General features: G+C 42.6%; 7 protein-coding genes across 12 annotated transcripts; 3 read left to right on the top strand and 4 right to left on the bottom strand.

The window, feature by feature from the left end:
* The first annotated feature begins 5,420 nt into the window (after positions 1-5,420).
* Positions 5,421-19,546, top strand: CLIC2 (CLIC family member 2). The gene is made up of 6 exons (XM_087941024.1): positions 5,421-6,019; positions 10,431-10,540; positions 11,392-11,517; positions 15,394-15,500; positions 16,629-16,810; positions 17,009-19,546. Exons 1-6 carry the CDS (start codon positions 5,963-5,965, stop codon positions 17,168-17,170), a joined length of 744 nt encoding a protein of 247 aa, XP_087797150.1. The 5' UTR covers positions 5,421-5,962; the 3' UTR covers positions 17,171-19,546.
* FAAH2 (fatty acid amide hydrolase 2) lies at positions 18,577-56,054 on the bottom strand. 2 transcript variants are annotated; one of them, XM_087941021.1, is made up of 13 exons: positions 55,600-55,892; positions 49,209-49,291; positions 47,752-47,888; positions 46,212-46,421; positions 44,056-44,175; positions 38,484-38,619; positions 37,662-37,779; positions 36,213-36,332; positions 33,881-33,992; positions 33,046-33,240; positions 21,881-21,921; positions 20,607-20,712; positions 18,577-18,820 (listed from the first exon to the last, which is right to left on the bottom strand). In XM_087941021.1, the coding sequence occupies exons 1-13, from the start codon at positions 55,822-55,824 to the stop codon at positions 18,789-18,791; spliced, it is 1,635 nt and encodes a 544-aa protein (XP_087797147.1). In that variant the 5' UTR covers positions 55,825-55,892; the 3' UTR covers positions 18,577-18,788. The 2 variants fall into 2 exon arrangements, with proteins under 2 accessions (XP_087797147.1, XP_087797148.1); XM_087941022.1 differs by lacking the exons at positions 18,577-18,820; positions 20,607-20,712; positions 21,881-21,921 and adding an exon at positions 29,364-32,099 and having other exon boundaries at positions 55,600-56,054.
* A 9,375-nt stretch (positions 56,055-65,429) lies between these two features.
* On the bottom strand, positions 65,430-79,490 carry LOC113437825 (transmembrane protein 47-like). Its single transcript, XM_087941025.1, has 3 exons — positions 79,023-79,490; positions 66,329-66,469; positions 65,430-66,211 (listed from the first exon to the last, which is right to left on the bottom strand). The coding sequence occupies exons 1-3, from the start codon at positions 79,222-79,224 to the stop codon at positions 66,030-66,032; spliced, it is 525 nt and encodes a 174-aa protein (XP_087797151.1). The 5' UTR covers positions 79,225-79,490; the 3' UTR covers positions 65,430-66,029.
* A 6,903-nt stretch (positions 79,491-86,393) lies between these two features.
* BRCC3 (BRCA1/BRCA2-containing complex subunit 3) lies at positions 86,394-94,298 on the bottom strand. The gene is made up of 8 exons (XM_026702982.2): positions 94,162-94,298; positions 92,381-92,500; positions 91,594-91,681; positions 90,722-90,810; positions 90,159-90,214; positions 88,775-88,906; positions 87,261-87,304; positions 86,394-87,031 (listed from the first exon to the last, which is right to left on the bottom strand). Exons 1-8 carry the CDS (start codon positions 94,264-94,266, stop codon positions 86,880-86,882), a joined length of 786 nt encoding a protein of 261 aa, XP_026558767.1. The 5' UTR covers positions 94,267-94,298; the 3' UTR covers positions 86,394-86,879.
* An 82-nt stretch (positions 94,299-94,380) lies between these two features.
* On the top strand, positions 94,381-101,929 carry MTCP1 (mature T cell proliferation 1). 4 transcript variants are annotated; one of them, XM_026702984.2, is made up of 5 exons: positions 94,381-94,469; positions 99,111-99,293; positions 99,409-99,579; positions 100,049-100,101; positions 100,235-100,367. In XM_026702984.2, exons 2-4 carry the CDS (start codon positions 99,174-99,176, stop codon positions 100,094-100,096), a joined length of 339 nt encoding a protein of 112 aa, XP_026558769.1. In that variant the 5' UTR covers positions 94,381-94,469; positions 99,111-99,173; the 3' UTR covers positions 100,097-100,101; positions 100,235-100,367. The 4 variants fall into 4 exon arrangements, with proteins under 4 accessions (XP_026558769.1, XP_087797132.1, XP_087797133.1 ...); XM_087941006.1 differs by lacking the exon at positions 94,381-94,469 and adding an exon at positions 94,550-94,640; XM_087941007.1 differs by lacking the exon at positions 94,381-94,469 and adding an exon at positions 96,055-96,935.
* CMC4 (C-X9-C motif containing 4) lies at positions 94,420-106,384 on the top strand. Of its 2 annotated transcripts, XM_087941009.1 has the most exons (4): positions 94,420-94,469; positions 101,883-101,950; positions 103,404-103,534; positions 105,480-106,384. In XM_087941009.1, the coding sequence occupies exons 2-4, from the start codon at positions 101,893-101,895 to the stop codon at positions 105,483-105,485; spliced, it is 195 nt and encodes a 64-aa protein (XP_087797135.1). In that variant the 5' UTR covers positions 94,420-94,469; positions 101,883-101,892; the 3' UTR covers positions 105,486-106,384. The 2 variants fall into 2 exon arrangements, with proteins under 2 accessions (XP_087797135.1, XP_026558771.1); XM_026702986.2 differs by lacking the exon at positions 105,480-106,384 and having other exon boundaries at positions 103,404-104,623.
* Positions 105,561-118,880, bottom strand: FUNDC2 (FUN14 domain containing 2). Its single transcript, XM_026703176.2, has 5 exons — positions 118,620-118,880; positions 113,872-114,022; positions 112,907-112,982; positions 111,561-111,698; positions 105,561-110,026 (listed from the first exon to the last, which is right to left on the bottom strand). Exons 1-5 carry the CDS (start codon positions 118,789-118,791, stop codon positions 109,949-109,951), a joined length of 615 nt encoding a protein of 204 aa, XP_026558961.1. The 5' UTR covers positions 118,792-118,880; the 3' UTR covers positions 105,561-109,948.
* Positions 118,881-135,932: the final 17,052 nt, after the last annotated feature.

The following is a 135,932-nucleotide window of genomic DNA, read 5'->3' as shown; positions in this document are numbered from 1 at the left end:
CAACCACATGATTCGCTTAATAGCCATGGCAAAAATGGCTGTCAAATTGGGCATGACTTATTTAACTGACCCAGTGCTCCTGGTCCCAATTTTAGTCATAAGTCAAGGATAACTCTGCCCAATGCTTCCTGATACAGAAAAGCCATAACAGGCACACAAAATATGATTGTCATTGTCAGGTTTCCAAATGATAAAATCCATTTAGGAAGAAAAGAGCAAAGTCCATCTTCCAAAGCAATTCCTTTTATTTAGGAAAGCATCGAATTGGCAAAGTCTGTTGTAATTCCAGATCTGACACAACCTGAAATTACACCACATAATATTGGAAATTAAAAATAGCCCCCAAAAGTCACATTCCCCAATAGAAGTAAATCACCATTGCCTGATGTCATTATTCTCCACCTCCAGGTCTCAGCAGGGTCAATTTCTGTTCCCACGGGAAGAAAAAAAACACCTAGCCCCGTGATGGCAAACCTATGGCAAGTGTGCCACAGGTGGCATGCAGAGCCATTTCTCTGGGCACGCAAGCCCCAGCCAAACTTACCTGCATTGCGCATACGCGCGCCCAGGGGTGGGATTCAAAATTTTTAACAACTGGTTCTGTGGGTGTGGCTTAGGTGGTGGGCGTGGCTTGGTGGTCATGTGACTGGGTGGACGTGGCTTGGTGGTCATGTGACTGGCTGTGCGTGGCCAACTCAATATCACTCACATCAAAGCATGCATCACCTCGCCTGGCCTCTCATGACTCTGGGGATGCTGCAACAGTCGTAAGTGTGAAAAATGGTCATAAGTCACTTTTTTCAGTTCCACTGTAACTTTGAATGGTCACTCCACACAAGCAAAGTACCAGCAAAGGAGGGGGAAAAAAACTCCAGAGAAGTTCCTGAGACAGGTAGTCTAGTCCTGCCAAGGATGTAATTAAGGGTCAAGAGAGGGGCAGTTTCTTTAAGCAACACCAGAATGTTTCCTTCCTGCCTTCCTTACAGGATTAGGCCAGTAATTTCTTCTAACAACCGGTTCTCCGAACTGCTTAGAATGGTAGCAACCGGTTCTAGCGAATATGTGTGAACCTGTAGAATCCCACCCCTGCGTGTGTCTCCTAGCTGATTTTTGGCCTGTTTGAGGCCATTTTTATTGAAACAGGCCTGTTGTCAGCCTCCCGAGGCTCCTGAGGCTTCCCTTGAGCCTCCAGGAAGGCAAAAAAGCCCTCAAATGGGCTCCAGAGGCCTTCCGGCGGAAGTGCCTGTTTTTCGGCCTCCCAAGGCTGCAGAGGTTTCCCTCAAGCCTCTGGGAGGACGAAAATGGCCTCAAATGGGATGAAAATCAGCTGGGAGGCGCATGCATGCGCAATGCAGGTAAGAGGGCGGGGCGGGAGTATTGCACATGCATGCGCAGGGGTGCAGGGTGCATTGCATTGTGCGTGCCAGCACACAGGCGCTTTTGGCACACCATAACAAAAAGGTTCGCCATCACTGACCCAGCCTAAACAATCCTCTCTATCTCCTCCCACCTTAGGAATGTGGCAAGCCCAAAACCCTCCCCGCTCCCTAACCAGCAAAGAGAAAGGAAGAAAAAGAATATAAGATATGGCTAAATAAAATGGCCGTGCATATGTCAATTTCGGGCTTGAGAGTCATCCTGGCCCTTTTCTGAAGGTGAAGTTGTTTCTATCAGATCCGTGTATCTGTCATTTCTTCAATGAAAGAAGAAAACCGGGGGGCGGGGGACGGGGGACTGATAAAGAAATCCTTCTTGAATATATACCTGAATATATTTAATCTTATATCAAATTTGTATAACCTACGCATGATACAATGGAGAGATGAAACCCAGATGGCCGGAACCCATCACCTCTGAGATGAAGAGACCATAAAAATTCCACAGTGAGACGTATCCTGGGAATCTCTGAAAAAAGATAGTTCTAAAAAGGGCGGGGGGAATTAACATGTTGGCTCTTTGTTTTACTAAATACACATCAAGATAAGGGGAGGGGTTTTAAACTCCCTTATCTATCTCTGCATGCCTGAGAGACCTTAGACGTGCTTTTAACCCCTACATGAGTTGTTTCATCTCAGTAAAGGATTCCTTTTTGATACGTTTTCAGAAGTTCATACTGGTTGATTGAATGGGAAAAGTTCTGTAGCCTGACAGTTTCTTTCTATTGATTCTACATTAAAATTATTCAGAGTTCTTATCGCCGTCCTGCCACAATGAGAATCTGAATGTTTACAGGGGTTCCACACAGCTCTATAAAGCTCTTTCCCATAAAACAAATCCAGAAATATTTATCCCTACCAGCAAAATCCTGTTTCATTCTCCCTTAGTCTCAAAAGCTCATTTAGCTGAAACGCAATTTCTTCCAGCAACTGTTCTTTTAATTAACTGTTTACTCTTTACCCTTCTTTTCAACAGCAACGTTTAGCCAATTAATTAGATTATTTCTATTCGCATTAGGGTAGCATCGCGGCTTTGGGTTTTCCTTCGTTAAACGGTTTCTATTTCCCGATGGTGGCTCTTTTCTGTTTCTAACTGAGCAGAGGAAAGCATGTCCTGGCCTTCCAGATGTTGCTGAAATATAATTCCCAAGATCCCTCACCATTGCTCATCCTGCCGAAAAGAGCTGAACGTTTAAAAAAAAATTCAGCAACATCTGAAAGCCAGAGATGCCTGTAGTGGAGCATTTGTTAATTCAATGTTTACACTGTTATTTAAATGACTGCATTGTGCCATGAGCCTCCAAGACATCCACTTAAACACGTAGAGATTTCCTGCCAAAAAAAGGGGGGGAATGGTTAAAAGTGGAAGAATTCCACTGGAGCAAAACACACGCATGCTTTAGCAATGTGCTGTTGGAAGTTAAAACCCAACCCTCTCCTAGAAAAATGGAATATTTTGGGATATACTAAAAAGGCAGAATATTTCCCCTAAAAAGAAAAGTAGAAACTCAGAGAGGCAGAAACTCACACACACACCCATGCACACACACCTTTGCTAATGGACCATTAGTCTGGCCTAGGCCAGTCTATTTTACATAACAAAGATCTACTCCAGGTAGAGCCATAATAGGAATTGCCCAAAGTCCTTTCATTACATCATCATCCAGCAAGGCTCGACCAAGCCTGGAGACTTGGCCCCATGGGAATCTGACAACCAATCAGAATACAAGCTCAAATTCAAATCCCAACAGAGGGTATAAAACGATTGCACTCTCAGCATATCAGCCCTTCTTTCTTCACCCAAGGCATGTGATCCTGTCCACCGTTCAACCATCTTTCCAAGCAGCCACCATGTTTCCAGTGCCTTTCTTCCCCACTTGGAACTGAACCCAGAAGGCTATTTCTTCCAACGATGCAAAAGTGATACAGAGTTTGAAAACTCAGATTTGGTGGAAGGGAGTTTATGCCCATTTTAAAAGTCATTTTTTCTAGATGCTTCGGCTAACCGGTGCTTCTGGCTGCAACACTTTTAAAAAGGTGAAATTTTCAGGAGCAAATGCACTTTTAAAAAGGTGAATTTTACAGCAGCAAATGCGCTTTTAAAAAGGTGAAGTTTTCAGCTGCAAACGCACTTTTTAAAAGGTGAAGTTTTCAGCTTCAAATGCACTTTTTAAAAGGTGAATTTTACAGCTGCAAATGCACTTTTAAAAAGGTGAATTTTACAGCTGCAAATGCACTTTTAAAAAGGTGACGTTTTCAACAGCAGATAAATATGCAGCACCAATGCATTAGAGTTGAAGATATTGTCTTATCTGCCCCTTTCCATACTGAGTGAAGAAACTGAGGTCAAGAAGGACAAAACAACAAGAGGCAAATGTTCCTCGCCGAGGCTTCTTCTCAAGCAAAGCTCTGAAAGAAGGGTATTGTATACAAATGCAACGTCAATGGACAAATATCACCAGTTTCCCCTTGTGGTTTGCTTTGGAAAAGAAAAACAACAGCCGCAGAAGCTTAATCTCCTCCAATGTGTGGGCTTTTATTAAATTGTTTCAGAAGGAAAGCCCCCCCTCTTTTCAAAGAGAAAGATTCCTCTGCGTTTGAATTTTCATGCGCACACACAAAATTCCTGCTGGGGCAGGGGGTTGGACTAGATGACCTACAAGATCCCTTACAACTCTGTTAATCTGCAATAAAAATATACTTGGGTCACTGCAGTACTTCTAAATGCTACCGGTCCCTGATGTGTTGCAGAGGTGATAAAACACACACACACACAAACACAAATGGTACAGTAAACTGATTTAGCAAACAGGCAAGTGGTGTGAAGAAGGGAGCGGTGTGGTGACTTAGAGGTGGAGCCCTCACAATCAGGAGCCTGTGAATTTGATCCAAGGTAGAGGCAGATATTTCTCTCTCTGGGCACAATGAGAATATATCTGCTGAACAAAACTCTGCATGGGTGACAGGAAGGGCATCCGGCCAGTAAACACACCGCTCCGTTCAATTGCCCAGACTCCACTCTGTAAAGGATTATGGGGTGGTTAAATGGAGATGATGACGACGACGAATGATCTAGAGAAGGTCAGAGAGCCAGTTTGGTGTCATTCTTCAAGTCTTCGGGCTAGAAACCATCAGATTGGGAGTTACACTCCCATCTTTGGCACGAAGCCAGCTGAGTGACCTTGGGCAAGTCATTTTCTCTCAGTCCTAGGTAGCAGGCAATGGCAAACCACTTCAGAAAAACCTTGCCAGTAAAACTGCAGGGACTTGCCCAGGCAGTTTGCAAGGATCAGACATGGTTGAATAAAGGGAAAAAGAGAAGGGGGGAGAGAGAGAGAGAGAGAGAGAACAAGAAAGAAAGAAAGAAAGAAAGAAAGAAAGAAAGAAAGAAAGAAAGAAAGAAAGAAAGAAAGAAAGAAAGAAAGAAAGAAAGAAAGAAAGAAAGAAAGGGAGGGCACGAAAGAAAGAAAGAAAGAGCACGAAAGAAAGAAAGAAAGAAAATAAATTTCAAACAATCAGCTGCAAGCTATGTTCTCTTTTAGGATCCATTCTATCATCCATTCTCAAATCTATCTATCTGTCTGTCTTTCTGTCTGTCATCCGTCTCTATCCACCCATTCACCTACTTACCCAGCCAGCAATCCACCCACCCATTCATCCAGGCATCCGTCCAATTGTAATTCATGATTAAATGCTTTATAAAATGGAACATTTTTATTCGGAAAGACCATCCAATCATGTTCTCTTCTTGGGAAGAACATTCCACTTCTTCTAGTTCAACGGTCAGTGTTCTCTCTTTCTAGAGAGCTTTCTGGAGAGTGACTAGAACTGGTCGGGAAGTGGGCTGGTTTAACCATCCCATCTCCACAGAGGTCTCTCTATTCCGAATTTATATTTTCATTCCTGTAAAGTTTGGAATCGCCCCCAAATTTGTTGCACCATTGCTTTAATTCATGGACAGGGCCCTTTAGCCATGTAAAAAAGTTCATCATATGGGAAATGAGTTTGTAAATAAAATGTAGGATGTCCTTGGGTGGAGGAATTCTTATACGGCAGAAATGTATGAAGTGAGTGACCTCTCTATCTACTGAGGTAGGAGATGCTTCCCGGCTCACTTCCTGTTATAGAAATTTTGGCAGTTGCGGAGTGGCAGTCCAGCGAAAGACGTATTCTGGGTTGCTTCTCTGAGAAATAGACATCTGGCTTGTTTGATATCCTGGAGAAGAACGGGGTATGTGGCTTTCTGATAAACCGTGTTGCTGAGTCACGGCTGGGAAGTCTTTACAGAGATCCCCTTCCGACTGGTAGCAGGTTGCTCGGCACACCTCGTCACAACTTCTGGCTGAGACAGGACAAGCAAAGCCGCTTCCCACCAAGGGCGTTTCAGACATGAAAGCTCACCATCTTCCCTAGAGGGTCCCGGCCCTGCAAAAAATTACCCAGCGCATCTGCGGGGAAGACTGGTGGCAAACGGTCTGTGGTGGAAGGAAGCTCTCGGCAACTGTTGGTGGCCAGCTAAGGAGAAGATGGCAAGTTGGCTTCGTAATCCCTCAAAGGAACCAGAGATTGAGCTGTTTGTAAAGGTCAGTTCCTATTCGTGGCAAAGGTAGACTTTGGGGGCAGGTGTCAAAGGCCTTGTTCAGGAGAATAAGCGGGTTGTGGGGCAAAATAACCACAACAGAAAACGTAATGTGCATGATTGTGGGTGAGTGAGACCTTTAAATCTAGAGTCTACAATTATGGAACTATGCCACTGCATTGGTAGATTAAATTAAGGTTTTTGGACTTAATGAGCTCTATAGTTAGCTAATTGTTGGGTGAAGAGCTTGGATGTGGCCATTAAGAAACCTTTGCTAAGAATTTGGCCTCTTGCTTGGAGCTGACCAAAGGTTGAAGCGCTCATTTTGCCGATCAAAACTGACCATCAACAGATGTCATGGGAAGATCTCTCGGGATCTCATTGCAATTCATTCTTACCACTGGAGAAAGGTGAAAGTAGCATGGAGGAGATGAGGGAGGTAGAAAATCCTTTGAGATGTAGCCAGAGGTGACACTTTATACTTAAGTGTCCTTGCACTATTATGGTGAGAATCCTGAACTCTGATACAAGAACATGAACTGAGTTAGGATTCACAAGTAAACTTAATCCTCTCCTCTTAGGAAGGCAAAAAACAGAGATGGAGTTTCCTTTCTCCATGTGTTAACCAACTTACGTGCCCGAGTTAATGATTTACCTGAAGTCATTCTCTTTCTTATCCTTTTTGTTATTATTCTTCCTTTTCCTCTCTCCCTTCCCCTTACAAAACAATTATGTGCTAGCACCATACTCCATGCACTAATATGATTCTGATAAAATGAATTCCTATCCATAAAAACAGATGCCATAATAAATTGGGTGGCCTTTTAATAATGTTGGTTGGCTGCACTTCTGCAGAAAAGCTTCCATCTTACATGTCTGTGTAAAGGTATCTTCATTCTTTCTATAGTTGTGGCACATAAAATTCATCTTTTACAACTCCCTGCAACTCCAGCCTCTTCCTTTTTTTTTTTCTGGATCAGAGTTTTGGTCAGGGAGTTACTATGTTTGTAAGTAGCAAATTTCTATCACTCAAAATCTGCACCCAAATACAGAAGGAGTTTTCGTTTTTCTTAAAGGACAGAGACAGATCTTCCTAGCTTGGCCCTAATAAATCTAAAGAGCAACTGGTTTAAAACATGGATACAGCTCATCCTTCTGTGGATTTCTGTGGAAACCACCTTCTGTGATAAGAGCTGTGGTGGCGCAATGGATAGAATGAAGCATTGCAGGCTATGTTTGAACCTGACCGGCTCAAGGTTGACTCAGCTTCTCATCCTTGGGTAAAATGAGGACCCAGATTGTTGAGGGCAACAGGCTGACATTATAAACCACATAGAGAGGGCTGTAAAGCACTGTAAAGCAGTATATAAGTGCTATTGTTATTGCTATAGTTAACTCTGCCTACTGCCAGCAATTCGATCCTGACTGGCTCAAGGTTGACTTAGCCTTCCATCCTTCTGAGGTCGGTAAAATGAGGACCCTGATTGTTGGGGGCAATAGGTTGACTCTGTAAACTGCTTAGAGAGGGCTGGAAAGCCCTGTGCAGCAGTATATTAGGTGTGATTGCTATTTCTAGCACACTAGTCCAATATTTCTCAGTCTTGTCAACTTTAAGGTGTGTAGGCTTCCCCAGCATGCTGGCTGGGGAATTCTGAGAACTGATGTCCACACATCTTAAAGTTTGTCAAGAATGAGATGCACTGATGTAGAACCTGCTGTTTTGACTTGGCGTTTTGGGGTGAACCCGAATTATGGCTTGTAAACCAGGCTTTAGGCCTTTAACATGCATGAGCTGAATGTGATTGAAGTGTTTAAAAAAAAATCCTGCAACAAATAAAGAACCCATGCAATGTGTAAACTAGCTCCTCAGGTACATAATAGACAAGTCCTCTGCTTTCAGTGTCTCGATTCTGCCATTTATCATAATTTGGCACTTAGCTCTAGCTGGTGGAACAATGTTCGGTTCTACAGTAAAAACTGACATGTAAATTTTCCTATAGCCTCCTATAGTTAATACTATAAACAGGGACTCTATTGGGGGAGAGAATCCTTTTATTTATTTATTTTCTTAAATCAGGCATCTATCACTTAGTAGGGTTGTGCAAGGAAGAGAAACGGAAATAAGCCAGCTCGTGAGAAGTTCTTTCCACATTGTATGTTCAGAGTTTAAAAGAATATGCATGGAAAATTATGATTAGTTCGGCTACCACTTCCTTATAAGATCTAATCAAAAGGAATAGAAAGGAGGGTGGGGAGAATGGAGAAAGTCTACTATGACTCTTAGGGAAAACATCTGTGTTTTCCTTCCACACCTTTCCTTCTGGGGTTTTCCTCCCCTCCTCTTTTGCTGCAAGCCAACAGTATCAACACTTTGTGTTGTATCCAAGGTTCCCCACTGGGAGGACTGCCTGTGTTCAGCAATCCTTTATCTCATTTCCTGAACAAGTCACAATCGTAGACCCCAAAGATGAAGAGGGCTACAATAGGTTGGCAAGACACACGGGGAGTTTTCGGTATTGCTTTCACCCCTGATCCAGCCCGCACCTAAGGAAACGGAAATCATGTGCTATTTGCTTTGAAAACAGAACAAAAACAATCATACTTGCTTCCAGTTAGGAAAGATTTTGGGGCTTGGACAACCTAGAACTACGCCGCCTACAGTTTATTTTATTTTATTTATTTGTTTATTTTGATTTGTCAGTTGCTTACAAGATAATAGGTATGAGTATATACATAGTTGTATACATGAAATGGGAACATATAAGAAAAATAAAAGAAACAATAGGACAGGGATAGTTATGCACTCCCCCTACAGACCTCTTAGGAAAGGGGTGAGGTCAATAGTAGACAGTCTAAGGTCAAAGTTTTGGGGGTTTGGGGAAGAAACCACAGAGTCAGGTAGAGTATTCCAGGCATTGACCACTCTGTTGCTGAAGCCATATTTCTTTCAATCAAGTTTGGTGCGGTTAAATTTGAGTTTGTATCTATTGTGTGCTCTTGTGTTGTTATGGTGGAAGCTGAAGTATTCATTGAAAGTCATTGCAATGCATGATTTTATATACCATACTTAGATCAGACCGAAGACGGTGTAATTCAACGTTTTCTAGGTCTAGAATTTCAAGTCTGGTGGCATAAGGTATTCTACAATGAGTAGAGGAGCGGAGAACTCTTCTTGTGAAATATTTCTGGACTTTCTCAATTGTGCATTGATTAGGTACATATTTCAAATTACATAACTATTATTAATAATATTCTTCTTATTCAACTTAACAACATAACGATAATCCCATTCCCATATATATACATATATAGTATAAATGAAATCCAATATACCTATTACCTTAATTCCTCTTATTACTCTATGAATACATCTAATCCCTTTTAGTTTATTCTATTTTCTATCCATTGGTAAAACAAATCCCATACTATATAATATTCAGATTCTTCTTCTTTAATTTCTAGTGTCAGTCTATTCATTTCTGCACATTCAAATATTTTTTTCAATTATTTTTCCTTCTATTGATATCTTATCAATCTTCCAGTTTTGGGCAAATACAATTCTAGCCGCTGTTAAAACATATATAATTAAAGAAGTCTTTACTTTACTATAGCCTTCTGGTACCTTTCCTAGTAAAAAATATTTCAGGCTTCAAATCTATGTGTTGTTTGATCATTTTCTCCAACCATGTGTGTATTTTAGTCCAATACCTTTCTGAGTCTGTGCAAGTCCACCACATATGATAATATGCTCCTGGTATTTGATGACATTTCCAACATTTAATTGATTTATCTTTAAACATTTTTGCTAATTTTGCTGTCACAAAAGTACCATTTATAAAACATATTGTACAGATTTATTTTTATTTATTTGTTTGATTTATTTGATTTGTCTATTGCTTACAAGATAATAGGTACAAGTATGAACATAGTTATGAATACATGGATACATATAAGAAAAAATAAAGAAACAATAGGACAGGGACGGTAGGCACATTGGTGCGCTTATGCATGCCAGATTCTCTTTATATGCTGTCAATCTTGTCAGTTTATAGTTCCTATCCCTTAGTTTCTTCCACTTATCCAATTCTATAGCATATCCAAAAAGAAAATCCCATTCTATCATCGTTTCTTTGACTTGTTCTTCTTCCAGCATGTTTCAAGCATTGTCAATGGCGGAAGGAGCTCCAGTATCGTCAAAGTATCATTTCTCTGCTGAGTTGATTCAAACAGAAAAGAAATGCTATAGCGTGAAGCTCCAGGTGTTTAACCTCTTTGAGGAGAGCAGAGAACCAGCATCCAGAAAGCTAGACAATTCAGGCTCAATCTAATTGCTTGTCTTGGGAAAAGTGTCATTCAGAACAAATATATCACTTTTTTGTTTTGTTTTGTTTTGTTTTGTTTTGTTCCTATGGCAGGCTGGCTTGGATGGACAGAACATTGGAAACTGCCCGTTCTGTCAAAGCCTCTTTATGGTATTATGGCTCAAAGGTGTCAGATTTAATGTCACCACTGTGGATATGACAAGGTAAGAGGGACGGAAGTGAAATTTCATGCATTCGCTGTTTGTTTGTGATCACAATTGAAGCCTTGCGTTCAAACCAAACTAGAATCTGAAAATGACTCATTGAATGGAATTCTTTATTGGCCAAGGGTGTTTGGACACACAAGGAATTTGTCTCCAGTGCAGAAGCTCTCAGTGAACACACTACAATGACAGTGACAGGTCATAGATCATGAATTCTAAGCTACAATCATAAATCATAAGATACAAACGATTGATAAATCATAATAGTAGTAGATGAGTGATGAGAAGATGGGAAAGATGAGAAGATGACAGGGATAATAGCAACACAGTCTACTACATGGGTCAATATTATTAATGGGAGTGTGTGCTTTGATCAAATCCTGCAATACATACTAAGGAAAAGTCTGCACAATAATGCCCAGGTGTGTGAAAAGATGGTTAAAAAGAGGCAGCATACCTGGGAAATTAAAGACTCTGCTGCAGACATGTTTGTACAAGTGTCCATCAAAACACAGGCAAACTTGAAAATCTTTCAAGATTGGCGAAGTGAAATTGAGATTTCTGTCCAACCTTTGCAGGTGGATCTTTAGGGATTCTTAGGAATTAAATTGGGGTCCCCAAACTTGGAAACTTGTGGACTTCAACTCCCAGAATTCTCCAGCCAGCATAGCTGGGAGTTGAAGTCCACAAGTCTTTAAGTTGCCAAGTTTGGAGACCTCTGAATTAAATGAAGGATGATCTAAGGAAAAAAAAAAGAAGGTACAGTAGATAGAAAAGATGGAGAGATAAAACCAATGTCAGATGCATCTTTGTTTATTTTTCTCTTCTTCTGTGTTGTAATTTTGATTTAGGAAACCGGATGAGCTGAAGGATTTGGCCCCAGGCATCAACCCTCCGTTTTTAGTCTTCAACAAGGAGCTCAAAACAGATTTTCTGAAGATTGAAGATTTTCTGGAGCAGACGCTCTCACCACCTAAGTATCTTCATTCCCTATTTTGCTCGCTCATTCAATTTCTTTCCAAATTTCTTTCCAAGTTTTTATGCAGTGTATATTTGGAGGTGGAGACGCTTTGAGAGCTATATGCAATGAAATTTCATTTTAATATATGCTGATTAGTGTACATTCAAAGTGACAATAAAGTTATTGTAAGTCTGAAAGTCTAAAGCATGTCACTCTCTGTCTTTATCACTTCAGACATTCATTCTTGGCAGACTCTGTTGTGGGGGGGAACAAGGCATTTTGGGGTTTTTAATGTTCAAAGTCATGTTCCAAGCAAGGCTAAATCTCAATACAGAATAATAGAGTTGGAAGGGATCTTAGAGGTCTTCTAGTCCAACACCCTGCTAAAGCATTTGACCCTATACCATTTGAGACAGATGATTGTCCAGTCTCTTCTTAAAAGCCTTCAATGATGGAGTACTCAGACCTGTTCCACTGTTTCATTGTTCTCAGTATTAGGAAGTTTCTCATCAATTCCAGGTTGCTTCTCTCTTTAACAGTTGGAAGGGACCTTGTAGGTCATCTAGTCCAACCCCCCCCCCCCAGCCCAGCAGGAGACCCTACCCTATTTCTGACAAATGGCAGTCCCGTCTCTTCTTGAAGGTCTCAAGTGATGAAGCTCCCATAACCTCTGAAGGCAACTTCTGTTCCATCGGTTGATTGTTCTCACTGTCAGAAAATTGCTCCTTATTTCCAGGTTGAATCTCTCCTTGATCAGTTTCCATCCATTATTCCTTGTCTGGCCTTCGGGTGCCTTGGAGAATAGCTTGACCCTTTCCTTCTCTCTGTGGCAGCCCCTCAAACATTGGAAGGCTGCTATCACGTCTCCCCTGGTCCTTCTCTTTACTAGACTAGCCATGCCCAGTTCTTGCAACCGTTCATCGTATGTTTGAGCCTCCAGTCCCCTGATCCTCTTGGTTGCTCCTTGCACTTTTTCCAGAGTCTCAACATCTTTTTAGAGTATAGCAACCAAAACTGGATGCAGTACTCTAGGTGTGGTTATTAAAACGTCCAGAGATGAAACCCCCATAACTTGTGCAGGCAAGTTGTTCCACTGATTAATTGTTCTCACTGTCCGGAAGTTTCTCTTCAATTCCAGGTTGCTTCTCTCCTTGATTAGTTTCCACCCATGGTTTCTTGTCTTGCCTTCTGGTTCTTTGGAAAATAGGTTGACCCCCTTTTTCTTTGTAGCAGCCCTTCAAATATTGGAAGACTGCTATCACGTTACCCCTATCCCTTCTTTTCTCTAGAGAAGCCATACCCAATTCCTGCAACCGGTCGTCATCTGTTTTAGTCACGAAGTCATTCATTATTCTTAGCTGCCCTTCTCTGCATACATTCCAAACTTGCAACCTATAACCAGGCACATACAAAAGTCTCAATGCTTTGCTCAGTGCCATGTAATCTCTGCGTGGATATTCAGCCCTCTGAACCCTGTTTACCTTGAAGAACCAAAGGGACATGTTGCAGAGATGACTTCTGGCAGAGAGGCTGCGATCCGATGGTCCTTGATGAAAGAGGGACAGCTTGCAAGAGCCATCTGTTTCCCACCAGGATCAGGGAGGAAGTGTGGTGGCCAGAGAGATTAAAAACAATGGAGGGAAGTCAAGCATCCGACAGAGGACAAATGGAGAGGCTAGGGGAGAGAGAGAGAGAGAGAGAGAGAGAGATGGGCAAGCTTTTTTTTTGCAAGGGGAAGGACAGGCACAAATGCTGCAGGAAAGGTCACAGTTGTGGTTACCTGGGTAGTTTTGTGTTTATTTGCAGAACCGCTGCCGAGGTAGGGTTGTCCGTGAAAGTCCCTTCCTCCCTCCCTCCCTCTTTTTTTTTTTTTAAAAAAAGGATTGAAAACTAGTCCGGGAGCCAAAAGAATTGCTCAGCCCCAAAGGTTCCAAGGGAGGCCAAGATGCGCTCATTGTTGGCAGCCACTGTCTGAATTGTCTGGCTGCAGCTGCAGTAAACAGGAGCCTCTTTAAAGAACAAGAGCCCCAAAGGAGAGCATTCCTTGCAGTGCATCACGTGTGTGTGTGTGTGTGTGTGTGTGTGTGTGTGTGTGTGAGAGAGAGAGAGAGAGAGAGAGAGAGAGAGAGAGAGGCATAATCTGTATTTTTAAGATACAGGAACAGGCAGATCATGCCCCCCCCTTTCTCTTTTTCTCTCTCTCTTTTCTCTCTCTTTTCTCTCTCTCTTTCTCTCTTTCTTTCTGTCTGTCTGTCTGTCTCTCTCTCTCTCTCAAACACATACACACAGAGAGAGAGAGAGAGAGGAACTGCAGTCAATTGGAAGTGGGCTTCCAAAAATGAGTGCCCTTCTGAGGTCTCAGACTACCATATTCATAATCCTCCGTAGGCACGATCTTTAACTTGGGGAAATAAAGCCACCCAGAGTTGCTTTTGATCGCGAGATGGGCCACATATTAAATAAATAAACAAACAAACACAAACGCATAATGGTTGGGGACTGTAATCCACCCCATCCGAAAGGGACCAGGCTGGGGAAAAACCCCCATAGATTATATACCAGGAGAATTGTGTTCTTTTCACTGCTCTCGATTTCTCAGTTACATTGTGGAAACTCACCAGAAAGGCACTAAAATGTCCAGAGGCATTTTTGGAATGGAAGGATAAGAAAATAGAGATGGCATGGTAATGTTGCTCTCTAGCGGCCAACGTTTTTAATTGCTTGTATTTACCTATCTGTCTCATTTTTGCTTAGCCAGAATCATGAACACCACCACTACTACTACTACTCCTCCCCCCTCCTCCCCCTTCTCCCTCTCTCCTCTTCCTCTTCCTCCTCTACATCTCTGGATTTCAAGGACCCAACTGCTAACAATCAGAGCGGAAACATACCTACCTTCTAACTTTAAAAACAAGTCCTACAATAGCTTTAATAGTGATTGGATTTTTAAAATTTTACTACCGGTTCTGTGAGAGTGGCTTGGTGGGCGTGGCAGGGGAAGGATACTGCAAAATCCCCATTCCCTCCCCATCCCACTAACCTGCTTTCCAGCTCCATTCTCCTGTGCAGGGCAACCAAAGAAGACCCAGCCAATCAGCTGGGAGGCAGAGAATAGACGGGGGCAGGGCCAGTCAGAGGTGGAATTTCCCAATTCTCCGAACGACTCAAAATTTCTGCTCCTGTTTCTCCAGAACTGGTCAGAACCTGCTGAATACCGCCTCTGTTTTGATTGCTTATTTAGTATCCCATGACTATCACTGAGTGTTGCATCTTATGATTCTTGATGAATGTATTTTTTATGTAAACTGAGAGTTTATGCACCAAAGACAAATTTATTGTGTGTCAAATCACACTTGGCCAATAAAGATCAATTCCATTCCATTATACTATTCTATTCTAGTCTATTCTAGTCTATGCTCATCTAATGTCCTTGTTCTGTTCTATTCTATTCTTATTCTGCATTCTATTCTTCTTCTGTATTCTATTCTATTCTTATTCTGCATTCTATTCTTATTCTGCATTCTATTCTTATTCTGCATTCTATTCTATTCTTATTCTGCATTCTATTCTATTCTTATTCTGCATTCTATTCTTATTCTGCATTCTATTCTATTTTTATTCTGCATTCTATTTTTATTCTGCATTCTATTCTTATTCTGCATTCTCTTCTATTCTTATTCTGCATTCTATTCTATTCTTATTCTGCATTCTATTCTATTCTTATTCTCTAGGATTTTGGTTATTCAGGTTTTTGATCCCGGGTGTATCATCTTAACTTTGCTTTAAAAATCTTGTCCTCAAGAGATTGATTTCTTTAACAATTGATTTTGAAGCAAATGTCTTGTGTTATTCATTGGCGTGGTAGAAAATTAACATTACATTTCTTGTTAAGGTACCCACAGCTCACTCCTCAAAACAAGGAGTCCATGGATGTGGGCAGAAACATTTTTGCCAAATTCTCCGCATACATCAAGAACCCCCATAAGGAAGCAAATAAAAGTAAGAAACGGGGGAAACACAGGCCTGTTTTTCTTACGTGGGGATTTCTTTTCTTTTTTTAAATATCTATCTCTTACAAATGTTTGTGTCTGATAAGCAAAATTAGTCCTTGACTTACAATTATTCATTTAGTGACCATTTGAAGTTACAGCAACACTGAAAAAAGTGACTTATGACCAATCCTCCCACTTACCCGTGCTCACCTGATCAAAATTGCCTTGCTTGGCAAATCGGCATGCATTTAGGATGATTCAATGTCCCAGGTCATGGGATCATCACTTGTGACCTTTCCAGATGGCTCCAGAAAAACCAAATCAAATAGGGAAAGCTGGTTTCACTTAGCAACTACATGGCTCACTTAACAACTGTGGTACAGAAAGATCCGTGGTGGCGCAGTGGTTAGAATGCAGTATTGCAGGCTACTTCTGCTGCCTGCCGGTTGCCTGTAATTTGGCAGTTTGAATCTCGCTAGGCTCAAGGTTGACTCAGCCTTCCATCCTTCCGAGGTGGGTAAAATGAGGACCCAGATTGTTGGGGGCGATAGATTGACTCTGTAAACCACTTAGAGAGGGCTGTAAAACACTATGAAGCAATGTATAAGTCTAAGAGCTATTCCTTCCTTCCTTCCTTCCCTTCCCTTCCCTTCCCTTCCCTTCCCTTCCCTTCCCTTCCCTTCCCTCCCTCCCTCCCTCCCTCCCTCCCTCCCTCCCTCCCTCCTTCCTTCCTTCCTTCCTTCCTTCCTTCCTTCCTTCCTTCCTTCCTTCCTTGTGGCTAGAATGCAGTATTGCAGGTTAACTCTGCCCATTGCCAGCAGTTTGATCTTGACTGGCTCAAGGTTAACTCAGCCTTCCATCCTTCTGAGGTGGGTAAAATGAGAAGCCAGATTGTTGGGGGCAATAGGCTGGTTTAGAGACCGCTTAGAGGGGGCTGTAAAAGCACCATGAAGCAGTATATAAATCTACTTGCTATTGCTATAAAAAAAAAACTGGGAGTGACTAACTTAACAACTGCCTTGGTTAGGAATGGAAATTTTGGTCCCTACAGTGGCCATAAGTCGAATACTATCTATAATCCATTAGAAGTGAAGGATGATGCATTGGTTTCCACTTTTTATCCCTTGTGCTTCAGATTTGGAGAAAGCTTTACTGAAAGAGTTCCAGCGCTTGGATGATTACTTAAGAAACCCCCTGCCTGAAGAAATTGACCAGAACTGTGCTGAAGACCTTCTGGTTTCTGAAAGGAAATTCTTGGATGGAAACCGGATGACATTAGCAGACTGCAACCTTCTGCCCAAACTCAACATCATCAAGGTGAATGCATCTTGCTCTTGGATGGACCTTCATCTCTTTTTCTCAGATGAGTTACAGCCCCTGTGTTATGTCTTCCTTTCTCATCCAAATTTGTGGTGAAGCAGTTTATTGGTGAATTGTTTGTTCTTGACAAAACTCGATTTCTCACTGGCATTTCCCCCCCACCCCCCCTTTGTTGGTTCTCTCCCATTTTTCTAGATTGCCGCCAAGAAGTATCGCAACTTTGAGATCCCTTCGGAGATGACTGCAGTTTGGCGCTATCTCCATCATGCTTATGCCCGGAATGAGTTCAGCCACACTTGTCCAGCCGATGAGGAGATCAAACGCACTTACGCCAGCGTGGCGAAGAAGATGAGCTAAAGATCATGCTCTGGAAGTTGGTGCCTGCAAAGCAAGGGTGGGATTCTACCGGTTCGGACCGGTTCTATAGAACCGGTTGTTATGATTCTGTGCAGTTCGGAGAACCAGCAAATCGTGACCCTGGCTGACCCCGCCTCTATCTGCCCACCCCTCCCCTCCCTGCCCAGTCAGTCCTTATCGCACATGTGCGACATCATTGACTGTGTTCTCCCCTTTCCCCTTCCAGTGGGAAAATGCTTGAGATACCCGCCATCTCTCTTTTACACGATGGACTATGGCAGCACCTTCTTTACAAACTGCTCACCATCAGAAGGCCTTCACACAGATCATCATCATCATCATCATCATCATCATCATCATCATGCCCCGTGTGGAGCACATGTGACAGCCAATGTTTTCCAGTGGTTTTGATCATTCGCAGCATCTTCAGCATTGTCCCAATCTTAAACTTCACTTAATGAAATAAAATGAAACCTAAAATGGACACCTAACATCAAGAACGTCATCAGAAAAGCACAACGAAGAATGTTCTTTCTGCGTCAACTCAGAAAGCTCAAACTGCCCAAGGAGCTGCTGATCCAGTTCTACAGAGGAATTATTGAGTCTGTCATCTGGGCCTCTATATCTGTCTGGTTTGGTTCTGCAACCCAACAGGGCAGACAGAGACTTCAGAGGCTAATTTGGACTGTAGAAAAAACAATTACTACCAACCTGCCTTCAATTGAGGACCTGTATACTGCAGGTCAAAAAGAGGGCTGTGAAAATATCTACAGACCCCTCACATCCCAGACATAAACTGTTTCAACTCCTACCCTCAAAACGACACTATAGAGCACTACACACCAGAACAACTAGACATAGGACAGGTTTTTTTTTCCTGAATGCCATCACTCTGCTAAACAAATAATTCCCTCAACACTATCCAACTATTTACAAAGTCTGCACTACTATTACTATTAATCTTCTCATCATTCCTTATCACCCACCCCCTCCCACTTGTGACTGTATTACTGTAACTTTGTCGCTTGTATCCTAACGATTTATGTTGACTGTTTCCTAGTATGATTGGATTGCTTATTGTACCTTATGTCTATCATTAAGTGTTGTACCTTATGATTCTTGACTCTTGATGAATGTATCTTTTATTTTATGTACACTGGGAGCATTTCCACCAAGACAAACTCCTTGTGTGTCCAATCACACTTGGCCAATAAAGAATTCTATTCTATTCTATAACTTAATTTAAACTTCATTAACGTAATAGCTTCACCTGGGCCAACTCTGTTTTGAGATAACCCAGCCGGTCCCAAGTCTGGATAAATTATTTGCGGGGAGGGGGCTGGGCATAGGGATAGCAACCTGGTAAAACTAAAACATTGCTGGAGAAACAGGAAGCAAACTGAAACTCACAGAGATCAGAAGTGTTTTATTTATAGTGCAATGCAAAATATTTAATCTTGACCCACATGACATTGCTCATCTAGATTAGATGGGGAAGTGATGAGTGGCTGCAAAAGTGAAAACCCACTTTCTGGAACGCTTGATCTGAAGATGTTCTCTTTGGGGGGAGGGCTGGAAATTGCAGTTTGAGCAGACAAGGCACAGCTATTTCCCAAGTTCAGTTGGTGACACAGTACTTCCAGAAACAGGCTGAAAAAAGAAATAGATGAAATTTATTAACAGCAAGGTCTGTGTTCTCTCCCTTTAGAAGGCTTCTGCTGTTACAGTTGCAGTATTATGAATTCTCTTTGTCCTCTAACTACCTTCTGGTTGGCTGAGGATTAAGGGATTGGAGTCCGTACATTGGAAGGGTATTATGATAGAGGAAGCTCTCCTATGGGGAGATATAAATCAAAGCCATCAATCCCCCTGAATTCTCCCCCAATCTTATCCTCATTCATGGGTCAGATATATTTCCACCCATGGAGTCACCTCCCCACCCCAGCACCAAAATTGTTAATTTGGGCAAAAGGTGACTCAATCAGCAGTGTTCATGTCAACCTACAGTGACATCAGGATGACAAATGCCATAACTCTGCGAAACAAATGATTCCCTCAACGCTGTCCAACTATTTACAAAGTCTGCACTACTATTACTATTAATCTTCTCATCACTCCTTATCACCCATCCCCTCCCACTGGTGACTGTATGACTGTAACTTTGTCGCTTGTATCCTTACGATTTATATTGACTGTCTCCTAGTATGATTGGATGGCTTATTGAACCCTATGACTATCATTCAGTGTTGTACCTTATGATTCTTGACTCTTGATGAATGTATCTTTTCTTTTATGTATACTGAGAGCATTTGCACCAAGACAAATTCCTTGTGTGTCCAATCACACTTGGCCAATAAAGAATTCTAACTCTAACAATACATGAGTCACAATCTCATTGAACAGATGGCGCAATTAACGTAATGCAATCATGACATTTGATCCAATACGTCAGTCCCATCAATTACATGATGCAGGCATGATATACATATCATCCTATGTCCCTCTAGCAACCATGTATAGGTTCTACCACAAGAGTAATAAATAATTGGCAGCTCTATGTGTTTGTTTGGGGCATATTTTTTTGAAAGGGAAACGTGCATGGTTTCAATTGAGGGATGTAGAATATCCTTTCCCCTCATATTTTTAAGAATTGAATTTTTACTTTTTTTTAAAAAAATCTTCCCAATGCAAATGTTTTGTTTATGCTACAATATCAAAATTCTTTGGAGTCTGCAAATAAGCTTTGGAGAGGTGGGGTGACCTGAGTGTCCATAGCTATGGATTGCCCATCCTTATTCTATATGGGCCAAAGAGTTCTTCAACTGGGATAAGAACTAAGCTAATTTTAACTGATCTCAAAAAAAATTAAGCAAGATCAGGATTTGTTTAGTGTAGGTGAGAGACCAGCAGGAAGTCCAAGAGCTGAAGATGTCAAGGCTTCAACAATATACCCTCATTCAAATCATAAGTCTCTAGCCACATCTCTCAGAGTAAAAAAAAAAAAAAAGATTTATTAGGAGTGACATGTCGGCTTTACCTGGGTGCAGCCAATTCTAAGACACATCATTCATTTTACCCTTGACCCTGGTCTTCCCCCCACCCCCTGGATGTATATTCTCCAATGGGACATATCCATAGCCAGGAGTCATCAATCATGCTCTCCAGTAACAATCTTGTGCACCAACAGCTTCGGCTGCCTAGTAATTATCTGAAGCATTTAAGGAATGCACTACTTTCCCCACTCTCTTTCTGTTGCCAACTAAAAAGACCAAAGAAGTATTTTGTAGTTGACAGAAGACTAACTTGGAGAGCTGGGGGGTGGGAAACATCCTGCAAGAAAGCAATGACAAACCAGCTCAGGGAGTTGTCTATGACGTCTCCAGTGACTGAACTCAACTCCGTTGGAGAAGGTGATTGAGGCCCAAAGATAGCTCACCTCTCTTGTTTGGTTTCTGAGGAGACTGATCTGCTTTGACAAAAGCTTGGGTCCGGAGCTTATCTGCAGCTTCCAGTTTCCATAGTATTGTCTTGACATCTTCAATCTAAAAATAATAATAATATTGTTACGATGACCAACGGCTTTGTAAGCTCAAACTGCCCAAGGAGCTGCTGATCCAGTTCTACAGAGGAATTATTGAGTCTGTCATCTGCACCTCTATAACTGTCTGGTTTCGCTCTGCAACCCAACAATATAGACATAGACTTTAGAGGATAATTAGGACTGCAGAAAAAACAATTGTTACCAACCTGCCTTCAATCGAGGACCTGTATACCACATGAGTCAAAAAGAGAGCTGTGAACATATCTACAGACCCCTCACTTCCTGGACATAAACTGTTTCAACTTCTTCCCTCAAAACAATGCTATAGAGCACTGCACACCAGAACAACCAGACATAAGGACAGTTTTTCCCCGAACACCATCACTCTGCTAAACAAATAATTCCCTCAACACTGTTCAACTATTTACAAAGTCTGCACTACTATTACTATTAATCTTCTCATCACTCCTTATAACCCATCCCCTCCCTCTGGTGACTGTATGACTGTAACTTTGTCACTTGTATCCTTACGATTTATATTGACTGTTTCCTAGTATGATCTGATTGCTTATTGTACCCTATGATTATCATGAAGTGTTGTACTTTATGATTCTTGACAAATGTATCTTTTCTTTTATGTACACTGAGAGCATTTGCACCAAGACAAATTCCTTGTGTGTCCAATCACACTTGGCCAATAAAAAATTCTATTGGGGGAACATGACCCTACTAAACCTCTTTGATAAGGGAGAAACAGAATTTGCACTACAGTGGATTTTGCAATGTGTTCTATCAACAGAAGGTGCATCTTTGGTGAAAATATGTGTTCCAGACACGAGAGGTAGGTGGGTGGAATTATCTGTAAAACTCATGAACGCTGGCTAATCTTGCAAGTGAGGGAACACCAGCTTGGAGAAATATCCACAGAATTCTACACATATGCATTTTTCAATTTAAAAAATACCCCTCAAATCCAAACAAGACCAGACGAAAGGAACTTATGATTGGGAAGAATGAGCAAATGAAGCAAAATAAATTTGACAAGTTCAGCCATTTTCGGTAGCTTCGGGCAATAACTTGGTCTGTGCATACATACAGCAGATGGGTGCACTGTGTAAATTAGTCCTGTTCACACACAACAAATTGGACAGACTGCCTAGAACACTCACCAGATTTGAAGGGGAATCGTCCTGGCTTGGTTCCTTTCCTCCTACAAAGAGACAAAGAGATCCAGAAATAGTTATCCCCCAAAACAGTGAAGAAGAAAGAGAGAAAATGAAAATGTACACCATTGAAATGTTGCATGGTCATTTTGCAAGAACAAAGGAGAGCGAAGACAAGGTGGGCGATATTAGTGGAACGTTTTATGATCTATGCATCTGTCACTTGACTCCATCAAATCACCAAATAGATTTGAATAGGAATGCCTTGCTAGCTCCTTCCTCTTTCTACATTAAACCTCTGGATTGCTGATTGCATCTGGGTTTTTTTTTTCCCAAACATTTTTTGATTGCATCTGATTTTTTGAAATTGTTCCATACAGTGTTGAAGAGCTCCTGGAAATAGGTACAATTGGATGACATTTGAGTTGGCCCACCACTGTTATGCTAATGCAAATTTCAAGAAATCTATGGATCTGTTCATCTTGATTATGCTTATATTTGAATAAGTAACATTTGTTAAGAAGGTTTCATAAAATTATGTTCTTATTAGTAAATAAAGTCTTGGAAAATTAAGATAGACAGACAACTGAAGATATATATTTGAAATGGGTGAACTGACTACTATTAACACAAACTTTCTGAATAGAGTTCCTTGTTAATAATCATGCAATTATTGTGTCTAAGATCAACATTGTATGTAAGAATGTAGCAGAATAAATTGAGGGAATGGATATTATCATATTTATAATTGACTTTGAAAAGTGGGAAGAAAGGGAAAGAAGGAAAGGAAGAGAAAACGATATCAGGTATCAATTCAGATCTCCCTGGATAAATTAAATCAAACACCATTCCTTTCAAATGTCGATTCATTTTTTTAGTTGTAAGAGTAACTGTAAGAACATGAAAAACTTAAGAGCGGAAACAAAAGTACTTAGTAAGTGGTTTTTATGCCGCAGAAGGACATGGACAAATAAATAGCTAATTGTATCTAGTGTCATAAAAAATACCAATAGGAAACAGACAGCAACAGAAACAAAAATTCTTACTTTAAGATCAGAGTTTGTTTCTAATAATTTGGAACATAAGAAATGAATAGATATAAAAGATGTAATGGGAATAATACACATACATTAATAAGCCATTGCAATGGGGTCCAATAACATATAACAGGTCCTGCAAGGACTGCCATGAATCAAAGGGCCCTGAGCTGATCTTCAACTCTATCCTTTATACTTCACTACCTGTCACTTTCTGTAACCACCTGTGTACATTACTTTCAGTTCCTCATTTCCTACAGTTTCATTCTTTCTGTTTTAAACTTATCCATCCAAGTGCATACTTTGCAAAAATATGTTTTCACAGTTAGCAACAGCTCAGCAGGATTACAAATAGTTCAGGATTACAAATAGTTCTGGTATATTTTAAAACCATCCTAGCTGAAAACTTTGGTTCGTATCTCTTTCTTCTGGGGCCTGCTATCACCCATAGGATTTATTGAATCTAATAGATCAATAAGTTACATCCTTGATTCTCACACTAGTATGGAAATCATTCCTGGTTTTCCTTCAGTAAAGAGAAAATGAATTATGCAGTAAGGATGTCCCTTAGTTAATTCAGAAAAAAACCCCATTCTAAACTAGATACTGAAGATGGAAATGCAATGAGGACTGAGATTAAGATGCAATCTTGTTCAACACATTGCGTGCATTGTCACGAGGAAAGGGGAGGAGGAAGGGGAAGGAGAAGATGGTAAACCTTTCATCTTCACTAACCATTCCACCATCTATCTTTCTGGATCTGATTAGTTTCTTCTTCCAGAACAGAGTGAGCTGAATTCATGTTCCGAGGTTGACGAAGCCCAATAGAAGGTACATCATCAGGTACGAAGCTCATTGTATTGTCTACCAAGTTAAAATCTGTAGGCACAAAATCTGAGCAGAAGTGATGGGGTGGGATGGTTTCCAACTCTACAAACATCTTAAGAAGAAGTAGACAGACCAGTACACAAATGGACAATACTGAAAACAGAAGCTGAAGGACTCTACTTTGATCTTATGGTATTATCAGGAAATAATGTCTTGGTAATAATATCAGCCCAAGTCAGAGATGAACTCCATGGAGGACCAAAGACTGGGATAAATTTAAGCCAATTTTCTTCATTTTCTTCAAAGAAAAAATTCACACTGGGTCCAGAACCACAATAAAACCCACCAGTCTTCCTAGGTCATCTCCTTCTGTAGGTAGACACCCAGAAGTATTTTTCCATAAATTCATCCATATATTTTAATAATATATCTTTGCATTAGATAATTTTATAGCTGAAGTAGACAAAGCCTGGAGGCTGGCTTAATTTCTCCTACGTGGGACTTGGTTGTATAATACCGAAGCCAATTGCTTGGATGCAATAACATTGTTGAATGTATAATCTAACTCAGGGGTCTTCAAACTTGGCAAGTTTAAGGCTTGTGGACTTCAACTCCCAGAATTGCTGAGCTAACAAGACTGGAGGAGGAATGATGGGAGTTGAAGTCCACAAGTCTTAAAGCTGTCAAGTTTGAAGACCTTTGACCTAACTTATAGACTCCCCAAATTCATGGCCGCTTTAGCAAACCAGAGAGTGCCCAAGACCCATTTTCCTCTACCGATCATCCTCCAGATATCTTGGAAGAACAAACCCCTTAGTTCCCAGATGGAAGGCAGCCAATGGGAGAAGACCTTGCTCCCGCAGGTTCTTGTTACAGCTTCTGCACTTGAAAGCTAATACGACATTCGGATTCATGATAAGCAAAGGCCCTTACCTTGAATGCCATCAATATCTGGATAAACTGGGTAAGCATTCATACAGCAGCCTGCTGAAAGCATAAACAGGATATACAATATCTGGGGATGCATCTCTGTTCCTTTCTGATGCCTCTGCAGCTTGGATCAGTCATCAGACTCGGGAGCAGAAGGGATCTCCTTTTATACCTTCTCCATCCATCCATCTCTGCAGGAGGATCAATACGTTATCTTCAACTTGCAAATGACTCTCATTGTCCAAGCCATCCATCCACTTCAGTGACAAACCAACAAGCCTTATTGCACATTTTGTCATCCTAGTGCATCATTTCCACCCTCCCCCTTTTGTGCTTCAGTTATATCATCGCTTGAACAGGTAGCCCTTGATAAATATTTGGCCTGGGCTGGAGACTTCATCGCTGTTTATTTCAATCCGGACAAACTTGGAATAGAAACAGTAAATTGACGTCAAATGCCTTTGGAAATGGATGGTTTTGGCCTGGGCTGAATGGGACTGAAAGTGAAATGGATGTCAGCTTTCTTTAGGTATGAGTAACTAATCAGCATTTCCTTTTTACATACTACTTCTGTGCAAAAGTCATCTTCCGTTTCCTTAAAAAAAAAGAGGAACATCCTTCTAATATCTCTCCCTCGGTGATCTATTTCATTCCCACGTCTTAATAAAGCTTTGTTGGAATCATGAATCTTTCAACAGATCCCACAACATGTAGAGTTGTGAAATGATGCATAAGGTATAAAAAAAGGAGGGTGTGTTAGAATAGTGTAGACTCCAGATATTACAATTGTTGTAACTGGGCTGTGATTCTATAGAAGGGCTCAGCCTTGATCACTTCCGGAAGACATTAATTGACTGTCTTTGTTGGCTTCTATTGATGCATTGATTGTGTTAGTGTTGGTGATCGTTCTCCAAATATTTCTCCAGAATGATCTGTCTTCAATGTAACCTTTTAGATCTGCTAATGATGATCTCTTTGCTTCTTTTTGTCTCTTCCTCTTTTTCCATTGACTTTTCCAACAATGATTAACTGGAAACTGTATCTCCGCATAATACATCAAAAATATTATATTGCCTTGATCATTAGCGTTTCCTGTGAGAATTACAGAAGATTTCTTCTGTGACCAAAGTTCAATTGCTCATTCTATCTAGCACCAAAGTTCAATTGCTCATTCTACCTCATTTCTTCAAAGTGCAGCTTTCACATCCATACAATCTAACAGGAAAAAAAAACGTTGCCTGAACCATTCTGAACTTCACTGGTATAGATGTAGCACAGCAGTTAAGTAACATTCCCGGAATATTCAACTTGCATTAAAAAATGCTAACCTGCAGTGTGGTTTTTGACTGATGGATCCTTTACTATTGATTGGTTTGAGTATGTGTGTATTTCCAAAATGTGTTATTACACAATGAACAAACAATATTGGAAGATCTGTGTTGTGGTTGGATGACCCAAAAGTAGTATCTGTCATCTCTTATTTCCCTCCATCCCACACTTCTGGTCGCAGTGGGATTTGATCACTCGATCTTGGATCTGGGATGGGGACTCTTTAGAAGACCACACATCTCTTATTTCTTCATATAGGAATCCAACTCTGCTTCATTTGGTAGCAGAACCCAAAACATCTGCCTCAAAGTTCAGCTGTGGTAACTTCATTGTGCACCTTTCTTCTTCTCCTTCTCCATCTTCTCCTCCTCCTCCTCTTCTTCCTCCGCCTCCTTTTCTTCCTTCTTCCTTCTTCTTCCTTCTGTTTCCTCCTCCTCCTGTTCTTCTTCTTCTCCTTCTCTTCCTTCTCCTCCTTTTCATCTTCCTCCTTCTCCTTCTTCTTTCTTCTTGTTCCTTCTCCTCCTCCTCCTCCTCCCTAACATTATTCCGCTATGGCAGGATTAACTTTTCTGTAATGTTTCTGATTGCAGGAAACCAGAAAAAGGCTTGCGTGAACTTGTTCAGAAAAGTTGTGGAAGTTCTTTTGAAACTCATTTGTCATCCTCAGTGTTGAAAGACTCATTTTCCCTCTAGACGTACATTTGTGGCTCATCTGTGAGAAGTGAGAATGACAGATGATCTCAAATCCTCATCCATCTTGACCTGGTATGTTGGAGTACCTTATTGTTGTTTGAGTTCCCTTCCTCATAATCACATCCATCTCTGCCCTGTCTTCAATTTGTTCTTTTTTTTTTCTGGATGTCAGGCATCTTCAGATAAAAAGTATTTAATCAAGTCTTATTTGAGTCTGGTTTAGTCAAGTCTAGTTTAAGGCAAAATGGGGCATCAGAGAAAGCTGTCCAAGGGCAGGGATGTGGAAGTATGGTTTTCCATGTTCCTCCTCAACAAGCCAACACCCATTATACATGCGATACCTAGGTTTAGATCTCACTTTATCAAAAGCAATCCCAACGCAACTTTGAAGACACAAGCACAATGAACCTAAAAGGGGAGAAATGCCCAACACTCATAGTTATGGCGGGGATCATCAGAGTTCTCTATTGCACAAAACTTTCTGAACATATGACATTTTTTTCAGCATCCTCTCAAAACAGGAAGAGGTAGATTTGATTGATTCTGCAGGGGGAAATCATTCCATCATTTTGAGTTATTATTAGCAAAGACAAACCAGGGCTGCATTTGTAATGATAGGTGTGAATGACCTTGGGGGAACAGGTGAAAGACCATAAGCTAAGCAATGGTCAGGCAAGCAATAGCTAAGTTCACAGAAGGAATAGAGGCAGGCCAAATCTCCTCCAATGCATCCAGTTTCTTGCACTGTAAAAGTGGGGGAGGAGGGCGAAAAATATACTTTCAGACTTGCAAGATTCTGTTGAGGTAAACTTACAAGAAAGTTAGAGCAAGTAATGCTGTGTGTGCTGCTTACCTGGACTACCTCATAAGGTTGCAAACCTGAAAGTGCATCTCTTTGCGCCCCCCCTGCTTTTATGGCCCCAAAACTGAGGGATGGTCCCTTCTAAGATGTTTAGCAAGACCCTGTTCCTGCTGCTGCCTGTTGTCTGGAGGGAGTGTGGTTTTGTGTGCTGCCTGCATCCCGTAGATGGGGCTTGTTTGTGCGTCCATTTCTGGCATGACGTGGACCAATACCAGTCCACAGATGGGGTTGGGCACCCCCAGTGTAGAATATTCATGGAATGAGCCTAAAGATGACAGGATGCTGCTATGATTGGCTTTGCAGTATCCGTGGTTCTTCTCATACTTACCACGATCTTGGACCTTTGGGAGACATGTTTGGCCCCAACCTTCTTGCATTTGGCAAGCAGGTAAAGTCAGATCTGGCCTGTCCCACACTCTTTCAGCCTGTCAGTCTTCGAAGTAGACCTGACTAGGAAATTAGGCAGGCAGGTCAATTATTGTTTATTATAAAGGTAAAGTAACAGTCTTTTGTTTATGAGAACCAGGGAGTGCCTTGTCCGAGATGTTTTCTTTGATTACAGTTCTGCACTGGGACTGGGGTTCTTTTATCTGTTGTTTTGGTAGCCGTTTTTCCTCCTATCCCTCCAGGCTATTCCCTTTGCACAATACAGGCTCTTGAAAGGGTAGCTATCACAGAAATTTCAGCTATTGCTCTTGGGTTATTGCTTCTTACTGCTAATTGAATGTTTGTCTGTGTTTGTTGGTCTCTACCCAGACTGTACTAGGATTAAGGCAGGCTTTAAACATTAAACAAATCAATAATTCAAATGAAGACAATCTTGCCCATGCTCCTTTTTATGTCCTTCTGGATAGTGACACTGGTTGTGTTCAAAATTTTATATCAAGTGACTGTGAGATTTAATATTACAATTCCTAATTACATGGGGCATCAGCAAAGGAATGTATGTTCTCCAAATTACCTTAAACATGGAAGGCGTGCGTAGCAGAACTCCAAGGGCAGAGCATATTGCATGGGATTGAGCGTTCAGCTTCGTTATAGCATATTAATGTTTAAAAACAAGAGGATTAACAGTGCTCCGTAGCACCTTAAAAGTTTCAGCTTCTCCATGAAAACGAAACAGCCAAAATAGCAATAGCAACAAGACTTATATACTGCTTTATATGCTTTAGAGCCCTAAGAGGTTTTACGGTCTCAGCATCTTGCACCCAACAATCTGGGTCCTCATTTGACCGACCTCAGAAGGATGGAAGGCTGAGTCAACCTTGAGCCCATCAGGATAGAACTCCTGGCAGTAAGCAGACCGTCAAGCCCAAAATTGACGTATGTGTACCCATTTTAGTTAGGCAATATTCTTTTTCTTACTTTCTCTGTGGCAGTCATTGGGGAAGGGTTTCGGGCTTGCCGCATACCTAAGGGGGGAGGAGTGGAGATAAAGAGTTGTTTTGGCTAGGTGATCTTTCTTCCCGTGGGAAACAAGCTGTCCATGCTTCGATCCCTTGAGGTGGAGATTTATGACATCAAGCAACACTGAATTACTTCTATTGGAGAAGGTGACTTTTGAGGGTTGTTTCTAACTTGTAATATTGTGGGGTAATTCCGAGTTGGGTCAGATCCGGAATTACCATGGACTTTGCCAATTTGATGCTTTCCAAAATAAAAGAAATCTTTTTTTGAAGATGGACTTTGTACTTTTCTTTTTAAATGGATTTCATCACTTGGAAACCTGACACAGAATCACCCTGCAAATATTGCATCCTACCATTGCACCAGCACGACTCTTAATAAATAAAAGGAAACAAGGTAAAAATTGAATAATAAGTCCCAAGCAAGTTTATTTGGCTCCAGCTACTCTGCAAATGCAAGCAAGCCATTATTTTCCATTTTTCCACCCATAATATGGAAGTAATAATACCAGGCTCCACAAAATTGTTCCCAACCATTGCAAGATGCATGAAAAGTTGGGTAGGCCTCTTGATGCATCTTTTGTATCGGTCAGAATCATTCCTCCATCTGATTCCAATCTAAACATGGCTGGCTCTGGCTTGAGTTACATCTGAATAAGGCTCACCTGCCTAGGACAACAATAAAGCAATAAAAATCATCAGAGGATGTAGGACAGGGGTGTAGGACAGGTAGAGCTTGTGGGTGGAGTCAAGAGAGGAATCAGCCCAGAATCATTATGTTCCCACAAGCGGTCCAGGTCCAGCCTCTTTTGAATTCCATCGACTCTTATCTTCTTTTAATGGTCTCATAATCCCTTGCGGGATGGAGTCTGGGCAACGGAATGAAACTGAGTGTTTACTAGCTGGATGCCATTCCTGTTGCCAATGCGGAGTCTTTTTTCAGCAGATACATCCGTTAACTCTTATCTAGCACCAATTTAATGCTGACTGCAAGTTGACGACTCTGTGTATAGGCATGACCAATAAATCACCTTAACTAGAACTTAATGTGTGGTCCTGACTCTTTGCGCTTGACAAGGGGGTCAGTAAGAGTTGCTGGCAAAGTAACCCAACATCAGCAGCTTGACTTCTGGAAAACAGGTGGTTTACAGCTGGCGGTGCCCACCCTGGAAGTCATTTTGTGAGAACACTTATCAAAATGAAGGTTGACTCCCCTGGTATAAAGTGCTGAAAGGTCTCTTTGGACAACACTTCCAAGTGGGGGATAAGATCTCGGAAACACATCTTGACATACTTACAGAGGCCTGGAGTTGAGAACCGGCCCCAATACTTTCAACCATTTCAGCCATTTGATTCATGACAGGTGCTGTGGCCCGCTGGTGGCCAGAAAATAGTGAGGTTGGGAAGGAACCTGGGCCATTCCTGGAGGCTGAGGAAGGCTCGGATGAGGGCTCTGCATCAGAGGCAGAGGTGGGGCCAGGGCAGGCTGGCAGTCATTAGCTGCCTTCAGGCTCAGACAGCATTGAGGAGGAGGAGCTTCTGGAACCTGTTCCCAGCTTGCGCATGAGCAGAGTTGCCAAAAGGAAGGCACAATTAAGAACTCAGGCTCGACATGGGAGGTGGATGATGAAGGGCCACTCCCATCAGGATTAAAAGAGAAGCAAAAGGGGAGGTGGCTTTTGCAGGAAAAAACTTGCTCGTTCCTTCATTCCAGCCTTGTAAGGATTTGTCTGTATAACCCAGCCCTTCCCTGTCAGCAATGAGTATGGAACTATTTACTGGGCAGCATTCCAGGATCGATAAAGGTCTGAGCTAAATTAGTATATCTTCGCAAGACTGTTTGCCAAGCTGTTCGCTGACTGTGAATGAAACAAATTCACATTAATGTAATAAAAGAGGGTTTTTACCGGGGCTCAGAGTTGACTTAGTGCTTTTTGGGGAAGCCTAGGAGAGAACAACAGGTATAATAGCCTCAGATGGTGTTCAAAGATGACAATGGTTCTAAGTGAATAAAAAAATCAACAAGACCATAGATCTCCAGGGTCAGGTAATACATTACATTATATTGATTTGTCAAGACAGCAATACATATTTCATCCTAGTGGACCCATGAGAATCAAGTGCACGGTTTTCCACCGCAGGTACCCCAATCCAAAAAGTAGTGTGTGCAAAACAGTTAAGGATCAACCATTCATAGGATAAAGTCCTTCTGCCAACATAAAGCATGACTTGAACACCCGGTTCTAAAGACCCTCTTCTAATTGCTATGGAAGAAGAAGGTGCCTAGACAGAACACTGAGACACTTTTAGACTCTACCAGACGTTTTCTTGAACTCATCAATATGTCTTTCACTGGGCATGGTTCCTGCCTGTAGCTTCTCCCACCAACGCCATCAACATCAACCTCCACTTGAGTAAGGTGAAGCAAAGCCAAGGTCCCAGAGCTCTTTCTTGGTGCAAATTGAGAGGGGAGCCTTGGTTTCTCCTTTTCTTTCTATCAGAGGAATGAAATTCCATCAAGATCTCTCTTGTTCTAAAATTATTTCTAAGCAGAAAAAGGAAGGAAGGAAGGCAGGAGGGAGGGAGGGAGAGAGAGAGAGAGAGAGCAAGAGAGAGAGAGAGAGAGAGCAAGAGAGAGAGAGAGAAGAGAAAGAAAGAAAGAAAGAAAGAAAGAAAGAAAGAAAGAAAGAAAGAAAGAAAGAAAGAAAGAAAGAAAGAAAGAAAGAAAGAAAGAAAGAAAGTCAGTCCAAGAGAAGAGCCAGCTGACTCCTTCAGCACTTTGGCTTGGCCGGCAAATGATCTAACCTGGTCAACACATTCTTCATGACCCCATGCCTATTCCCTTGGGTTGCCTAGGAAAGGTGACAAGGCCCTTCGACACCTCAAGCCCAGACACCTAGCTCTAGATTTCATAGGTGGGGAGGTGTGCTTCTTGTTTTGTCTCCAGGTCCCGGGAAATTCGCGCTAGGATTGGCCGGGAGGAACCCAGCCCCCGAAGGCCTTCTCCAAGTATTTCGCCATGGCCAAGGTCAAGTGGTCATTATGAGGTCCTGCCACCACCTGGATCCCTAATGGGAGTCCATCCTTGCTCAAGCCAAGAGGACACTGCGTCACTGGTAAGCCCAGAATGTTGAAGATGGCTGAAAAGAAAAAGAAAAAAAGACAACAGAGAGGTCAAAGGTAGGGAAGGCTTTTCTGTAAAACCAGAATAAAGCACTTAAAGAGGAATCTTTTGGAGCAATTGCAGCTTCCAAAGGGATTCCAAAAAGATTCTCTGGGATTATGACATCAGGTAAAAGGTAAAGGTTCCCTTGCATATACGTGCTAGTCGTTTCCAGCTCTAGGGGGCGGTGCTCATCTCCATTACAAAGCCATCTCTGCATTGGATGCAAGACCCCCGTCCGAGCTCTCCCCACACTCCTGGACTGGCCCATGTTCCTCCCCACAGACTCTACTGCCATGTCCGCAGGCTGCCAGCGGATCACAACAAAGAGTAAAGGGAAAGGTTCTCCTCGCACATCTGTGCTAGTGGTTTCTGGCTCTAGGGGGCGCTGCTCATCTCTGTTACAAAGCCGAAGAGCCAGCCCTGTCCAAAGATTAGAGATGGGATTGATAGGAGGCTGTGTTAAAATACCCCCCTTATAACCCCATCGGTTGCTAGATTCTAACTAGGAAGATAGTTAACCCTTAAAAGCAGCCACTTCCTTTCGCAAGGTTCTGCACAGCCTTTAAAACAAGCAGCTGCTTCGATAAGCCAACTTCTCAAAGCGGTATCCTTTAAGCTCAGCAGAAGCTCGAAGCAGGACCCAGCTGCTTCTATGAGCAACAGAGAGATGCTTATGAAAACCCTTCTTCCACATGTCTGGAGCAACCACGACTCCCACACCCTTGTCCGTTCAGGTATGACTACGTCAAAATGTCTACTGCAGCAAACGTTCCTTGCTTCTGCCAATCATTTACACTCAATTTCCCAATGGTAGCACGTTGAGACTTCAATGCCTTCAGAGCAAGAAACTGTCAACTGCAGCATCCACAAATAGCGTCGCATCAATCGCAGCAATTCAAACAAGGACGGGAGCTTCTTACCTGTATAGGCAAAATTGAAGGGCATGCCCAGAGGCGCGTGATGCTTGGGAGCTACTACAGGGTGTGAAGGGTATAACAAGACACCGTTTTCTCCTAATAATTCCACCACCTCGGCCTGAAGGCTCTGTGCCATGCTGGCTAGCTTGGCGTTTGCCTTGGAATTGTATTTCGTCACCTTCTCTGTTATTCCTAAGGCTGGGGGAAAAAAACAGGTTGGGATAGAAGTCCAATGCACAACAAAAAGAGATTCGTTCCACATGTTTAAATAGATTGTGCTACGCCATGCATTGTGGGTGTTAGATACGTGGCTTTCTTGATTTTGGGGGAGGTGCAGGTCCCCCTGGGAATTTCACCAGACCAGGGGTCTCCAACCTTGTCAACTTTAAAACTTGTGGACTTCAACTCCTCTCCATAGCTGGCTGAGGAATTCCAGGAGCTGAAGTTCACAAGTCTTAAAAGTTCTTAATGTTAGAGACCCCTGCACTAGACAGATGAGTAGAGTCCCATGATGTAGAGGAGGGGTCTTCAAACTTCAAACTTGACAGCTTTAAGACTTGTGGACTTCAACTCCCAGAATTCCTCCTCCAGTCATGTTAGCTCAGGAAATCCTGGGAGTTGAAGTCCACAAGTCTTAAAAGTTCTCAATGTTAGAGACCCCGCACCAGACAGATGAGTAGAATCCCATGACGTAGAATCATAGAATTCTAGGCTTAGAAGGGATGTTGGAAGTCTTCTCCTCTAATCAACATCCTACCTAGGGCAAATCCTTAGAGTTTAAAAAATAGAAGCGGCAAAGTACCAATATTAAGAACTGCCCCAGGTCTTGAGTTCTTACCAATGGCTGGAAACGTGTGAGAAGAGAGCCTCATCATCCATTTCACCAGTTCCCATGATGGCCATACTGGTTTTCCATGGTCTCCAAGCAAATCAGTGAAGGTTTGATTTTCCTATGTACAACATGGACAAAGAAGCACAGATGGAGAGATCTCCGGGACATTTCCTTCTTCTGGCTCATCTCTTCATTCTTAGTATTATTTTTATGGAAAAGGGCAGCTGTGGCTGACTTTGCAGAGAACAATTAACTAAAAAATTGCAGAAACCAATCAACAATACCAGAGGTTTAGTATTTTGTGCTTTCCATGCTGAAGCCCATTCTCAGAAAACTCCTCTCTACTGGAATTGTATGCTTTGGCTCTTCAGTGCATAGTACTTATGTGGTGTCTGGCTGGTTGACTGGAGTGTTGATGGCTGGTAATTGGCTGTCTTTTCTTTGTGCTGCCGAGCCTTTGGCTCCTAAGTACCTCATAAGCCCGCGATGGCAAACCTATGGCACGCGTGCCAGAGGTGGCAGGCAGAGCCATTTGTACGGGCACGCGATCCCCAGCCAAACTTACCTGCACTGAGCATCTGTGCACTTCTCCGCTGATTTTCAGCCCGTTTGAGGCCGTTTTTGCCCTCCCGGAGGCTCGAGAAAAGCCTCTGCAGCCTCAGGAGGCCAAAAAACGGGCCTTCTGGAAAGACCGGAAGTGCCGAAACTGGCCCATTTTGAGCCTCCCGAAGCCCCTGAGGCTTCCCTTGAGCCTCTAGGAGGGCAAAAACGACCTCCCCCGAGGTCCTCCGGAGACTGAAAATGGACACCCCCGGTATTTCTGGAAGGCCCATTTTTTTGGCCTCCCGAGGCTGCAGAGGCTTCCCTCGAGCCTCCGCGAGGGTGAAAACAGCCTCAAATGGGCCAAAAATCAGCTGGGAGGCATGCGCATGTGCAGTGCAGGTAAGGGGGCGGGGCAGGGTTGTTGCGCATGCATGTAAAGGGGGGGCAGTGCGCACTGCATTGTGGGTAACGGCACGCGCCGTTTTTGGCACACCACCACAAAATGGTTCGCCATCACTGTCTTAGGCTGATGATAAATCAGCACTCCTTTTTTTAAATACATTTTTTATTTTATTTTATATAAACAATCCATCTTTCATCTAAACGGTGTGTCATCTGAGTACAAAGATCTTGTGCAATAACATTACAATTAATACATATTCCTTACTATCATATCATTTACTCTATTCTTACTTCATACACATGATATATCTAATTATATACACATGATGCATCTAATTATAACAACAATTCTTAGCATATTTAATTTCTTATTCTCATGTTTACTATTTTTCGCTAGTCTTCTTAGATTTTTCTAATTTCCATTTTTATTCTCCGGCCATTGATAAAATGATTCCCATACCATATAATATTCATTTTGTTCCTTTTCTTTCATTCCGAGTGTTAACCTATTCCTTTCTGCACATTCTAATATTTTCCTGATTACATTCTCATTGGGATCTTTTCATTTTTCCAATTTTGTGCAAATACAATTCTAGCTGCAGTCAATACATGAATGATTAAGGATAGCTCTTCCTTACTATGTATTTCGGGTATAAACCCCAACAGAAATATTTCTGGTTTTAAATCAATATGTTGCTGTATCGTCTTTTCCAACCATGTTTTTGTATTTTTGTCCAATATCTTTTAGCTTCTATGCATGACCGCCACTTATGGTAATATGATCCAGGTGTCTGATAACTTTCCCAGAGCCTTGGTGGCGCAGTGGTTAGAGTGCAGTACTGCAAGCTACTCCTACTGCAATTTGGCAGATTGAATCCTACCAGGCTCAAGGATGACTCAGTCTTCCATCCTTCCGAGGTGGGTAAAATGAGGACCCAGATTGTTGGGGGCAAGAGGCTGACTCTGTAAATCGTTTTGAGAAGGCCGTAAAACACTATAAAGCGGTATATAAGTCTAAGTGCTATTGCTATTTAGCAATTAGCACTCCTTTTGACTGATAAGAGGCCCCTTTCCCAGGCTTCAATCGTTTCCCTGGCTATTTTTCTACCTGCTCGGCCAACAATCTCATGTTCTTGCAATCTGGTAGTTAGCTCCCTCCCTCCCTGTCCTACATAGTCACATGGGCAATCCATGCATACCAGATCTTCTCTTGGAGGGCCCAAGGTTGGATGCCCCTGTTTTAGAGGATCTTTCACTTGGGGGTTACTCTTAAGGGGTCTGTGCTCCTCCTATGCTCCACCTATAACTTTGTCCTGGGGGAGGGGCAGTCACTCAGGCAAGCTGGGGGAAGACATTTTGGAAAGACCTTTGCAAAGATTTGCCTTCGACATACCTGATTATTACTGCTCTTGGAAGACATCATAGCTGACCAGATCTGGAAGGAATATTTCATTTTGCGGATGGCCACGTTCTTCACCTCAATCCCCAGGTCCGCCTCTAAGTGTGCCACCACCTTTAGGGTAGCAAAGAGAAAGAGAAAGGGAAAAGAGCCATCAGCTTCCGTCTGAACCTTTTATGGTCGTACGTTGAGGACTTCCTGTACAATGACTTTCCAGCTGTCAACCTAGCTGTCAACCCAGAATTTTGATCCTATGATCATGGGGATGCTGGAAAGGTTGTAAGCATGAAAAAAGGTCATAAGTCGCATTTTTCAGTGCAGTTGTGAGAAGAATAGAATAGAATAGAATAGAATAGAATAGAATAGAATAGAATAGAATAGAATAGAATAGAATAGAATAGAATAGAATAGAAATTTATTACGGTCTTAGACCAGCAATAGACATCACTATTTACAATATAGGGGATAAAAACATCCCTGTTAAGAAAATACATGTTCTCAAACAGTTAGGGTCACTCCCTGGTTTATACAAGTATGTGTGTAAATATCATTTTCCAAAGATAGTTCTATCTCCAAAAATTGGCACAAATTGACAGCTATAATTCTGCAACCAATTTTTTTCCTGTAGACACTTGTGACTTAAACAGTCACGAAATGAACTGGAATAGAGTAGAGTAGAGTAGAGTAGAGTAGAGCAGAGCAGAGTAGAGTAGAGTAGAATAGAATAGAATAGAATAGAATAGAATAGAATAGAATAGAATAGAATAGAATAGAATAGAATAGAATAGAATAGAATAGAATAGAATAGAATAGCTTTATTGCCCAAGTGTGATTGGACATACAAGGAATTTGTCTTGGTGTAAATACTCTCAGTATACATAAAAGAAAAGATACATTCGTTAAGAATCAAGAATCATAACATACACTTAGTGATATTCATAGGGTGCAATCAGCAATCAAATCATACTAGGAAACAGTCAATATAAATCGTAAAGATACAAGCGACAAAGTTACAGTCCTACAATCACAAGTGGGAGGGGATGGGTGATAAGGAGTGATGAGAAGATTAACAGTTATAGTAGTGCAGACTTTGTAATAGTTCAACAGTGTTGAGAGAATTTGTAAGTTGAGGACTAACTGTATTTAAGCTGCTATCTCAGTGATGACGAACCTTTTCGGCACTGAATGTGCCCAAACTAGAACACAAAGTGCGTGCGTGCCGGAGTGCTGGAAACTGAAGACCAGCTGGCCGGTGCACATGCACATGCCAGTCAGCTGGTCTTCACGCATGCCAGAAACCTGAAGGCTAGCTGACCTGCATGCATGCCTACGGAGAGGGTTCGGCGTGCCACCTCTGCATGCCACAGGTTCGCCGTCGTGGTGCTATCTGATTTCTGCAACGGCACTCAAGCTTTGAAGCAACCCAAAACAATGTCTTCTTACTTTCCGATGAGCTTGGAGAATCTCTTTAGCGACTGGTAAGAGGAAAATGGAGCCTCCGTCATGTTCCATGGAATAGAACTTTATATTCTGCAAAGATACTGGGTCATCCAGCTTCAGTCTGAAGAAGGAATAAGATGGAAAAGGCAGCCATGAAGAACAATGGAACCTTATCATGCTTTAGAAGAAGACGCAATTGAAATCGATACATGGGATTTGGTTTAGTCCAGCTCCTTGGTAATACCATCTACTAGATGTTCTGAAACCTGTTGGGTCATCCTTTGAGAAGAAGGTAGTATAGCTTGAGGTGACCACATTTAGCATTAAAGTTTAGGCTGACCATGTGCATGGACAGTCCCATGATCCTCTAAGAAGAGAGTTCTGACCAAGGCTTCAGAGGCCGTAATTAATCATACGCTTAGTCCAAACAACTCTGTTTTTATTTCAATGCTGGGAATTATGTTCATTCCCAGCCTGTAATGAGTCCCAAACAATCTCTCAAGATAAACACCCACCTTTTTCTCCTTTGAATTGCTGCCAACTAGAGTGCCAAATTAACTGTTAAAAAAAACCAACTGAAGTACAAAGTCCACACAGAACTTCAAGGTTTACTCTGAACAGAACGAACGACTTTGCTTCCTGCAAAGGTTTCTCTACCTTTGCCTGCAACCATCATGAATACATGTCTGTGACCAAGCACATGAACGTTGATCACATGATCATTGGTGATAGATCACTTTTCTTGTTGTAACTTCGAACAGTTGCTAAATAAATGGTTGTTAAGCTGAGGACTGCCTCTACTACAAATCAACCAAAGCCACCTACTTGGAAATGTTTGGTCCAGCCATGACTCTCAGCAGGAGTTCCATGTCTTCCGCGTAGCGACACATAGGTCCAGTGCACAGGAAGTTTGTACGATTCCCCACCGCATCAGGAAACTGACCGTCATTGGGCACCACACCTACAAAAACCCACAGAAGCAGAGTTCAGTCCTGCACAACAAGCCACCTTTCTCCTAGTCTGGCATTCACAGTTGCTTCCTTTCCTAGGTTGTCTTCCACTAACAATGGCTTGTTTAGCAACCATTTTCTGAGTAACAACTTAACAGCTGCCTTGCTTAACAACAAAAATTAGGATGGTTGAGCCACAGTTGCACAGTGGTTAGAGTGTAGTACTGCAGGCTATTTCTGCTGACTGCCAGGTGCATGCAATTTGGCAGTTCGAATCCCACCAGGCTCAAGGTTGACTCAGCCTTCCATCCTTCCAAGGTCAGAAAAATGAGGAGCCAAATTGTTGGGGGCAAGAGGCTGACTCTGTAAACTGCTTAGAGAGGGTTGTAAAGCACTGTGAAGTGATATACAAGTCTAAATGCTCTTGCCTATCTAAGCTGTGGTGGCACAGTGGTTAGAATGCAGTATTGCAGGGTAATTCTGCTGACTGCTAGCAGTTCAATCCTCACTGGCTCAAGGTTAATTCAGCCTTCCATCCCTCCACGGTGACTAAAATGAGGACCCAGATTGTTGGGGGCAAGAGGCTGACTCTGTAAACCACTTAGAGAGGGCTGTAAAGCATTGTGAAGTGATATATAAGTCTAAGTGCTATTGCTCAATTGAGGTTTGTAAGTTGAGGACTACCTGTATATTTAGTGAGATGTAATATATAAAATGTAATCATCATCATTTACCAGAGAGGATGCAATTAAAACCATGCATCATATTGATTAGTAAAGCAAAGAAGCAAAAAATGCCCGTGTTATTTTAATATAGCATTAGCTCAACCCTTTAACACTTGATTAATTCTAGACCAAGAGAGAGACGTCTTGCTTCGTCTCATTTTTACAATATAAAGGCATTTCAAAATATGGATAAAGAATTTTTTTAAAAAAAAAAAAAAACTACAGACATTAGGGATGTAAATTTCTTTTCACCTCTTCCCCCACCGCCATCTACATAGGATCATTCCTTTTGTTAATAATAATTTTAATTATTTAATTATTAATATTAATTTTTTAAAAAATTAATAAATAATAACATTCTTAAATGTCATGTTTCAGAGTATAAGTGTGCAATAGTTCTGATTCAAACCAAATGCCTTTTGAGTTGAGTTCATAGCATCTGCTGCAACACCTTAAATGAAATGCAATTGTTTAATCAACGAATCATTAATTAATAATGAATTAAAAGGTGCAACGCCATGCTTTTGTTATTTTTATTTTTATTTTAAATTACCGGGACTTCCTCTTTCTCCTTCTTGTTTGCTATACAAATAAGCATAAAAGGCACATGTTAACCATGTGAAACTTCCTCACAAATCATTCTCATGCTTATTCCAGCAACATTTTTGTCCACACCACTTGGATTTAAGGGACGGATAGAATAACAATTTCATACATCATTTCTTTGTCTGTTTCTAAACCTCAGAGCTATTTTTCTGCAGACTTTCCCTGAATGATTTTGAACTCTCACAAGAATTGCTATTCGCATGTCGCAAGTTCACTGCAGTGTGTCCTTTTTCACACTGTTGTTGTTTTCACAGTGAAAAAGCAACACGTTTTCCCAAACTGCCAAATTAATCTTTTTCCCCAACCATTGGCCTTTGTTGTTTCTCTGTACTGTATCTTTTTACTTCTTTCAGTGCTTTCTTCCTCCATTGCAACTCCTCAGATCAAATGCCATTGTGCAATCTTTGGAAAAGACACAGTGGTGGATAAGTATATACGTATGAGCCAGCAGTGTGCTACAGCTGCCTAAAAAGCCAGTGCAGTCTTTAGGCTGCATCAAAAGAAGGATTAAGCGTTAAGATGATGAGAAGTGATGGTACCACTCCACACTGCACTAGTGAGGTCACACTTTGAATACTGCATCCAATTCTGGTTGCCATGATACAAAAAAGATAAAAAGGTAAAGTTTCCCATTGCACACATGTGCTAGTCGTTTCCGGCTCTAGAGGGCGCTGCTCATCTCCGTTACAAAGCCAAAGAGAGCCAGCGCCGTCCGAAGACGTCTCCGTGGTCAAGTGGCCGGCATGACTAAATGCTGAAGGCGCACATAACGCTGTTCCCTTCCCGCCAAAGAGTCCCTATTTTTCTACTTGCATTTTTTAACGTGGTTTCGAACTGCTAGGTTGGCAGAAGCTGGGACGAATAACAGGAACTTACTCCGTTACACAGCGCTAGGGATTCGAACAGCTGACCTTTCTGATCGACAAGCTCAGCGTCTTAGCCCCTGAGCACCGCGTCCCTAAAATAAAAGATACTCGGGTCTTAAAAACGGTGCAGAGAAGAGCAACAAAAATTAGAAGGGACCTGGTGGCTAAACTGTACAATGACCAATCGTACCAATAGATACGTTTAGCCTAATGAAGAGAAGGCCGAGGGATGACATAGGATAGCCATCTTCCAATACTTGAAGAACTATCATAGAGAAGCTATGACTCCAAAGCACTTGAGGGCAGGAGAGGAAGTAACAAGTGGATGCTTTTTAAAGAGAGATACAATCTAAGTAAGGAGAAATTATCTGACATCAGGAACAATTAATCAATGGAACAATTTGCCTCCCAGGGTTGCGAATGTTCCATCACTGGACGTTTTCAAGAAAAGATTGCATAACCATTAATTCAGGATAACAGAAGGACCCCTGTCCTGTTTTGGGCAGGGGGTTGGAGTAGATGATATCTAGGGTTCCTTCCAACCCTATGATTCCTGTCTATTTTAAGGAGTCCCAGACAGGGGCCATATTCATGCCTTTACCAGTCTCTCTTCAAACATTAAGCACTGCAGAGCCTTACATGACATTTTTGTTATTATTTTTTTCCTTCAATATATTTTTATACTGCCAAGTCTTCTAGGATTCACAGTTATTTAAAATGTATATGAAAACATGTTTTTTCTTTTTCTTTTGTTATTTGACATCATATCTATAAAGTGTTTTTAGGATAGATTTGGTATGATTATATGATTTGTTATAGAATAAACTACCTAAATTATAGCTATCTCATGAAGTATGAATGAATAAAATCATAGTCAAATGATTTTTTAATAGTGATACGAGGATATATAAGTTTGGATTGATAATACGAGTTATTATGTAATGTAACTGTAATTGAGACTACGAAATGAATGCACAAAACTGATGAACCAACCGACACACTGCTTGTATATATGTATGGAAGAGAGCTGATGTTTTTATGTTTTGTTTGTTTTTTTAAAAAAAAACCAATAAAATTGTTTTAAAAAAAATGTATATGAAAACACCCAAATGGTATTTTTTTTAAAAAAAAAATCATTACAATTCCAATCTCTTCTAAACAAACAATTTGATTGTCTTGTGACTGTTTAAAGAAAGGGAAGTCAAAAAAATTCTCCCCTCTATGGCCAACGATCAGTTGTAAGCCAATCAACTTTCAGTTCACCGCAGGAATAATCAGACTGAAGGAATAATCAGACAGAAGGGGAGAAGCATGATTCAATTAGGTAAAGTCAAGGCTCCCCTCGCACCTATGTGCTAGTTGTTTCTGGCTCTAGGGGGCAGTGCTGATCTCCGTTACAAAGCCGAAGAGCCAGCGCTGTCCGAAGACGTCTCCGTGGTCCTGTGGCTGGCATGGACTGAACTAATGTTAGTAATGTTATTAATGTAAAAATATTATTAATTCAAACTTTTTTCTTAGTTTCTTTTTCTCTCCCTTCTTTAATTTATTTTAATCCTTGTAATGTATGCATTGTTTCTTCATTATACAATCTCTGATGCTTTTTTTTATGAGAGCGGGTATGTTATCGTCACATTTTTTAAAGTGAGAAAAACGTTGCTGGCTCTTGTAGAAGACAACACTGGCTGTTCTTTTGAAGGACAGCTGAAGCTCAGATTCTTTGGCCACCTAATGAGAAGAGAGAACTCACTGGAGAAGGCCCTGATGTTGGGAAAGATGGAAGGCCAAAGGAGAAAGAAACGACAGAGGATGAGATGGTTAGATAGTGTCACTGATGCAGTGGACATAATTTGGGCCAACTCTGGGAGGCAATGGAGCACAGGAGGGCCTGGTGTGCTATAGTCCATCGGGTTTCGGAGTTGGACATGACTTAGCAACTGAACAAGAGCCATGAGGGCGCAGTGGTTAGAATGCAGTATTGCAGGCAAACTCTGCCCACAGCCAGGAGTTCGATCCTAACCGGCTCACTATTGACTCAACCTTCTATCCTCTTCCAAGGTCGGTAAAATGAGGACCCATGTTGTCGGAGGCAAGAGGCTGACTCTGTAAATCGCTTAGAGAGGGCTGTAAAGCACTGTGAAGCAGTATATAAGTCTAAGTGCTCTTGCTATTAGGAGCCCTGGTGGCACAGTGGTTAGAATGCAATATTGCAGGCAAACTCTGCCCACTGCCAGCAGTTTGATCCTGACTGGCTCAAGGTAGACTCAAGTCTTCCATCATTCTGAGAGCGATAAAATGACCCAGATTGTTGAGGGCAAGATCACTCTGCTAAACAACTAACTCCCATAACACCATCAAACTATTTAGTAAGACTGTATTACTATTCTTCTTCTCACCCTTCCTATTACCTATCTCCTCCAACTTGTAACTATAACCGTGTTGCTTGTATCTTTACAATTTATATTGTTTTATTTGTTCCTTAGTATGATTTGATTGCTTACCTATGACTATCACTAAGTGTTGTATCTTCTGATTCTTAATTAATGTATTTTATTTTTTCTTTCATATACACCGAGAGCATATGCACCAAAGACGAATTCCTTGTGTGTCCAATCACACTTGGCCAATAAAGAATTCTATTCTATTATATACTATTTGTAAATGGGTCAGAGAATCCTGTAGAGCACTATGGAGTGATATATAAGTCTAAATGCTACTGCTCATCACAAACTTGTCATTAGAACTACTTTTAGGGAGGAATAACTAGTCCAGTGGTGACTAACCTTTTGGGGCTCCTGTGCCATAAATTGTGCGCGCGCTTGCACGCTCACGCTTATGTGCCAGCACCCAGAAGGCAATGCGCGCTCCCCCATATGCCCCTTACGCATGCGCGTGCAATCCCCACCCTCCCATCCCCTGCCGCCCCCTTATCTGCACTGCGCCTCACATCTGTTTTTCAGCCGGTTTGAGGCCTTTTTCAGCCTCCCAGGAGCTCGAGGAAGGCTTCTGCAGGCCGAAAACTAGCCCCGTTTTGTCACTTCCGGTATTGTCGGAAAAACAGGAAGTGATGAAACGGGGCTAGTTTTCGGCCTGCAAAACCTGCAGAAGCCTTCCTCAAGCCTCTGGGAGGCCGAAAAAGGCCTCAAACCTGCCGAAAATCAGCTGTGAGGAGCGCACATGGGCAGTGCGATAAGTTTGCCTGCAGCTTGCGTGCCAGCAACAAATGGTTCGCCATCACGGAACTAGTCAATACCTGTGGTGGGCTTGTGTCCAAAGATCCCATTGAAGAAGGCGGGCATACGGATGCTGCCCCCGATGTCTGAGCCGATACCAACCAAAGAACCAGCAGCTGCTAGGATGCAACCTTCACCTCCTGCGTGAAAACAAACACCAGATTGGCACTCTAAATAAAGACCAGTCAGAGTATGATACAAGTCTGCCACATCTGTTCTGGAAAGAGCAGTTATACTACTCTGGCATTGACAACAACTTCAGAGCCTATGTTAATTTTTTGATTTATCTGCAAAAATATGCATATCCAGGGCCACAGCTGAGTTATAAGCAGGTTTTAAGTGCACCTGGCTGATAAAAAATATTTAGGTCAGTGTTTCTGTTTTATATACACCCACACCCACACCCACAGCCCCCCCACACGCACACACAAAATTTCATTAAAGGAATTTCTAAAAGGATAAAAACAATATATTGGGAAACAACAATAAGTAAGTGAAAAAAGGAGGGGAGGGGAAGGGAAGGGAGGAAGGAACGGTGGAAGGGAAGAGAAGGTGGATAGTATGATAAAGGAAAGGAAGGGCAGGTTACAAATATTTTATTAAAAGCAGTGGCAAGTATATTTATGTTATCCTCTCTGTAAGATTACCACATAAATTTTCTACTTCCCGTTGTTTACTCTTTCTAATCATCAAACCCATCAGCAAAAAGTCGATAAAGGGTTTCCCAATTTAATAAATGTAGTTAATGTCCTTCCCTCAATCAAACAAAACCTTTAGGCCAATGTTTCTCAAACACGATGTGAGAACCCAAAGTCTCAGCCAAAACAAGAGACACTGTGAACAAGCCCAGGATCTATTAACTTTTGTGCAAAAGACAGCATTTAAGTCATCTTCTGGGCAGAGGCACCAAGGCAATTAAACGGACGATTTTACATATTTTTATACACATCAAAACCAACCACCTCCCACCTTCTCTGCTGCCCCATTGGCTAAAATGGTTGAAATTAATATCGGATGATTCTAAGATGACTTTTAAAATTATGCCTGGGTTCACAATCTCGCCATAGTGACATGCTTAACAATTTATCATTTACTTATCATTTGTCCAGCAGTTGCTACATCCTGCTCTGTTTAACACTAACCGGCTTCTCTTCTCAGTCGGCATCACAACTATCCTCAAATAGATTCCTGCTTAAACTTCTGCTAAATGGATTTAATCTCGTCAGCATTTCTGTCTGTGTTAATGTTTCACCGGTTTTTTTTTAAAGGATATATAGAAGAGAAACGTATAGAAGAGAAATACGTTGATCCTTTTACATTTTTCTTTTACAGGAATATTTTTTTTTCTTGTTTACTTTTCACACGTGGCAACTTTTAAGCTATGTGGACTTCCATTCTCAGAATCCATGGCCAGCTGGGGAATTCTAGAAGCTGAAGTCCAACATCTTCAAAGCTGCCAAGTTGGAGAAACCCTGAGTTAGATGGGATAGGGAGAAGCTCTCTTGCCCCATCCACTTAACTGAGTGGGCTCCTGCCATGACTTGTTTTAGCAGGGCAGCTTACCAAATAAACTCCAATGGTGGGTTTCCATAACCCACACTGACAAAACAAATCTGATGATAGTTTAGCATGCTGTGTGAGCCGGGGCTTTCTCAAAATCAGCTCAAGAAGAAACCCTGGGTTTTCTAGCAACTTCAAACTTAATAAGTGTTTTTTTTTCCCAGTGAGACCAGTCTATCAGGGCAATCTAGTCTACCCCGCTATGGGATGAAACATACCGCTTCCGCTTTCGCCTTTCAAGGTAATGGCTCTTCCCTCAAGAGGATAAAAGCCAGGTTTGGAAAAGCGTTCTTTGCAGACAGCAAAGAAGCTCTGAAGTTCAACTGGGGGACATCTTAGTTTGTGTTTGGAGAATATTGTAAAATAGTTCTTATCTCTGGGTTTTTGGCAGCCTTGACAAACAACTTGGCAGGGCTCTTTCTTGTCGGAGCTAATTCGTGGAAAGCAGCCTTCAGAACAGAATTTGATCTTAAACCTTAAAAGGTGGGGGCTGCTGCCTTTGTCTGCGTTTGCTCTTTGGGAGCCTGGTTGGGTCAGAACACCACTGTTCGACTCTGCCGCCGTCTCCGCAGGCTGCCGGCAGACCACAACATGGGGTGACCCATGATCTACTAACCTGAGCTGCCTCCTACAATGCAGTCAAGGTTGTAGGGGTTGTTGGATCGGCCGTAGACAAGGTTGCTTGATTCAAACCACATGCACAGCTCGCTGCAGTTGGTCACTCCCAGGGGAATCGCGCCAGCTTTCTTCAACCGGGATACCACAACAGCGTCCGTGGTGGAGATCAAGTTGCGGCGGTTAACCAATCCAGAGGAATTGGGCATCCCTACCAAGATCCAGAAACAAAGAGTGGAAAGACGTCAGAGTTTCACCTTATCCGAGAATCCACAGGTAAGGAAAGGTGGAAAAAGTACGAACAAGAGGGTTTGTCAGCGTTCCAACTATGAGATTCCAACGTCTCAGTTAAAACAACAGGCAGGAGACACTGCGAACAAGTCCAGGATTTATTGACTTTTGTGCAAAAGATGATGCTTAGTTCTCTTCTGGGCAGAGGCACCAAGGCAATTAAACAGACAATTTTACATATTTTTATACACATCAAGATTCACTACCTCCTACCTTCTCTGCTGCCCCATTGGCTAAAATTGCTGAAATTAGTATCGGATGATTCCAGAATGATTTTTAAAATTATGCACCGCACCAACACTGCACTATACAGTAGAATTCAACAGAGCTACCGTCCTGGGATAGAAACTTTTTTTCAGCCTATTTGTCCTTGTTTTTATTATCCTGTACCATCTGTCAGATGGTAATAGTTCAAAAAAAGGGCTCCCAGGATGAGATGGATCTTTGAGGATGTTTTGAACTTTCTTAAGGCAGTGGGAGCTATAAAACTCTTCCAAAGAGGGGAGAGGGCAACCAATGATCTTCTGGGCAATGACATTAACCCTTTGGAGCGCTGTCCTATCTGCCATTGGCAAAACCAGACAACGGATCCATTTCGGCACTTCTGGAAGGCCCAGTTTTTCGGCCTAGCAAGGCTGCAGAGGCTTCCCTCGAGCCTCCAGGAGAGCGAAAACGGCCTCAAATGGGCCGAAAATCAGCTGGGAGGTGCACGCACACGCAGTGCAGGAAAATTTGGCCAAGGTCCCTTCCAGCTTCTATTCTATTCTATGAATTTGGATGCTGTACAATCATCTAAAATATGAAACTCCTCCCCAAAATTAAGCAAAAACACAAAACAAGCAAGACATTAGAAAAGGTGCATTAAAAAGGAAAATACAAATGCAACAATGTATTAATCAGTATTCAACTAGGGCGAAATACTAGATGTATATGTGCTGTGGTGGCGGTGGTTTTTCTTTTTAACGTACTTCTGAGTCGCTTTTTTTAAAATGTCGTTTTCCTGTAGATAAAAATCTTGCAGACTAGAGCATTTAACTGCAAAATTATTAGATGTATCCTGTGAACTGCTTTTTCTGCATACCCCAAATTCCAAACGTTGTTGTCTCTTTGCTCCCTGGGAAAGTCACACACACACACACACACACACACACACACACCCTGCAAACCCGAACTACATTCTATCACACCTTAGGTTGAAGACTGAAGTCGAAAAACAGTGGAAAGAAACAACCCCAAATCCAGCTACTCACCATATAACGCAAAGGCTTCTTTGACAGTGACAGGAATGCCCAGCAAGGGGAATTTTTTCTGGAGTGATTCTTCATCATCCTGGCCCTCAGACAGCAGCTGATCAACAACCTGAGCCTCCTGCAAGGCAGCCTCAAACCTGAGCAGATGGGTGAGGAAAGAGCAGGGAGGTAAAAAAAAACAGAGATCTCTAGCTGGTGTTTTAGGGGACTGGAGGCTAAAACAGATAAAGAACATTTGCGGGAATTGGGTACATCTAGTTCAAAGAAAAGAAGGCCACACTTGGAATTCTGCATCCAGTTTTGGTCGCCACGATGGAAAAAAAAGATGTTGAGACTCTTGAACAGGGCTCTTTATCTATTCTAGCTCTTTCTCTATTCCAGTAGTCTTCAAACTTGACAGCTTTAAGACTTGTGGACTTCAACTCCCAGAATTCCTCCTCCAGTCATGTTAGCTCAGGAATTCTGGGAGTTGAAGTCCACCAGTCTTAAATTGCCAAGTTTGAAGACTGTCTGACTGTCTGTCTGTCTGTCTGTCTGTCTGTCTGTCTGTCTATCTATCTATCTATCTATCTATCTATCTATCTATCATCTATCATCTATCTATCTAATCTATCCTCCCTCGCTCTCTCCCTCTCTCTCTGCCCACCTTCTATCTAACTCTCTTATCTATTCTACCTCTTTTTCTCTATTCGTGGTCTTCAAACTTGACAGCTTTAAGATTTGTGGACTTCAACTCCCAGAATTCTACCTCCAGTCATGTTAGCTCAGGAATTCTGGGAGTTGCAAGTCCACAAGCCTTAAACTTGCCAAGTTGAAGACCCTTGCTCTAGAAACAGTGCAGAGAAGAGCAACCAAGAGGATTATTGAGGCTAAAACATACAAAAGTCTGAATGACCACAAGATGACAGCTAAGTAGTTAAATCCTTCCCCATCTCCCTTAATCAACGGTGGAATTCTGCAACCCAGATATGGAAATCCTACTTCTGTCTATAAACAAGGTTGCCGAAAATAGGTCAAGTGCGTGAGAAATTGATGGGAAGTTATTCAAAAGGAGGACGATTTTGATTGTGAGATGCTTCAGATCAAAATTGTTGAGCAGGCTGTTCTTATCTTGGAAACACCCAACGGGAGCCTTCCTCCTCCCCTTGTCCAGTAAGCAGCTCCTATCTTCTTATCTTGAATTCAGCATTGTACAAGGTCAGTGAAATGGTGAGAAAGGGCTTGGAAGGAGAAAAAGTTGCAAAAAAAATTACTTTTGCTATGCCTGTGTAGCAAATCCTTAGAAAGGGGATGCTTGGAAGAAGAATTCTCAAGGCACAGCCCCCAATAGAGGAAAAAAAACAGTAAGAATTTGAAACAGGGAAGTTTCCTCCAACAACCCATACCTGTCTGCTCTTTCCTCCCCAAATAATAGCCCAGAACCTGTTGGACAGATAGTCAAAGTTTTTCCAGCTTACCTGTCTTTAACAATAGCATTGATGAGTGGGTTCACCTGCCTGTTCCTCTCAATGTATGCTTCAAGAAGATCGACGCACTTCAACTGCAAGGGAGGAGAACAAATTTTAAATACATAAATTATTTCCTGACTGGGTTTTACAGCAAACACCTATCATTGGCAACAGGAAGCTAGGGTTTGGTCTCTAAAGAAGACACTTCCTAGTTCTCCCCAATCTACATCTACACTTCAGCACCCTGGAAAGAAGATGGAATGCAAAGTTAAGAAGGCTATAGACCTGGTGGAAGGACACCTTGCAGTTTATATTTCTCCTTGAAAGAGTTGCCAGCCAGACATATGATAATGCTCTGGCAATCCATGTTCAACAGAAGCCTAGTCTGCTGATACATTCTACAGAGGAATTGTTGAGTCTGTCATCTGCACCTCTATAACTGTCTGGTTCGGTTCTGCAGCCCAACAGGACAGACACAGACTCCAGAGGATAATTAGGGCAGCAGAGAAAACAATTGCGACCAACCTGCCTTCCATTGAGGACCTGAATACTGCAGGAGTCAAAAAGAGGGCTATGAACATATCTACAGACCCCTCACATCCCAGACCTAAACTGTTTCAACTCCTTCCCTCAAAATGATGCTATAGAGCACTGCACACCAGAACAACTAGACACAAGGACAGTTTGTTCCTGAATGCCATCACTCTACTAAACAAATAATTCCCTCAACGCTGTCCAACTATTTACAAAGTCTGCACTACTATTACTATTAATTTTCTCATCACTCCTTATCACCCATCCCCTCCCACCTGTGACTGTATGACTGTAACTTTGTCACTTAAATCCTTACAATTTATATTGACTGTTTCCTAGTATGTTTTGATTGCTTATTGTACCCTATGACTATCATTAAGTGTTGTACCTGATGATTCTTGACTCTTGATGAATGTATCTTTTCTTTTATATATATATATGGATATTGGTTATATCCATTTTTAACTTAATGTCCTTTCTCTGTGGCATTTTCTGTAGCTCTTTTTTGAGTCCTTTATACTCATCTTCTAATGCCTTAGAGGCTAATCTTTTCATGGTATTTCTTTTCCTTGTATAGCCTATTATCAAGCCTCTGGCATATGGCTTCATTGTACCCCATACATTCTGGATTGATGTATCTTCTTTTTTGTTTTCTCCAAAGAAAAAGGCCAATTCTTTCTCCAACCACTGTGTGAAGTCTTTTCCCTTTAAAATAGTATTATTTAACGTCCATCTGGATCTTCTTCTTTGTCCTTTCCATTTAATTGTCATTGGATTGTGATCTGCCCAAGTACTTGTTTCAATATTTATTTCTTGAATATTAGTTAACAATTCTGTTGACATCTATATCATATCTATTCTGGACCATGATAAGCATCTATTTGAGTAGAGGGTGTATTGTTTAGTTTTAGCATTTCATTCTCTCCATGTATCTTTTAAATTTATTTCATTTACCATTTTAAAAAAAGATTTAGGGAGAGTCTTTCTATTTTGCTTTATTGTTTTCTGTGCTGTGTAGTCCAGTTTATTGTCTACAATTCCATTAAAATCTCCCATCATAACTATATTGTCATAGTCCAGTTCAACTATTTTCATATGTAATTTTTTATAGAATTCTTCTTTGTTGTTCGGGGCATAAATTGCAATCAGGAGTGTTTCATATTATTGTCCATTATTTCCACCATTAATATTCTTCCATCATCCTCAGTATAAATCAATTTCGCTGAGATGGTCTCTTTAATATATAAAACCACTCCTCTTTTCTTACATTGTGTCAAGGAAGTGAATATTTTCCCTAATTTTGGTTGTATCCACAATTGTTCATATTGTTTTTTAATATGTACTTCTTGTAGGCAGATCATATCAAATTTTAATTTCTCTAATTTATGAACGATTTTCATTCTTTTAACGGCTGAGTTAAGTCTAATTATATTAACTGTAATCATTTTTTTCTCTTCCATGGTTATATTTTGTAATTAGGTTTAACAGCTCTCATGGATCTTGGTTCACGTTGTTCTTTGGCTTCCTCCTTTCCACCTACTGCACCTTCTCCTTTTTCAGTCGTCATTTGGGAGTCCTCTTGGAATTCAATTAGTGAAATTTCTTTTTCTGCCTCTTCCTCCCCTCTAAAAAATTCTGTGTAGAATGATTCACCTTTCTCAATTGAGTCAATTCTATATCTCTGTTCTTGCCATGTAAACATTAAACCTTCTGGAATCAGCCATCTATAATTCACCTCTTTTTTAAGTAATAATTTGGTCAAGAATCGTTATTCCCTTCTCATCTCTCCCACTCTTCTGGGTACTTGTTTCAAGACCACAATCTCCTGATCTTTGTATTTCAATGTTTTCTCTCTTGCCACTTGCAATATTTGCGTTTTAATGGCTTTCTTCGTAAATCTGATGTGAACTTCTCTTGGTAAGCTATTTCTCATCGGATATCTTGTGAAGACTCGATAAACCTCATCTATTCCATCCATTATCTTCTCTTCAGTTATTTCCAAAGCTTCAGCCAATATTTCTTTCATTATCTCAGCTAGATTTTGTCCTTTTTCTTCCTCTATGTTTTGGAATCTAAGATAAAATTCTGATCTGTCCATATCCCATCTCAGCATACCACTTTTATCTTGTTCAACCACAGTTAATCTGTTATCAATGTCTCCAATCTTCTTGTCTCTTTGTTTATCTTCTTCTTCAATTTTTTGGAGTCTCTCATCATACTTCATCATCATTTGTTGGATGTTCTCCACTTTTTCATCGGTTTTCCCTGTTCTTTGTTCAGTGTTCTCTATTCTCTTTTCAATATTCTCTGATCTTGTTTGAATATTTTGAATTCCTTGCATAATCATCTGCAGGGTCACTTTTTCTTGTTCTTTTTCTTGCCTTAATATTGTCTGTATTGAACGTTGTCCTCCAGATGATGGAGAGGAAGAAGTGGAAGTTGAAGAACCAGGAGCTGTTAACAGCTCCTGGTTCTATCCTAATGATTTTTATTAACCGTTTCCTAATATGACTTGATTGCTTAATGCACCCTATGACTATTATTAAGTGTTGTGCCTCATGATTCTTGGCACTTGATGAATGTCTCTTTTCTTTTACATACACTGAGATTATTTGCACCAAGACAAATTCTTTGTGTGTCCAATCACCCTCAGCCAATAAAGAATGCTATTTTATTATTCTAAACTGTGGCAAGAAAGCTTGCACAATGGGGGGCAAAACTCACTAAGCAAATGCCTCACTTAACAACAGAAATGTTGGGCTATATTGGGATCATAAGTTGAGGACTACTTGCATAGGGTAAAATAAAACCTACGAGGGACAGAATATTTATTTTAAAGTGTCTGTGTGCATGGCAGGGGGAAGGAATACAAGATTTAACTCCCACTTCTTGATCATCTGTTTACTTCTTGCAAACAATCTTCTTCCTTATAAATTTATATGCACCAGTAAGTTAAAATCCCTCCTGAATTTTAAGATGCTATTAACATGAATGCCGTGTTACCTCCCTCGTAATGCTTTACAGACTGGAAAAGGGGATTGTTTTAAATTCCTTGACCCCAAGATTCAATTTCCAGAAACCAAACCTCAGCAGGATTAGAATAGTGCTATCTTATTTTTAGGATACAGGATGCTTTTGTTGCCTCCTAGCTCAGATATTTTCTGTAAGGAAAGCTAAGCTTTTTGTGCTTGGCGTTCATATCAGCATGGGAGGAAGACTTAAAATAGGAGCCCTTTGTAAGGCATCCGAAATTGCCTGCTTTCCCCACGCGGAAATGAAGAAAGCAGGTTAGACTGGAACAGTGTTATTTGTGATTGTGATTTCACCGCTCCCTTTCTCGTCTGACACTTATGCAAAATTGCATATATATTTTTTCAGCCCAAGGCTGGAAACTAAAGTTTTAGAGGGAAACGGTTCAAGGCAAAGAATTTAGGTCAGGGGTCTCCAACCTTGGCAACTTTAAGACTGGTGGACTTCAACTCCCAGAGTTCCCCAGCCAGCTATGCTGGCTGGAGAATTCTAGGAGTTGAAGTCTACAAGTCTTTTTTTTTTTTTAAATAAAATTTTATTGGTTTTTAAAACAAACATAAACAAACAAAACATAAAAACATCAAATCATCTTCTGTATATGTACATACAGTGTGCCGGTTGGTTTACAAATTGTTTTGTGCTTCCATTTCATAGTCTTCAATTATAATTACATTGTATATAATCTCGTATTTTCAATCAATATATTAAATACATTAATATCATTATTAATCAATCATTTGACTATACTTTTATTCATTCATGTTTTCCAAAATGATTATATTTTACTTAATTTGTTTTATGACAATTCATATTATCATCCCAGATCTATCCTAGAATCATTTTGTAGATATAATAAGAAAAGAATACATCTTTATATATTTATTTTCTAAAAGTCTACATATTTCATTACTATATTTTATTGTCTAACCATTGTTAGAATAGATCCCAAATTTTATAAAATTGTTTATCATCTTGTTCTCTAATTTCAAATGTCAATCTACTCATTTCAGCACATTCCAATATTTTCTTAACGATTTCCTCCTGTGATGGTATTTTCTCATTTTTTCCAGTTTTTAGCAAACACAATCCTAGCCGCTGTTAATACATTTACAATCAGGTATTTCAAATCTTTACTATATATTTCAGGTAAAATTCCCAATAAAAATATTTCTGGTTTCAAATCTATATGCTTTTTGGTCATTTTTTCCAACCACGTGTGGATTTTAGTCCAGTATTTTAATACGGAATATTTAATACGGACATTTAAACCAGTCCTTCTCTCTCTCTCTCTCTCTCTCTCTCTCTCTCTCTCATGGCCATCTTTAACCATTTTTCAAGCACCCCGGTACATTTGTGGGGTGTTTTGGAAATGGGATCACTGCTTGGTGGCCTATCCGGGCTGGATAAAAGGCTACTGGGCCTCCTCTCCGATTGCCACTAAACGCGCTTGGCAAGTGACGGGACTTGCAGTCCAGCCCTAGACGAGCATCCGCAATAAGCCCTCCAGAACGCAGTAAACTGCTCAGATAAACACCATAAGGGCAACCATCTAAATGAGTAAAAATAAGCACACCCTCTTTTACCCGGATGGGGCACAGGGAAGCAGGAGAAAATGCAGCCTCCAAGGTTCGAATTCACGGAGGACCACCTGGGCCAACCTATCTCCCATGGATCAAATAGGGACTCTTGAAAGACTCTTCAAAGGGATGAATAAACGCATGCATCTTTTCTTCCTCTTCCTCTTCCCCTTTTTTTCCTTCTCCTCCTCCTCCTCCTCCTCACCTTTTCCCTTTGATTGAAGTCCCCCCCCTTTGCAAAACTCTAAGCAAACCTAAACCGGAGCCTTCTTTCTTTCCTTCTCCTGCTTCCCTCCTTTTTTCTCATCTTTCCCCTTCCTTTTGACTTTCCCTTTCGCAAAATCTCAGCAAGCAGAACTAAAGACGCTTTCTTTCTTTTTCTTTCCTTCCTTCCTTCTTCTTTTTCCTATCGGTTCCTCTCGATGGGCCTTTTCCCATTTGCAAAACTCTTAGCCAACCTAAATATAATAGTAATAAAACAAAGAAACACCCACATTCTTTCTCTCTTTGAACTTTGTCCATCTTCTTTGTTTTCTGGTTTCCTCCCAATTTGACTTTCCCCCTTATCAAGTAAGTAGGTAGGTAGATAAGTAAGTCAGTAACTAAAATAAGGTAGGTAAGTACGTAAAGTAAGTAAGTAGGTAAAGTAAGTAAGTAAAGTGTAGTAAAGTAAATAAGTAAGGCAGGTAAGTAAGTAAAGTAAGTAAAATAAGTAAGGTAAGTAAAGTAAGGTGAGTAAGGTAAGTAAATAAAGTAAGTAAGTAAAATAAGTAACTAAGAAAAGTAAGTAAAGTAAGCAAGGTAAGTAAGTAAAATAAGTAAGGTAAGTAAAGTAAGGTGAGTAAGGTAAGTAAATAAAGTAAGTAAGTAAAATAAGTAACTAAGAAAAGTAAGTAAAGTAAGGCAGGTAAGTAAGTAAAATAAGTAAGGTAAGTAAAGTAAGGTGAGTAAGGTAAGTAAATAAAGTAAGTAAGTAAGTAAAATAAGTAACTAAGAAAAGTAAGTAAAGTAAGCAAGGTAAGTAAGTAAAATAAGTAAGGTAAGTAAAGTAAGGTGAGTAAGGTAAGTACATAAAGTAAGTTACGTAGGTAAGTAAGTAAAGTAAGAAAAGTAAGTAAGTAAAGTAAAGAAAAGAAATAAATAATCAATCAACCGCCCGGTGGCTCTTCCACCACCACCCGCCCCCCTTCCCCTTTCTTACGGGGCGCCCCGCAGACCCTCGAGGAGGCGGGCTGGGGTCCTCCTTCGCCCTCCCTTACCTCCCTGCGGCGGATGCGCCCGGCCAGCTCCCGGGCGGAAAGGAACAGCAGCGGCTGGTCGGGCGGCGGGACGGCGCGGCGCGCAGGGCGCGATCCTGGGGGCCCTTTGCCTTTCCAGCGCAGCAGGGCGGAGACGCCGAGCGCCAGGCTGAGCAGCGCCAGGAAGGCGCGCGAGAAGCAGCGCAGCACCTGCACCAGGCAGCGCTCGGCGCGGCTCAGCGCCATAGCCCGCCGTTGCTTTGCCGGTCTTTGCGGGTTAAGAAAAAAGCAGCGAGGGAAAAGCAGCCCCGGCAAGGAGGGCGGGGAAGCTGCGGGAGAAAGAGGCGGGGATGGGGGGGCGGAGAGCTCGGCGGAAGGCCGGGACCCGGTTAACCCTTGCAAGGGAGGCAACGCCGGCCGGGAGGCGGAGAAACGGCCGGGATGGATGCTCGGCGTTGCGCAGCGAATGGGGATTTTTGAGCGGCTGCCCCTTTAAGAGGAGGGAGGGGGGGTTGTGGACTTCAACTCCCAGGATTCAACTGGGAATGGGGCATCCTGGGAGTTGAAGTCCGCCCTTCTTAAAGGGGCCGCGGTTGAGAAAGTAGAGGAAGAGAATACACCAACACAAAGGCAGGGGTAGGCTCCGGCATTATGGCTTTGTGGAGTGTGGATTCTGAGCTGCGGTATCTTGAAGAGGGGTGTGTAGACTTCAACTCCCAGGATTCAACTGGGAATGGGGCATCCTGGGAGTTGAAGTCCGCCCTTCTTAAAGGGGCCGCGGTTGAGAAAGTAGAGGAAGAGAATACACCAACACAAAGGCAGGGGTAGGCTCCGGCATTATGGCTTTGTGGAGTGTGGATTCTGAGCTGCGGTATCTTGAAGAGGGGTGTGTAGACTTCAACTCCCAGGATTCAACTGGGAATGGGGCATCCTGGGAGTTGAAGTCCGCCCTTCTTAAAGGGCCCGCGGTTGAGAAAGTAGAGTAAGAGAATACACCAACACAAAGGCAGGGGTAGGCTCCGGCATTATGGCTTTGTGGAGTGTGGATTCTGAGCTGCGGTATCTTGAAGAGGGGTGTGTAGACTTCAACTCCCAGGATTCAACTGGGAATGGGGCATCCTGGGAGTTGAAGTCCGCCCTTCTTAAAGGGCCCGCGGTTGAGAAAGTAGAGTAAGAGAATACACCAACACAAAGGCAGGGGTAGGCTCCGGCATTATGGCTTTGTGGAGTGTGGATTCTGAGTTGCTGTATCTTGAAGAGGGGTGTGTAGACTTCAACTCCCAGGATTCAACTGGGAATGGGGCATCCTGGGAGTTGAAATCTGCCCTTCTTAAAGGGGCCGCGGTTGAGAACTTAGAATGTCAGGTGGTGCTCCATTCAAAATTCAAGAAAGAAAAACTTAGACTCTTTAGATTAGAAGAAAGATGTCTTTTACTGAAAATGAAGTGGTAGCATCAGTAGAATTCTGAATCTGAGAAATAAGGCGTGCAAATCACATATACAAAGTGATGGAAATGTTCCCACCCCTCATAGTTCAAAAGAGTCTTCCAATTAAAAGTTCTGGTGATGAGGCCTCTGTCCGTTGACTTTGGCATATTTTGATAAAGGTTTGCAGCTACGCAGAGAAAAGAAAGCTAAGCGAGAAATAGAAGCTTAAGCAGGAATTTATACTCCCCCCTCATTTACACAACACAAGAATGCAACACCTCCAGCTCTCTTCCCAGACGTTATCCCCCATCCTCCCCACATTACTTACGGCAGCCAAAAGATGCAAAGCAGTAGTAGAAGATCTTGAAGGCTGACATAGAGTAAGAGAATACACCAACACAAAGGCAGAGGTAGACTCCGGCATTATGGCATTGTGGAGTGTGGATTCTGAGCTGCTTGAAGAGGGCTGGGCTTCAACTCCCTGGATTCAACTGGGAATGGGGCATCCTGGGAGTTGAAGCCCACCCTTTTTAAAGGGGACGTGGTTGAGAAAGGAGGAGAAGAAGAGAATCCAAGCAATACAGATGATAAAGCACACACCAAAAAAAGACTTGAAATGTTAGTAAGGTGACCAACCGTCCTCCTTTAAGGGGGGACAGTCCTCCTTTTGTAAGTTCTGTCCTCCCTCAAAAAGTGTCCTCCTACATGTCCTCCTTTTTGATATTTGAAGACTAATCTGTAAATCTCCGTATTTGATTGATGTTGATCCGATCCGTTTTGATGTGACATATTTGTATTTGACATGGTGATTCATCAAGGCTCGGTAGACTGTGGCGAGACGCGATTATGAGACGCATGCGCTCCACACAGGAGAATTGTTTTGAGAGAGTGTGCTGCGCGCAAGTGGCTTTGTTTATTTTCTTCAATATATTTGTGTCCTTCTCATTGTAAAAAAGTTGGTCACCTTAATGTTAGGCTTAGACAACTTAGAACTACGCCCTAAGCGTAGAACATAAAATTATCCATTGCAAAGCCCTACCTGCAAATGACTACTTCAGCTTCAACCACAACAATACACGAGCACACAATAGATACAAACTCAGGGTAAACTGCACCAAAATAGACTCCAGCAACAGAGTGGTCAATGCCTGGAATGCGCTACCTGACTCTGTGGTTTCTTCCCCAAACCCCAAAAACTTTAACCTCAGACTGTCTACTGTTGACCTCACCCCTTTCCTAAGAGGTCTGTAGGGGGTGTGCATAAGCGCACCAACACGCCTAGCGTCCCTGTCCTAATGGTCCGTTTTATTCTTATCCAGTTCCTGTATTAATGATCATGTTTATACTTATATCTGTTATCTACATGCTTGATAAATAAATAAATAATAAACATTAAATAAATAAATCCCCAAAGGGTTTTTTCTGTTTATTTATTTAATTTAATTTATTTGTCAAAAGCTTACAGTATAACAGAAACAAGAATAAACATAAATTTAAATACAAGAAATAGTAACTAGTAATTGGGGACAATAGGACAGGGATGATAGGCACGATTGTGTGCTTATACACACCCCTGACAGACCTCTTAGGAAGGGGGTGAGGTCAACAGAGGTTAGTTTGAGGGTGAAGGAGTGGGGGTTTGAGCAAGTGACAACAGAGTCAGGTAGTGAGTTCCAGACATTGACCACTCTGTTGCTGAAATTGTACTTCCTGCGATCAAGTTTGGAGTGGTTTACATTTAGTTTATATCTGTTGTGCGCTCTAGTGTTGTTGTTAAAGCTGAAATATTCATTAACTGGTAAGACGTTGTAACATATGATTTTATGTACTATGCTTAACTCTAATCTTAGCCGGCGTTGTTCAAGGATGTCTAAGCCTAGAATCTCAAGTCTGGTGGTGTAGGGCATTCTTTTGCAAACAAAGGAGTGTAGTACTCTTCTGGTAAAATACTTCTGGACTCGCTCAATTGTATTTATGTCTGATATACAGTGCCGATTCCAGACAGCGGAGCTGAATTCAAGTATTAGTCTAGCAAAGGTTTTGAATGCCCTAGTTTGCAAATCAGTATTACTAGATGAGAAGCTTCAAATAAATTTACAACTTTTAAAGCCTTTTTGGCAATACTGTTGCAGTGAGCTTTGGCATTTAGGTCATTTAACAGGAGAACTCCAAGGTCCTTGACAGAGTGAGGGTCATCAACAAGGTCATATCCACCTAGCTTATATTTGGTATATAGATTTTTTTTACCAATGTGTACGACAGAGCATTTGTTGGTAGAAAGGCAAAACTGGACTTTCTGGTTTTTCTTCTTTTCTTCAGAGCAGAAGAAGCTTGAGAAGCGAAACTTCTTCAAAGAAAAACCAGAAAGTCCAGTTGCCTCCTTGAAAGAAAGAAAAAAAAAACCCTTTGGGACAGCCATGATCTGGAGGACTGAGAATCTCCATAACCACCCCAATATACAAAGGCAGGGGGTAGACTCTGAGCGGCTGCCTCTTTAAGACGGGGGTGGACTCCAACTCCCAGGATTCAACTGGGAATGGGGCATTCTGGGAGTTGAAGTCCGCCTTTCTTAAAGGGGCCACGGTTGAGAAAGTAGAATAAGAGAATACACCAACACAAAGGCAGGGGTAGACTCCAGCATTATGCATCGACTGTGGATTCTGAGCTGCGGTATCTTGAAGAGGGGTGAGCTTCAACTCCCAAGATTCAACTGCTGGAGGGTTGGCTGGGGCATTCTGGGAGTTGAAGTCTTCCCTTCTTAAAGGCCATGGTTGAGAAAGCAGGATAACAAGAGTGGAATCTTTTTGAAGGCCTTCTTTCTAGTTCAACATCTTGCTCAAGAAGGAAATCCTATACTATGTCAGACAAATGGTTATCCAATCTCTCCTTAAAATCTCTTCCAGTGTTGGCACATTGACAACTTCTAGAGGCGAGCTGTTCCGCTGGTTAATCATTCTCACTGTCAGGAAGTTTCTCCTTAATTCCAGGTTGCTTCTCTCCTTGAATAGTTTCCACCCATTACTTCTTGTCCTGCCTTCAGGTGTTTTGGAGAATAGGTTGACTCCCTCTTCTTTGTGGTACCCTTAATCCTTCTTTTCATTAAACTAGACCATTAAACTGCCTGGACAAGATTTCAGAAGTGGTTTGCCATTGTCTCCTTCCCAGGGCTGACAGAGAAAGACTGGCTCAAGGTCAGCTGGCTGGCCTTAGGGTAGTGGCTCTGGGCCTCTGGGAGGGGGAGCTGCAGCACATGGAAATGTAGGCATTTTAAATAAAATGGGTTATCTGGAAAGCTGGTTTGGTGGAGTGGTTAAGGCCAGCAGGTTTCATCCAGGGGTGGGATTCAATTTTTTTAACAACCGGTTCTGTGGGCGTGGCTTAGTTGGTGGGCATGGCTTGGTGGTCATGTGACTGGCTGGGTGTGGTCAACTCAACATCACTCACATGGAGGCACACATCTCCTCGCCTGGCCTCTCATGACTGTGGGGATGCTGCAACAGTTGTAAGTGTGAAAAATGGTCATAAGTCACTTTTTTCAGTGCCATTGTAACTTTGAATGGTCACTCCACACAAGCAAAGTACCAGCAAAGGAGAGAAAAATAACTCCAGAGAAGTTCCAGAGACAGGAAGTCTAGTCCTGCCAAGAATATAATAAGGGTTAACGGAGAGGCAGTTTCTGTAAGCAACACCAGAATATTTCCTTCCTGCCTTCCTTACAGGATTAGGCCAGTAATTTCTTCTAACAACCAGTTCTCCAAACTGTTTAGTTGTGCTTTATTACAAAGCCAGCTGTCTGACCTTGGGCCAGTTTCTGTCTGTCAGTCCTGGGAAGGAGGCAATGGCAAACCACTTTTGAAATCTTGTCTAGGCAGTTACCATAAATTAAAACTGGCTGGCTGGCGGGTTGGCTGGGAAATTGTGCAAGTTGAATTCCACACATCTTAAAATTGCAAAGGTTGAGAAACACAGCTCTGGCCTCAAAGACAGTACTCAATAGGGCTGATAAATCACTCTCACACAGTCCATCAATCTCTTCGGTCACATGGTTTGATTGGTGATGCTCAGCCACACGATGGCAGCATTGCGTGAACTTCTTCCTATACTTCCTCCTCTCTTGGTAGAGTCTAAAATATGACAGTATTGCAGCTGGAGAGTGATAACTCTGGAAACAAAAAAATCAGAAGGAGCTGTTTAAGATTTTGTAAGGCACCATCTGATGGGCCGGGAAGAAAAGCATATGAGGAACGTTCAGATCTTTGCAGCGTGAAAACGGGGGATCTGAGCTTAGCAGACAGATGATCAGTTTTACCCCTATATCTAGCATGCTGCAATATTTGGTTTGAGCCAGGTCGACCAGTCTAATCTCAGGTGATGGATATCCAAATTAGAAAACCCTTCTCTATTAATAGGCAGCGGCATATTTTTGAATTCGGCCGTTCCCTATTGTTGAAATAAAAATCCAGTTTTGTCCACAAGCATTCTGCTTTTCCATGAATAGGAAAAAGACATGTTCTGTTATTCACACCTCTCTTTGTTCCTTAGAATATTCTAAATTATTTTAAGAAACAAGGAGAGCAGAGGTGGGTATTCAGCCGGTTCTGACCAGTTCTGGAGAACCGGTAGCAGAAATTTTGAGTAGTTAGGAGAACCAGCAAATACCGCCTCTGACGGGCCCCGTCCCCATCTATTCTCCCCCTCCAGAGTCCCAGCTGATTGGCTGGGTCTTCTTTGGTTGCCCTGCACAGGAGAACGGAGCTGGAAAGCAGGTTGTGGGGGGGGAGGGAATGGGGATTTTGCAGTATCCTTCCCCTGCCAGGCCCACAAGCCACGCCATGCCCACCAAGCCATGTCCACAGAACCAGTAGTAAAAATAATGGAATCCCACCACTGAAGGAGAGGTGTGAATAATAGAACATGGCTACCTGGATGTCTGATAACAAAGTGATTCTAAGTTCTTGACTGTTCCAATCACCATCCAAAGAGCACCTTTCTCCAACCACGAGGCTTTCAAAGGAGTTGGGACTAGAACAGGACTTACAATTCCCAGCCAACACAATTGGGGGTTATTCTGGAAAGTCAATTTGGGATAGTAGTTAAGGTGCTGGCATAGAAACCAGGAGCAGTGAATTATAGTCTTGCCATGGGCATGAAAACCGGCTGTGGGACTTTGAGCCACTCAGCAGGAAGGGGTGAGTTCTAGTCAGTAGTAGGGTTTCCAAAAAATTTTCCTACTGATTCTATCATGAGAGCGTGTTTCATTCTGTGGGAGGCAGAGATCATGGGCTGCTTAGGACGTGTTCATTATTACTCTGGGATTAAGAAGAAAGACAGAAACCCAGATAAGCAACAGACTGTTGGAAGAAAGGTCCTTCTGGGTTCAGTAATGGTACATTAGCAGAGGAGAGGGTGGGGTGGGGGCTCATTCAGTCAACCTTTTGTTTTGTTGGAAGTTAAAACCCACCCCTCTCCTAGGAAAATGAAATATTTTAGGATACACTAAAAAGACAGAATATTTCCCCTAAAAAGAAAAGTAGAAACTCAAAGAGGCAGAAACTCAGCCCCCAACCCCACCCTCCCCTTTGCTAATGGACCCATTACTCTGGCCTGGGCCAGTCTATTTTACATAACCAAGATCTACTCCAGGTAGAGCTAAAGTAGGAATTGCCCAAAGCCTTTTTCATTACATCATCATCCAGCAAGGCTCAACCAAGCCTGGGACTCAGCCTACACAGAGTTGCCCCTGCATGGCCCCATGGGAGTCTGACAAGCAATCCGAATACAAGCTCAAATTTAAATCCCAACAGAGGGTATAAAACAACTGCACTTTCAGCATGTCAGCCCTTCTTTTCCTTCACCCAACATCTTGAAGCATGTGATCATCCTTTTCACTTTGGAGCTCCAAGCCATGTGGTCCTGTCCACCATCTTTCCAAACATCCTCCATGTTTACAGTGTTTTTTTCCCCACTTGGAACTGAACCCAGAAGGATATTTCTTCCAACAGTTTGTTGCTTATCTAGGTTTCTATCTTTCTGACTGGATTGCCAAATTTGTTTTTTTAAAAGCTGGCCTCCTCAGTTCCTGCTTGGGGCAGGGAAGCTGAGTTTCTGCCTCCCTTTAGGGGAAATATTTTATCCTGCCTTTTTTTTTTTAATATTTCCCCAAATATTTCATTCTTCCAGGAGGGGGAGGCTTCCTACCAAAAAAAAAAAAAAAGCTGAATCTTGATTTCCAAAGATTCGCCTTCTTCTTTTTTCCCCCTGAGTGGATCAGATAAAAGTAAATATTTGTACATCAGAACAAGAAGTTCTTCTGAAGCTGCCATCTCAACCACAATCCTTCCCAAGTCATTCATTCCATGAGAATGCAAAGGTCAGCTCCCTTCAAACATTGCATTGCTCAAAGCATCGTCATCTATATTCATAAATACAGAGATAGAAGGCAGTGTGTTTTTCTTAACAGGACTTTTATTTTTAGGCAAAGAATTTTACCATCAGTCATGCCTTGGGTAGAATCACAGCCTCTGTTAGAGCCTATAATTTCCTTGCACAGAATACTTGCACAGAGTCAATGAAATGGAGATTGATAGACGCCCCAAGTTATGTCTACTGGAGCAATTAAAATCTCGGTCACAAATCTCTTGGATCACTAAACTAACACATTTTGCAAGACGCTGTTGCCTTCCTGTCTCTTGCATAACAGGAGAACAATTTAAAAAAAAGAGCTGCCCAAAGAATTAAGGATATCGAAAGACAAAATGATACGGCTATCTTTAGTAAGGTGGGTAACTTGATAAGGCTGAGCAAATACAAAAGTATTTTTCAAATAGACAGCTATTTGAAGTTACAACTGCCAAAACCTCTTAGGGAGATATTTACACAAGCCAGATTCGAACAGTTCGACACAATGGTCAGATATGGGAATTCCTTTCTATATTCTACAATGGATATCTCTGCATTTGCACCCTATTGGATTGTTACCTGTATAAGAGGGTGAGAGACAGGTACCTCAGTCTATACACCAAATGAATGACCCATTGGGACCCCCACATCAAAATAACTTACCTGATGTGCAGCCAGAATCTGAAAATAATATTTAACACAGCACAGTACTTAAGCAAAATGGTTCGGTTGAGATCTGCATGTGTGGGACCGATTGGGGTAAATTGCAGGGGTAACACCGAAATATACTTTTATCATATTCCATTTTAAATTGCTTTTATCAAATTTCAGTAATAATGTCAACTCATAAAACATTTTGTATACGTGTTTTATAGTTGACAACAGAAAGGGGAAGAGTTTCAAAGAGCAGGCAACAGTGTGGAATCGAAAGTACATTCCATTCATATTTTCTTCAAAGACTGATTAGATGGCTGAAGCTTCTGCTGTGAAAAAAAATCTAATTGGAGAGCATGATTGATGACTCTTGGCTATGGACGTTGCTCGTTCGATGATGCACCCAGAGGGGTGGGAAGGAAAGCAGGATCAAGGGTGACAGTGAATTACGTATCTCAGAGTTGGCTACTCCCAGGTTAGTGCTGGATGTAGAATGTTAACTTCAAATAAATCCTCTTTAGTTTTGGGAGTATGGCTCGAGGCTTATGATTTAATTGCAGTAACTGCTGGAATCCTGACAAATATTTTTTCCGGAGGGGTGGGCGGATATTAGAAAAGGCAGTTTGGAGATCCCTGGTGTATATTATTATACATTGTGTGTGTGCGCGCGCGTGTATGTGTGTGTAGAGAAAGAGAGAGAGAGAGAGAGAATGAGAGGGTGAGATACAGAGTTGTATTTCCTTCAATCTAGTTTGGTGTAATTAACCTTGAGTTTGTATCTATTGTTTGCTCTTGTGTTGTTATGGTTGAAGCTGAAGTATTCATTGACAGGTAGGATATTGCAGTGTATAATTTTCTATACTATACTTAGACCAGACCGAAGGCGGCATAGTTCTAGATTTTCTTGGTCTAGAATTTCAAGTCTGGTGGCATAAGGTATTCTGCAACGTGTAGATATAGATATATATATACCGTATCTCTCTCTCTCTCTCTCTCTCTCTCTCTCTCTCTCTCTCTCTATATATATATATATATATATATATATATTTGTTTTGGTAAGTTTTCACGGGTATTTATATGTATGGTATTCAGCTTTGTTCGGGTATTTTCCCGTCATTAAAAGCACAACTATAATGACGTGGGAAAATACTAAACAAAGCTGAATACCATATATATATATATATATATATATATATATATATATATATATATATATATATATATATATATATATATATAATATCTCTCTATATATATAATCTCTATATAATATATATATAATCACTGTCTATCTATCTATCTATCTATCTATCTATCTATCTTCTATCTATTTTTCTTCTTTGTAAGATAAAGTATTCAAGATACCAATCTCATTTCTTCCATGGTTTTATTCATCATCATCCCATAAACTGTTATATTGTTTGGTGTTTTGGGGCTTGGAGTGAATGGAAACAAAGAGGTGGAACATAATCAGGTGGGTGTAGCGTTGATGCCTTTATAGAAGAATCCCTTTCCATTCATGCAACTTCCCTTCTTTGTGTTGAAAATCTGCACAGGACGCCGCTCAATAAAAGCTAAGCCAAACTGCTCTTCACTGTAGGAGCTACCCTCTCATAAATAAAATGAAGACAAAATTTCATACATAAAAGATAAAAGTAAGGAAAAATAATATTTTTAAAAAGAAAAAAGAAAAGGGAAAAAAAATACATGTGAAATCTTAAGCAAGTGGTGCTGGAGAGAAGTGTGGATGTCTGGCAGTGATGAGTCCTGGTGATGATGGAAGAGTATCCAACCGAAGGCCTTCAAACTCTTCACCTCATGGCAAGAGGCCGGTGAAAATGTCCATCCGTAATCTGCTTGAATGGGCCAAGGATTCCCATGGACCCCATCGCCCTTCCTCTTCTGTTGCTCTCTGCTTGCTGAAGAGGCCTTCCAGATCTGATAATCCAGGGACCTTCTCACACGTGGTCCTAATAGTAAGCATCTTCATATGCATCAGTCCGTAGGCAGTAAAGGATGGCTGCTCCCAGCATAAAGATGGCCGAACCCCAACCCAAACCATATCCCCAGTTGAACTCATGGTAGCTTCTCAACGGGCTGCTGTCAATGAACTTGATGGGGTAGAGAATTAAAGCGCAGATCTGGAGAACCACTGGATCGATGGAACAACAACAGGAGAAACAAGTTTGGTTAAAACCACTGGCCAAGGTATCAATATATATTTATTTACCCAAGGTGGGGAGGGGGTCTAGAGAAAGGGAAGACCTACCTGCTGCAAAGAGAAGAATCGACACGATCCGATAATAGTATTTATAGTTCCCCAGGCAGAAGGCTATCAGAGACATGAGGAAGGCCAGCAGAGTGATGGTGGCAGCTGTCAGGATTAACACCAGGGTAGTGATTTGCCAATCTGCAAAAAAAAAAAAAAAAAAAGGCAGAAGGGAAAAGAAATGAAGAAGAAACTTAAGTCACAGTCAGTAACCATGGTAGGCAAATATTATTTTGGGGGTTGGGTTCTTTTGGTTTACTTTCTTTTAATTCTGAACAGAGTAGAACAGAACAGAACAAAATAACAGAGTTGGAAGGGACCTTGGAGGTCTTCTAGTCCAACCCCCTGCCTAGGCAGGAAACCCTATAGCATTTCAGACAAACGGTTATCCAATCTCTTCTTCAAAACTTCCAGTGTTGGAGCATTCACAGCTTCTGGAGGCAAGTTGTTCCACTGATTAATTGTTCTAACTGTCATGAAATTTCTCCTTAGTTCTAAGTTGCTTCTCTCCTTGATTAGTTTCCATCCGTTGCCTCTTGTCCTGCCTTCAGGTGCTTTGGAGAATAGTTTGACCCCCTTTTCTTTGTGGCAGCCCCTGAGATATTGGAAGACTGCTATCATGTCCCCACTCATCCTTCTTTTCAATGGACTAGACACACCTAATCCCTGCAGTGGTTCTTCATATGTTTTAGAAACCATTCTCTTCAAACCACATCAAATCAAACCTTTATTGTCAATGCACAATAGGTGTACAAGGAAATTGAATTGCTTTTACTTTTATATCCCAACAAAAGCTGTTGACCGCCTTTCTTGGAACCGAGCTTTTCAGAACCTCCAGGAATAATTTCAGTTTTTCATTCCCCGTATTTTTTTAAAAAATGTTTTCTTTAAGAAAGGAAGCAAATGCTACTCAAAGGCCTTTTTTAAAAAAACTGTTGTTTCAGGTGATGCAGCCAAATGGCTCGGCTCTCAGCTGGGTGCCTAGATATGTCTTAGTTTTTCCTGGAGAAGATCCTGCCAACATCTCCAGATACACCCTTCACATACTGTGGTGTTCAAGTGGTGCTTCAGCTGTTCTGGGACTGCACTCAAGGCACCTATTACTATTGGTACGACACTTGCTTGCCGTTATGATTATGAGGATGAGGATGAGGATGATGAGGAGGATTCACAAAAAATGACAGGGAACACAGCAAACGAGATAACTATGCTGGGTCTCGTATCACAAATCACTAGTCGAACACTTCCCAAGCATTTATTATTATTATTATTATTATTATTATTATTATTATTATTATTATTATTATTATTATGATTAATTATTATTATTATTATTATTCACAAAAATGACAGTGGACACAGCAAATGAGATAGCTATGCTGGGTTTCATATCGCAAATCACTAGTCAAACACTTCCCAAGCATTTATTATTATTATTATTATTATTATTATTATTCACAAAAAATGACAGTGGACACAGCAAATGAGATAGCTATGCTGGGTTTCGTATCACAAATCACTAGTCGAACACTTCCCAAGCATTTAAGATTTTATTATTATTATTATTATTATTATTATTATTATTATTATTATTATTATTCACAAAAATGACAGTGGACACAGCAAATGAGATAGCTATTCTGGGTTTCGTATCACAAATCACTAGTCGAACACTGCTCAAGCATTTACAATTATTATTATTATTATTATTATTATTATTATTATTATTGATTAGGCTATATGCCATATCAACGTTCAAAGGTTCAAACACGTGTCACCAATGAAATCCTATACAAACAATTTAAAATAAGAGTAGGGTAAAACACAAGAGCTATGGGATAAAACACAATAATTGACTACATCAATGTGTAAAATAGAATGACATAAAATTATGTATCTGTATATCACCCCTGCAATCTACCCCAATCAGGTTGAGTTATCAATAAAGCAGAAGGTGGAGGGTAGCTGCAAATCACATGAGCTTTCTAGCTCTGTTTATGAAACTCGCAGAGCCCTCTAGAACTGTCTTGCTGAAATTCAGTGGCAAAACTACTGTTTTCAGCAGAAAGTGGTTTGATTTTGTCTTTTTTGTGTTTTGTTTTTGCACATTAGAATGGCAGGGTTGACTCTTGCACAGGCTTCCGTTGTGTGGCTGAAACGGTCATGGGGGCGAGGGGGGTGTTACATGAATCAATAAATAAACACAGGGGAGGAAGGTTGTCCAGCCAGCTTTAAAAACATCTCCTTTCTCCAGTTTGCCAGAATATCCAGGCAAAGGTGAGGAGCAGAACGTGTGGCAAATCCCCAACGGAGTCACTGAGAAAGAGTGAGCTTGTCGCCAACTGGGGAATTATTCCAGATCAACATGTGTGATGATGCACCAACTGAACCACTTGGAATTACTATCCCTTTTGTAATGAAAAGGCTGATTTCCCAGCTCTGATCACCAATCTTTAAATGAAGCCAGATTATGTAAGAAAGAGAGTATTTAAATTCTGGGAAGGGAATGGAGAGAGAAGGAAGGAAGGAAGGAAGGAAGGAAGGGAAGAAGGAAGGAAGGAAGGAAGAGAGGAAGGGGAGGGAAGGAAGGAAGGAAGGAAGGAAGGAAGGGAGAGAGGAAGGGAAGGGAGAGAGAGAAGAAAGGAAGGAAGGAAGGAAGGAAGGAAGGAAGGGGGAAGGGAAGTAAAAGGAAGGAGGAAGGAAGCAAGGAAGAGAGAAAGAGAGAAAGGGAAGGGAAGGGAGAGAGAAGGAAGGAAGGTGGAAGGGAAGGAGATGAAGAGGAAAGGAAGGAGGAAGGAAGGGAGAGAGGAAGGGAGAGAGAGAAGGAAGGAAGAGGGAAGAGAAGGGAAGAGGAACGGAAGGAGGAAGGAAGGAAGGAAGGAAGGAAGGAAGGAAGGAAGGAAGGAAGGATGAAAAAAAGAAAGAAAGAGAGGAAGGGAAAGAGAGGGAAGGAAGGAAGAGGGAAGAGAAGGGAAGGAGGAAGAGGAGGGGAAGGAGGAAGGAAGAAAGAATGAAAGGAAGGAGGAAGGAAGGAAGGGAAAGAGAGAGAAGGAAGGAAGGAAAAGGGAAGGGAAGAAGGAAGGAAGGAAGGAAGACAGAGAGAAAGGGAGGAGAATCGGATCATGTTTACAAACTTTCTGTCCAGCACCACTGCCAAACTCTTCCCAATGCCCACTTTTGAAATCAATAAAAACAGGGCCAGGCTGGTCTGAACTGAATGCCTGGTTCAAAGATTTGGAAATGGCTGTCAGCTCTTGGATGCTGCTTATGTGAAAATCTCTCCATCCCCACTGACTCTTTTGCCAAAAGGGCCAAATGACCTGCCCTTCGACTCAGCCCCGGAGAGCGTGCTCCCTTAAGTAAGAAAAAGATTTCCCCAGGAATGTTTAGACACAGATATATATATACATATTTTCTTTTTAAAAGAAGTGTTTAAAAGTTGCAGGGAATTTTGGGGACACCAAAATTAATTATTCTGTTCCTTCTCAATTGAGGAGTTGTAGTTAGTACTGGGGGCTCTGCCAACCAACCAACCGTACGCTAACTGTGGAATAAATGAAGAAAACTGCTCCCTGGTTTGCAAAGGGACTTAAAGAACAAGGGACTCTTTTGTCTGAAAGGAGAGGTGGTTAGGCAGGCGGCTGGAAAAAGACTTCTTCGTCTCAACAGATGCTTCCTGGAAGGGCATGGAAATGGAGAAATCCAAAACTCAGTCTGGCTTTTTACCTCCTGTTGGTTTTTAAATTCAAGGTGATAAAAATCAAGGAAGGAGCAGGCTACAGGAGTTCTACAGAGGAATGACGGAGTCTGTCATCTGCACCTCTGTAACTGTCTGGTTTGGTTCTGCAACCCAACAGGACAGACACAGACTCCAGAGGATAATTAGGACTGCAGAAAAAACAATTGCTACCCGCCTGCCTTCCATGGAGGACTTGCATGAGTCAAAAAGGGGGCTGTGAAAATATCTACAGACCCCTCACATCCTGGGCATAAACTGTCTCAACTCCTACTCTCAAAACAATGCTATAGAGCAGGGGTCTCCAACCTTTTGGACCTCAGGGACCACCAAACTCATAATTTTAAATCCTGCGGACCAAGAGACCCTGGGACAATCCTCAAAAAAGTCTGCAGGAAAATCCCCCACCCTGTTTTCCTAGGAGGGGGCTGACTAGGCCACGCCCACCATGGCCATGCCCACCCAGAACCGGACAGAGAATTAACTGGTTGCTGAAATTTTTCAAGCCCGCCCCCGAAACCATCATATGTTATTTGGGAGGGCAAAAAACTAATGTCTATGTTTACGGTTGTTGCAAAGCCATTTTCAAAAATATCTTTATTTTCCCCTTCATTTTTCTTCTCTTACATTTCTTTTTTCTACTTTTCTTTTTACGCTTCTGGGGCTTTCCCTGTCTTTTTGTCCCTATTTATTCGTACCTATTTCCTGTATTCTTACTCGTGTTTATACTTATACCTATTATTTTGTAAGAGATTGACAAATCAAATTAATTAATTAAATAAATAAATCAATCTTCTCTCTGATCTCCCAGTTCCTGCAAATGGGTTTGTGTCCAAATAAAATTGCTATGTATTAAATGGCCCGTCTTCCTTGGCTCGGTTTCGTTTGTCACCCATTCAGCTTTAAACTCAGGGCTAGTAAGGAGCGTGGTTTTTCTCTCCGTTTATATTCTAGTGGCTTGCTCAGTCAGCGTTAGTGGGGGTGGCCGAAGAAGTTCTTTGGTTGTGCTGTTTAGTGTTGGTTTGCTGGGCAGTTCCAGACCAACAATGTTGGCTTGTTGAGCACTTCCTTCATCAGACCAAGTAAACAATACCCCAATCAAGGAACTGCCAACAAGCCGACAGTAAGCAGCCCAACCAAAGAAACTCCAAATATGTAAAGTATACCTCTCCTATTTTCAGGCAAGAAAACACACACTCTTTTAAAACCTCAAAATACTTCAAATTAGGGACAAAATTTGAAATTTTGAGAAGATACCGCATGCTACTAATCACCAAACCCTTAAATTTCTAGAAAGCAAATATGTTTTACGGATATTGCAGTAAGAAAAAACAACAACAGACTCTCTCAGTTTGGAATAAAACCAAATCCATGGAATGTTTTTTTTTTCCTTGAAACATTTTGCATAGATTATATTCCAATAAACAAAACTCAAAAATTTAGTGTCCTATATATAGAGAGCAATGAAATGAAAAACAAATCTCTTGTTTCCTTCTATAAAAGTCTCTTCCTCACAGAAGTGATGATGCTGTAGGGTGGACACTTTCTGCCAATGAAGTTCACTTCAGTGAGAATTGAATCACTCCCACCAACACTAACAGAATATCAACTGAGAGCAAGCCCCATTCCTTACTAGCACTGATGATGTTACCTAGTTAGGTAATGAAAAGTCTGTCAGAAAACAACCAAGCTCAGTGAGCACCAAGGACCCCACAATCGTCGTCCTCCTCCTCCTTCTCCCCCCTCCTCCTCCTCCTCCCTCCTCCTCCTTCTCCTCCTTCTCCCTCCTCCTCCTCCTCCTCCTCCTCAGCACAAGTGATGTTACCTAGTTTGGGTACTGAAACATCTGCAAGAAAGCAACCAAGCTCAGAGAGCACCAAGGACCCCTTAGAGAAACATTATCAAACAGCAGTTGCCTTCTTTAAATAAGCAGCCTTATGTGCTTTGCTCCAAACATCAGAGGAGGTAGCAGAAGATTTGGGAAGCCAAACAGGTGGTCAAGTCAACGAACTGCGCATAAATCACCAGATTTAAGCACGGGGTGGGGATGGGGGGGGCAGTGTAGCCAATCTACACATCTGTTGCTCCTCGTTGCGAGCCTAAGCAACAGCCGCCTCCATTGCAAGACGAATCAACACACTGCCCTCACCCCACGCCCCCACCCCCTTTCAAATTTGCACGCTTGAACTGCGACAAAGAAAGAAAAATAAAAGTTTGCAGCAGGCTCCTGGCGCTGGCCCTCCTGCTTGGACCGTGTCTCCTGGTTTTCTTCCAAGAAAGCAGAATTTATAGGCAGGAATGCCAACCCTTGTCCTCTTGTTCAAGATGTTTGGTGTGGGGTTTGGCTCAAGCTTTTACTATACAAACTTGAACGGGAGAGTTGTCATGGAAACCGACATCTTGTTGAGAAGGACTGGTGTAAACAAGAGCACGTTAGATAGGGCTGAATCAGGCTTGACTCTTGCATGCATTCCTACAGAATAACAGAGTTGGAAGTCTTCTAGTCCAGGGGTCCCCAACCTTTTGGATCTTAGGAACCACCAAACTCATAATTTTAAATCCTGCGGACCAAAAGACCCTGGGAAAATCCCCCCCAAAAAGTCTGCAGGAAAATTCCTCACCCCGCTTTCCTACCGATCGATCATTCTTTATTTGGGATCGCAGGATATCATCTCCAGCTCTGTTCTCGGGGTGGGTGGGGGGAGAGACTTTTGGCTTCATGCAAGGAAAGCAGCAGAAGCAGCAGAAGTCTTTCTTTCTCTCCCCCAAACTCCTCCAGAAATGAGTCTTTGTGAGACTTGTCACGTCGGCGCAGCCTCTTGGAGTAGGAGGCCTTGCAGGGTCCCAAAGACTCATTTCTGGCAGAGTTTGGGGGAGAGAAAGAAAGACTTTTGCTGCTTTCCTTGCATGCAGCCAAAAACAGAAGAAAGAAGCGGAAAGAAGCAGCCCAGTGGCCAGGCCAGGCATGTGGGGCGAGTGGGGCAAGTTCCCCACCTCTGCCCTTTCCCCCTCCCCTCACTTCCTTGTGTTGTCTGCAATGCAAGCGACACAAGCCTTGTGTTCCTGCACAGTCTGGATTAATCGCTTTGGGGGTGACATTTCTCTGCAAACCACCAAAATTTTCTCAGAGACCACCAGTGGTTCCCGGCCCACTGGTTGGAGACCACTGTTCTAGTCCAATCCTCTGCTTAAGGAGAAGACTCTAAACAATTCCAAACAAATGACTGTCCAACCTCTTCCAAAAAAACCTTCCAGTGATGGAGCACCCACAACTTCTGGAGATTCGTGTAGATTTTTTTCTGAAAATAACCAGGACATGACTTGTCATTGTCTTCTTCTGAGAAATGTTTCCCAACTTCCCATTCTAACTTACAATTGGGGCACTTCTTCGTGGTCTCCTACCTCCAAACTCACCAGCTAGAACTTCCTTAGCTTTTCAAAGCTTTTCACCTAAAGTCATTTAGAGGTTACAAGAAGACGATGTGGAACAACTGTGTCGCAATTGAGGTAATTCATCTCCCATCCGCACTCAACTTTGAAGGAGTGAATTTTCGAATCTGCCTGAACTTCGTTGATTATGTTTGTAGCAACAGCAGCAAAATGTTTTGGAGAAAAGACACACATATTTTTTGCAGAAGGTCTACCTCCAGCAGTCACTCATACCTTTCTAAAGCTAGATAACTACAATGTGCGGTAGAGGGGGATACTTTTGAAGGCTGTTTAGACAATTCACACATTTATCACCCAGCTGCCTATTTCCTAGGGAAGTTGGATTGACTTCCAAGAGCTGGTTGGGGTGTGTGTGAGGATATATATCTGAATTATAAATGGAGACAGTTGAGTTCCAACCTCCTTTAGATGTTTCATATGGTAATCTGGATCCAGTCTTTTTCCCTGACCTGGGGCAGCAAAGAGACAAGTTTAAGCATATTTCCTGAATTAGCCACAATTGCTTGAGTTTGCACAACTGTGAGGCACATCTTATGAACCACAATTGCCGGGTTCAAATGATCTCTGAAAACAAAGCCAAACCGAGCCAATTTTGCATGGCTGGGATGTCTCCAACCAATTTTACCCTTGTCTGGGATTAGATAGAGGATACAAGGAGGAGTGAACAGATGCTGTTTTGAAGACCCCTAGGACAGAGAGGGAAAACATCTCTACTGTGTTTTCTTTGCCTTTCTGTCATCTCCAGTTTCTTGGAATTTTTTTTTTTTTTTTTTTAAGCAGCTCATTTGGGACACAGAAGAAGAAACATTCAGCCTTCCAAGAATCACGAGCGTTACCATCCTTGGAAATGGTTGCAACAGAAATTTGTTTAATAGCTTGTAAACCGAGAATTATTTCCATTTTCTTTCTCTTTTACTTGAGGTCTCTTTGACTTCTTCAATGACCAACTAGGGAACAAATAAGCACAGCTTGAATTTTCCAAAATCCACAAAGGGTTATTTTTGGAGTATCTTCTTTTAATAGTGACTGCATATAGAATTTTATAATCAAAGAACCAGATTTTTTTTCAAAAATGTTTCAAATTAATACCACTTTTTAAAACAATGGGGTTATCATTTCCCCTCTCTCTTCCACACAGAACTTCCATGGGGTGGGAAACCATTGCCCCGAATGATGATTAGCCAGCAACTCTCAGGAAGTATGGTTAAAGATAACAAGTGCGAAGAATAGAATTCTTTATTGGCTAAGTGTGATTGGACACACAAGGAATTTGTCTTGGTGCAAATGTTCTCAGTGTACATAAAAGGAAAGCTACATTCCTCAAGAGTCAAGAATCATAAGGCACAACACTTAATAATAGTCATAGGGTACAATAAGCAATCAAATCATGCTAGGAAACAGTCAATAAAAATCATTAGGATACAAGCCACAAGGTTACAGTCATATAGTCACAGCTGGGAGGAGATGGGTGAAAAGAAGGGAGGATTATAGTAATAGTGATAGTAATTCAGACTTAGTAAACAGTTTGACAATGTTGAAGGAATTATTTGTTAGCAGAGTGATGCCATTTGGAAAAAAAAAACTGTTCTTGTGTCTAGTTATTCTGGTGTGCAGGGCTCTATGGCATCATTTTGACGTTTCTCCTCAAAACCCTGTTGGATAAGACCAAAGATCCACCTCCACCAATCTTGTCTCTCGTATCTAGGAAGCTCTCGAGTTGTAAAGGATGTTTTCCCCCTTATTTATTTCACATCCTGACAAACAGCGATCGCCCATTTCCATGTGCAAAGTTTCATTTCAGCTATACCCAGAAGACTCTCCGTGGGTCACCTATAGAGCACAACCAGCATCCTGTTTCTTGTAGAGTCATGGGATATCCACAAACTGGACATGGAGGCAACAGCATGGCCATTTTCACCCAGCTCATGATTATCCAGATGTGTTGGGTGACACATCAATGAATCAACAGCGATGAACTGACTCCACACAAAGACTAAAATATGCTCTTTTAGCTCTGAGAATTCCTGTTTGCTGGAGGACAAATTCATGAAGAAGGAATGTTCTTGTCTAGCTTATCAGATTGTTGCCAGGATCCATCAGGAAGGGGAAATGATGAAGGCTCTTTGGAGGAAATATAGCAATGACATGCAACCTTATAGAAAAAGCAGTGTCTATTGAGATTCTCAGTCATCCAGCTCATGGTTGTATTATAAGCATTATAAGACCCCAGTATCGTTTTCATCTTTGGAAAGTACACTGATTTTTGTCCCAAAGATGTTTTTTCAAGAGGCAACTGGACTTTCTGGTTTTTATTCTGTTGAAGATGTTTTGCTTCTCATCCAAGAAGCTTCTTTAGCTCTGACTGGATGGTGGAGAATGAAAGGATTCATATTCCTTGCAGACAGCTGGTCATTTGCTTTCTTTTTAGAGAGTCGTTCAGTTCACCATCCAGTCAGAGCTAAAGAGGCTTCTTGGAAGAGAAGAGAAACGTCTTCAAAAAAGACCAGAAAGTCCAGTTATCTCTTTAAAAAGCACTTTTGGGACAAAAACAAGAGTACTTTCCAAAGATGAAAATGACCCTGGGGTTTTATAATACTCGGATCTGGAACCCAGTCCATTAGATCAGATAATGGTTCTCTTTTTCCCACTCTCTGATGGAGGTTTCGCATATTTGATGGAAGCAGGGCAGATAGAAATTTTGAGAGACAGAATGTTACTCCCATATTGATGTGTAGAGCAAATCCTGGGACCAGTGAGTTTCTATCTGCCCTTGCAGCAATGCAGTGATCCCAGGGATCCACTGGGAAAATAAGAAGGAGAAACTCTCAAGGAAAAAAAAAAACCCAACCAGAATAGAACTGGCAAACAATATACTGAAGTTACGAAGGGATGCAAATTACCACTAAAAAGGTAGAACAAAAATCCTATTCAATCCAGAGTCTAAAAATGCAAAAACAATGTTGTTGGTCCTAAAAGCATTGCTTTAAAAAAAATTAAAGTAAAAACTTGGGAGAAAGTTGCAAACTAGTCGAAATCCCATCCTCCTCCGGAATCACCCCCATTAGAAAAACCAGAGGGGGAAATAGAATTGATGCTGTTCCAGCTGTTAGTTACTTTGATACAGGTAGTCCTCAACTTACAACAGTTCATTTAGTAACCGTTCAAAGTTACAACTGCACTTAAAAAAGTGACTTATGACCATTTTTCACACTTACAACCTGTCAACTCATAAAATATTTCCATGGTCTTTTTAGAGTTGCCAACAGAAAGGGAGGGGGGAGCAGTGCGGCAGCTTGCAAAACCGAAACTGCATTCCATAAATGTTTTCAAAGATAGTAACTAGGTGACTGAAGTTTCTGCCATGCAAATATCTAACTGGAGAGCATAATTGATGTCTCTTGGCTATGGATGTGTCCTATTGGAGAATATGAATTACGATACACCCAGAGAGTGGGGGAAAACCAGGGTCAAGGGTGACAGTGAATTATGTGTCATGCCCCTGGTGCAGACTGACTCTGAGGGAGAGGAGGAACAGCCAACAAGGAGTGGAAGTGTGGCTCCAGATGTTGTGGAGGAGGCTGGGGAAGGGCAGAGGCCGGCTGGGCAGTCAGAGGAGGACCCAGGCCCATCCCCTCTCCATCCTAGGGCACACAGGGAGCAGAGGATAAGGGAGAGACATGGTCTACTCAGGAGGAGAGGGCCTTGATCCTCTTCCTGGGCTGCAGCTGTGACAACTGAATAAGAGGACGGACATGCGTACGGGCAAGTGCTGGAAACAAAGCATGGAAATATCTCTAGTTTATGGTTACTTTCTGAGTTTGGCTTCCTTCCCCGTGTGTGTTCTGTTATCTGCGGACATCCTCCAGCCCTTATCTTGCCTGGTTTGTGTTGCTTTTCCCCTCCTTCTTGTAACTGTTTGTGTGGGAGTTTGTTGTCTTCCGTCAAGGCTATTCGAAGCTTGGAAGCAAAGTGAAGGAATAAAAGGGGCTTCACTGGGTTTTTGTGACTGTGTTTGTTTTGTATCCTACCCTGGTTCATCACATTATGTGTCTCAGAGTCGGCTACACCCAGGCAGTGCCGGACATGTTAATTCCCAATAAATCCTTTTGAAGTTTTGGAAGTTTGGCTCCAGGAAGATGGAGACTTTTAAAAATTCCCCCTTGTATCTTACACCCCCTTTTCCCTGCTCCTTTGCCTTCCTTTGATTTCCTATTTTCTTTCCTTCTGTTTGTATTTTATATAATGAAACAAATAAAAAAATCAACACGTTAAAATTTTAACGAGGTGCTAATGCCACTCTCTAAAACCTTAGTAAGACCAGAGTCCTGCATCCAGTTTTGGTCACCACACTATAATAACATGTTGAGACTCTAGAAAGAATGCAGAGAAGAGCAACCAGGATTATTAGGGGACTGGAAGCTAAAACATATGAAGAACGGTTGCAGGAACTGGGCCTGGCTAGTCTAAGGAAGAGAAGGACCAGGGAGAGGATAGCAGTGTTCCAAATATTTGAGGAGCTGCCACAGAGACGAGGGGGTCAAGCTATTTTCCAAAGCTCCTGAAGGCCAGACAAGGAATAATGGATGGAAACTGAACAAGAAGAGATTCAACCTGGAAATGAGATTTTTTCTGACAGTGAGAACAATCAACCAATTGAATAGTTTGCCTTCAGAAATTGCTGGAGCTTCATCACTGGAAGCTTTCAAGAAGAGACCGGACTGCCGTTTGTCAGAAATGATGTAGGCTCTCCTGCTTGGGGGAGTTGGACTAGATGACCTACAAGGTCCCTTCCAACTCTGTTAATTTGTTAAGATAGTTAGAATTCTTTATTGGCCAAGTGTGACTGGACACACAAGGAATTTGTCTTGGTGTAAATACTCTCCGCATACATAAAAGAAAAGATACATTCATCGAATCAAGAATCATAAGGTACGACACTTAGCAGATAGTTTCGTGAGTATGAAATACGTAGTGAATTGCAGATAATAATAAAGAATAAAGAAACCTTTAGAGAGCATTTCACTGAGGCAGCCATGGTCGGCACCATCTTGGACCCAAGAGCTTTGGTTTACCAATTCCATAACGAATTCCCTGACAAAGCAAAGGGTCCCCTTGGAGTGGGGAGAGGAGGTTAAGGCCATCGCATTAACCCCTGGTTGTGTTTTGTTTATTATCTCTTTTAGGAGGTGAACTTCTCAAGGGGGGATGCCTGTCAGCTTTGGAAGCCACACAGCCCTAGAAAGTGGGAGGGGCGATCCCAACCGAGCAGTTCCAAGCAGACAAAATAAAATTCTTTTCTTACTTCAAAGCCATCAAGTTAAACTTGGGAAAATAAGGAAGGCCCTTAAAAAGCCATCCAAGTTAGCCAGTTGAAGTTGGACATACCATGCTCTGGCCTGGCTTGGCTGTTCCCAACCTTCAATTAACAACCCCACGTGCAGCTTCCCACGATCCGGGGGATCTTCCCACGGTCTTTTCCCCCTCGCGTTCCTGGACCCCCCAGCTTACCGCTTCCGAGGGGAGAGAAGCACTCCCAGCCGCCCAGGAGCTGCCGACACTCCTTCCAAAGAGAGAGCGAGTAGCGTTCCGACGTGACCCAGGCTGGGCTCAGCAGCGCAGCCACATCCAGAGCCAGCGCCAGGAAGGCGCAGAGCAGCGCGATCAGCTTGAAGGGGCGCACCGTCAATCCCCGCTCCTCGGCCGCCGACATCCTTGCCCCGGAGGTCCCCCCCACCCCCCGCCTCCGACAGTCGCGGGATAGGAAAGAGGGAGAAGACCCGACGAGGGTAGGTGGGAAACGCGAGAAGGAAGCCGAGAAGCGCCTCGCCTCTTGCGCACTTCCAGCGGCGGAGTTGGCCAAAGGGACGCGCGGCAGCCGGCGAGGCGAGGGTCCCGCCCGCCCCGGGGTCCGCCCCCTCCGGCCCCCTTGGAGGACGGCCGTCGGATCCTATATAACCCACCCACCCCTTCTGAGCTGGACTGGGGAGCCCCGCCGCCCGGTGGGATTGGCTTTAAGAATCGGGGAGGGGGCGAAAATCTGAACCAGCTTCGGACGTCAGCACGGAGGATGCTCGGTGCTCTCCCCCTGCCTGGGCTTCTGAGCTCAATGCGTTTTAGCCATGGGGTTAAGGGTCGCTCTCGACGGGATCCTCAGGGTGTCTCTACCTGCATTTATTTTTAGGGGTGTCTGTGGTTGTTTATTCGGGCCAGCCGAGTAGGGGATGCTGGCTTGCCAGTCGTGAAAGTTGGAGTGGCTGGACCTAGGAGATGGAGAGTGGAAGGTTCCGTGTGGCCAACATGCTGCGGGAGAACTTGCCACAGCTGACTTGTTGCAGGACAACTTGGCTGCAGGACAAGAGTTACACTAATATCAAAGAAATAGTGGGATAGGATCGTTAAAGAAAGGATACCCGAGAAGGGTCAGAATGAGACGAGAATGGCAAAAATAATTAAATAGAATTGTTAAATCGTCCAACAACAAGTTGTCTTCCAACGAGTTGTCCCGTGGCAAGTTGGCCATGTTGAGTTGGCCATGTTGAGTTCAATGAGTTGTCCCGTGGCGAGTTGGCCATGTTGAGTTGGCTATGATGAGTTGGCCGTAGCAAGTTATTCTTTGGTAAGTTGTCCCATTCCCCCAGTTGATTTTGGAACTCTTGGTGCTTTTGGATCAGCTCTGTTGCCTCCCTCCTTTCCTCGCCCTCCCTTTCTATGCCCAACCAACCTCACAGGGCTGTTGTTGAACAATGGGACTCAGGTGCCCTTTCTGGAGTTCCCCAGGGAAAAGTGGAATATCAATGCTTTAAAGGAATGAATGGAAGTAAAGAGGTGGAATGTAAGTGATTTAAATTAAAAAATGGATACATGTAAAGAGGTGGAATAGAAATGTGTGAAATCGAGGAATAAATGAATGTAAAGACGTGGAATGTAAATGCTTTAAACAATGGAATATAAATGCTTTCAAGAAATAAATGAATTAAAATGCTTATAATAAGCATTAATTAAAATGCTTATTATAAATGCTTTAAATAAACAAGTCAGCCTATTTTGACATTAATGTCTTGTGGGTATGGAGGCGACTAAAAATGATAAAAATTCTAGAGGTTAAGGGACAACAAAATGCAGTGCACAGCCTGTAGCGCTGCAATTAGAATTAAATTGTGTACAAAATAAACACAGGGCAACTCAAAACTACCATCTGGTTGGTTACTGTGGGAACTTTTGGTCTGTGGTTTAATCCAGCTCCCCTGTTGTTACATTCTTCTGCTGTCTGGTGCTGATAAAGAGTTTACCCACGTAAGACATGACCTGAATGAGAAAGAGCAGGGTGAAATAAGATGGAATAATACTTCTGAAAGCGAGGAGGCCCTTCGAACAGGACTTCAGCCCAGATATCGCACAATGCGCTGGATCAACCTTTCCAAATGCAGAAGAACATTTATCCTTTCTTGGAAAACCCATCCCATCCAAGCTAAAAAAACAATGGATGGCATTTAGGTAACTGATTGCAAAGTGGTTTAAAAAAAGGGGGATATAATATGGTGTCAAACTCCATCCATTCCAACAAAGAGAGATTCACACAATAAAATGAAAACGTGTGAATCTTTTTTTAATAAACAAAGCTTGCATCCATATCGTTGTGACTCTTGATAGCTTAGTTTTTAGTTTACTTGATTGTCATTGCACCTCGTACAACGAAATTAAATGCCATCTTCAGTGTATATTATTATAACTATAAAAAAACAAAAAACAAAAAACCCCACATCCTTCACATTCTATACAATTGAATTGAAAACCCCTGATACTGCATTAATATTGCACTATGCAGTAGAATTCAATAGAGTTACTGCCCTGGGATAGAAGCTGTTTTTCAGCCTGTTTGTCCTTGTTTTTATTGTCCTGTACTGTCTGTCACATGGTAATAGTTCCCCCCCCCCCCAAAAAAAAAAGGATGCCCAGGATGAGATGGAACTATAGAATAGAATAGAATAGAATAGAATTCTTTATTGGCCAAGTGTGATTGGACACACAAGGAATTTGTCTTGGTGCAAATGCTCTCAGTGTACATAAAAAGAAAAGATACATTCATCAAGAGTCAAGAATCATCAGGCACAACACTTAATGATAGCCATAGGGCACAATAAACAATCAAATCATACTAGGAAACAGTCAATATAAATCGTAAGGATTCAAGTGACAAAGTTACAGCCATATAGTCACAAGTGGGAGGGGATGGGTCATAAGGAATGATGAGAAGATTAATAGTAATAGTAGTGCAGATTTTGTAAATAGTTGAACAATGTTGAGGGAACTATTTGTTTAGCAGAGTGATGGTGTTGGGGAAAAAACTGTCCTTATGTCTTGTTGTTCTGGTGTGGAGGGCTCTATAGCATCGTTTTGAGGGTAGGAGTTGAAACAGTTTATGTCCAGGATGTGAGAGGTGTATAAATATTTTCGCAGCCCTCTTAAATAAAAAACATTTAAGGATGTTTTGAACTTTCTTAAGGCAGCAGGAGCTATAAAGCTCTTCCAAAGAGAGGAGAGGGCAACCAGTGATCCTCTGGGCAATGACGTTAACCCTCTGGCACGCTGTCCTATCTGCCGTGGTGCAGTGGCAGATAGCTCATTTGGTGCAGGGATGACAACCTGATTCAAACTTTCAAAGTTTTTTTTTTTTTTAAAGGACCAAGTCAAGACGTGATTAATAAAGGATCCAGCTCATTCTTTATGACTCTAGCGCACTGCACCTCCTCGAATGTTCAGAAATGACAGGTGTAAAGCTCAGCTTTGCGTCACGAGGGAGGAATGCACCCTTTTGTCCAGTGTGGTTCTTTATGTTCATGAATCACATTTCCCTCCAGTCCACCTCCCTGGTGGAGTTTATAAATAGGCCGGCCAGCTGCCAGGGAGCCATGAACTCAGATAATGCCGCTGTCAACATTATCCAGGAAGGACCAAGGAAACGGAATTCAAAAGCCTCTCGGAGAACCCTACTCAGCCAAGGCCGATGGCCTGTGTGGGAACAGAGTTCCTCTCCCTGGTCGTGCTAACAGAACAACTTGTTGGCCAAAAATGGTGCCTGCGGGACCGATAGTTCCAGCAAAGGCAGGAATAGCAAATTCAATTGTTTGCATTTTTGTCGACGCATACAAGAAATGGGCACCACCAGCAGGTTAAAAAGAGAAGAGAGGTTTCGCTCCAAGGGGAAATCTGGGGAAATCAACTCGGCAAAAAATGGGACGTGTTCGATTCATGGATGTGTTTTTCCTGTTCTGTTGCATTTCGCAGGATAGCTTGTGGTTTATCACAGCAGTAGCAGTAGCCATAGCACTTAAGGCTTGTATACTGCTTCACAGTGTTTTACAGCCCTCTCTAAACAGTTTACAGAGTCAGCCTATTGCTCCCAACAATCTGGGTCCTCATTTTACCCACCTCGGAAGAATGGAAGGCTGAGTCAATCCCTGAGACAGTCAAGATTGAACTCCTGACAGAATTAAAATTAGCCTGCAACACTGCATTCTAAGCGGAAGGAAGGAAGGAAGGAAGGAAGGAAGGAAGGGCAATAGCAATAGCTCTTAGACTTATATACTGCTTCACAGTGCTTTACAAGTGATTTATAAGTGATTTATAGCGTTAGCATCTTGCCCCCCAAAAGCTGGGTCCTCGTTTTACTGACTTTGAAAGGATGGAAGGCCGAGTCAACCTTGAGACGGTCAAAATCAAACTGCTGACAATGAGCCGAATTAGCCTGAAATACAGCATTCTAACCACTGTGAAGGGAGGGAGGGAGGGAGGGCAATAGCACTTTAAGACTTGTTTTGATTTTTTTTATACAAAAGAGCAACTTTTACCCAAAATCAGGCAGAGCAGGCAGGCAGATTGAGTTGCTCACAAAATCACAGATTCACTCAAGAGATCCATCTTTCTGCAATCGGCTACCCGAGTCTGTCACATAAAATTTGCTTGCAAGCAACTCATAAAACTTGCTAGCAATCAAACTCACAAAATTAAATCATAACACGCTATGTATATAAATTTTGAATTTTTTTATTAAAAAAGAGCAACTTTTACCCCAAACCAGGCAGAGTAGGCAGGCAGATTGAGTGGGTCACAGAATCATTTAGAGAGCTGTGTTTCTGCCATTTGCTACCTGAGTCTGCACTGAATAATAGAAGCTTCAGGCTCAGCTCTGCTTTTAGATTATCTAGAAAGCAAGAAATCCAACGATTTCCTGCTCTCTAGCTCATCTAAATCTCCCGGCACAGAACAGCTGATGGTCAGGGGGGAAAAAAATAGGAAAAATAGCAACTTAGCAGACTAGTTTGATGGGGCGCAGGCCAGGTAAGGAGTGGGCGGGGCCAGCCAGTGTACGATTTGACAGTTCTCCGGCAGGTAGAATCCCACCCCTGGTGGAAGTGCATTTTGTGTGCGCATGTGCCGCCCGGACAGCTGACAAGCACTGCGCGCGGGTGCATGTTTGAAAATCCTCTTCTTTCCTGCTTTTTCAACTTCAGCTGTGCTGTGCAAAGCAGCTGAGGTTGAAGAAGCAGGAAATAAAGGACAGGTGAGAGCCCGGGCAGGCAGGTGGGCCAAACAGAGCAGCAGACCCCGAACCAGTTTGGTGTCTGCTGCTCTTCAGAGCTACTGGTTCTATACTGGTAGCATCCCACCCCTGGTTAACTCCCAAACGGCTGCCCCTTCAGGTTCACAGCCATGAAAAATACCCTCTTTCCTTCCCCTGACAATTGCATCAGGGAAAAATAACAAAATAGGGACGCCAATCCCCTGGAGATGCGGACCATCACAGAATCATAACCTTCAGGAAAGGAAACCTTCATCTGGCAGGCAGGCCTAAAGTCGCTGCCTTGATCTTTGGGAGTTATAAACACGAGATAAAGGCAAGATGGAAATCCAACCCCAGGCTGGAGTTCCTTTGTCTGGGCTAACGGCTGGTCGGGATTTGCGTACAATGCAGCTGCTTTGTTAAGAGAAGAACGCGGTGAGAATTTGCAGCTGCAGCCGCTCTTTTGAGATGCTTCAGATGCCCTTCAGTTCTTCAAGGCCTGGCTCTGATCCTGGTCAAGAGCGGAGCCATTGTGTGCGTGCGTGTGTTGGGGAGGTGGGGGGGGAGATGAAAGCAGATGCTCAAACCATCGGCGAGGGAACTTCAAGGCTGAGCCTTCTGTAGCACCAGCAGGCTGAGGGATGAAATGAGAGAAGAACGCTGCTGCCCAAAGGGGCGAGTCAGAGGGAGACATCTAAAGTTCCAATAAAGGAAGATGTTTGTAGCTCAGGGTTGAAAGGAGGTGTCCTTGGTGCTCCCAAGGCTGGTTTTCTTGCAGACATTTCATTACCCAACGAGGTAACATCGTCAGTGCTCGTAGGGAGAGGAGGAGGAGGAGGAGGAGGAGGAGGAGGAGGAGGAGGAGGAGGAGGAGGAGGAGGAGGAGGAGGAGGAGGAAAACCTTACTGCTCCCTGAGCTTGTTTGTTTTCTTGCAGATATTTCATTACCCAGCTAGGTAACATCAGTGCTAGAAGAGAGTGAGAGAGGAGGACTGTAGAGTCCTTGGTGCTCTCTGAGCTTATTTTCTTGCAGACGTTTCATTACCCAACTAGGTAACATCATCAGCGCTAATAAGGAGTGCTGTTTGCTGTCAGTTTATATTCTGGTGTCTTGCCTGTCTGAGTGGGTGGGGACGCTCGAGATTCTTTGGTTGGGCTGTTTACTCTTGGCTCTTTGGCAGTTCCTTGATTGGGGGTATTGTTTACTTGACTGTTGGTCTAATCTACTGCTGATCTGAGTTTTCTCTTTCAGGCTGATTGATTGTCTCTTTTACATAGCCTATAAATGTTAACATCTAGGACTTTCAGTCTGACAAAAGGAAGCCAGAATGAGATTCAACCAGCGAAGAATCATCTCCTATCAGATTCCTGCATCTCCTTGTTTGGCTTTCTGCGAAAGAGGAGTCCAGGAAATTTTCAGAATAGCTGCATTCTGTGCAATGGCCATTGCTAATACCCTGCTTCCTCATCTTAAAGCTGCAAGTAACAACCAATACACCGATTCAGGTGTTAAATTCTTGTGTTTCTTCCTCCAGAGCCCATAAGTATAATATCTCTGTCCATAATTTGCCTAGCATTATGGTTAAACAGGTTTCATTAGTTTACTGTTCTCCTAATGAGGCAGAATCTCAATGGGTGGCTTGTTTGTACATTCGATTGTGGCTTCTTCCTTATAGGAAAAAAAAAAACTATCCCAGCTTAAATCTTAAAGGAAAGGGGTTTTTCTGGCTAGTTTAATCACTTCGATTAAAAGAAAGAGCCCTACGGGTGCAAACAGTTAATTTTGATAAGGTTTCCGCAAGGAAACACAATTTTGAAGTCCAGATTTTTTATAACGTACAATATAAAATGTCATGAAAATGTATTAAAATACTTTAATTGGGAGAGACTCTGAAAAAGAGCATGCACAGAAAGAACCCAACCATATGATATGAGATAGTAACACCATCTCCAGAAGTTGCAGGTGGGAACTAGCAGAATATGGGAAAAACTACTGTTTGTACACGGCTTTTGGATACCAGCAATGAACAGAACAAGGAGCCTTGTGCAGATTCCTCACTTTTCCCTTTCAGTCTGAAAATAGGAAAGTTTTTCTCCCCTCAAAATCAAAATTAACTCCTCTTGGTCCCTGAGGTCTTTAATTACAGAATGCCCTGGAAGGAAAATCTCCTTAGGATGAGCTTGTCCAGCTTAGTTTTTCAAAGTTTTATTAATTAAATTCGGTTATAAAGCACCGGTTAGATTCACTGACTCTTCTGTGTTATTTGCGATAACTTTTTCTTCTTCTTTATATGGAATGGAGCTGCAAGGGGACAACATTCAGAAGGAGTCAGATCATTTGACTTTATTCCGTTTAAAGAGAGAGAGACATGCAAAACCCTTGTTCTGCAGTTAGAAACATGATAGGAACAAAAATGAGGCAAAAATAAAATAAAATACAGCGCGTTATCTTTGAAGACCCACCAGAACAGTGCATCCCGAGATAAATTAAGAATCAGTTGCTACTAAATGCAGTAAGGACAATGGCTGCTGTGCTTATGTTATCTGACCTTGACAACTTCAAGACCCGTTATGTTAAAGAAAAAAAATGAAGTCCACCATGTAAAAAAGTTATCCCCCCCCACCCCCCCAACAATATCTGCTGTCCTGCTCGATGGAATCCTCACCGCCCTGAAATGCCATTTAGCAGAGGGGCCTTGGCGTTCTCTTTTGCAGTCATGGCTGCAAGGTGGAAGGAGGGGCTGGAGAAACAGCAGGAAGACAGCCTGGGGCTGAGCCCAGGAGCTCAGAATCCTTGGCCTTCCTCACTCCAAGGCAGCCAGTTCCTCTAACAGCTCCTCTTTCTCCCTCTGCAGTTCGTGCATCCGTTGCTTGTTCTGCTCCAAGCGGTCCTCCAGCCACTGCAGCAGAGGCCCGCTGATGGCAGACATCTGGCTGCAGAGGTTCTTCGTGAAGACTGGCAAGAAAAGAAGGGGTGGTGGTGGCTATGAGCATGTGTGGGAGTTGCAACAGGTGCCTCAAGAAAATGGTCGCAGGAAGGCCCGAGCAGCTTTCAGCCCCCACGATATGAATGATGCCAGTTCTCGGTGTTAAATCCTGTTAGCGCCTCCCCACTAGTTACCCAGTACAGTTAAAACGCCCTGTTGACAATTGTTTAAGGACCCAGAAGGGGAGGGAAGCCGTACCTGAACCATTGTGAATCTTGGTTATAGAATCCAGGTGGGTGAGGCTAAACAAGGGAAGAAAAGGTATCCCTGTTATTATTGAAACACTGATAGAAATTCCCCAAAATCACATCACAAGTATGTTTCTGGCCTGATTAGAAGGGACTCTTATTGGTGTGTGTATGAAAGAGAAAGAGGGAGAGGGGGAGAGAGAGAAAGAGGAGGGAGGGAGAGAATGAATGAGATAAAATGAGTCTAAAGTCCTTCTCTTCCTCCCTTCTGGCCTAGTTACTGAATGGCTTGACATTGGTCCTCCAACTCACCGTTATGTTATTGTCACAGTGGCTACACTCAGTTATTTGCTTTATTAGAGGTTTATAATACAATCCAGAGAGGCTTCAAAAGATTTCACTTGCCAAGGGACATCTTACCAAAAGTCTTCTTCCTCAGTGAGCCACCAGATATACAGAGAAGTTCATCCTTTCACCTTAGCAACAGGTAGCTGGTCACCAAGACAATGGCTCTCTACTAGAAGTTTCATTTAACTATCAAAAGGGACCATTGGGTGGGCCGGTGGCTTTTCACCTTTTCACCGTTCGGGGCACTTTGCATATCTACTTCCATCCTCCTTTTGATGTTTCTGGGTCCGTAATGAGACAGCCTCCTACTTAAGAGTTGCCAATACATTCTTGGATGCTTTAGGACAGTGATGGCGAACCTTTTGGGCACCAAGAAAGCGGAATGTACATGCATGCCTGTGTATCTGTGCATGCCGGAGCACAAGAAAACTGAAGACCGGCTGGCCAATGCACACATGCCTGTTTTTTTGGCCATTTTCAGGCTGTTTTTCGTGCCTGAAAATGGCCTGAAAAATGGCTCCAAAAAAAAAAAAAAGAGGCCCTTTTTTTGGCCATTTTTCGGGCAGTTTTCCAGGCCAAAAAGAGCCTGAAAATGACTCAAAAGACTGCCTAAAAATGCCCCCGCAAATGCCCCAAAAGACAGCCTAAAAAAGGCCTTAAAATGCCTGGAAAACTCCCTGAAAAACAACCCAGAAAACGGCCTGGTTTTGGAGACCAGCTGGCCAGCGCGCATGTGCATGCCAGAAACCCAAAGAGCAGACGACAATGGCGTGCATGGCCACTGAGAGGGTTCTGTGTGGCACATATGCCATGGGTTCGCCATCGTGGCTTTAGGAGGTGCACATGGGATACTGGAAGACTCTGTGTAGGTTATCCCCCCTGCCCAGGTGATTTAAAAAAGGAAACAGAAAAAGGAAGCTGTCCCAAAGATGCTTCTGCAAGAGGCAACTGAGTATTCTTGATTTTTTTTTTCCTTGAAGACATTTTGCTTCTTATCCAAGAAGCTTCTTCAGTTCTGAAGAAGAGAACTAAAGAAGCTTCTCGGATGAAAAGCAAAACGTGTTCAAGGGGGAAAAAAAAATAAAGAAACCACAGTTGCCTCTTGCAAAAGCACCTTTGGGACAACCACAACTTGAGGATCTCCAGGGACAAAAAGGAAGCTGGATTTCACCTCACCTGTGGATTTTCCTGTACGCATCCTGCTCCTCCTGGCACAGGATTTTTGGCAGTTCCACAGCCGATTCCAGGCACACTTTCCCGATGGTATTGTGAGGGACGACGTGGATGGGAATTTCAATCCTTTCATACCTAGAGAAGAAACCGTGTACGTATCATGCAAACGCAATTTAGTGTGTGTGTGAGGGGGGATATCACACATTTTCTAAAAGCCATTTGTGTAACTGTCTTTTCCTGTTTGATGCTCCTGACAAGAGTTTGGTAGAAGAGACTCAGATGGAAGAGGTATGCTACTTTTGAGCATGCATGTGACTGCCGATGCGGAAGTATAAGCCTGTCTGACCTGACCAGATTTTCTTTTCAATGCTGAACATCCCTCAAACCGTGTTTATTAATGTTGTTAGAGGAATATAATGTTATCATATTTTATTTAGCTATATATTAAATTACTGTATTTTATCCCAATTTCATTTTATTCCAATTTCATTTTAAATCGTATTTTATTCCAATTCCATTTTAAATGGTTTTTATCAGATTTTAGTAATAATGTGTGTCTGGAACTCTGCACTTTGATATGGCCCAAGGGGTAACCAATAAAGTATACTACTACATTGTTTATATAAATATGAAGCATTTCTGACTTTGCCTTTTTTCTCCTTTTCTTCTCCCGCCCACCCTCTTCATCTGTTTTCTATTTAATATTTTAAGCAAGGGTGCAAAACTTGAAGCCTTTGACCCACCACGTCCTCTTTTCACCCTAGCTTTTGGCTCTCCTGGTGCCCCCTTATGGCTACATTTCTCATCTGTTCTATGCAAATTTTTTTGGTGTTATTTTTCTCTCTCTCCGCCTTTTCCTTTCTCTGAACCCTCTGGCAGAAATTCCTCTTCATCCCCTCTTCTCCAAACAATTCGAACCAAGAGAGAAAAGGTGCGTCCATGCGCCCTGTCTCTACCCTCCCTTCAAGGCAGTACGTAGTTCTACAGATGTCATGTTCAACCAAAGGCAAGCACCTTAAAACTGTTATCAAAGTAATCAAAGTCAATAAGATACTTATTCCATGCCATGTGTGCGTGCATGTGCACACACAATGGATCTTATTTACAACTGTTTTACAATGCAGCAGGAAACTCTGGCTTCGTAATGTAAAAGGTGGGTAAAACAGCTGACACAGAATAGGATAGAGATAGGGATAGGATAGAGATAGGGATAGGATAGGTAAAGCGAGAAAGATAAGTAGGTAAAGAGATTTGTTTTCTCTTCACATAGTTTACTACAGAGACAACATAATTACACGCACTGGGGAGAAGTACTAAAACTGAAATTGAAAGAAAAGTGTGATGAGAAGTTTAAGTTTGCTGCACGAATGTTCATCAAAATCCTTACTCAGAGCTCTTCTGGGCTTGAATGGACTGGAAACAGGTGTACAAAACCCGGCCCGTCTGTGTCAAAATGAAAGATAATAATAGTTGAGGTGTGAAGCATGTTAGGGTTCAATCATTATTGAAATCCATAGGTAAACTATATAAAACAAATTTTGATTTTTCTAGAAACTCTGGATATCTGGACAGATGCTTTGAGGGAAGGGAAGCTAGATAGTTGAACAAATTGTTGCAAAGTTACCATCCTGTTTAGCTGAGCTCATGCATTTTTCAAACTTTATGATTCTGTACAGGGTCACTGACAGACTCAATTTACATATCAGGGCTGCAACATCATGCATGGAAAGGAAAATACATATGCAGGGAATCTACTTTTTAACACAATTTTAAAACCAACGTTCTTGCAAAACATGCTGAAATTAAAAGCAATAGAGTGGCACTATATGTTAACATCTTCTGGCCATGCTGACTAGAAACAGAGCAAAACACTTACTCCAGTATGAGATCTGATAGCAATATGCCCATCCTGTTAGAGGACCAAGTGCCATTTATTCGTGTTCTATTTACCTTTGTGTTTTTATCTTCAATGAAACAAGAGAAGATAAGCCCCACAAAGCCTTGGTCCATCATCTGATACATTGCTTGTGTCCGCACATCTGTAGAAAATAATCAACCAAAAAGATATGAGATTTCAAATATCTCTCCTGTACAGTAATGGCAGTCATGGGACTATCAGCACCAAGTCAAAGAAATGTTCCTTTTTTTCCAGCAACAGCAGAAAGCTTCAGAAAAGGAGCTATCCAGAAGTGGACATTTGAAAACCAAAATCATAGTGAGCTAATGAAAACAAGAGGACAGTGCAGCCATAGATTCCTAGGAACAGGCTACTAGTCCAGTTGCATTTTAAAATGTTGGAAAATACTGACTTCTTTTCAGTGTATCTGACTTAAAGCAGTATATTCCTGACCTCCCAAAAATATAATGAATTCTAGACAAGAGTTCAATAAAGCAGACTTTCCAAATAGGTGAAAATGTAATACTATTTTGCTATAGGCCAAAATCAGTGCTGGATCAATGCATGAATATTAGAAGAGTTACACAGAGCTTAGTTTCAATGAAACATTTCTGTACTTCAATCTTCTCAGATCAGATTGCATAGAACCATAGCTTAGTAGAAGGTCAATGATTCAGTTCCAACTGCCAGACATTTTTAGCTTATTTAATTAGAACTAATTATCAAGTTCAGTACAAAGCCCAGCCTAAATGACTCCCTTCAAATCTTATCCAATCTTATCTTATTCAACAAAGGCTCTCATTAGAACATTTTATGCATTCAAATAGTCTTGGGCAAGAGGTGGAAAAAAAATAATTTCAAGCATCTGATCTTATCCTTCCTACTGTTTGGGAATCACTCTTAATCACAGGACACTGTGCCTTACCTACATGTGATGGCCACACTGTTATGTGAGGATGAGAGTGATACCAGCCTACAACTCTCATGGGGCGTCCTGTTAATTCAGCCAATCTGTGTGTTAGTTAAGGGTGCTCAAAAAAAAAAGAACTACCAGAAAAATATGTACGATAGTAAGAATACGTTTTACGTTGTGGTACAAAAGAACTAAATTACATTTTATTTATTTGCAGCCCCATCAAAACAGTAATTTAATAAATCCCTGGAATAAAACTTTTCTCACATTTAAACAAACAAGGTCGTTAAGAAGAAATACAGACAATAATCAAAGTAAACACACTTTAGTGTAAACTTCTGGAACTGGGATATGTCTAGTCTGATGAAAAGGACTAGAGATGACATGCTAGCAGTGTTCCAATATCTCAGGGGCGCCATAAAGAAGAGGGAGTCAAACTATTCTCCAAAACACCTGAAGGCAGGGTAAGAAGCAATGGGTGGAAATTAACCAAGGAGAGAAGCAACCTATAACTTAGGAGACATTTCTTAACAGTGAGGACAATTAACCAGTGGAACAACTTGTCTCCAGAAGTTGTGAATGCTGCAACACTGGAAGTGTTGAAGAGATTAGAAGAGATTAGACAGCTATTTGTCTGAAGTGATGTAGGGTTTCCTGCCTAAGCCAACTGCCAACTGTTATTCTAAGTTCTCTTGCAGTATAGAAAAAAATAATAGTAGAAACTCCGTATCTTTTCTAGATCGCAAATATCTATCTGCTTTGAAACTACCATTAATCCATAAACTTAATAAAAAGATATCTCTGCTTCTGTTGACGCAGCTGAGAGTTGCTCAGGAGAAATCTCCACACGGTCTTTTCTTTTATCTGACCTGCGCAGGATGATCACTGAGTGAATGTGAACAATTCGGCTTGTATCAACCTGGAGATAACAAAGAAGAAGAAAAATCACTCATAGGCAATACAACACAAGTCCATTTCACTATTGCTTTCTGCATGATATAGTAAGCCAGGTTACTTACTAAAAAGAGATCCCTGCAAGCTATCATCTTATCTGTCTCCATCTCACCTCTCTGTGACACTATTTTTTTAAAAAATGCGGATATTTCCCTGCAGTTTTATGCATTGCACAAGCTTGGAGCAGCTATTCTGTTCAGTTTGCGAGTATAAGAATATGAAGCCAATCTTGTTTGATGTTCAGTTCCAGCTTGTGGAAAGGTGATTTTTTGCAAATGCCCTTGCACCACACTTGCACTGGCAACATGTGGAAACTTTTGTTCTAGGCCCAACTCTCCTTTTGCCGCAAAACCAGCTGCGCAGAAAGACAGTCGAAGCTCAGAGGCCTAGCATTACAATCCTGCCTTCTCTATGCAATATAGCCAGAAAGGTGCCCAGCCTTGGGAGATTGAAGATAAAGGTCGTTGTGGAAGTATAGAAGACACGCATGCATGCAAACATTTATTTGTTTGTTTTTATTTATTTTATTTGTCAAGCATGTATTAGATCAAGGGTCTTCAAACTTGGCAAGTGTAAGACTTGTGGACTTCAACTCCCAGAATTCCTGAGCTAACATGACTGGAGGAGGAATTCCGGGAGTTGAAGTCCACAAGTCTTAAAGCTGTCAAGTTTGAAGACCCCTGTATTAGATAATATGTATAAGTTTAAACATGATTATGAATACATGAAATGGATACGAATAGAAAGGGGACATTAGGACAGGGGCGGTAGGCATGTTGGTGTGCTTATGCACGCCCTTTAAGAGGCTTATGTGGCCTCTTAAGAATGGGGGCAGGTCAAGAGTAGACAGTCTAAGGTTAAAGTTTTAGGGGTTTGGGGAAGAAACTACAGAGTTAGGTAGTAAATTCCAGGCATTGACCACTCTGTTGTTGAGTTTGGAGCGGTTTACCCTGAGTTTGTATCTATTGTGTGCTCATGTATTGTTGTGATTGTAGCTGAAGTAGTCATTGACGGGTAGGGCATTGCAATGGATAATTTTATGTACTACGAAAGTGGCGTAATTCTATATGGTGCATGCGTATGTCTGTACATATGACTGTGTGTGTATTTGTATATATATGTATGAAGGTAGTGTATATTGGAGGTGGTGACTCTTTGAGAGCTGCATGCAACGAAATTTCACTTTAATGTATGCTGAGTAGTGTTTATGTATGCCAATTATTGTCACATTCAAAGTGACAATAAAGTTATTCTAAGTCTTAGGGGAATGCATGTGTGTGTGTGTGTAATGTATGTATACACACACACACATATAAGATGTATGTATATGTGTATTTAACTCGACGTTAAATAAACAGAACACTTTATTTTAACACTTGAAGTATTTAGTAAAGGGTTTATTACATGTTTGATATTATTTAATAAATACTCAATAGTTATTATTAAAGGCGGGACAGAACCACCATAAACAAAGCACTAACAAGCAAGCAACTCCACAAAAACGTCGGCTAACCCTAACAGATCCCGGGTATAGGCCGGGTTTGGTCTCTTCCCTGCGCGGCCCCCCAGCCAGGCGACCCCGTCGGCGGGCACATCCGGCTCTCCTGCCCGTCGCAGCGGCCGTACCTCCCCGATGCAGAGCCCCATGACTTCCTCCTTCTCGGTGCTCAGCGCGTGGTTTAAGCACACCAGGAAGGCGTCGGCCTCCAAGTGCGCCGCCTGCACCGCCATCCCGGCTAGCTCCGCTCCGCTCCTCTTCCTCCAACGGCGGCGGCGGCGGCAGCAGTCCGTTCCCCGGCGCTGCAAGCAGAGTAATTTTCCGCCTTAGGCCTGCGTTTCCCGGACAACGCCGACTTCCGGTCCGTTCCGCCGGAAGTACCCGGCCGGGCCCGAGCTGAAGCGGTCGTGAGTTCCGCCGGCGCCGCTGCCAGCAGGTCGGTTCCGGCCGGGGGAGGGGGGGCCGCGCGGGGGAGTTGGGCAGCGCGTGCTGTGCGTGTGTGTGTCCGGCCGTGGGGCGAGAGAGACGCGGCCGTGGGGGAGGGGGAGGTCTGTCTCCCGTGGGCCGCCTCCCCCACCTGCTTCGCTTGCCCTTCAGTGGTGTTGGGGTGGGTTTGTAGTGTGTGTGTGTGTGTGTGTGAGTGTGTGAGTGAGTGTGAGTGGCTGGCGAAGGGAAGAGCGGGTCGGTCTCTGCCTGGACGAGGAAGGCGGGCGGTTTGGGTCGACCCCTCCGTGGGGAAGGGGGGCTGCTTTGACGCCCCCTCCCCCCCCAGAGACGTTGTTGTGGGGGAGGGGCAGAGGAAAGGACGAAGCTCCCTCCCCCCCCCCCCGGGGGTTGAGGGAATCTCTGCCAGGCTGCAGTTCAACAGGCAGAGTCCCCCTTTCTCTGATGGGGAAGGTCGGACTTCGGAAGTCGTGGGGGCTTCTTCATCCCTGGAGGCTTTCAAGAAGAGACTGGGCTGCCCTCTGTCAGGAAAGGCGTAGGGTCTCCTGCTTTGGGGGTGGGGGTTGGACTAGGTGACCTCCAAGATCCCTTCCAACTCTGTTAATCTGTAAAGAACAGAAGTTGCGGGAGCTTCATCATCCATGGAGGCTTTCAAGAAGAGACTGGACTGCCACCTGACAGAAATGGCTTAGGGTCTCCTGCTTGGGCAAGGGGGTTAGACTAGATGACCTACGAGGTCCCTTCCACCCTGCTACACCTCCTGGGGTGGGTTTCCTGTTTAATCACATTCCAATAAAGAGACAAGGTTGGAAGGCAGACTTAGCTGGTCCAATATGCAGACGGCAGTGTTCATGTAATGCATTGACAGTGGGCTTGGGCAGGGGGCGCCAACCTTTTGGACCTCAGGGACCACCAAACTCAGAATTTTAAATCCTGTGGACCAAGAGACTCTGGGAAAATCCCCCCCAAAGTCTACAGGAAAATTCCCCACCCCATTTTCCTACCAATCGATCATTCTTTATTTGGGATTGCAGGATACCGTCTCCAGCTCCGTTCTCAAGGGGAGAGAGAGAGAGAGAGACTTTTGGCTTCATGCAAGGACAGCAGCAGAAGTCTGTCTTTCTCTCCCCCCAACTCCCCAGAATGGCGCAGCCTCTTGGAGCAGGAGGCCTTGCAGGGTCCCAAAGGCTCATTTCTGGCAGAGTTTGGGGGAGAAAAAGAAAGACTTTTGCTGCTTTCCTTGCATGCAGCCAAAAGCAGAAGAAGAAAGAAGCAGAAAGAAGCAGCCCGGTGGGCAGGACAGGAGTGTGGGGCATGTTCCGCCGCTCCGCCCTTTCCCTCCTCCCTTCACTGTTTCATGTTCGCAATGCAAGCGACGCAAGCCTTGTGTTCCCGTGGGCCATGTGGGCAGCGCAGCCTTGTGTTCCCACACAGCCTGGATTAATTGCTTTAGGGGGTGCTTTGCGGGGGAGACATTTCTCTGCGGACCACCAAAATTTTCTCGTGAACCACCAGTGGTCCCTGGTCCACTGATTAGAGACCACTGGTCTTTTTTAACCCCCCCCCCCTGCAATCTCATTGCTTTGAGTTGATTTAAAAATGTAATAAATAGCACAGGAGCCACAGATTCCACCTTTTGGTACAGTTAGGAATTGTTGACTTCTTTCACTGCCTTCCATCTCTGTCTTGCTCTTTTTCTTGTAACGATATCTTCTATTTGCAATTGTCATTTATATATTTGTTTTTAAATTCACACTGATGCCAAGAAAAAGTAGTGAATACCCTCAGGGCCAGATAAATGTTTTAGGAGGCTGCAGGAATCTCGGCCTTCTAAAGCTGAACTTCAAAACAATTACTTCGAAACAGACAAACCGCTCTCACAAGAGGCTGCAGACTGCTTGCTTTGGGTTAAGGGTGCTGCAGCCACGATGCATGGCTTAATGATGCTGCTTATAACAGATCCACCTTTTGATTCAGTTCTGCCACCATCTGTAAGCTGAGCCTTCTGTCTCGTGTTCCATAACAAGTCAAATTCAGCACTTAAGAAGAAAACCGAGCCAGGGTTTGAGGGTTGAGGGGAGAGAGAGAGAGAGAGAGAGAGAAATGAGCTGCTTTTCTCCAGATCTGGAGATGGCATTACAAAATAATAATAATAATTACCAGGCTGGAGTACCACAACTACTCCCCTCTGGTTATATTTTCTTACTGCTCTGCTCAAGTAAGAAGTCTAATAGATTTCAGCTAATGTTCTTTATTTTCTAAGAAATCGCCGACATCAGAATTAATGGTATTAATAGCACGTGGATGTTGCAGTGATACATATACCGTATAATGCTCTGATTCTTTGTGAATAGGAGATTTTTTGAGAGGATCCTGGTGCAGCTTGGGAAAACGTTTCTTCAAACCAAACATAGACAAAAATTCTCCCCTCTGAGTCACCCTCAAATATAGCTCCATGGTGAGAGCCGTCCTTTGTTGTTAGGGCACCGAGTGCTGCCAAAATACAAGCATGAGCATTTTTTTTTATTCTGTTGGCTTTTTGAATTTGCAGCAACATGTTGACTCCGCAGTCCAACTTTGGTGCACCAGTTGTGTGGGGGTGGTGGTGGTGGAGCGGGATGGACGTCTTATATTGAGTAAATGTTTCTTGGGGAAAGTTTCTTGCATAGTGTGGATTTGTCCCTAATTGTGTCATTTGTGCAGCTCTTGATACATTTGGCATATTTAGTCATTTGAGTCGAGCCCAAGAGGTTGTGGTGGAATTCTAAAACCCAAAGAAACAGCTTGTACCTTCCTGGGCATAGTCTGTATTCCTTTGCAGCAATCAAATGCAAAATGTTCTTTCAAAGGCTGGCCACCAAAGTGGTTAACCACATAGCTTTCTTTTCTGCTGCTGCACAAAGTGTTTCTGATATGTGTTTCTTTTTCCTAGTAGCCTAGAACACCCTTCATTCTGCCGCCACCTCCGTTCAACGCTAGTGTGTTAAATTAAAAAAAACAAACTAGAAATATATATATATATATTTATATATATATATTCCCAACATTTTCACCCCCTTTGCTTTTAGACTGCTGAATGTTTCTTTCCTGATTTGTCCTGGATATGAATGCTAAAAAGAATTTCACTTAAATTACGGCATCTTGTTTTTTTAAAAAAAAAAATTGCCAGAAAGAAGAGCTAAATTTGTTTGTCCTTATGCTGGAAGATTAATGGGCACCCCTGCAACTAATACAATTGGGATACTAAATAATTTTCATTTCATTATGTTTTGCCAACCCTTCAGCGATTCAGTTTTACCCCAAAGGGGTAAAAGAATGCTCCTTTTGAGAGATTTTTTTGCTCTTCCTACTATTCCATATATCTTACTTTACTCAGCGCTTCAGCTGTTTCAAGTAGCAGCAGCAGAGAGTATATTGCCCCAAATCATCAGCTGTACCTATCTGTTCTTGATTTCAGATTGTGTAGATTTCGTTTTGTTTTCTCCACCCAAAATGGTCTAACATGGTTGTGGGGAGATCAACTGAAAGAGAGAAAGGAATATTGGAAAGGCAAACCGGGAGTAACATCCAATGATGAGATTAACTACGAAGCACTCCGGAGGCCACATCCAGACTGTAGATTCACTTGGATTAGTGTTATTCTCCCTCAGCCACTTGTGGATGTGTGGACTTCAGCTCTCGGCTGGCTGGAGAATTGTGAGATTTGAAGTCCACACCTCCTAAGGCTGCCTTGGTTGAAAAACACTGACTTGGTCCTAACTATTGATCAAGGCCACTGATAGCTCCTATAACTGCACCGTCACACTTTTCTTCTTGAAAGACGTGTCATGCCCTTGTTAGAGTCAGACTCTGAGGGAGAGGAGGAATAGTCAACAGGGAGTGGAGGTGTGGCTCCGGAGGTTGTGGAGGAGGCTGGGGAAGGGCAGAGACCGGCTGGGCAGTCAGAGGAAGAACCAGGCCCATCCCCTCTGCATGCTAGGGCATGCAGGGAGGAACGGAGAAGGAAACAACTTGGCTTACGAGAGAGGAAGTGGCCACGATCCCCCTCATTGGTTACAGTTGTGGAGAATAGTATATAAGAGAGATGGTTAAAACACAGCATTGCCAGAAGCAAAGCATGTTTTATTTTGGGCTGAAGTTATCTTGGCTGGCATCCTTCCAACAGAGTGTGCCCTGTTATCTCCTTGAAGTTGGTAATTACTTATCCTGGTCCATTGTGGAATTCCCTTCATTGTAGTTTGTTTGGTTTTTTTAATTTCACCTCTATCTGCTCATTGAGTTCGGACTGTATTGCTTTCTTTTGAAGACTATTTTTGAATAAGTTTTATCTCCCAACTGAGAATTATTTGAACATTGGGGCCAACTTAGAGGCATTAAAGGACATTTATTTACATTTTGGATTTTGTTACGTTTGTGTTACATTCTGGGTCATCACAGACCTTTCCAGTGGAATCCACTTTATCTCCAAAGGGACAGTGACAGGCACAACATTTCTTAAACTCTCCACCCCCCCCTCTTTTTTTTTTAACATGCTCTTCATGATGCTAGTATGGTGCATGCCACCCCTGGCCTTCCCTCCTTCCCTCCTGGTGCTGCTCCTTTGCAAGACTAACCATTGCGTATCTTTGCTCAGAGTTAAAAGAGGACGTGTAGACATGGGATCCAAGGGCGGGCCTTCCTAGCCAAATAGCAGGGCATGGCAGAAGGTGAGGAAGGTGGCGACGAAGCCCAGGTCCCACCTGTCCGCCTCTGGGTATGGCGGATGGGCGTCTACTGCGATGAGAACCAAGCAACATGGCTGGTGGCCCAAGAAGAGGTAAGCTCCCTCGTCTCCTCACTTCCGCGCCCAGGTCGGGTTAGAGCCGATTTTGGGGTGGGGGGGCGGGCTGAGCTTATCCGTGACTTCTTTCTTGGGCTTCTCCCTCCTCTAGGAAGGAGGGACGCTAAAAGCCCGGATCAGAAGAATCCCTGTGCCCCTGGGTGAAGCCGTGCGCCCCAGCCGCCTTCCTGCTTCTCAGCTGCCCCATATGTGGCAGCTTTCAGCGGGGCCGCAGTACCGGGACAGTAACTCTCGCATCTGGGGCATTGAACAACACTCAACGGTAGGTTAAGTAAAACCTGGCTCGGTGGAGATCTGGGCCTGGCTAGTCTAGTGAAGAGAAGGACCAGGGGAAGGCAGGATAGCACTTTCAATATTTGAGGGGCTGCCCCAGAGAGGAGGAAGGGGGTCAAGCTATTCTCCAAAGCACCTGTAGGCCAGACAAGGAATAATGGATGGAAACTGAACAAGGAGAGATTCAACCTGGAAACAAGGAACAAGTATCTGACAGTGAGAACAATCAACCCAAGGAACAGAAGTTGCCCTCAGAAGTTGTGGGAGCATCATCCCTTGAGATTTTCAAGAAGAGACTGGACTGCCATTTGTCAGAAATGGTCTAAGGTCTCCCGCTTGGGCGGGGTGGGTGGGTGGGGTTGGACTAGATGACCTACAAGGTCCCTTCCAATTCTGATTATCTGTTATCTGTCCACCGGCTGGGCTCTTACGGCAAACACGTCTTTGGGTCCTTGCAGGTCATGGGAGTGGAAGAACTGCTGCTGAAACTCCTGACCAGCAATTAAACCCGGTGAGCTTCTCTTCCTCCTCCTCCTCCTCCTCATCTCCCTCCCCATCCTCCCTTGCGTTCCTCGAGTTCAGTTTCCGCTTTTCTCTGACTCACGGTGGTTCTTCCATGCCGCTTTTTTCCCCTTGTCTTTCAGGAGCTGTGATGCTGGGACGGCGGCCCCGCTGTGGTTTTTTTAATGTCTTAACTCCTAGCGCTCAAAATGGCCGCTGCTGCCCCCGAGGCAGAGCACGGCGTGCAACTCCCTTAACACTGCCCACAGCAACGCCGCCCAAGAGCTTAGGACAGGCAGTCGAGAAGAGCAACATGGCCAGTTGAAAGCAGAGGGGCAGTTTTAGGTAGGCAGACCGGACCTGCCCCTCCCCTGCCGGAAAGCTGGTCAGCATACCATGGTTTTAAGAGTGGAGGAGCAAGCAATGGCGATGGCCTTGGCTCTCTGGTCTGCAGAGATTCTGGAGGCCTTTGGGGGCCGGGGGAGGATGGCGAGGGGAAGGTCAGACTGGAAGGACGGACCCCATGAGTTTCTTGATCCAGTAAAACAGATCGCAGCTTCTTCCTTGGATGAACCGCCTTGAAAAGTACTGGGCTCTTTTGACCAACTGAGGATGTTGTGTGTTTGTGTTTTTTCATCTTGTTTATTTCTGGCAGCATCACCAGGCTTAGCAGTGTTCCCTACATGTTTTTACAAGACCGGTGACTCAGAGGGGAGAATCTAGTTTCCAAAATGTAGCATGTTGGGGGCCTTCCTCCCTTCTTTCCTCTTCCTCATCCATCCTTCCTTCCTTCCTTCCTTCCTTCCTTCCTTCCTTCCTTCCTTCCTTCCTTCTATCCCTTTCCTTCCTTCCATTCCTTTCCTTCCTTTTGATACCTTACGATTCTTGACTCTTGATGAATGTCTCTTTTCTTTTATGTACATTGAGAGCATTTGCACCAAGACAAATTCCTTGTGTGTCCAATCACACTTGGCCAATAAAGATCTATTCCATTCCATTATTCTATTCTGTTCTGCTTTGTTCTATTCTATTCTTCCTTCTATTCCCTTTCTTTCCCTTCCTTTCATTTCCTTTCTTTCCTTCCTCTCATGCACAAGAAACTACTGTCATTCAAGTTCCATTCAGTCATTTCTTCAACAGCATGCAATCCTTTTAAGTACTTTAGTTTTCATCCTTTGAGTGTGTTAATTATCTGACAAGTTTGCTTAATGGTGTTTGTAGTAAGGGAAGGCAGTGCCAGTGTGTCTTTAAGTGTCATTCCAATATTCAGGACAGGAACCTACAGCTTATCAGTTGATAAAGCTCAGGATCTATTGAAGGAAAGATCATCTCTCTCTGCTTGGGTTTATTTATCATACTAAGCTAAAGAAGTTGTGATTATGACTTGGTCTATGATACGAAGCTATTTACTGTAATGGCGGCTTTTGGTTTTGTTGCATGAATAATCCATCAGATTTTGTTTTGGCAAGCTGGGTTTAAGCAAACCAAGTTAGCACATTGTTTTCCTTCTCAAACTTGGCTTGGTAAGCTCTGGGGAAGGCAGAACTCATGTAGACTCTGCCAGCTCTCTCAGGTGGCATGTGGGAGATTGACAGCTGATCCTTTTCATGAGCAAGAAAATGGACTTAAGAGGATGAAGAAAATCCTTGATGAGCTGGATCCTGTAGGAACCAATTCCAGATCGGTGATGTGTGGAAGGGGAAATGAAGCTTCTTTCAGATAGGGCCTTGGGAACTTTGGCCCTCTATTTTGCCAGGATAATATTTTTCCTTTCTGATTTTTTTTTTCTAGTTCCTTGGTTATGGCTGCAAAAGACCCCTGTAAGAAACATGCCTGTGAAATCCAAAAATGTTTGCAAGGTAAGCGGCTCCTCTTGGTTTTGTAGTATTTGATTTATTGTTAAGTAAATAACATGCCCTTTCTATGCTTTTCAAAGTGGTTTGGGTTTTTTTAGAAAATATAGTTTAAACGTAAGCAAAATGATAATAAAAGTGGAGGACAGAAAAGCCTAATTTTAAAATTCACACTTAGTAGCAGAAATGGTTTAAACCAGGGGTGTCCAACCGTGGCAACTTTAAGACTTGTGGATTTCAAAGCTGGCTGAGGAATTCTGGGAGTTGAAGTCCACAAGTCTTAAAGTTGCCACGGTTGGACACCCCTGGTTTAAACCCATAGACTGTATGTGACTTCCCAGTAGTTCGTGTGCAGCGTTTACTGTTTGCTGAGGTGGTAGAGCTGAAAGTAACTTCTTTCTGGAACAAACAGGATTTCCTTCCAAGTTTAGCTATTCATGTTTATCCTAAATTGGTGGAGAAAGTTGTTTTTGCCCTGTTTTCTTACTTTGCGTTCTGTTCCTTTACAACTTGCTGTATTTTAATTACGTTGAAGCTCTTCTAAACCACAAAATGCTACGGATGTCTGATCTAGTCTATATTTGTGTGAATTTCTGGCACCCTGTGAGCAATTCTTGAAACGCCGGCTTAAATTGTAGCCTTTAATTAAAATCTTCCTTCCAGACATAGACGGAGAAGGGACCTTGGAGGTCTTCTAGTCCAACCCCCTGCCCAACGGGGGAGACCTAAAATAACATTTGAGTATTGATATCGCGAAAATTTGAACTCACCAAGTATTTTGACCTCACTTTTCTTTCTATTTTCATTCTAATATCGATTCTATTCTATTCTTTCATTCAGTATTGATTCTATTCTAATCTAATTCTATTCTTTATTCCAATATCTATTCTAACTCAATTCCTTTATTCGGTTCTGTACTATTCTATTACCGTATTTATCGGCGTATAACACGCACAGGCGTATAACACGCATTCCCTTTAAGAGGGAAATTTCAGGAAAAAAATATGCGGCGGGCGCAGCGTTGACATCACGTCACGACGCTGCGCCGCCGCTAGGCACTATTGGGAACGGGATCCCTTAAAGAGGATTCCGCTCCCTGGACATCGGCGTATAACACGCATACATCATTTGCCCCCTATTTTCAGGGGGAAAAAGTGCGTGTTATACGCCGATAAATACGGTATTTCATTCCAATATCAATTCTGTTCTATTTCTATTTTCATTCCAATATCGATTCTATTCTATTCTTTCATTCTAATATCCTATTCTAATTCTATTCTAAATTCTATTCCAATTCTATTCTGTTCTTTCATTCCGATATCCTATTCTGTTCTATTTTAATCCTATTCTATTCTATAAACTGTGTGGAATGTGTTCATTTCTGGTTATAGGACTATTTTGAAGGGGATTCTGCCTGCCCAGCTGCCATTCTCCCACCATTGCTCTTCTTTCGTTGCAGCAAACAACTACTTGGAATCTAAATGCGAAGCTGTCTTCCAGGAGATGAGGCGTTGTTGCGCCCAGTACCCGAAGGGCGTATCCCTCTCTTGTTCAGGCTTTAAAGGGGTGGAAAAAGAGAGAGAGAAGCAGGTACCAGATTCCAATCATCCCCCCACTCTGAAGCCCTGAGTGAGCCCGTTCTCTGGGAGGGGCTGAGCAGCCTTACCTGCCGTCTACGTAGCTACCGCGCTATACCTCAAACCTGTTCTCTTGCATGGGAGGGTTACTCCCAAGATGCAAGCCAGCTCCTCTTTCAGACCCTGACGGAAACCCGAAGACCACTGCAGCCCGTCGTCGGCCGAAGAGTAGAAGCCCCTAGCACTTTTGTTGTCAAAACGATGTTACTGCTGTAGCCTTATTGTAAAGTAGATTGGAGTAGAATGCCTTGATTTGTGAATAGTCCGTGTCCTTTGTTCTGTTGTCCAGAAGAGCAATATTCCACTTGGGAAGGTGAAATCCAGCCTGTGTTTTTTGTTTTGTTTTTGGCTGGACGTCGAATTTCAGACAATCTCGTTTTACGTGTGGTCCGTGTAAGCTAAGTCCTTTGTTGAAGCAAAGTCGTCGTTCCTCAGTCTGTTTGAAAGTTGTCCTTTTCCGCGAAACAGGAACAAGCTGGCAACTGAAGCCTAGAGAGCTAGCTGTTTAGCTCAGCGGTAGGCTTCCCAAAGCTGAGATAAAGCCACCTGGTTTTCTGAGCTTTTGATTTCAGTAGCGGTCAACACCTAATTGCACAATATTGGTTTTATGTCATGCTGTGGTAGAAGCAGCTGATTTCAGGGATAGCTACGTTGTGTGCTGTGTGGCCTCCTTCCCCTTATTTGTAAAGCAATAGGCACTTTTGTGGAAAGCCGGAGTTGCAAGTATTATTTTTAAAATTCAACCATTTTGCTATTTATCTGGATGAAACCCCATTTCTATGAAGGGAATAAGAATGTTAAGTGTAGCACCCTCTTTCTTCTTCACCCCCTGCCCCCAATTTAGACTTAAATCAAATGTTCCCCAAGGGATTTTTTGAGCACCCTTTACAACTCTCGCTGTTCTGTATCTCGTGCCTCCTAGGTGTCAAAACCATCGCAAAATAACTTCAATGTTGTGTATACCGTAAGCAGGCTTTAGCAAAGCTGCTGGAATGAGATTCTGACTCCTGTTTGCAGTTCAATAAATACTCAATCCATACAAGGATATGATCATGTTTATCTTAATATTTAAAGCCCGAGAGAATAAACGTATTTTTTTGAATCCTTTCTTGGACAGAATTATGCTGAAGACAAGACGATTAACTTTCTCATCTTATAGTAAAATCTAAAGTCACCGAGAAATGCATAGTTGTTAAAAATTGTGAATGATTGCCAAGAGAATCCCTTATTCAAAATCTGATGACTGTCATGAGCAAATATTCAGTAGCTGAAGTCAAACCACAAAATCCTCCAAATATATGTTTCATGTTTTCAACTTTCTTTCAGTAAAGTGTTTCAAGTTATCCGGATTGTTGGGAGTTTGCAGGGAGAGGCCATATAGCTCATTAGGGCAGTGCCCGGTTTCTAGATATGAGGCTCTGAGCTTATTCTCCAGCTTTTCCAAGTAAAATCGAAAATGCACTAGAATGGAATTCTGTATTCCTGTGGTCAGTTCAGCAATAAACTAGCATAGTCAGAACCATGTGAGGAGATATAGTTGAAGGCCAGACATTGATAATACAGAGCTGGATAGACCAGTGATCTGAGTTGACTGGTGTTTTCTACGCTCAGGAAAAGAATTATTTGTGATAGAATACTATACAGCCTGGAATTAATAAAAAATGTCTGTATTGAAATATGAAATAGACCCACTGTTTAATAGGACATACAACAACTCTGCTTTCTAATTTCTTGGAAGTAATTCCAAGGATCTTTGGTCACTAACTAATCATATGAACTAATTAGCAAAGCATCAGGTTGCCCGCTATTCAGCAAACACCAGCAGCCTCATGAGATGAAAATTATTCTGAATAATTACATTCATAACCCTTCTCAACTTTTCCTTTTAATTCTTCTAGGCTTAATTGAAAAATGAGCCCCGCAACTTACAAGAGATTTTCCAAGAGATCTGATGGCATACAGATTCAATAAATAAAAGAGACTCTCAAAAACCATTTAATTCTCACTTCAAAACATTTGACTATTGTATAAAAACTTAGAACCATAAGATTCCTCTAAGTCTGACACAGAGGGATGATCGGATTTGAATTCAGTTTTGCAACTGTGCCCCACCCAGGTAAATTTAAATTGACCCAGTTTCTATAATGTTTTAACTTCAATCTCCAACACCAAGCAACTCTGCCTGCATTGCACAGTAATAGTTTCTAGGAGAAAGACACCTCTGTTTTATAATGTTGTAGACAAGTGGGCCATTCATATTCCTGCAGGAAAAAAAATATATTTTAAAAACATTTAAACAGATGACTGAATCCGAAGTGCTGCATAAAACAGCTGTCAGTTGAAGGTCTTCTACTTAAGTGCTTTTAAAAGAGTTTTTTCTTTCCTGCAGCCATTCTTTATCCCCCAAATCAGCTCAGTCAGCTTATTCAAGCTCCCTCTTGTGTTTAAAGCCGCCTTAGCATGGCATCTCCTGGTAGATAATAAAAACCTTGAAACTGGCCTCTGGTCTCTGTGAAATTCACCAAAGTTCTAAGGATCTTTGTAATTGTTGAAACCAGTCTTGCAAGAGCTTAGAATTCTGCTGCCCAAGGACTAGAGCGACCATCAATTTCCTTTGAGGAGCAGGAACGACAAGACACATGATATGATTACATATAATCCCACACGTCTACTTTTAATCTTTGCTCAACTACTAGAAAAGGCCATTATTCAAGACCAGCGTTTCACAAACTTGGCAACTTTAAAAACATATGGACTCCCCACATATACCGGCTGGGAAATTCTGGAAGGCAATTTCCTTTAATTTTTTTAAAAAAATGCTCATCAAGACCATGACAAGCCACTGCTACTCAGAGATGACAATCCTTGGTTAAGATCAGGGGTCTTCAAACTTGACCGCTTTAAGGCTTGTGGACTTCAACTCCAAGAATTCCTCCTCCAGTCATGTTAGCTCAAGAATTCTGGGAGTTGAAGTCCGCAAGTCTGAAAATTGTCAAGTTTGAAGACCCTTGGTTAAGACGAATCAACGCCTCAGTTCAATATATGGTAGCAGAAATGTCCTGCCTCCCAGATTTGGAAGTTCGTGGTCAGAATCATCACCTAAAACCAGTGGATGGACTCAAATAATTTGACATCCGGTTCACTTGCCCGACCCACCACCCTTGCTTTCCCTGAGCATTTTTTCCCCTAACCTAATTTCCAGCTCTGTCGCATTTCTCCGTCATGCTTCTCATCGTCACGTGCAGGGAAACAAAAGTTTGGGACTAAAAACAAAAAGTTCAATCAATTCCAACTTCGCGAGATCTTTTTTTTTTTCCATGACAAGTTTGAATTGATTTATCGCAAGAAGTTGGAATTTAACTTTTGTTTCCCTGAACACGATGGTGACAAATGCGGCGGAGCTGGAAATCAGGTGAGCAAAAGAAATGCTTGGAGGAAGCAAGGGCATCTGGTGCCAGGTGCTGAAACGGATTCGTTTCCACCGGTTTGCCGAACAAAAGAAAAAAAATTAAGGAATCGGCTCTATCAAACCGGTGTGAACCGGCTGAATCCCACAACTGCCTAAAACCAAATAATGCCCTGGGCTCGTCTTCCGGTTTTGTAGTCTTTGTAGTTTTTAGGAGCCGAGCAGAAGGCCGCTAAATCCATAAAAGTTCTCAACTTAGAATTGTAGAAGTACTTTCACCAAATGATTCTAAAACTCAGGGACAAAGCTATGCCAATAGTACTTGACTCACGATCACAATCGCGACTGGATTGTCTGCCACCAAGCCGTGTGGTTATTGAGTGAGGGGTGCCCGATTTTAGAACTTTGGCCATGGTCATTAAGCGAAAGATGGGGCAGTTAAGCAAATCCCCTCCCCCTCCCTTGAGACGCTCCCTCAGGTTACCAATGGCGGTCATGTCCCCACGACACTGCAGCCATCGTAAACATGCAAAGAGCCGAAATTTGGATCATGTGGCTATGGAGATGCTGTGGCTGTCCTAAGTCACTTTTTTCAGCATCACCATAACTCCATTATAAATGGTCGTAAGTCAAGGTCTACTTGTACTCTCCACAAAAGCAGTGGGCAGACAGAGCTGGAATTCCAAGGTGTTTCCAGATTCCTTAACGGGCCTGAGAAAGAGGAGACATTATGTGTCCCAAAGGTACTTTTTTCAAGAGGCAACTGGACTTTCTGTTTTGTTTTGTTTTTCCTTTGAAAAAAAGAGCTGAAGAAGCTTCTCGGATGAGAAGCGAAACGTCTTCAAAGAAAAACCAGAAAGTCCAGTTTTGCCTCCTGAAAAAAAGCACATTTGGAATAACCAATGATCTGGATCACCGAGAACCTCCATAGACAGGAAACTTAATTTGTTAGTTGATGCTGAGCAGGTAACTTGCAGTGACTTTTTGCTAGTCCATCGGCTACAGCAAAAGCTTCCTCGGCGTTAGCCATTAATAAATACATTTTCCTGGAGATCACCTTTCTTTCACAAGTCTAGGCCAACCTTGTTTCCCATCTGTGCCAAGTGAAGACAAGCAGCCACAGCGACCCTCGTACACACACCTTCCACTTTCCCTAACCCGAGGTTCTTCAAATGTGACTGTCTAGATTTCCCATTACCCCATCTCTATGGTTGAAAGACACCACCATGGGGATGGCTCCTTGCCTGATCAAGACCCTGTGCTAAGAATGAAGTTTTCTAGTTGCCTTCATTCAGGTGAGGAGATCAGTGATTGGCTGTGACAGCCCGTCGGCCTTTAACTCTGGAGGGTCCAACTTATTAGAATAATATCAAGCTCATTGTTTTCCTCGGATAGCCTCATGAAAACCAGAGGGTGGAGTTTTGCAAGGTAGTCCTATATGTTCTTAGAAACCTTCAATGAATCCTGATGGCACATATAAGCCCTGATGGCACAGTGGTAAGAATGCAGTACTATATGGCAAGCGGACTCTGCCCAGTGCCAAGAGTTCGATCCTTATGGGGCTCTAGGTTGACTCAAGCTTTCCATCCTTCTGAGGTCACTAAAATGAGGACCCGGACTGTTGTGGGGCGCAATATGCAAATGCTATTTCTACCTTGTAAACCACCCAGAGAATCCTGTAAGCAACTACAGGGTGGCCTGTAAGTATACATGCTATCACTATTGCTAAAAACACTCTTGGGAGGACGGTGTAAGCTTTGAACGGCACCTAAGAAAACCAGTGAAAGAGGTTCCAGGCCAAGAAAGCTGCTGTTATTCAATAATGTATGCATTTATAGGAACTGGGAGGGGAAGAAAAAAAATTAAAAGGATGACAGCTCTACAAGCTATTGTTGCTATCCCACAGATGAGACGGCAAGAACCTCGGGAGGAAGCACACATATCTTTCTGCTCAATATCGCAATTCCTATAAAGGGAAAACAAACTTCAGGCAACTTGGCTGCTTTTGCTCTGGGGTAAAGTTAACTCTCCCATGCAGTGCTCAGGGCATAAGCAAACCCACCCAGCTCTCCCCTCACCCTACACCCCACCGCCCAGGAGTTCTGAACCAGAGAGTGGAGGCCATCCACATTCATTCCACTCCCGGGATTCACTAGCGGTCTCGACCAAGACTTGGATTTATCTCGAACAAAGGCCAGGCTCTAATCCTGCAGCCCTTCCACTATCAAAGAACCCAGTTTTAAGATTATTTTCCTTGAGAGGCAGGCAGCGCTGCCAAATCTTTCCAGGCCTCCAGGTCAGACAACAGAGGACTACAGAGAATCCCAACACGGCAGAGTCAAGAGTTTCCACAGATTTTTCCAGTCATCTTGTAGTATAAATGAAAAAAGCAAAAGCAAAAAACAACCTTGGATGAGCGAGTCCAAGAAGCTGTTGCCTCTCAGGCCCGTGCTTTTGTTAGGAAGCCAGGGAGAAGCAGCCATTTCTGGATGGCAGTTATTTCACAGGACATGCTCTCGTCCCATCCTGTTGACCTGCTTGCTTCTGCTAGGAGGTGGAGGAGGTACTCTTGACACTTAAGGAGAGGAAGAACACAAAAGCAGGTGCGATGGGTCCTTCCATAGTAAGTTGTCTAGGTTATGCCAGTAAAGGAAAAATAAATAAATGTGTGGGAGGGAAGAGGAATTTCTGCAGATTGTGGCATCTCAGGCAGGGATCGAATCCCTCTTGAAGATCGATCCAACTTCCCTCCTGTATCGAATTAACAAATTGGGGGGGTGGGGGGGTGGAGGAAGGGAAGAAAGGCTAGCAGTGGTGTTTCCGGATGCTGCTTTGCAGGTATCGAAAGAAAGGCAAGTCAGGAGGCTGAATGCTTCAGCGGGCTAATCAGGCAGTCTGAGGAACGGAGCGGGAGATGGGCGCAAGGCCAGCCGGTGGAAAGGCAGATCGGGGTGGGATTCCTTAAGAAGCCATGCCGAGCAAGAAGCCACCAACGAAGCCTCCGGACAGCAGAACGTTCCTCTTCAGGAAACTGACCGCCTGGAGTGAGAAAGGATAAAGTTTACAAGGGCCGGGCTTGGACTCTTCGTACTTCTGCCACTAGAGCTATTAAAAGTCCGCACAAAGCAGGATTCCTTTGGGAACAGCGGGGGGATAAAATGACACAGCGAGTAAAGCCAGCTACTTGGACTACTTTTGTGGTCTGTTGGCCGCCGCCGGCAGCTGAACCAAGAGGAGGAGGAGGAGGTGTGGGAGTCAGGGTCAGCAGTCAAGGCAACCCGAGAGCTCTAGGGGGAAGAGGGAATGGAGCTGGCAGAGAGAGAGGGGGAGAGGGAGAGGGAGAGAGAGGGGGGGAAGGAGAAAGAGAGGGAGAAGGAGAGGGAGAGAGAGGTGGAGGCCTGGGCTGTCAGTTAGCCCCCAGATGGAGAGTCAACAGCCCTCAGGTCTGGAGGTGGCTGATGAGGAAGGGGAGGAACACCTGGGTCCAGCGCCTGATGCACAGATGGCAGAGGAGAGGAGAGCAGTGGAAATCTATGGGCCGGTCCTTGGGATGGAAGAGCCACCTCTGCTAGCAAAGCCCCACCCTAGCTCTGGGGTTAAAGGGCAGGGGGTGGAGATGAATAAGTGTGGCAGACAACTATTCATCTCCCTGCTGGACAGACTTGTTAGTCTGCTGTGAGAGAGAGACAGAGACAGGGACGTTTTGCTGGGGCTGCTGGCCCTCCTAATAAACATTTATTTAACTACAGAGGGTTTGTTGTGTTTGGGGAGTCGGGTCAGAACAACTACAATGGATCAAAAGCAGCACTCGGCTAAGCCCTCCTGCTGTCCAAAATTGTCTCCCTCTTCCAGCTTAGAAAATACCTAATTCCCATGCAGTTGGGCACCTTTACGTACACTTTGTAGCTGGGCACCTTTGTGCAAACTTTAATTATATGTCTTTAGCATGTTGGGTGAACCCTGTTATACTGGTTCACAAACATTTACACGTGAGCAGTGTCTGAAGAACCAGCGTTTATGGTTGCTCCAAAATTCTGTGGCTCAACAAGCCGAGGTTTAACACGCGTTAAGTCCTGTCTAATAACTGACCGATCAGCTCATGGAAGACTTACAGATGAGGTGGAGCAAAGATCCCAAAAGCTAACGAAGGGAGGTGAGCAAAAACTGCTGACTAATTTAGAGGATTTCCCCAAACGGGGATCTATCAGGCCGAATGCAATCTAAGCGGACATGCCCTGTGGATATCCAGAGTTTTGTCAAAGTTGCCTTGAGGGGAAGGTGACAATGCAGGGGCGTAGTCCTATCTACACAGATTTGGGAAGGAGAGTTTGTGAAACTCTGTTAGGACGTTCACTGACGTGTCTGGCTGGCTTTACGCTAGAGGAAACTGTGACGCTGATTTTCCACAACTGTGTAACTGTTACTTAGCTTGGAAGGAAAGCGGAGCCCCGGGAAGGCTGCAGATGGCTAACCCCTAATTCTTTGTCTCTCCTTCTCTATTGCACAATCCTCCTGCTTGTCTTACTCACACCCCGGTGGCCACCTTTTTGCAGGTTTTGGCCTTCAGTCTCACCTCGTCGAATTGGCTCTTCACCTCTGGCACCAGCTTGCTGGAGGTGCTGCCAGAAAACTTCAGGTGCTTCTTGGCTTTGCTCACGTCTCTCTCCACCATCTTCCAGTCGATCTTGATGTAGCCCGTGTGGTTTGCAAGCTGGAGCAGGGAGAGGTTTCGTGAAGCCGGGGTTTGCACATAAAACCAGGTTTTTCCCTGGACAGTGCGCTCATTTCCCCTGTTGACTCACTTTGTGACAAGGGGGAAAAAAAATGGCGTGCAACGCAGACGTTTCCTGCCCAGGGATAAGCAGAATGACTGCAGAGAAGGATCTCAAACCACCTGACCCTTGCAAGCAGCTCCGAAGGATACCGCCATCTTATAGCTAATCAAACTGCAAGGCTGGTAGGGGTATGAAAAGACCCCAGACCCCTCAGCAAACTGTCCTGATGTTATTGAACTACACAGGAGAGTCATATGTTCCCTGGTCCTGATCCAGAGGTGGCATTCAGCAGGTTCTGACCAGTTCTGGAGAACCAGTAGCGGAAATTTTGAGTGGTTCGGAGAACTGGCAAATGCCACCTCTAACTGGCCCCGCCCCATCTATTCTCCGCCTCCCGAGTCTCAGCTGATTGGCTGGGTCTCCTTTTGTTGCCCTGCATGGGAGAATGGAGCTGGAAAGCAGGCTAGAGGGGTGGGAGCGAATGGGGATTTTACAGTATCCTTCCCCTGTCATGCCCACCAAGCTACGCCATGTCCACCAAGCCACGCCCACAGAACTGGTAGCAAAAAATTTTTTGAATCCCATCATTGTCCTGATCTCTACAAGCCAAGATGTCCTATTGGTAACATCAGGGTATCCCACGATACGCAATATGAGCATATCCCTGGCCAGAATATGTCCATAGTCTAAAAAGGTTCTATATTAAAAGGTGAGCGTGTCAGATCTGAAAGTGGCACGTGGCCAAGTCAAAAAACAAGAGACTTACGGGCTCCACTGAACTACCGCCATTACTATCACTGCTAGGGAGTGATGCGGTGGCCTAGAGGTAGAACTCTCGCCACACAATCTGGAGGCTGTGAGTTCAATACTAGGTAGAGGCAAATATTTCTTGCTCTGGGAACGTTGAGATTATATCTGCTGAATAGAACCCTGCGCTGGTGACAGGAAGGGCATCCGGCCAGTAAACACTCTGTTCCATTCAGTGGCCCAGACTCCACTCCGCAAGGGATTATGGGGTCATTAAAAGATGATGATTGCTGTCATTGCTACCATGAGATAAAACCCGAGGGTGAAGCTCTTGCTGAAGACAGATTCCTCCTTGTACCGCTGACCACTCCCAAGCCCACAGTGGACAGAAACCAACCTGGAGCAGAAAGAAACCTCCTCCCACTGCGGTCGCTGCTAGTTTGCCAACCTTCTGGAAGATGAATCCAGTGCACCTGCGAATCAAAACAGAGTATCAAATAAAACAAGGGTAGATGAGAGTCGGTGGTTCGGGTACCAGCTGAGAACCCAGGAGACTGAAGTCCCATCTTAGGCGTGAAAACTGGGCCGATCACCAGGAGTTCTACCTTAGACAGGAAAGCTAGTTGGGTGACTTTGGGCTAACCAAGAGGAGAATGTGAGTTCTACTCCCGCATTAGGCATGAAAGCCGGCTGGGTGATCTAATGTATTTATCACCAGGAGACTGGGAGTTCTAGTGCTACCTTAGCCATGAAAGCCGGCTGGGTGACCATGTGTATTTATCACCAGGAGACTGGGAGTTCTAGTGCTACCTTAGCCATGAAAGCTGGCTGGGTGACCATGTGTATTTATCACCAGGAGACTGGGAGTTCTAGTGCTACCTTAGCCATGAAAGCTGGCTGGGTGACCATGTGTATTTATCACCAGGAGACTGGGAGTTCTAGTGCTACCTTAGCCATGAAAGCTGGCTGGGTGACCATGTGTATTTATCACCAGGAGACTGGGAGTTCTAGTGCTACCTTAGCCATGAAAGCTGGCTGGGTGACCATGTGTATTTATCACCAGGAGACTGGGAGTTCTAGTGCTACCTTAGCCATGAAAGCTGGCTGGGTGACCGTGTGTATTTATCACCAGGAGACTGGGAGTTCTAGTGCTACCTTAGCCATGAAAGCCAGCTGGGTGACCTAGTATATTTATCACCAGGAGACTGGGAATTCTAGTGCTACTTTAGCCATGAAAGCCGGCTGGGTGACCGGGTGTGTGTGTGTGTGGGAAATATTTGAAGCCAGGTATTATGGCACCACTTGATCGACCTCGCTCCTCCATCACCCATCCTTCAATCCACGCACAACCTGCACACGCACCATCCTGTGACACCTCCAATCGCCAGCTGGGTGGCCACGTTGTATTTTTCCTCGTTGGAAGTTGAGCTCGGCCCAAACAGTTTGCGCCACCACGGTTGATTCTTGGTGTATTCAGCCAGGTCCAGCACATCCTCGTCACTGTTCTGCCTCCCTAAAAAATAATAAATCAGGCCAAAATCATAAAAGGGGATAAAAAAGATCAAAACAGTGTCCGTGACTTACAAAAGAAGGGAGTTTACTCTGCAGCGATAATGCAGAAAAGGAGTGAAGTGGCGCACAAGTACTTTCTCAAATGCAATTCAATCAATCAGTCAGAACAGAGCTGGAAGGGACCTTCAAACACTGCTTTCAGCTATGGATTGTTACCCATAATTTATTGAGTGGATGGAAAATGACATCATTTGCAAAAAAACCAAAAACCAATGCTTTGCGGGCAAAAACATTAATAAATCATAATCAAATCACAAACAAGTCAAGCATATTTTAGCCTAGCATATTTTAGCCGTGCAGTGGTGCCGCTGTGATGACCCAGGGCATGGAACAAAGGCCACACAGTCAGATAATCAGTAGGAGTCCCTTTATTAGTTCCAACTTTGCCCCCAATGTCTTGGGTTACCTTTTGGGCTGGAGAAAAACTCTCCCAGGAACAGCCTTTGGCTGCAGGGAATCAAGTCCAAAACACGGTCAACAAAAACTGTAACTATAAGTCTAATCAAGGCAAAATGAGGTAATTAGTTTGGCAGGGTAGGAGTAAGAATTCCAGACATGAAGGCATGGCAAAACTCACATGGTCGGGAAGATGCCAGGAACACAGATAAAAAAAGTCAACACAAGATAAATTCATGTTTGCTCCCAGCAGCTGCCGCAGTCAGCATGCATCTCTTTTAAACTCTCATTCTCAGCTGTGGCTAACGAAGGGAATCAGAGCCCTTTCCTCCCCCGTAAGCCATGCAACCCACTTTGCTCTCTTCTCTGTTCCTCCCTGCGTGCCCTAGGATGAAGACAGGGTGGGTCTGGGTCTTCCTCTGAACTCCCTCTCCCTTGTTCTACCTCTTTCCTGCTCTGCCCAACCGGACTTTGACCTTCCCCAGCCTCCTCCAAACGCTGTTCATCTTCTTCCTCAGTTTCAGACTCTGACACTAGCACTGCAAGCTAATTCATTGCTGACTGTAATATCAACAATAACAACAATGCCTACAACTGTATTGGGTACAAAGCCCGATAGTGTTATAAACTTGATACAGAAAAGAACTTTTCATCTCAATTTCCTTCCAGAAAGTTTTACCTTTCCAGAAAGTGCGAAAGCTCCTAACACAACAAAACACAGGTCATGGTGATGGAAAAATCCAGAAATACTGAATACTTAATGAGAACCAACTAAATAGCTCAAGAGTGCACAAATGTTTGTTTTCCAAAGCTTTTCATAGGATACAATTAGTTGTTGTTTCTTACATCTGTATAGGGTTTATTTGTATCCACTAACATGGAATACAAACATATTAATGACCTGAATGGAAAGAAAGTTTCATTGATTTGCTACTTTGCTTTCCAAAACTTTACATTCAAAACTCTGTATACTGAAAATTAATATCAACTGAGATCCAGAAACATCTGAAACTGTAAAAAGTATCCTTGTCTTTTAGTTTAGTATTATTATTAGTTAAAGGTCACCGGCTTTTGAGCTGCTTTGCGTTGTGCCTGTGTTCAGCTGAGGTTTTCAGTAAGAAATTATTTAGCTGCAATAAATAAATCCGAATTAACATGTCCTAAAATTTGTCAAATGAGTTCTTGACATTGAATTCCTTACCAGAATTTTTAATGGTGTTTTAAACTTGCTGTATTGTTGCAAAGGACCTAATGTATTGGTATTTTTGTATTTCTTGCTATGCATCTTTCCTTCCCTCTGTAGCTTCTCGGTTTTTTTTTTTTTAAATACTTTATTAAATTTCCGCAAAAGTTAAAACATACAAAAACCAAGAAAAGAGTTAAAAAGGAACACGCTAGAGAAAAAGAAGGTGCAAAGGAATAAAGGGGGAAAAAAGCAAAGTAAAAGGTGTTCTGAAGAATTCGGAAGGTTGCACATTCTTTTATTCTGTTTTGGTCTGTCCCTATTAAAGATTTTATTCAACCGTGGATTTTGAACTGCTTCCCACAATCTACTTTCAAGCTGCAAAACCAGAAAAAGGCACACTGAAATCCTCTGCTTTTTTTAACGTAACTTAACAGAATAACAGAGTTAGAAAGGACCTTGGAGTTCCTCTAGTCAATCCCTGCACAAACAGGAAACCCTCTACCATTTCAGACAAGTGGTTGTTCAGTCTCTTCATAAAAAAAAAACTCCAGCACCCACAACTTCTGAAAGCAAGCCATTACATACACGGATTAATTGTTCTCACTGTTAGAAATTTCTCCTTAGTTCTAGGTTGGATCTCTCCTAAATGCGCTTCCACCTTACTTCTTGTCCTGCTCTCTGGTGCTACAAAAAATAGGTTGACCCCACCTCCCCTCTTCTTTGTGGCAGCCCCTCAAACAGTTGAACACGGCTATCATATCGTCCGCAGACCTTCTTTTCTCTTGACCAGCCATACCCAATTCCTGCAACCGGTCTTCGTATGTTTAACTTCCAGCTAAAACATACAGAGAACCGGCAAATTAGTTGATTGCTAACAGAAGACGGGGCAATTTTTCAAGGGCAGGATTTTTTTAGTGCAGCCAAGTGCTGTGTAACTGATACCTAGGATGCAGCTAAGTCATATGTCCCATTTATACACACCAGCCAGTAACTTCTGATCATCAGTCACACTTGGCAGGACTGTGTAAACAATCCTTATGTGCTTTTCCCCCCCCCCCAAACAAAATGCACACATAAATAAGTAAAATGATTTTTTTGGAAAAGAAGAATGCCAGGGGTAGGTTTGTGGGAGGGGCAGTAATATCTCATTAAGAATGGCTTTTTGAATCACTCATGAAAACATAGACGGTTTTATTTTTAGTGTACAGTGCAAAAGGATGAGTGGGGAGTGGAATAAAAGCGAAATAAGGCTTTTTCTTATTTCCAGCCATAGATCCAGTAGCTCAGTTGAAACAGACTGAGCAAGAACAGGCCTTTAGGGCAGTCCTGAAAGTGGATGGATTAAGCGGTGGTGGTTTCTCCTTCTTCCCAAACTTCTCTTTGAATGGAATATAGAATAAGAGTTGGAAGGGACCTTGGAGGTCTAATAGTCCAACCCTCTGCACAGGCAGGAAACCCGATATCATTTCTGACAAATGGTTATCCAATCTCTTCTTTAAAACTTCCAGTGTTGGAGCCTTTACAACTTTTGGTGGCAAGTTGTTCTATGTTCCACTGGTTAATTGTTCTAACTGTTAGGAAATTTCTCCTTAGTTCTAAGTTGCTTCTCTCCTTGATTAGATTTCCACCCATTGCTTCTTGTCCTGCCCTCGGGTGCTTTGGAGAATAGCTTGACTCCCTCTTCTTTCTGGCAGCCCCCTCAAATACTGGGACACTGGCTATCATGCCACCCCTAGCCCTTCTTTTCATTAGACTAGGATGTGGTAAATCCACAAGCAGGACGTCACAGCTCTGGATCAACATCACTCAACTTTAGTATAAAGGAAGCCTAAGAACTCCCTGCAGAAGTGGTTTCTAAACTATCTGACCCAATTCCCGCTTTTCCAGGTCTCAAATAATGCCATTACTCCCAACACGCATGTACATACACGTACAGGGACTTGTTTAAACAAGCGTATCAGCTGCAACAATTCCAAATTGAGTCAATTCCAAACTGCTCCAATTTCCCCCAAGTTATGTTACTAATATCTCTTTGGGACTGCAATTTTAGGATGGTTGCCCTAGATAGCTATGGCCAGGGTCAAATGAGCAAGAGAATGTTCCGAATTGCCACGAGAACACTCTGAGCATGAAATAAACGCTGTGTGTGTGTGTATGGATGCTTAATGTTGTGCAAATGTACAAAATGAAGTGGGATATAGTAATAATAAGTAAACATGAGTGGAGAGAAGCTTTTTTTAAAATAGTGTGTCCAAATAAACTATTAGGCATCTCAGAATAGCCCAAGCACGGAGCGTTTAAATTAAAGGGCCAGGATTTCTAAATTAAATGTCTAAATTAAAGGATCACAACTGCTAAATTAAAGCATTTCTAAATTAAAGTTCTAAATTAAAGGACCATAATTGCTAAATTAAATGAAAGGATTTCTAAATTAAATTTCTAAATGAAAGGACCACAATTTCTATTTCAATGTTTGTCAAACCTGGCAATTTTCAGAGACTTCAAACTCTCAGAATTGCCCAGATTTATATATATATATTAAAAAGTTAATAATTTAATTTTGCCTCCAGGACCATACATGGAAATGGATTTCCTCTAGCAGCTTTCAAGGAAACCTCCCTGATTCCATTCCCTGCCCTTTGGGGCATCTTCCTTACACCCTTGTAAGGTAGGACCAGCCAGCAGGGCTAGAGTCGTGTGGTCCAATCTCCCAGAGGCTGGGGAAGATGGGTAGTGGAGTCCAACAGGTGCAGAAGGCACCAGCAAAGCCAACACACCTTCAAGGGATCCCCTTCTTAAAAGGATGGGGGGGGGAGAGGGAGGGACTGAGGGGGCGGAGCCAGCCGTCAGACCCGCCTCCCGCGGCGACGTCACTCCCGCGGCGACGTCACTCCTTTATTTCCCCACGGCGGGGAGGGGGCAAGGTGAGGGAAAGGGGGCGGCGGGCGTCCCTCACCTGGCATGATGGTGTAGAGCCGGCGCTGCTGTTGCTGCGCCCGTTTCCTGCGCTTGGCCTCCTGCTCGAGGCGGATGAGGGAGGAGCACGAGTGGGCGCCGCGGCCGTAAGGAGGCTCCACCTCCTCTTCTTCCTCCTCCTCCTCCTCCCCCGGGTAGGCGGAGCCCTCCATCGCGTTCCGGAGGGCGCATGCGTACTCTTGCCTGCGCGTGAAAGGAGCCGACTAGCAGTGCCGCCCCGAGCGACGCGGCGTTTTTGTGCATCACCTAGGCGACGGCGCGGTGGGCGGGGCCAACGCACGCTCTGTTTGTGGGCGGGGGCTTGTGGCGTCATCGGGCTAGGCCCCGCCCCCTTGAATGCAAGCAAAGGAGGTCTGGACGCCCAGAGGCGGCTTTCAATCCCCGGTCTGGGGAAAATAGTGCCTCTGAGAGTGTGCAGAGTTTTTTCTTATTATTCTTCACCCTCCTGTGCCACTGAAAGCCATCCTTGCTGTGCAGGGTACCCAGGCAGCAGCCTCACTGAAATAACATGGCTCAGGGCGTATGTGGCACGCTTTTTCAAATGTGTGATACGTGTGGAAGGATTCATGCACTATGTAGAATTACCAGCGCAATCCAATTTTTTATTAAAGGACCCAGCCAGATCCAAATAACATCCCACAGGGTCTACACAGCTATGGGAAAGTAAATTAAAACAGCACGATTCTCGGAAAAAGTAATTTATTGCAGCAATTGTGACATTTGCAAATCCTGGACTGCAACACCAAAGGTTTTCATGTAACACCTAGCAAGAAAGGAAAAGTTAAGTTTTGATTCAAACAAGGATACCTAAATGAAACAGGGCTGTCTTAATGCCTGGGCCTGATGGGAACTTGCCAGTGGGCCCCTTGAGCATAGCCCACCCCTCATGCTAATCTGTGTTTTTTAACCTTTCAATGCACCTTGTATCGTATAAATACAGCAACATATTTATTACATTTTACTGCATTTTTTAAAATTAATACTAGCATGCATTAATAGAGATTAACACTGATTTTATTTTGTTGGAAGTGCCAATAAAATAAATATATGTTTAATTTTGTCGACCATGTATGTTTTTATTCTTGTGAGCAGTTGTAGGGGCCCCAGTACAGTGCTTTGCCTGGAGCCCATAATCCTCTTTAGATGGCCCTGAAATGAGAAAGCAATCAATGCAATCCGATTTTATTAAAGTCTAGCCAGATCCAAATAACATCCCACAGTGTCTACACCACCAAGGAAAGTAAATAAGACAAAGCAACATTCTCTGAAAAAGGAATTTATTGCAGCACTTTGACATTTGCAAATCCTGGATTGTGCAACACAAAAGATTTTCATATCTACAAGGATACCTGAGAACGATAATTATTAAAATGGGTTTATAGCATCGAGACCTGCTCGTTCCACCCACCACACTTTAGAATTAGAATTAGAATAATACTGTTGGAAGGGACTTTGGAGGTCTTCTTGTCCAACCCCCTGCTTAGGCAGGAAACCCTACACCAATTCAGACAAATGGTTGTCCAATCTCTTCTTAAAAACTTCCACTGTTGGAGCATTTACAACTTCTAGAGGCAAGTTGTTCCCCTGATTATTTGTTCTAACAGTCAGGGAAATTCTCCTTAATTCCAAGTTGCTTCTCTCCTTGATGAGTTTCCACCCATTGCTTCTTGTCCTGCCTGCAGGTGCTTTGGAGAATAGCTTGACTCCCTCTTCTCTGTGGCAGTCCCTGAGATATTGGAACACTAATATCATGTCACCCCAGTCCTTCTTTTCATCAAACTAGACATACCCAGTTCCAGCAACCATTCTTCATATGCTTTAGCCTCCAGCCCCCTGTCTTATTCCGCAGCCTGTAAAATAAGGCATGTTTAGGCGCCATGGATGGATAAATCAGATTCTCCTGGAAACTCCTATTTAATTACTTTTATCATGCTTAGGGAGCTAGTTCTTTGTTAGTCTAGAATAGTGTTTCTGAATCTCATCAACTTTAAACTATAACTTATGACTCCCACCATTCTGCTAGTTGAAGTCCACCTCTCATAAAGCATGCTGGCTGGGAAATTTTGGGAGCCTAAGCAGTGGTGGGATTCAAATTTTTTTACTACCGGTTTTGTGGGCATGGCTTAGTAGGCATGGCAGGGAAAGGATATACTGCAAAATCCTCATTCCCTCCCCGCCCCACTAACCTGCTTTCCAGCTCCGTTCTCCTGTGCAGGGCAACCAAAGAAGACCCAGCCAATCAGCTGGGACTCAATGGGAGGCAGGAAAGAGATGGGGGTGGGGCCAGTCAGAGGTGGGAATTGGCCGGTTCTCCGAACTACTCAAAATTTCCACTACCGGTCCTCCAGAACTGGTCAGAACCTGCTGAATGCCACCTCTGAGTCTAAGTCCACCCGTCACTGAAATTGAGAAAAATGGACTTAAATGAGGATACAGTCCTTTCTATTGATCAAGTCCACGTCATAGCATAACTGAACCCAGCGCCTGACAGAAATTTCCAGAGTAATCCACTCTACCTTGAGGATCCCCAAAGGGGCAGCAGATGGGATACCTTTCTTAAATTTGCCCCTCTTTCCTTCCTGGGAAGGTTGAGAAAGACGGAAGGATAGAAAACTCACTCGTGGAAGGAACAAATCAGTTGATTCAAAGGTGGAAGATGGCAGTAGGCTGTGATGGCACAAGAAACCCAGTAATCAGATGTAGCTGTTGGTATTATTGGACAGATCCTACACCAACTACTGAGCAGCCTGTTCGCATCAGGATCTGGAGTTCTCTCCATTGTTTTCAGAAAAAAAAAAAATTCATGGTTAAAAAGAGAGACGGCTTGGTAGAAGAAAGTCAGGGTTCCTTCCCTGGCATTTCTAAAAAGCTTGTGCAAGATGCTGACTTCCTAAGTCCTAAGAGATGGTACGGTTCTGAAACATAGCAGTGATGCGTTTCAAAAAGATTAATGGTGTGGTTTTTTTTCCCCTGGCAAAATAAGGGCAGCATTATTAAGTGCTAGCCTCTTCCTGTGTGTGCTCATCAGGTTGCCCAAGTTGGAAAGAGAAAATAAACCACCTATGACTGCCAATGAACAAAATTAGTTCAAACTTGCTGGACTGAAAATCCCTCAAGAGGATAGATATATTAGAAGCTTGATTAACATCTAAAAATTTATGCCTTAAGTTATTATCTAGTGGTTGTATAGAACAAACTTCAGCGAGGTTTACTTCGACTTTGAAATGAAAAGACCTCCCCACCCAATCCCAACCGAAGGACTTTGTGCTTATGCTTACAATTCAACCATCCTTAGCTCTGAAATCCAAACTGGATTTTAAAATTAAATTTAAAATAAGATGAAGATAAATTCAAACCGAATTAAGCTGAGATAAGATCACATGAAATCCAAACCAATTAAATTAAAATTCTCACTAAACAGAGATATCACCTTTCTTGTTCCTTTTCACTCAAACTTTCTTCCTTTCCCCCAACAGGTCTTAAGTAGCTGGAATGGCAGTTCCATATCTGGGATCCGCAAAACCTTGCTGATTTAACCCAGGGGATCTGGATATTTACAATTGCACGCAGAATTATCTTATTCCTGATCTAGAAATTCCGTCTCATTGAGCCGCTGAGTTTAATTGTACTAACAATCCAAGCTTGCCTGCGGTGGCCCAGCATGGACCATTTCTCAGATTCTCCAGCTCTCTGGCTACAGAGCAATGTATCAGCTCCAGCCATAACCCCACAATACCATTTTTTGACACCCCAAGCAGAAAGTTGTGAGAACCAGCCTTTTCTGTTGGCTTGATGTCAATGCCCGGTCTCTCTCAGCATAGAGAACATGGCAGATTATCTATCCAGCTTGGAACTCATGGAGTATAACGGTGCTCCACTCACGCGGTTCAAGAGAGGAAGCATTAATGCACCTGCTCAGCTGCGGTCTGGCAGCTCTAGATGATGAGGGAAACTCTTCTTCCTTCCTGCTGCAAGAAGAAAGAAGGCTAAGAAAAAGGTGCATCGTGCACAATCTGTGAATTAAGGCTGGCCTGCCTAGCGCTTCCTCTGCCGCGGGTAGCAATGACAGAAATCAAAGGCTGGCTCTTATATGTTTTCCAGGCTCCCACATTTCCTAGGCTTGCCACACCACAGATGGCAAGCAAGAACATGCATTTTTGTGAAGGCATCTGGCCAGCTTAAGGGAGACCACTAACCTCAGGGTAAAGCCTTTGAACCTTCAGTGCAGAAAAGTCCAGGAAGAGAGACTTTGAGATGGCAAAGCCCTTCTTGGAGTAGATCTTCTTCAGCAGCCTGTTGGGTGGTTGCTTTCCAGTTTCAGCCTGAGGAACTGCGGCCCACCCGCTCCATACACCGCGAGAAGGAAGACGGGAAAGCTTCTGCTTGGTCTCATCCTGGTCTCCACCACGCTGCTCTGATTCTTGTGAACAGAATGTCAGGACAGACTCAGGGTATTAGTAGGGCTGCCGAAACCTTGTGAATTCCCCTCCCTCGGTTAGGCCAGCTCTGTTTCTTCTTACTCATCCTGCCGGGGACAGCCCCAACTATTCACAACTGCTAGCCGAGCGTTTCTAAGACACCTCAAAGTGTGATCTTCAAAACAACTAACAGAAAAGAAGCTTGTGGATTTTTTTTTTCTTCTTCTCCTCTTTCATTTTCTGGAAATGAGCATGCTTCGTTCCCGATGCTTCATGTTGCTGGGGGATTTTCATGGGCCTGTGTGGATCTAGATGACTTTAAAGACTTTGATAAGGAAAAGGAAAAGGTTTTTCCACTGTCCAATGGTCTCCATTCTTATGGGGCAGTGTTTATCTCTGCTAGGTAGCCAGCATTGTCCGAAGACATTTTCCATAATCATGTGGCCAGCATGGCTATACACCAAAGACACACTGAATGCTGTTGCCTTCCCACTGAAGTGGTACCTATTTATCTACTCGGATTTGCATGCTCTCGAACTGCTAGTGGGCAGGAGCTGGGGCAAGGAATGGGAACTTACCCGTTGCGTGGCACTTGGGCCTCAAACCCGGGCTGTCAGCTTTCAAGCTTAGTGTCTTTAACTGCTGAGCCATTGTGCCCTCTCCTTTTGATAAATTAATACATGAATGTTAGAAACTGGCTTCAAGAGCACTACTGTTATGTCCCCGGGACTGACACAAGTTCCCCATCAGGTCCGTTCCTTCCGCGGGGGCGTCAGCAGCCCCCATTGGCTGGCTCCCTTCGACAGCCGGTTATAAAAGCCGGCTGCGAGGTCGAGCCAGCCGCTGTTCGCTGGTAGGTCTGCCTGGTTAGAAGCAGACGCGACAGCCCCCTTTATTCCCCTGAATAAAGTGTGTTATTGGAATGCTCTGGTGTGGCCTCCCCTTCTTTCCGATCTATAACAACTACGGTACCAAATTGTGTGCTACAGTCGGTCAGCCATTCTGAACAACCGGGTTTGAGTGACACAGCTGCCTCCAAGCCTTGCTACGATTTAGTTTTTAACTTGCATTTAAGCCATTTCTGAACTTTCTGGAGTTTTCCTTAATACCCGGTTTGGTTGGAACAAATCATATTCTGTACATACATGTATGATTTCGAAGTGCATATCAGACCAGGCAAACGGAAACTGCCTGGTGACTCCAGAGAGAGAAAAAAACAGATATATAAAAATAAAACAGGTTGTTGTCCTTTTTATAATGTGAAGGGAATCCAGATATAGGTATAATAAAGAGTATTGTTTACAGCAGGAGGTGCTAACATCAATAGAAAGCAAACTGATATTTCAAAGTCTGTAGTTCTATTCACACACACACACACACACACACACACACACACAAACTTTCCCGAGTTCAGTGGCCATTTCCATAAGGCAGAAAAGCAGGACACTGATTGTATTTTATTTATGTATGTATTTACTATCCTACCTTTATTGTTTTTATAAATAACTCACAGCAGTTAAACATAATTAATATTCCTTCCTCTTCCTATTTTCCCCACAACAACAACCTTGTGAGGTGGATTGGGCTGAGAGAGAGAGGGAGTGGCCCAAAGTCACCCAGCCGGCTTTCACGCCTAAGGTGGGACTAGAATTCACCGTCACCTGCTTTCTAGCTTGGAACCTTAACCATTAAACCAAACTGGCTCTCATCAGTTTTGTCCTATCTCAGCCTCCATTCACTGGTCAAGATCGAATAAAGCAGTGGTAGTCAACCTAGTCCCTACTGCCCACTAGTGCCTACCGCCCACCAGCTTTCATGGTGGGGGGTAGGGGCTTTGCCCCCTACTTTATAAATCACCATTACTGTGGACCCGGTGGGTGGTTAGAGAAGACTTTACTACTAACAGAGATACAAAAGTGGGCGGTAGGTATAAAAAGGTTGACTACCCCTGGAATAAAGCAACGTTTCCCTGCCTTATTGGACTTCAATTCCCAGAATTCACCAAAGATGGTTGGGGCGGCCACAAAGAAGAGAGAGTCAAGCACTTGTCTGAAGTGGTGCAGAGTTCCTGCCTAAGCAGGGGGTTGGACTAGAAGACCTCCAAGGTCCCTTCCAATGCTGTTATTGTATTCTTATGACCATTTGGAGTTATAGCACCCCTGGAAAAAGTGACTTGTGTTTTTCACGCTTATGACTGTTGCAATATCCCCATGGCCATGTGATCAAAATTCAGACGCTTGGCAACTGGTTCATACTTAATGACGGTTGCAGTGTCCCAAGTTCACATGATGTCCTTTTGCGATCTTCTGACAAGCAAATATTAACGGGGAAGCCAGATTCATCGAACAACTGTGTTATTAACTTAAGCACTGGGCCCCTTTCCAGCTTCCAGAGAGTGTCATGCCCCTGTCAGAGTTTGAATCCAAGGAGGAAGACAAACAGCTGACAGGGAGTGGGAGTGTGGCTCCGTTGGCTGTGGAGGAAACTGGGGAAGGGCAAAGTCCAGCTGGGCAGAGCAGGGAAGAGGTAGAACAAGGGAGAGGGAATTCGGAAGAAGACCCAGAGCCCACCCCCTCTTCATCCTACAGCACACAGGGAGGAATGGAGAAAAGAGCAATGTGGGTTGCATGCCTTGCAGGGGAGGAAAGGGCCCTGATTTCCTTCATTAGCCAAAACTGGGAATGAAAGTTTAAAAGAACTGAATGCTGACTGCAGCAGCTGCTGGGAGCAAACGTGACTTTCTCCTGCATTGTCGTTGCTTATCTGTGTTCCTGGTGTCTTCCCAACTGTGTGAGTTTTGCCGTGCCTTCATGTCTGGAATTCTTGTTCCTGCCCTGCCAAACTAATTACCTCATCTTGCCTTGATTGGACTTATAGTTACAGTTTTTGTTGACCATGTTTTGGACTTGATTCTCTGCAGTCAAAGGCTGTTCCTGGGAGAGTTTTTCTCCAGCCAGAAGGTAACCAAGACATTGGGGGCAAAGTTGGAGCTCATAAAGGGACTCTTACTGATTATCTGACTGTGTGGCCTTTGTGCCACGCCCTTTGGGTCATCACAGCCACGCTTCTTCCATCCATGCCTGAATCTAAAAAACATACATATTTGACTCCTGTTTTCTGCTTGAAGAAACTGATTCTTAGAACTGAAACTTCACTGGATGAGTATAAACCACATTTAGCTGAAAAAAAAAAACCCGACAGGTTATAAAATTGGACGTTTGGTTCTATTCCAGAAATGCAACAATTGACTCACCAATGACACATCCAGAGCTGTGAGTTGTGATTTGATTCCCCTTTGTGTTTCTTCAAGGGGTTGAGCTGTCAGGGAAATGAGCAGAAATCTGGAGGAAAAATATTGATGCCTTTTCCCGCTCCTATTATTGTTATGGCTGCTTCAGCCAGACAGGCATTATTAGTTCACCACTTTGACTGGTACTTTGAATGACTTTGCTATCCGTTTTTCTCCTGGAAAATAAACATCAAGCCAACAAAATTGACACCTGGATGTTGTCCCAAAGGTGTTTTTCGAAAAGCAGCTGGACTTCCTTTATACTTTGAAGACATCTCGCTTCTCATCCAAGAAGCTCCTTCAGAACATCAATAGAATAGAATAGAATAGAATAGAATAGAATAGAATAGAATAGAATAGAATAGAATTCTTTATTGGCCAAGTGTGATTGGACACACGAGGAATTTGTCTTGGTGCAAAATGCCCTCAGTGTACATAAAAGAAAAGATACATTCGTCAAGAGTCAAGAATCGGGAAAAAAAACAGCTTGGAGAACGTCTTCATAGAAAAACCAAAGTAAGTCCAGTTTGCCTTTTGAAAAATATCTTTGGGACAACTGTGATCTGGATGACTGATCTCCATAGAGATGTACCTGAAAGGTTTTTTGCAACCACTATTATGTGCAGTTTGAGGAAGGTTGCATGATGGGGGTTGTTAGGCTTGGAATACATTTTGCGATTCAGTAGCTAAAAGGGTGAATGCGATTCTTGGCTGAATCAACAGTCCTCCAGTACAGGTAATCCTTGATATGTAGTTGGTTACTTAGCAACCGTTTGAAGTTACAATGGGCTACATGGCTGCTACTTACACCTGGATTGAAAATTCCTATGATCGCAGCCCTTCCCTGTAGCCAGGTGACCAAACTTCCGGCTCTCAGAAAGACAGCCGCAGTTCATTTCTATCCCACCTTATTATTTTTATAAATACCTCAAGGCAGTGAACATATTCCACACACCTTCCTTGGCCCACAACAATAACAACAACCCCAATTTATAACAACCCCTGTTATCTTATAATTACTAGACAAAATCAATCAATCAATCAATAATAAATAAAACCCTGTAAGGAGGGCTGAGCTGATAGACAGTGACTTGCCTGAAGGCACCCAGCCAACTTTCAAGCCTGAGTGAGGTATAACTCACAGTCTCTTGGTTTCTAGCTTGGGACATTAACCAGTAGACCAAACTGACTCTATTTATAGCTGTACGCAGTGTTCTTCAGTCATGTGACCACGATTTATGATGGTTTTGCTGAAAACTGGCACTAACTTCTAGTTTTTGGCAAAACTGCTTATAGTGAACCATTGGTCTTCCTTCCTTCCTTCCTTCCTTCCTTCCTTCCTTCCTTCCTTCCTTCCTTCCTTCCTTCCTTCCTTCCTTTCTTCCTTTCTTCCTTCCTTCCTTCCTTTCTCTCTTCCTCTCTCCCTTCTTTCTTTCCTTCCTTTCTCCCTCCCTCCCTTCTTTTCTTCTTTCCTTCTTTCCTCCCTCCCTCCTCCCTCCCTTTCTTCCTTCTTTCCTTCTTTTCTCCCTCCCTCCCTCCCTCTCCCCTCCCTTTCTTCCTTTTTTCCTTCTTCCCTCCGTCTCTCTCTCTCTCCCCCCTTCCTTCATCCTTCCTTTCTTCCTCTCTTCCTCCTTTCTTTCTTCCTCTCTCCCTCCCGTCCTTCCTGCCCTCTTTCCTTCATTTTTAAAACGTTGGGTAGTTTTTTTTCCTTTGTTTTCGTTTCAAATTTAGGGGAAAAAAATGGGGGGAAACGAAACAGGAAATGGATGTTCTAGAATGGTTGGCTGGATAGCCTGTTTTGGTGAGCCGATCTATGAATGAAGGAGGGCATCTCTCCACACCTTTAATGGCTCAGTTCAAAAAGTAGATTTCAGGAGAAACCAACCTGTCCCATAAACTTCACCGACTGGTGAAGTTTCTTACTTTTTGCAGTTGAAGCTTACTGGTGGAGATTGTGACCCATTATCTCCAGAACCTAGAACGGACATTGGTGGCAAGGTATCTTAGGGTGCTTCGCTACGTGTTTCTTTGTCTGTGCGTGGAGCATTGAAGGACATAATCTAAACAGTGTGGATTTCCTGTACTAAACCCAAGGAAATGGAGAAATCACCTGAAAAACAACAGAAGTGATTTTTCGAACTCTTTGCTTCTCAGCAGAACGTATTCCATGCATGACCAAGATGAGTTTTTGGAAATCAAGGGGGAAATTGACCGAGGCCAGGGGCTCATTGATTTGGGCTCCCCAAATGGGCCCCTCAAATTTTTCTAGGGGCTCTCCCAACTGAGTAGTCAGAAATATCAAGTTTCACAAGCCACCTACACTTTCCTGCTTATTATCTGGGGAAATAGAAGCCGGTAGCTGTAACCACCATCCATTCTTCAGGGAAAGGAGATTGGGGTGGGGTAGGTTTTCTGGCCGTGAATGTGGGACAAGACAGAGTCTGAATTTAAAAAAAAAAAAGATGTTTACTGGCAATCCTATGAAAGAAAGGAGGAGGGGGGGGGAAGGGAATTCTTTTTTCAAAAAATTATTCATATTTTGAGTTTGCTCTGAGGTTGTGACCGATTTCCTTCAACTATTTTTGAGAACTATCGAAAGAATGCAAACAACTGGAACTGGAGAACCCAACTAGGTTGTCCATAAGTGCCATCGTGATCGGCAACCGGCTATTTAAAATGCCGACGTGTTTCACTAAATTGCCTGTTAGACAAAGCACTTGTGGGGTCAGTTTTACTTTTTAGAAGAAAAAGCAATCTGCGCATTATTTTATTTATTTAGAAAATTTATATTGCTGCCTACTCGCACATGGCTACTCAAGGGTGGCTTACAAGGATATCTTGATGATTGCAGGAGAGGTTTAGATAGACATGGATTTACAGATTTACAGATTAACAGAATTGGAAGGGACCTTGTAGGTCATCTACTCCAACCCCCTGCATGAGCAGGAAACCCTACACCATTTCTGACAGGTGTCAGTCCACTTTCTTCTTGAAAGCCTCCAGGGATGAAGCTCCCACAACTTCTGAAGGCAACTTCTATGATCAATCACATATTCTCAGCATAACTTGTTTATTTTCAGGATTTGTCCATGGCTTCAATCCAATTACTCTGGATAGTTAGACACACACAGACACACAAACCAAAATCACATTACTCTTAAAGTCCATAAAACCCTCATAAACTTGTATAAGATGTGCAGCATTTATGTCCAATAAGAATCAAGATCAAGTGAGGTACTAATACTACTCTATAAAGCCTTAGTAAGACCACACCTAGAGTACTGCATCCAGTTTTGGTCGCCACACTATAAAAAAACATGTTGAGCCTCTAGAAGAAGTGCAGAGAAGAGCAACCAGGATGATTATGGGACTGGAGGCTAAAACATACAATGATGCATGGTTGCAGGAACTGGACCTGGCTAGTCTAATGAAGAGAAGGACCAGGGGAGACATGATAGCAGTCTTCCAAGAGGTGGTGAAGAGGGGGGAGATCCCAGCAGGGTTGAGGAAAGCCGCATAAAAAATACAAAGGAGAGGAACAAGAAGGGAAGAGCTCTCTTGGCTCCGTTTTTCAATTCTTAGAAATGGTGATCTGTACTTACAAGAAACTACAAGAAAAGACTGTGCAACAAGAAGATTGGGACAAAGAAGAAGCCATCTTTGACGAACAAGTAACTTTACTTGGGGAAGAAGGGGGAAAGGGGAGAAAAGAGAATGGAGACTTTAAGACTTAAAAAAACAATTAAAAAGGGGAAAAATAAGGTGAAAAGTGGATTTAATGTTAGAAAGCAACAGGAAAGGGGAACACAGAAGAGGGAAATGGAGGTAGAGAGACAAGGGGGTAAAAAAGGCAGAGAGAAGAAGCAAGGGAGGAAGGAAGGGAAAAGAAGCTACAAAGATGTGGAGCAAGATGTAAAGAAACAGGACATTTAGAGATAATGGGTAAAAATTTAACTGAAAAAGTGATTCTGCAAAGGTACATAAGATTGTATTGTTATATTTGTATTAGAAATAATGTTAGAAAATTGGAAACAACATATGATTAAAAAGTGGGATAAAATACTCAGTGTAATTCAGTGAAACTTTTGTGAACAAAATAAATGAAATAAATGAGAGAATTGAACTAGGAAGGAATGGGAACATTTTAATGACATAATGTTTTAAAATATGGAAAGTTTATAAGTGTTCCCATAGAAGTATGATACTTATTTGAAAAATAATGTGTAAAATGTTTAAGATTTAAATGAATACTAATATTAACAATAGATTTGAATTGATATGGATTGTTGTTTTAATTATATTATATATTTATAATTTTTTCTCTTTTTAAAATATAGTGTGTAACTTTAGAATGTACTAAGCCGAATCAGAATGGAAGTTATGTATTATACTAAGTGTTATAAATTTAGGGGAAAGATATAAAGGCGTCATACTCCAATCAGTGATTACAGGAGAAATTTTGTTTAATGAGAAAAGATAATAGACTGCTGGAAACAGGACAGACAAAGAATATAAGTATAATTATCTGAATTGAGATGAAATAAATAAAAATAAAATTAAGAAAGTTAAAAGAGGGGAGAAGCTATACAGAAAATGTAGAATGGTAATAAGATATGGAATGGTATATAAAATGAGCATGAATTTGAATTTGTGTCTGTACGAAGAGATGTAACCTGGGATCAAGCTGCTTTCAAAAAATATGTTTTGTGTTTTATGTTTTGTTTGTTTATGTTTATTTTTAAAAATCAATAAAAAATTTATTAAAAAAAAAAGAAATGGAAGGATTTATATTCTTTGCAGACCAGCTGGTCATTTGCATCCTTTTAGAGTCATTGAGGCCACTTGGAGATTTGTCTGTGTCCTCAGGGTCACCTGAGTGGTGCAAATGCATGTGGAGCCTTCTTGGAACTGTTGAAAGGACTGGGTTGTGGAGCTGTGTGAGAACGGATTTCCAGAACAATTGCAGACTACAGGAACCATTTGTTTGAGATGGTATAGGTTCTCCTGCTTGAGTGGAGGGCTGGACTAGAAGACCTCCAATGTCTTTTCAGCTCTATTCTATTCTATTCTATTCTATTCTATTCTATTCTATTCTATTCTCTCCTCTAAATTCTATTCTATTCTCTCCTCTACATTCTATTCTATTCTAATTTCTTTGTTCTGTTCTCTTCTGTTCTCTTCTAATTCTCTTCTAATTCTCTTCTATTTTATTCTATTCTATTCTCTCCTCTACATTCTATTCTATTCTATTCTATTCTATTCTATTCTATTCTATTCTATTCTATTCTATTCTATTCTATTCTAATTTCCTTGTTCTCTTCTCTTCTCTTCTCTTCTCTTCTCTTCTCTTCTCTTCTCTTCTCTTCTAATTCTCTTCTCTTCTCTTCTCTACATTCTATTCTATTTTAATTTCCTTATTCTGTTCTGTTCTATTATTCTAATTTCCTGGTGCTGTTCTGTTCTGTTGTATTCTATTCTAATTTCCTTGTTCTGTTCTGTTGTATTCTAATTCTATTCTATTCTATTCTATTCTATTCTATTCTATTCTATTCTATTCTATTCTTTTCTACCCTACTTTACCCAACTCTACCCTACCCTACCCTACCCTACCCTACCCTACCCTACCCTACCCTACCCTACTCTACTCTATTCTACTCTAATCATGCTTCAGTTTGAGATGCAGACAGCATAGACTCATCCCCAACAGCCTGCGCTTGGCTTCAACAATGAAGGGACACAGAGCATAAAACATCCTGCAGAAAGCACAGCTCCACAACACACAACATCATGACTTACGAGCTTGGGTCAGACTTGGGATGCACCAAGGTAGTTACAACATTTGTGTGATAATGTAGTAAAGTTACTTTATGGACCCTATTGTTTACGCACTCTGTTATTTCAACCATTTAATTTTCTTCCAACCCGATTATTAGAACTTTAGAATACAACTTTACAAATTGTGTCTAAATCTGCTCTTTTTCTTCCTTCCTTTCCTGACTTGTCTTTTGGATTGTGGGACTAAAAGATTCCAAGGCCATTCTGTCGCTAGTGATTATAGCAGCTTGCACCTGGTTGCGGCTTTGTCAACCTTGTCCTTGTTATTGCTATTTTGGGGACAGGGTCTGCCTGAAGGTTGCAAATCTTTAGGGAGGGAAATGATTTGGGACTTGCTTGTCAGATTATCTCTAAGGGAATGTAGCTCACAACAAGGACGTGCATTTTCTACACCAATCTGTAACATGGAATTATCTTTGAAATAAACCGGAAGACTGAAAAGAACAATGCCCCATATTCTTTTAACATGTTCCCATCCTATGACTGTGTGGTGTATCTGTTTTGATCAGGAGTACAAAATCTTTTGGTCCTGTACAGTTAAGAACCAAGATATGTTTTCATACAAGGAATTGTGTTTCAACAGTCATTTTAACATGAACATGTGATTTACATAAAAGTTTGAATGAATCACCCCACATCACCCTTTGCTGAATCTGAAGGAGGAAGAAGGGTTTTTGATCAAGTGAAAAGTGAAAAGATTGCGAGGGAAATTCCTCATTTCTCTTCTGTCTCTGTCTGAGGAATGACTCAAAAAAACCCTGTTAATTCCAGACCCAGATGTTTCCCTACTAGGGACCATATGAGGCAAAACAACATCTGTGAAATTTGCAATTGTGTTGACTGCATTTGCAAAATAAATAGCGTTTGAGAGCTCTAAGCTAGGAAGCAGGAGGGTGGAGGAAGTGGGTTTTCTAACCAGCAGATAGAATTTCTGAATAGTGGTGGCCTTGGTAAGTTCAGCCCAATTTCACACAACCTTCCAGAGACTGCAAAACATGTAATAAAACTCTCGCAATTGAGCCCAAAGGAGAGAAGGTCTTTTAAAACTGAAGAAAGAGAAAATTAGATATATCAAAAAACCCAACCTGTTGACTTTTGGAAACAAAGGAACATAAAATAGCGACACCGATCAAATCAAAAGAACATCTCATGTCGGCCAATCCATGTAGGAAGACTCCAGAAACCATAGTTTCAACAAAAATAAGCAGATTCAGAACTAGGAAGTACAAGCAATTAGAAGTTCTGCAAATGACAAGTTAGAACTGGACCTGGGAAGAGAACACCAGAAGTGGATAGAGAGAGAGATAAAGGATTCTCTGCATAAGCAACTGAAGAGATATCACATGGAAGGAGCTTGATGGCTTATTTTTTTTTTATCATCTGAGACCATAGGACAATGGCATCATGGTCTTACAGGAAGGCAAATTCTGATTGTTAGAAAAAGTTCCTATGGATAAGAGCATTTCAACAATAGAACCAGTGACTAAATGAGACAGAATGACCATCTGTGTTGATGTGTCCAAGCAACAGAAGTTGGACAGTGATGTGTTGGGAATGTTTGCGTCTCTATTTCCATCCCATTAATGGCCGGAAAGCATCTCCAATACTTTTTTTTATCCAGGAATCCAGAGACATAGAAACAAACCCAGGTTTACAATATTTACTCAAGACTTCCTAAACTAAGAATGCCCTTATCTGCACATCCATGCATACCTGTCCAGCTCAAGGTTTATCTGGCCTGATTAAACATGTATCAAGTTCCAGAAGAATCAGGTAGGACATTGACATAGAACCCATGGTTTATGGGATGGTTCCCAAGGATTATTATTCAGATGCAATTGTTATACTTTCTACCAAATTCTTTCCTCGGCATCTTTCTCTTGGTATACCTCTTGGTCAATGTCTATGGAGATTGTCAATCATTCTGATCGTGGTTGTCCCAAAGCAGTGGTGGGATTCAATTTTTTTTTACTACCGGTTCTGTGGGTGTGGCTTGGTGGGTGTGGCAGGGGAAGGATACTGCAAAAACCCCATTCCCTCCCCATCCCACTAACCTGCTTTCCAGCTCTGTTCTCCTGTGCAGGGCAACAAAGGGAGACCCAGCCGATCACCTGGGACTTGGGAGGCAGAGAATTTACATGGCGGTGGAGCCAGTCAGAGGTGGTATAGGCCTGTTCTGCAAACTATTCAAAATTTCTGCTACCGGTTCTCCAGAATTGGTCAGAACCTGCTAAATACCACCTCTGTCCCAAAGGTGTTTTTTTCCCAACTGGACTTCCTTGGTTTTTCCTTGGAAACATTTTGCTTTTCATCCAAGAAGCTAATGACCAGATGAATATAAGTGCTTCTGTGACCATTCAGAACTGAAGAAGCTTCTTGGATGAGAAGCGAAACATTTTCAAGGGGGAAACCGCCCCCAAGAAAGTCCAGTTGCCTTTTCAAAAAGCACCTTTGGGTCTTGATCCTTTTTCCTTATGCATCTCTTGCCTTATCCAGTTTATTAGAGTCTGGGTTTTTTGACAATCATGGTTTGAGTCTTCCTTAAAACCATCCTCTCCCCTGTGTTGCATAAGCTAAAATCTCCATTTTCCCTTTTGGTTGGTTGGTTGTTTCAGTGTATTTGATTTTGATGCCATTCAAGTTATCTTTTGTACATTTCCGTTCACTGAAATAAAGCTAATCATTGTTACTAGATCAGACAGTTTATAATGAGAGGCATTACCATGATAGTCTATTGATTGTATAGTGGCATTAATATACTGCTGTGTATTTCCTTAATTAATGCTGTTATACATGCCAATGTGCCAATACTTGTCCTGTGCAATAATTGCACTCAGGAATGTATCTAATTGACCTTTTAAAGCTGTCCAAGCATGCAGTTTTCATTCATCTTGGTTTTGCTAAATTCCACCTGTTAATTGCTCATTGTGAGCCAAGGTATTTCTGTTATTGGTCCAGAATCTTCCAATGTTCAGTTTGGTGCCTGATCTTGCGTTATGAGAAACAACAGGGGGAAAAACTTTCATATATCTGATCAAGTTTCCTCCCTGAAATTTCTTAGTCCCTCCCCTCCCACCCACCCCCAGTTAAAAAGTTTGTAACCCCATATGCCTACTTGATAGGGAAGTTGGATTTGAAAGTTCAACTGCATTTTTCCTAGAGTTGAGAAAAATAACTCTAAACCGACCACAATGTCCAGAACACAGTTTTGCAGGCTGCTCACTTCCAGCCTGACTAGCTCAAGGCTGACTTAGCCTTCCAGCCTTCTGAGGTCATTAAAATGAGGGCCCAGATTGTTGGGGGCAAAAGGCTGACTCTGTAAACCACTTAGAGTGGGCTGTAAACCATTGTGAAGCAGTATATAAGTCTAAGTGGTATTGCTATTGCTATTGTGCCAACCTTATAACGCTGCAACACTTGAAATATTCAACAAGTTATTTTTCAGTTTCTCTGAATGGGTCTGAAAAGAATCTTGCTCGGAAAGATCTTACACATTCCCACAATGGAAGAAGGGAGAGTGAAATTGACAGAGATAGTGAAACGGACTGCTTTGGTTAAAGGGAAGACTTCACCTAATTTGGTCTCTACTTGGAAACTCAAAGAAGTGAAATTTTAACTTTGGGATCTGAAGATTAGAACTGTTTATGATGACAGAAGTATTGTCTACTAGGGCTAGCTTTAGAGCAAAAGATTAATATATTTTCTTTTTCTATTTGTACCGAATAAAGTTGGAAGTTACTTTTTTTTCTAT

Source organism: Pseudonaja textilis, chromosome 12 (assembly GCF_049901715.1).
Source record: "Pseudonaja textilis isolate UNSWEBS1 chromosome 12, rPseTex1.2, whole genome shotgun sequence".
NCBI lineage: Eukaryota > Metazoa > Chordata > Lepidosauria > Squamata > Elapidae > Pseudonaja > Pseudonaja textilis.
This window is presented reverse-complemented; position numbering and strand designations above follow the sequence as displayed.

What these genes read in the sequence shown, in the direction of transcription:
- CLIC2 (XM_087941024.1), top strand. Translation starts at nt 5,963, where the DNA reads ATGGCAAGTTGGCTTCGTAATCCCTCAAAGGAACCAGAGATTGAGCTG. An exon ending in CAGACGCTCTCACCACCTAA is followed by an intron (nt 11,518 to 15,393) that starts GTATCTTCATTC and finishes TTTCTTGTTAAG; the next exon opens with GTACCCACAGCTCACTCCTC. An exon ending in CCATAAGGAAGCAAATAAAA is followed by an intron (nt 15,501 to 16,628) that starts GTAAGAAACGGG and finishes CTTGTGCTTCAG; the next exon opens with ATTTGGAGAAAGCTTTACTG.
- FAAH2 (XM_087941021.1), bottom strand. Translation starts at nt 55,824, where the DNA reads ATGGCGCTGAGCCGCGCCGAGCGCTGCCTGGTGCAGGTGCTGCGCTGC. An exon ending in AATGCTATTGTTAAAGACAG is followed by an intron (nt 47,889 to 49,208) that starts GTAAGCTGGAAA and finishes CCATCTGCTCAG; the next exon opens with GTTTGAGGCTGCCTTGCAGG. An exon ending in AGAAGCCTTTGCGTTATATG is followed by an intron (nt 46,422 to 47,751) that starts GTGAGTAGCTGG and finishes GGATCTTGGTAG; the next exon opens with GGATGCCCAATTCCTCTGGA.
- LOC113437825 (XM_087941025.1), bottom strand. Translation starts at nt 79,224, where the DNA reads ATGTCGGCGGCCGAGGAGCGGGGATTGACGGTGCGCCCCTTCAAGCTG. An exon ending in CTTCTCTCCCCTCGGAAGCG is followed by an intron (nt 66,470 to 79,022) that starts GTAAGCTGGGGG and finishes TTTTTTTTGCAG; the next exon opens with ATTGGCAAATCACTACCCTG. An exon ending in GATTCTTCTCTTTGCAGCAG is followed by an intron (nt 66,212 to 66,328) that starts GTAGGTCTTCCC and finishes CCATCGATCCAG; the next exon opens with TGGTTCTCCAGATCTGCGCT.
- BRCC3 (XM_026702982.2), bottom strand. Translation starts at nt 94,266, where the DNA reads ATGGCGGTGCAGGCGGCGCACTTGGAGGCCGACGCCTTCCTGGTGTGC. An exon ending in TTGAAGATAAAAACACAAAG is followed by an intron (nt 90,215 to 90,721) that starts GTAAATAGAACA and finishes ATTTTGACACAG; the next exon opens with ACGGGCCGGGTTTTGTACAC. An exon ending in CAAGCCCAGAAGAGCTCTGA is followed by an intron (nt 88,907 to 90,158) that starts GTAAGGATTTTG and finishes TTTCTTCTCTAG; the next exon opens with GTATGAAAGGATTGAAATTC.
- MTCP1 (XM_087941008.1), top strand. Translation starts at nt 99,174, where the DNA reads ATGGCAGAAGGTGAGGAAGGTGGCGACGAAGCCCAGGTCCCACCTGTC. An exon ending in GGCTGGTGGCCCAAGAAGAG is followed by an intron (nt 99,294 to 99,408) that starts GTAAGCTCCCTC and finishes TCCCTCCTCTAG; the next exon opens with GAAGGAGGGACGCTAAAAGC. An exon ending in GCATTGAACAACACTCAACG is followed by an intron (nt 99,580 to 100,048) that starts GTAGGTTAAGTA and finishes GGGTCCTTGCAG; the next exon opens with GTCATGGGAGTGGAAGAACT.
- CMC4 (XM_026702986.2), top strand. Translation starts at nt 101,893, where the DNA reads ATGGCTGCAAAAGACCCCTGTAAGAAACATGCCTGTGAAATCCAAAAA. An exon ending in AATCCAAAAATGTTTGCAAG is followed by an intron (nt 101,951 to 103,403) that starts GTAAGCGGCTCC and finishes CTTTCGTTGCAG; the next exon opens with CAAACAACTACTTGGAATCT.
- FUNDC2 (XM_026703176.2), bottom strand. Translation starts at nt 118,791, where the DNA reads ATGGAGGGCTCCGCCTACCCGGGGGAGGAGGAGGAGGAGGAAGAAGAG. An exon ending in GCTCTACACCATCATGCCAG is followed by an intron (nt 114,023 to 118,619) that starts GTGAGGGACGCC and finishes ATTATTTTTTAG; the next exon opens with GGAGGCAGAACAGTGACGAG. An exon ending in GAGGTTTCTTTCTGCTCCAG is followed by an intron (nt 111,699 to 112,906) that starts GTTGGTTTCTGT and finishes TCCCTGCTCCAG; the next exon opens with CTTGCAAACCACACGGGCTA.